Here is a 115,621-nt window from a genome sequence, read left to right as displayed (position 1 = left end):
ACTCACAGCAACCTTACAATTATTATTACAGTAGAATCTCACTTATCCAACATTCGCTTATCCAACATTCTGGATTATCCAACGCAGTTTGCCTTTTAGTAGTCAATGTTTTTGTAGTCAATCATTTCAATACATTGTGATTTTTGGTGCTAAATTTGTAAATACAGTAATTATTACATAACATTGCTGTGTATTGAGCTGCTTTTTCTGTCGATGTTTTGTAAAACATGATGTTTGGGTGCTTAATTTGTAAAATAATAATGTAATTTGATATTTAATAGGCTTTTCCTTAATCCTTCCTTATTATCCAACATATTCGCTTATCCAACATTCTGCCGGCCGTTTATGTTGGATAAGTGAGACGCTACTGTATTATTATTATTATTATTATTATTATTATTATTATTATTATTATTATTATTATATTCCTGCAGCATTACTGTCTTTTCTATCAATCTGCAAACTTGAGACTTCAAAAGGACACAGATCATTGATTAATGTTGTGTTTGCGGGCCTTGCAGTCAGTTTCTGACCTAAAGCAAACATATCACAGGGTTTTTTTGGCAAGATTTGTCCAGAAGAGGATTGCTTGCCATTGTTTTTATCTAAGAACCAGAGTGTGTGACTTGCCCAAATACACCTAATGGGTTTCATAACATTACAGCAATTAAGCACGAATTTGAGAGATGACAAACATCTTTGGACGCTCCATAAAAAGATGACCGTGGAGAGAACAGGAAGAACCACACAAGTCACTTGGGCCCTTCCACATGACACTGGCATAACACTGTTTGAGCTGCCATGGTTCTGGAAATTGCAGTTTAGGGAAGGCTATTTACAACTCTTAGCTAGAGAATCCTCTATTGCAGAGGTATCAAACTTGTTTTCATCAAGGGCAATATGAGCCTTATAGTTGCCTCCAAAGCCCATTGAATCCATGGAGGGAGAATACATAGATACAGAGGGCTAACTATACATACACACACACACACACACACACACACACACACACACATATATCTCCATATGTATATGTATATATGTGTGTGTGTGTGTGTGTGTGTGTGTGTGTGTATATATATATATATATATATATATATATATATATATATATATATATATATATATACTAGCTGTGCCCGGCCACGCGTTGCTGTGGCGAAGTCTGGTGGTCTGGGAAATAAAGTATTGAGGAATTGGTGGTAGTTAAGGTCAAGGGTAAAGGTTTTCCCCTGACATTAAGTCCAGTCGTGTCCAACTCTGGGGTTTGGTGCTCATCTCCATTTCTAAGCCGAAGAGCCGGCGTTGTCCGTAGACTCCTCCAAGGTCATGTGGGATGACTACATGGAGCGGCGTTACCTTCCCGCCGGAGCAGTACCTATTGATGCACTCACATTTGCATGTTTTTGAACTTCTGGGTTGGCAGAAGCTGGGGCTAACAGTGGGGGCTCTCTCCGCTCCCCCAATTCAAACCTGCGGCCTTTCGGTCCAGAAGTTCAGCAGCTCAGCGCTTTAACACGCTGCGCCATCAGGGGATATTATTTCCTAAAGGTTGTGAATATACAATATTTCTGATTGGTTTTTTTTGTTTGTTGGAGGCAAGTATGAATGCTGCAATTAGGAAAAATGATTAGGATGTAATGGCCTTGCAGCTTTAAAGCCTGGCTGTTTCCTCCCTGAGTGAATTTTTTGTTGGGAGGTGTTAGCTGGCCCTGATTGTTTCCTGTCTGGAATTCCCTTGTTTTCAGAGTGGTGTTGTTTGCGATATTTTATGTGCTTCTACTGTCTGTGGCACTGAGAAAACAGGATTTTCCAGACTTTGATGATGGGAATACTTTGTTGGGAGGTGTTAGGTGGCCCTGATTGTTTCCTGTCTGGAATACCCTTGTTTTCAGAGTGATGTTGTTTGCGATATTTTATGTGCTTCTACTGTCTGTGGCCCTAAGAAAACAGAGGATTTGCCAGTCTTTGATGATGGGAATACTTTGTTGGGAGGTGTTAGCTGGCCCTGATTGTTTCCTGTGTGGAATTCCCCTGTTTATTTACTGTCCTGGTTTTAGAGATTATACTGTTCTGCATTATTCTATCCCAGTAATTATTTCATATTAAAGAAGAATCTCACTTATCCAACATTCACTTATACAATGTTCTGGATTATCCAACGCAGTCTGCCTTTTCATAATCAATGTTTTTGTAGTCAGTGTTTTAAATTCATTGTGATATTTTAGTGGTAAATTTGTAAATACAGTACAGTAGAGTCTCACTTATCCAACATAAACGGGCCAGCAGAACGTTGGATAAGTGAATATGTTGGATAATGAGGAATTAAGGATAACCCTATTAAACATCAAATTAAGTTATGATTTTACAAATTAAGCACCAAAACATCATGTTAGACAACAAATTTGTCAGAAAAAGTAGTTCAGTACACAGTAATGCTATATAGTAATTACTGTATTTATGAATTTAGCACCAAAATATCACGATATATTGAAAGCATTGACTACAAAAATGCGTTGGATAATCCAGAACGTTGGATAAGTGAGACTCTACTGTAAATCCTACATAGCATTACTGCGCATGGAACTACTTTTTCTGTCAAATTTGTTGTATAATATGATGTTTTGGTGCTTAATTTGTATAACGATTACCTAATTTGATGTTTAATTGGCTTTTCCTGAATCCCTTCTTATTATCCAACATATTCACTTATCCTGCCGGCCTGTTTACGTTGGATAAGTGAGACTCTACTGTATATTTCTAATCTTATATTATCTGCTCAGAACTGGATTATCTGAGGCCCCTTCTTCACAGCTAGATAAAATGCACACTGAAGTGGATTATATGGTAGTGTGGAGTCAAGATAATCCAGTGCAAAGCAGATAATATAAGATTATAAATGGGTTATATAGCTGTGTGGAAGGGCCTTGAGTCTACACTGCCATATAATCCAGTGCAAATTAGATAATCTGTGGAAGAAGCCTAAGTGAGGCCTAAATCTGCCTGTCCCCTAACTGAAACCTGGCTGTCCCTTGGTTGCTAGGCAACCAAGTGGGCAGAGATTAGCCCTCTAAACTGGCAGCAATTGGATAAAAACAATTATTGCTCTCCCTCTAATTAGGACTTTATTTTTCTTTTCTTTTTGTTGTATCAACCTTGAGGCGTGGATGATGGGTTGTGTTGTCAAATTTTGAGGTTGGGGGGCCTGTACTTTTGTTGTTTTGTGAATTGCCGTGATGCCATCACTCTTTTATATATATAGATATGAATACAGAGGGCCAATTATATATGTATAATACGTATATGTATACACACACACACATAGTGGTAGGTGCTCTTTGCATTTTACGCAGGTGTTATTGAATGACAACTCCCATTACATTTGATTATCCGGCATGCATATTGGGGATAATAAGAATTGCAACCCAACAGTATTTGTGGCTCTGAGGTTGGGGAAAGATCAGAGGATATGTCAGACATATTATCCACAAGCCTTGCATCTAAATTCGAATCCCACTAAACAGAACAAACCAACCTGCTAGATGTTCCTGTATCACAACTCCCATCAACTCTAGTTATGACCGAGGAATACAGAGGTTGTAATCCAGCATCTGGGGGGGGGGGGGCACACAACATATGGTGGCACTGATACCCTGGGCCTTTTGTTTGGCACATGTGCTTTGTTTTCTCACGAAGCAACAGACCCTAGAACTCCACAATGCACAGCCATGGCAATTGAAGTGGGACCCTAACACTATAATTATATATTGAGAAAGGGCCCTCAAGTTCAACTCCCCTTTTCTGTGGTTGGCTCAACTATTCTCCTTCTTGAATCAATGGGATTTACTCATCTGCTGGCTCACTCCAGCCAGTAGGTCTGCTCTAATTGGGACTAGCCAAGTCTTCAAGTACTGCAGAAAGACTGCCATCCTATCTGGAAGAAAGAGTCATTCATTTTCAGTAGATGTGTCAAAAGTTGTCCTTTAAAAAGGCTTTAAAGGCTGTTTAGGCTCTTTGTTTTAAGGGGGAAATTTCTATCTGTTAAAGATAATATAAAAACAGTGGGTTGGTCTACCACAATCTAGATGTGGATGTAAACCAAGAACACACTTCAAAGTAAGGGGTTTACCAGCTACAGCAAGCCCTGCCTAAAGCTTACCATGTTGCAACAATTTCACTAGTTGCCTGTGCTTTTGGCCACATTTCAAAGTGCTGTTATCACCTATAAAAACCCAATGTGGTTTAGGTGCTGGCATTTGGGCAGATCCTATCTCCCCAAAGGAGCCTGCCCTTGTTTTGAGATCTTCTAAGGGAGATCCTTCTCTGCCTCTCCTCCCCACATGGGTACATCTGATGGAAACTGAAACAGGCCTTTTCCGTGGCTGTTCCCAGACTATGCCCTCCTTCTACACTGCCATATAATCCAGATTATCAAATCAGATAATCCACATTATCGTCTTTGAACTGGATTATATGAGGCTACGCTACCATGTAATCCAATTCAAAGTAGTTAATCTGGATGTTATATGACAGTTCAAAGAGGCCTCTGATGTTATCCAGAGAAATTCCCCGTTTTTGAACGTTGTTCTTTATTTACTACCCTGATTTTAGAGTGTTTTAAATAACCAGATTTTGTTCACTTTCATGGTTTGCTCCTTTCTGTTGAAATTGTTCTCATGCCTGTGGATTTCAATGGTTTCTCTGTGTAGTCTGACATTGGTAGGAAGCAGCCAAGCTTTGATGCTGCAAGGTTGTTCAATGCTAATCAAGGTAATCAACTGCAACATTCACACTTGCCTCCGACAGACAAGAGTTCTTTCCCCCACCCTGGACATTCCACAGATATATAAACCCCACTTGCCTAGTTTCCAACAGACCTCACAACCTCTGAGGGTACCTGTCATAGATGTGGGCGAAACGTCAGGAGAGAATGCTTCTCTCGGAGCATGGCCATTCAGCCCGGAAAACTCACAGCGACCCATTGATTCCGGCTATGAAAACCTTGACAACACATCAAATGAGTTTAGTTTCGCCTTATGTACCCCGCAGATATCCCCACTTCACATCTCGGTGTGGGGGCTGAAAAAGTCCTGCAAAACAGGGGATCGTTATGTGTCTCTTCCAATGGTTTTGGGCTCTCTTATAATACATAAGAGAGCCTTTAGACTCTTTTTTAGCACTTTACAATTCTGAGGTCGAATACTGCTGTTTTATCTACAGCAATTGTTGCATTTTATTGTTTTTACCAGTGGATACTGTGAATTTATTGTTTATGATGTTTATTGCCTATGTGTTGCACTTGTTGATTTTGTATGTCACACCCTGATTGTTTTGTGAGCCCCCCCCCCCCAGTCCCTCTGGGAGATGGTGGCGGGATATAAATAAACTATTATTATTATTATTATTATTATTATTATTATTATTATTATTATTATTATTATTATTATTTCACTATTCCCCTCTGTCTAAACACCCGCTTTTGCGGCCTTTCTCCTTGGCTCTTTGTTCTTCCTCTCCCTCTGAGTGAGTTGTTGCTCCCTTCTTGTGGTTTGTGGGTGGAGGCTGCGCCTGAGGGTTTCTGGAAGCCCAGTTTCTTAGGCCTCTGACAAAAGGGGGCGAGAATCGGGGTAAATACGTTCACGCGGGGTGCAGCCACATTCAGACGCAGGATCAGCGAGGGATGCTGGAATGATCCTACCCGGCCTGCCAAGATAATAATCGCTCTCTCGCCTGATGTATTGTTTGTTATCTTTGCGTTTGTCAGCCTGGTTTTATTTCAAGTCTTAAAATCGCTCTCCTGAAGGTAGAATCCTACCATCCTGTCCTCAAGCGCCATTTAAAATGTAAATGTCAGCACATTCATCAATTAGAAAATTAATTCCAGCACATTCATCAATTAGAAGATTTATTGTAAAAGGCAGCGCCCTCGTCTAATGCGCGCGCAGGCGCACACCTTCTTGGACCCAATCAGAAACGACAGGTTGGGGTGGCTCTCATGCTTTTCAACATGACAGTTTACCATCAATCCCATACAGGGGGATATTATTCATCCCTGGAATCGTCTATTCCAGATACATTCAGTTGGCAAAACCACCTCTGGGTATTTTTTGCTTAAGGAACCCTAGAACATTCATGGAGTCGAGACTTGAAGGCACCTATATCTATACTCATAATAAAAGTGTAAATATATATGCATGTGTGTGGCTGGGGTGTCCACTTCCACAGACAGGCGCCCACTTCCACAAACAGCTATAGCTCCCCTTACCCAGGAGACACCAAAGGCCCTCCTTTGGAGGTTATAGGGAGCGCTGTGAACATGTCCAAGAGCCCCGCCAAGGTCCTCCACAAACATCATACTGCCCCGCCCCCAGTGAAAGAGACAATTCATCCTAGATTTTCTGTTTTTCCTCCACCACAAACATCCCACTGTTCTGACTCTCCATTGGTGTGGAATTTGTATAACCCCGCCCACTGCCTCTCCCATAACCCTTTCCTATTCTTTTCTATGGCTCACAGCAAACAGAGGAATTGATCAGCAACTGAACATACTAGAAAGGTTTGGGGAGAATTCACCATTATTTTATAGGAGTTGTGGGTATTGGGATGTATAGTTCACCTGTAATCTAAGAGCACTCTGAACTCCACCAACTTTGGACCTGGAACTCCCTTGGCACACAGAACCCCCAAGACCAGCACAAAATACTGGCGGTCTTTGGAGGGATGTATAGGAGTTGTAGTTGTTTCACCTACCTCCAGAGCGTACTATGAACCCAAAGATGGATTTGGATCAAACTTGGTATGCATACCCAATATGCCCAGATTTGAATACTGGTGGATTTTGAGGGGAATTGGCCTGCACATTTTGGAGTTGTAGATACTGGGATTTATAGTTCACCTGCAAACAATGAGCACTCTGAACTCCACCAAAGATGGAATTGGACCAAATTTGGTACAAGAGCCCCAATGGCCAGCAAAAAAAATATACTGGAGGTCTTTGGGGAAAATTCACCTTGATTTGGGGGAGTTGTAGTTCACCTACATCCAGAGAGCACTGTGAACGCAAACACTGATGGATCTGGACCAAACCTTTCACACATACTTGATATGTTAAAATTTGATTACTGGAGGTGGGTTTTTTTTTTGGGGGGGGGGGGGTGGCCTTCCTTTCTGGGAGTTGTAGTTCGCTCACAACCAGAGAAACGGTGATGATGGACCTAGACCAAACTTGGCACACAGAACCCCCATGACCAACTCAACCTACTGGAGGAGTTTGAGGGGACTGGCTCACCATAGTGGGAGTTGTAGTTTACCCTACAGCCAGAGAGCACACTGAACCCCACCGATGATGCATCTAGAGCAAAGTTGCCCAACATTACAAACTTTAAGTACTGATGGAGTTTTTCGTGGTTAACCTGGCATGGTTTCAATTGTAGTTCACCCACAACCTTATGCATTTTGTCCAATTAACACATTGACTTTTTCAAATAACCCGGGCAACGCCGGGTACCCAAGCTAGTACGCAATATTTAAAGGCGGGAATCCTTACTCTTTAGGAGCATAACTGCGGGTTTGAATCCCAATCCCAGTCAGAAACACCTATATTAACTATATGATGATTCACCGAGTTTACAGTTGTTTAATAGACTGGCTTCATTCAGGACCAATTGCTCAACTCTACAGGCTGATTGTATCATAAATACAACGCTTTCTATATCAGAAGACAGAATTTACCCGTTTAATTTTCCCCGGGCTATGAAACCCAAACATGTCGACTAGAGGAAACTGTCTTTAAAAAGAAAGTTTATCCCACCACGAACTAAGAGTAAATAGACACTTCCTCGACTATTCTTGGCTTCTGCGGAAATAAGGAGGAAGGAGGGGAGGAGGGAGGAGGAGACACGATCCTGAAAATAAAATAAAAGGGAAAGCCATTTGATCCGGGAGCGTTCAGAACTGGAGAATTTAAAAGACAAGGCTGGAACAAAGGGGGAGGAGACATAGCCACTCCTGATATCCAATATTTTGGCGTCAAGGCCCGCTTCTCCGGCCCAGCCTTGGGTTGTGGAAAAGTTATATTTAGCAGGAAAAACGCCCAATTTAAATGGACGATTAGTACTGCTCTGAAAGCAGCATGGCCCAAGATGGATCTACACTGCCAAAACGGTCAGTGTCTCCCGATATAATGCAGATCAATACAGCTCAAACGCTATCTTTCACTATCTAACTATATACACAGAGACCCATAGGGTGTGTATATACAGATGTATCTTGCTGGGCGTATCACGACTTACTCTTCGGAAATGCAGGCAAAGTATGCCTCAACCCAAGGCGGGCCTGTTAGCTTTCCCAGCACCGCTTCCTCGGGTTTTCGTGGAGGAAAACTACCGAGCACTTCTTGCCCTTTGGGTTTCCTTTTCCGTTCGCATTTCACCCTCATTCCCCTTCCCTGCAAATCGCCTGATCTTGGAGAGATTTGCAATCCGGAGGTCTTAATGCACCGCCGCACGAAGCTGGGCTTTTGTGTGTTTTCCCGTTACAAAGAGGTTTGTGTTGTCCCCATCTCTCCGCACAGCTATCTTCAGGCATCTTGGAAGCATCTGCTCACAAGGAATCCCCAAAAGACTCCTAGTTACGAACGGGGCTTAGACAACAGGAAGTGAGGGCCCTTCCACACAGTCCTATATCCCAGAATATCGAAGCAGAAAATCCGACAATATCTGCCTTAAACTGGATTATCTGAGTTCACACTGCCCTATATTCCAGTTCAAAGCAGATATTGTGCGATTTCCTGCTTTGATATTCTGGGATATAGGGCTGTGTGGAAGAGCCCCGAGAGAAATCTACCCCTATACATATGGCTGGTGTTAATTTTTTTAATGTACCTGTTCCGACTTACAAAAAAAATCAATCCAGGAACAAACCTACAGAACCTATTTTTGTGTTGTCGAAGCAGCCAGACCTGGAAGCTGAAAGGCCATTCAATGCTAGTCAAGGTGGTCAATTGCAACATTCACACCTGCCTCAAACAGACAAGAGTTCTTTCTCCCACCCTGGACCTTCCACAGATATATAAATCCCACTTGACTAGTTTACAACAGACCTCGCAATCTCTGAGGATGCCTGCCCATAGATGCGGGCCTAACGTCAGGATAGAATGCTTCTGGAACATGGCCATACAGGCCGGAAAACTCACAGCAACCCAGAAACTATCTTGTTCTTAACTTGGGGGCTGCCTGTTAGAAAAGCACCTCACCCGCATTTCCAAAGTGGAATCTACACTGCCATGTTATGCAGCTTGAACAACATTCAACTGTATTATAAGAGTCCTTACACTACGTTACATGACAGTAGAGCCAGCCGGAGACTTTATTCTGCACTTGCTCCTCTTCGGCTGAATTCGAAGACAAAGGTCCGAAAAAGCAACCGCAGTCTTCCCTCTTCCTAGAAAATAACAAATCTGGATTCAAAGCCTCCTCGCTTAAGCTATATTATTCAACTGCCTCGGTTGGAAATCGTTAGGTGTCTTGCCACAAAACAAGCAAATTACCTATCTTACTCGACCAGAGGAGTCAGCCATAGCAGAGCATTTGCTGAACCAACCTGGACACAGAGTATTATTTGAGAACAAAGAAATGCTGGACCACTCTCAAAACTACCAAGTCAGACTACGCAGAGAGGCCACTGAAATCCACAAACATGTGGACAATGTCAACAGAAAGGAGGAAACCATGAGAATGAACACAATCTGGCCCCAGTATTAAAAAACTCTAAAATCAGGACCGTAATTAAAGAACAATACTCTGGAAACAGGGGAATTCCAGACATGAAACAATCAGGGCTAGCTAACACCTCCCAACAAAGGATTCCCCCAGGCAAGAATCAGCCAGGCCTTGAAGCTGCAAGGCTATTAAATGGTAATCAAGGTGGCCAATTGCAACATTCACACCTGCCTCAAGCAGTCAAGCGTTCTTTCTCCCACCTTGAACATTATTCTACAGATATATAAACCCCACTTGCTTAGTTTTCAAAAACCTCACAACCTCTAAGGATGGCTACCATAGTTGTGGGTGAAACGTCAGCAATTCAGAACCTATCGGGGCTGCCTGTTTTAGAAACACACCCCACCCGCATTTCTAAAGGGGGATTTACACGGCCATGTAATGCACTTTGAACAACATTGATCTGCATTATAAGAGTCTTTACTTATAGTACGAACTACATTATATGGCCGTGTAGATCCAGCCCCATTCTGCGGTTGCTCCTCTTTGGCTGAATTCGAAGACCAAGGGCCGAAAATCTTCCTATTGAGCTATTGTTCATCTCCCTCGGCTGGAAATTGTTCGGCGTCTTGCCACCATATCAGCAAATTATCTTTATTTTAAAAATACGGATATTTTTGGTCATGTCTTCCTCTCTAATACTTCCTCGAGAGGAGATAAGAAGTTGCTGATATTGGGGAGAAGGAAGGAAGAATATAGAAGTGAGGCAAAAGAAAGAAAACGTATATTGTAGCTCTCCTTTATTAGAATTTCTCCCATCCGAAGCAAAACCATCCAGCATTATTTTTCCCATCTGAGGCAACACCCAGAAGGAGCAAGCCAGGGGAGGGAGAAGCCCGTGAGAAAAATAATATGGGGGTGAAAATATCTTCTCTCTCTTTTACTCACCATTTGCTTTTCATGGGTGAAAATGACGGGAGCCATTTGGGGGCCTATTCATGGCGGCTCGGTGTGTGTTTGGCTTTAAAAAAACCCTCCTCCTCCTCCTCTTCTTTACTGTAAAGAGGAGAGAGAGAGAGAGAGAGAGAGAGAGAGAGAGAGAGAGAGAGAGAGAGAGAGAGAGAGAGAGAGAGAGAGAGAGAGAGCTGGGTGGTTTCTTGTCTGTGCCAGGCTCCCCTTCCCGGTCACGTCCAGTTTCCTATTTAGTATGGAGAGAAGGAAGCGGGAGCAATGTGGCCAAGCGAGATAAGGCGCTCGCCGTGGCCCGCCTGCCCTGATAAGCCCCTAAACCCATTATTTATGAAATGATTCATTATTATTGGGCAATTTTATCGAAGGAAAGCGGAAAATTATTGCAGGGATATGCAGAGAAGGGGGCTTTGGAATGCACGCCTTCTCAAAGGGGGGGGGGTTTAAAGACAAGTGTGTGTGTGTGTGTGTGTGTTTGCGCTCTCGGAGGCGCATTTGTTAGAAAAGGAGAGAGAGAGAAGATAGAGAAAGGCAGGCAGGGAGGGAGGGATCCAATAGATGCACCAGGACTGCCCACATTGGACTCGCCGAGGCTTTCTTTGGAGGTCATTATCCGTCCCCGACGCGTGTCTCTCTCTCTCTCTCTCTCAATCCCACCCCCCCTCTCATTCCACCCCCTCCTCCATTAAATCTGGAATACCGCCCTGGCTCTTAATTTAATTTAATGAGCCGAAATAAAATGGGTCGAGATAAGGGGAGGAGGAGAAGGGGGAAAAAATGAGAGAGAGAGAGAAGCAGTGACAGAGGGGGGGGGGGGGGGAGCTGCCTGTTTGGTACGGTTTAGGAAACAAAGGAAATGGATATGGAGAATCTCCTCCAGCCAAACAACATTGTTCATCTTCGGCAAAAGCCAGTGAGATCCTTTGGTTGCCTTTAGTCTCCGATGGAGTGGAGGCGAGAAAGGAAAAGGGGGTGGAGAGAGGGATGTTTTGAGGAGGAGGGGGAAAGATCATGAGCATGTTAATAATAATAATAATAATAATAATAATAATAATAATAATAATAATAATATACCTCACAACCTCTGAGGATGCCTGCCATAGATGTAGGCGAAACGTCAGGAGAGAATGCTTCTGGAACATGGCCATACAGCCCGGAAAACACACAACAACCCTGTGATTCCGGCCATGAAAGCCTTCGACAACACAATATTAATAATAATAATAGTAACAACTCCTAACAAAACATTATTTTTGGACCTTCCACAGACATATAAACCCCACTTGCCTAGTTTCCAACAGACCGCACAACCTCTGAGGATGCCTGCCATAGATGTGGGCGAAACGTCAGGAGAAAATGCTTCTGGAACATGGCACTACAGCCCTGAAAAGTCACAGCCACCCGGACAGGAAACTACTACTACTACTACTACTTATTATTATTATTATTATTATTATTACAGTAGTGTCTCGCTTATCCAACGTTCTGGATTATCCAACACATTTTTGTAGTCAATGTTTTCAATAGATCGTGATATTTTGGTGCTAAATTCGTAAATACAGTAATTACTACACAGCATTACTGCATATTGAACTACTTTTTCTGTCAAATTAGTTGTTGAACATGATGTTTTGGTGCTTAATTTGTAAAATCATAACCTAATTTGATGTGTAATAGGCTTTTCCTTAATCCCTCCTTATTATCCAACATATTCGCTTATCCAACGTTCTGCTGGCCCGTTTATGTTGGATAAGTGAGACTCTACTGTACTATTATTTTTCAGGTCATTATAGAATTAATGCAGCTTGACACATCTTAAACTGCCATAGCTCAATCCTATGCAATCATGGGATTTGTAGTTTGGTGAGGCACCAGCCCCCTGGAAGAGAAGGCTAACGATATTGTCAAATTATAACTCCCATTATTCTACAGCATTGAGACATGGCAGTTAAAGGTGCATCAATCTGCAATATTCTACAGTGTGTAGATGCACCCTAAAGGGAAAAGGGACCACCAGACCGATATTCGTGGCTTCGTGATTCGTCCCAAAACCGAGGGTTGGTAATTAATTAGCCAAATAAGCAGGTAGACAATCCTTTTCTCTTTTGATGAAGCTGAGAGCTTTTCTGGATCATTTCCGTTTTAAGCAGGCCTGGCTTCATGGTCTCCTTGCTTTTTGCTGGAATCACGACGATCTGGGGAACGAGGCGTGGATGCGCTTTGCCCCCAAAAGGAGCCTCTCACGAAGCTGGAAATATCACTTCAAAGACAGTCACGACTGTCCGCCGGGCCTCCAGTGAAATCCTATGTATCTGCATTCAGGAAACACGAACCTCACTTCCCTTGGCCAGAGAGGAAGGCAAACCGGAAAGTCAGAGCCAAAGGGGAGGGGGAGGAAGGGGGTCCCGAGATTAGGAACTGCTTTCGTGCTCTTTAACTGGACGCTCATTTAAAGAGAACTGTGTTCAGGCTAAGGGCTAAACTCTTATTTAACACTGGGTACTACAACAACAACAACAACAACAACAACAACAACAACAACAACATATTTATATCCTTTCTTGTCTTGTGCTCAAAACTTAACACTGGGAACCACAGCTCCCGTGATTCTATAGCACTGAGCCATGGCAGTTACAGTGATGTCAAACTGCGTTACTTCCACAGTGTTGAGGCAGCCCTAGTGTTTCTTATAGAAAAGAAAGCAACGCTGATCTTAGTACTTCCACATCACCACATTTCTGACAGTATGCAAAAAAAGATGGATGTCATTCCAAGTTTATAAAAAATCAGCCTACCTACATAACCCAAAGGTTATGTCTGATTTTTGAAAGCTAAGGAGGGGCAGCCCTGGTTAGTGCTTATATGGACCTATATAACACCTGGAGGGGCTAGGAATTGGAGGCACTGTGATGCAGTGGTTTGGTGGCACCTCTCAGGCAGGTTCCAGATGGTGGTGCTTGGGGATAGCTGCTACTCCAAAAAGGAGCTGTTAGGTGGTGTTTCACAAGGTGCCATTCTATCCCCAATGCCCTTTAATATTTACATGAAGCCGCTGGGAGATACCATCCAGAGCCAGAAATGAAAGGAGAAGCCTTTGCCTTTGTGTACTTGTCTCACTGTATCAGTTTGTAATCAAGGCACTGAATGTTTGCCTGTATCTGTCTATATACTGTAATCCACTCTGAATCCCTTTGGGAAGAAGGGCAGAATATAAATTAATTAATTAATTATTATTATTATTATTATTAATAATAATAATAATAATAATAATAATAATAATAATAATAATATCCATAGGAATGGGGGAGGGTGTTATCAGTATGCTGATGACACCCTCCATGCCTTCAAAAACAGCTCTAGTTAAGGATACCATGTGAACGAATGCCTGGAGAAGGTAATGGGCTGGATGAGGTAAAACAAATTGAAACTGAATCCAGACAAAGCAGAGGTGCTTGCCATCAAGGGTCCTAATCTGAGGGTGGGAGTGTGTGTCAACCAGTTCTGGATGGGCAATTTGGAGGACCTGAATATGGTAATGCATGCACTGGTAACCTCAAGGCTGGACTTCTGCAATGCACTTTACATTGGGCTACCTTTGTATCAAGTTTGGAAACTCCAACTGGTTTAAAATACGGCAGCCAGATTGGTTAAAGGAACATCCAGGAGTGGCATATTACATTTATCATAAAGTCACTCCACTGGCTGCCAATTAGTTTCTGGGCAAAGTACAAGGTGATGTTTTTGACCTTTCAAGCCCTACATGGTTTGGGTCCAGGTTACCTAAAGGATCGCCTTCTCCCGTACAATCTGTCCCACACACTTTGGTCTTCTGCGGGTTGTCTGCTCCAACCAGCCAGAACCCGACTGAGAACTCCGATAACCCGCCTCGAGCCATGAGGAGAAATAAATTATTGTTAATTCCTATATGGGAGAATGCCAATGAACACCGGGAGCTATAAGCAGTATTTCAAAGGAAGGAACTGGTAAAATAACTTCTGGGCATTTTTACCTAAGAAAAGCTTAGGCTAAATGCAAGGTATTGCCAGTAAACCAACAGGAGGTTTGAAAGAACACACAAAAACAGTGAAACTTTGCTTTTTATAGTTCAATCAAACCTGTTCTCTGGACAAGGCATTTATTATGGTGGCACAATGGGAAAATATTATCTCCAGCACTGGAACAGCTTAGCTTTCTATATGTTGGACTGCAAGTTCCAGCAGCCCTTGCCAGCCAAGTCAGTAGTGATATTTACTATGAGCTCATTTGACAACATTTGGAAGGTTGTGTGATTCCCACCCTTGCATTAAGTGATTAAATTAAGTCTGGAATTCAACAAAAGTTGAGATTGCTAGTCAGCTGCCCACATTTGGGGCCCCCCTTTTTTGTGGATTTGTTTATTCTCTCTAGGAATCTTTGTGATTGTGATCAAATTCTGCTGGGAAGTTGAACATAGGGTTGCACTGGAGGACCTAGATTCCTACAGACACTTCTTTTAAGTGTTTATAGGTTCTCCAGTGCAATTTTCTGGTTAAGGTCTCGCATAACTTGTCCAAAGAATTGTACTGGGGGCCTAGAGATTCCTAGAGGTGTTTTCTCAAGTTAAAAAGTGTGTTTTGGGTTCTCCCCTGCCCCTCTGCCCCACTTTCATAGGATTCTTGTGACCCCTAACCCCAGCGAATCTGTAGGGATAACTGTATTGTGTTAGAACAGACCAGAGTGGACCAGGAAAATATAAACTGATGTGATTGTAAAATATTTATGCACCCTAATCTAAAGCTATGAAAGCCTAGTATCATCATCAATAGCTTAATTTTACATTTTTTTGTGTCAGGAGCAACCGGAGTTGCTTCTGCAGAGAATTGGCCGTCTGCAAGGACATTGCCCAGGGGACGCCTGGATGTTTTTGATGTTTTACCATCCTTGTAGGGCCCCTGGTGGCACAGTGTGTTAAAGCGCTGAGCTGCTGAACTTGTGGACCAAAAGGTCCCAGGTTCAAATCCTGGGAGCGGAATGAGCGCCCGCTGTTAGCCCCAGCTCCTGCCAACCTAGCAGTTCAAAAACATGCCAATGTGAGTAGAGCAATAGGCACCACTCCGGTGGGAAGGTAACAGCACTCCATGCAGTCATGCAGGGCTTAGAAATGGAGATGAGCACCAACCCCCAGAGTCAGTCACGACTGGACTTAACGTCAGGGGGAAACCTTCACATTTACTTACCATCCTTGTGGGAGGCTTCTCTCATGTCCCCGCATGGAACTGGAGCCGAACCTGGCAGCTTTCAGGTCAGGAACCCAACCTTCAAGTCATGAGGCTTTTATCCCCTTGGCTACCGGAGGCTCCAATTTTACATTGTACTTCTGTTTATCTTATCTACCTGTCTTTGCACATTATGTACATATGCTTCTTTAAAGAAAATAACTAAATGTTCAGCATCCGCTACCTAAATGAAGGGATCTTGCACATACCTAAATATACAACAGTATATCCTTTTGCTTTCAATGCCTTACTTGCTGATAAGTATAGGATTGCAATGAAATAATCCTTCAAATTCATACTCATATTAGAACTGTCTACCCCAATTAAGCACTTTAGCAACATACTCTTATCTAAACACATCTCAGAAACCCAGATATTTGATATTGACACTACTATTAATCTATCCTGCCTTTTCCTCAGAATTGCCTTAAAAAAATTTGAAACAAATAGATAAAACACACCGGTAAAAATATAAAGCTTTATTAAAACATAATTAATTTATAGAATTAAAATATATAACCAATAAAAGCAAATACAAACAGTACAATACCAGAAAAAAGCTGTCAGAATAATGAAGTGCTCACTTGCTAACAAGACAGGAAGAAGAAAGACAGTCTGGACTTCCAATGCTAGGAGTAACCACTCAGAATGCCCTCTGATTTTAATACCAGTGGCAGGACTAAGAAAAAAGGCCTCCCTGGACAAACTGATGCATGAGCTGCAATTACAATCCAGAATTAATACAGTTTAATACCAGTTTAACTGTCATGACACCATGCTATGGAATCCTGAGATTTGTAATTATGTGAGGCACCAGAAACCATTGTCAGAGAAGGCTAAAGATCTTGTAAAACTACAACTCCCAGGATTTCATTGCATTGAGCCATGACAGTTAAGATGGTGCCAAACTGCATTCGTTTTAGTGTAGATGAAACAAAAGAGCCTGTTCTTCAGATGACCTGCACATATCCTAAAGGATGTTATAGGCCAGAAGTAGATATTTGAATTGTGCCAAGAAACAGCCTTGCAGAATTGTTCTAACAACTGAGTTGCATGTATCTTGCAATAAAGCCCATCCAAAAGCACGGCTGTAGCTCTTGAGACCAGATGACATCTCTGAGCACTTTTCAAAGGCAGTCTCACGTAGAAAGCATTATAGATGTTCTAACATGATGTATCTAATGTATGCCACCATCAATTTGATCTGACATCTCAAGAAATTGATATAGTTGGCACACAAGGCTTAAATGTACGAGTGGTTACCATTGAAACTTGGGCCTCCAGACTCAGGGCTGAATCCAGGAGTACACCCAAGCGACAAACCTGCATTTCTTTGGAAAAGTCCTTATGCCTTGATCGGCTTTTGATTGCTTATAATGTATCAGCTAACTCAAGTTCAGAAAGAGTACCTCTCGTTAGTGGACTCCTTGAATAGTCATATTCCTATAGGGTGTAGTATATGGTGATACCCATTTCATTTCCCCCCCATCTAAATCCAAATGAGCTGTTTTGTTATTAATAATGAGCATGAGGGTGGCACAGGAAACTGAAGCATAACTAAGCGAGAGGTGCTTTTTCTGAACTTGAGTTAGTTGGTTGAGTTAGGCAATCAAAAGCCAATCAGGGAATAAGGACACTTTTCAAGAAATGCAGCTGGATTAAACCCTGAGTCTGGAAGCCCAAATTTCAATGGTACAGGAATGCATTTGCATGTCCAGTCACTTGACACACAGAGAAGATCCAGTCATCTAACCAACAGTTCTTCCTTCTCCTAACCATCCCCAGGTATACCAGTAGTGTAGCTGAAGAGCCCCAATGGATACAAGTGTTGTGACACTGTTTATGGACCTTTGGCCAGACTTCTGGTACACACAGGAGGCTCCTAATGGAGTCCTCTCTGCAGATGATTCAAAATTATTTTGATAACCGATAATTACCAGTTCAGGCAAATAAAAGATACATCTTTTTAAAAAATCTGCTTTTAACAAGTTTATAAATTAAAAGAAATGGTACATTTTATTTGGACAGTCCAGTTGAACTAATCATGAATTCATGAAACATTTTATGATACAAAAACAAAACACAAGATATGAGAAACAGTTACTGAGTTGGTTTTCTTCATGATCACATTTGATAATAGTCACTTTCACATTTGATTTCAAATTCCAAAGAAGTAATGCTATAAAATGAAATGCATTATTTTAATGCTTAAGTGAACCCAAAAAGACAGAGTAAGAAACACAGACTGTGTGCTTCAACACCAATTGTTGCACCTTGTCCCCTTCGAGTAAACTCACAAGTCAAATTCTGTTAAAAAACCACACATCACACCACACAATTAATCACTCTCACAATAGGTAAAGGCACTTGGAAATGTGTCACAAATATGTAAACACGTCTTTCGTGTAACAGCTAAGCAAGTCATACAAGGCAATCAGATTGACCAAAATGAAATGGAAACATCTCTCAAAGAGATCCGTAGCCAACAGAGTTTTTGGATTCTGCCAAACCATGATAAAACTGATATTGAAAAGTCCTGCAAAGACGCAGCAATACACCAAAGGTCACAATAATTTTGGCAACTGTCTGAGTTGCTGTACATCAAGAAAAGTACCCACTGAATTCATGTTGCCTGCTTGGTTTAATTGACCGACAACAGGAGTTTGTGAAGTTTCAGATACCATTTGAGCATTCAAATGCTCTTTGTCAGGGTGCTGTGTAAACTCTGCTTTTCCAGGTAGACGTTTCATTTTTGGCCTTAAGTCTCTTAAAATGGAAGTTTCTGAACTTCCATTTGACGAATGCAGGATTCTGACTGGGAGGACTGCGTTTGTAACATTTCTGATCATGGGGCCTTCTGAGTTTAATATATGACCACTAGACTGTTCAGTGCCACAGTGTGTGCGATCAAAAGGAACTTCTTTCCTCTCAGTTCTTTCAGAAGGGTCTTTCGAGCTGGCTAAACTGTCTATAGCAGGGTTGAAATCCAGGTGTAGGACAGGTTTTAAATATTCTTCTCTTCTGTAGTCATCAGTCACTTGTTCACCATCATCATCACTACTATCACAGCTTTGTAAGAGCCCATACTTCCTCATGTACTTCCTGGTTGCAAAAGACATATTACTTGGGGAAATTAAGCCAAAACCCACCAAGGTCTTGTCTGTATTAGTGTGCAGGAGAGTCTGTAAAGATGAAGCCACAGATTCCCTTTGACTTGAGCGACTCAGAGAAAGTTGCGACAGTTGACTTTCACTTAAGTATTTGAGAGCAATAGCATTTGCCTCCATACTCAGATCCACACCATTGGGAGTTAAGCCACTCATGCCAACATTAGCAAATGAGATGTAGTTTAGCCCTGGAATTACAGCTTCAGGATGAATACAGGCCATTATACTAAAAGAGAAAGAAAACAAGATAATTTAAATCAATGAAAATATAAACACAAATATAAAACTTATTCCACCTATCTAGAGATACCAGATCACAAAAACACAATAATCAAGAAGACTAAGTTGATTGCAATGCATCGTTAAAATATTGTAAGAGACATGTTGCTGCCAGTTGCTTTGGTGCCCTTGCAGTGCCATCCAACCTTTACTGTGTATAGCATCTCACAGAAAATATAATCCAGTTACACACTGTGACATGCATGCACCAAATGACTTCTGTAAGCAGTAGACTACAGTAATTTTTACTCTAACTCAACACATTTCTTTCAGAAAAGTGCAGGCAGTTTTAAGAGGTCATGGAGCCATGTTTCACCCTCCAAGGAGACCTTGGGAGGACACATCCTCCAACTGCAAGAATTGTAAATGCCATCCAAATACTGTCTGGGGGGTATGAGGGGCATTTTTCCTAATTTTTTGTTCTGCAGGCCATCATTGACTTGGGAGAGGGCTTTGTAACAATAGGAAGTGACCAGAAGTTACTTCTTAATCACTTACTATTTTTAAGGTCTCTCTTGCCCCCAAAATGGTCTGCAAGACCAGAAATGTGGCATGATATTATGCATCGATTGAAAATGCAAATAAAAAGCTTCTGAAGTTTTCACAACTATGGAGAGGAGGATAATGTGAGAGCATGAAGCTCATCCTCTTAACACTAAAGGCAAATTCATTTGTAGCTTTACAAAGTAGTTGATAGGATGCATTCCAGAAATGGTGCTCAGAGAAATTTGCAAGGATCAGTAAGAATTATTTTTGAAACCTGGGAAGATAAACAGTATTCTCTAAAACAATTAGATCACAAATGAGGAATATGCAGCACAACATCTAAAGAGCTGCTGAGGATGCTGGGCTAGACTATAGCTCTAATCGAATAATGGAAGCCTACAGGTTCTCTATGCCTGGGATTTATTATTAGATAGCGGTTTTTCTTATGAGGACACAAAACATACGTATCATTTACATTTTACTGTTCTTCTACAACATATTAAGTTCTAAAGATACTGGTCTTGGAAGGATAAACTATTGGGTAGATATTCATCTTTAGCGAAGCTTGACAACAAGTATTCTCTGTATTACAAGCTATAAAATCTGATTAGGCTATGTAAAGAATGAGATTTTGCAAAAAGAATTGGTGGTTCAACCTTAAGCACTTTCTGCAACAGCAAACCTTTTAAAAGGGCTTGATGGAGAAGAGAATTACATGTCTGAATTAAAAGAAAGTCCTTTTGAATATAACGGATAGTATTGCATGAAAGGAAACATCAAAGGCAGCAAAAGGTAACGTATTTGTGACATTTGTGTTCTTACTGTCCAAGAGGCTCAGGATAATATTTAGGATATATAAATCTGGTTAAGGCTTAAGCTTCAGGTTCTGTCATTTAGATACACCAGCTACCATCATGTATACTCCACTATTCAAGCAACACTGATGTATTCAGGCAACACTTTGAAAACTGGGCTAATTGGAAGCAGTCTGAAATTTTGTTTGAATTGCTAACCTAAAGTATCTTAAATTCATGCGAAAGACTGGTTGAGGAATAGTGATCTTCCCCTCCCACTGCCCCTATTAGCTCTACACCACATGCTATTGTGTTTTATTAACATTTTTCTTTTGTTTATCCCCCCTCCCCCCGCTCATCTTTCCACAGACCATAACCCCAACTGTTTCATTTAGTTACACCTCTTTAAACCTTCAGCTTCAGGATGAGAACCAGAAGCATACAGCGCTCACAAGTGACAACCTATCATTTTGGAGGAATCAAGTTTCCTATGACCCTTTGTCCAGATATTTTTCTCTCTTTAGATACAGGGTTGTGAACATGTGTCCCGTTATTTAAAAAATCAGATTTGCAAATATTATTGGAACAATTAATTAAAAATAACCCGGGTCAAAGATTTTTAAAAAGATTAAAAAACTAATTATGAAACTTCTAATTAATCCCATGAGACATTGCGTGCACACAAACTCTTTCATAGCAAAGTCAATGAAAAGTGAATTTGAGAAAGAATAGGTCTGAGCAAGGAGAGAATATCTGGATATAAATACAAATAATATTTTTTATGTACAATTCACAAAATCCCCAAGCCTGTATCTTCTTCCAATGAAAACAGTACATATGAATATTTATTATGATTATTATGGGGAAATGGATTGAAATCTACAAAATGTCATGCTGAAACAAAAAATCAGTCTTAATACTGCCACTAGATAATTAAATTTTCACTAGTGATAAACGTTGACTAAAATAATTGGAATCCTTCAGCACAACAATTTTGGATTGGACTGCAACTTATATTATCCCACATCATTGGCTATGAAAACCAGGATTGCTGGGACTTGTAGTTTGACATTCCTCAAAACTACTGGAGCAACACATTTCCCTTGGTTACCTGGCATTCTCAATTTTGTGAGCACTGTTCATCTTATGAGGAGAGTCAAAATTCACTCCAAGTTTTTTTAACTGCTTCAAGGTTGCATTCAAAACACTATCTTGATCTTTTGGGACAGGGTCAGGTGCTGACTCTCTTTTAGGTTTACTCGATTTTGAAGAAGTGCTACATTCATTGCTTATTACATCTTCTTTTCCAGAGGAACTGTTTGCTTCAGAAGATGCCTTCAAGAAATGGTTTACTTGGCCCTAAAGAAAAACATAATACTGTTTTAAAAAGCTGCCATAATTAGAAAAATAGCACATAACAGAATAGCCCATAATATACCGCCAATATCTTCAAGGTTACAGTTATTTTCATATAGCTGAAAATCACAGGAAGTTGATAATGAAGTGCTTATGACATAATGCTTGTGTAACATAAGCATCGCTTCATTACAGCAACTACAGTTCTGGTTGTAAATACACTTTAACAAACAAATTAAGTAGTTTGTATATGAAGATTTCTTACCCTGGAGTATCATCTGTACTACTTTCAAATGTCCCTTCAACCATTTGCTTTCAAAAGAAACATATATAAACACAGCTTTCCTTGAACTTTTGAAATGTATAATATTTACAAAGGTGATCAGAATAGCCAGCCCTCTAGAAAGTTTTGTATTTATACTTTCATATACAGTTTCCATCAAGGATAATGATTTATTCGTATCTGAATAATCAAATTTCATTTTTAGAACAAATACAAGCCTGTTACTTAATATTATGCCACATACTATCTTAATCAGAAGAATGCATGGAATGCATTCTTTATTCAGGATTTTAGAGGAAAGTGTGAAGACTCAATAATGCACATTTTTTATGCAAGAAAGCCACTATTATTTTTAAAAATGGAAAATAATTTCTGTGGCAATGCTGTTAGCAAACTTCAGTTTTCTAAGAGCATTAAATTTATGAAGGGCTAGATATGAAAACTTACTAAGATGTCCTGGTAAAATTTTTGATCATCTGGTGGGACAGTTGGCAGGTGAGTGACAACCTTTTCAGCATTTTGTTCATTAATTGTTACCAAATGATTGCCAATTCCTTCTGATGATCTGGGCTGCATGCACATACTAACACTTTCATTCAGTAGAGAGGTTTGGGCCATCCCTGAAGGACCTGGCCCGCTGAAAAAAGCAGACATAAACAATTCAGTAGGTAATTCAAATGAATAAATAAAATTGTCAATATCTGGCCAGCTTTGGAACAGAAAAGATATTACTGCCTTAAGTTGGTTTTTGGCAACTCCTAGTTCAGTAAGATCTATATTAGCCACTTCCAAGTCTGAACATTTTAAAGATCAAAAATATTTTTGCTCCATCTTTTTGCCTCATTTAATAAAAGTGTCATGCGTATTGTGTTAATACTAACAGGAAAGACTCGCATTCTCACTTAAAATCAAAATATTGAGCAGGTACATAGCCAGCTGATTTGCAGTAGGTAAGAAAACATCTGACTTCTAGAAATATCAACATTGTTTTAAAGTCTCCCTTAAAGCTGCTGATATGGAACACTTGTGGTAGATTTTTTTGTATGTTACTCTGATAATGGCTACACATGCCTACCCTGCTCAGGAAGCAAGGTGGTATATAAAATGTGGGGTTTTTTTGGGGGGAGGGGGGAGAGACATCAAAACTACAAGCTGAAAAAGCCCCCCACAGAACACTTTCATATTTGCTTTTCAAAGTTTTGGGAGTTGAGGAACCTGCATCCTGTTAGAACTGCTGTCCCTGCACCTTGAGGATTGTATTTGGCCAGTCCTAGGGCAAACGATTCCCTAATCAGATAAAATGTATAACACATTTGCATACAATCCTCCAAACATATCCTTAAATAGCAGAACTGAAACTGGGATAATGAATGCAACCTAGATCATGCACTGACCCCTAGAACAATGTAAGTACTAAAGAAAGTGCCAGAGCTCAAAACAATCAATTGTATATGTTGAAAGAGATAAGATATAGATCACCTACTGTGTCAGTTAGTCAATACAGGTTATCAATTGCTGCTAGAGGTGATATTTTTATCCTCCCAAGTAAGATTATGCAAGCTAAATATTTCAAAAAGTCACCTTGACAACTGCTAACTTTGGTAGTATAATGTAAATGCCTGCCTGAATAGTTAAAGATATGCAAGCCCATAAACTGTTTCTAAAATATGAGCTCCAAACAGTAGTGAACATGCATGTTAGATTAATGCAATCAGACATAAATCACAATTCAAGAGGCTTCTTACAGCTGGAAGAAGGGAAAATAGTTATGCAAAACAAATTTGGGATTAATTCTGTGTTATGTTTGTACATAAAATCTATTGGCAAGTGATTTCAACTGCTTTCATAATCAGCTGTCTGTACCAGTTAGCAACAGGGTGAGATAAATTTGAATTCTATTGTACTTTTGATCCATTTTAAGGATAAGCTATGGCTTCTAACTTCGTTGGATGCTACATCTTCCCATATAGCTTTAATTGCCTTTAAATTTAAACAGGAGTGGGTAACTATCAAGGTTTGGGATGGCGAAATATGAGGCCCAAAGGCCTTCCAATGCATCCCTAACCTTTGAATTTTTTTAAAATTTTCTGTACTGTTCTCTCCATCACACACAACCTAATCTATGAATTTATTCTCTAGTTGAAAAAATAATGCCTGCTTTACTTGCTGTTCCCTAATAAAGGTTCTGTTCAATTTCATTTTTTCTCATTCAATGTCTATTTTGCTTTGTGGTTGAAAATGGCCTTTGCTTGCTTAAGATGGTGAAGGAGCAAAAACAAAGGCTTTAAAACATTTATTTTGGAAAGGCGTTGGAAGACCCCTGGAGATCTAAAAACTGTTGTGTGGGGCATACATTGCTTCCTCCTTTGTTTTAGCAGTAAGCAGGATTCACAGCGTTCATATCATTTCATGGAAAAAAATATATACAAGTGCTTCTTTATTCCTAGAAAAGAGTAGTTTTTCAACAGATGAAAAATACTGACATGCCTGCTGTTTATAACAATAGTTTATTCTGAAGTTGAGTGCAGAAAAATAGCTGTACAACTTTTAAGAAATGCATTTGTCTATGCACCAAAATTAATATTTAATAAGAATGTAAAAAATAACTGATCACCTCCCTTCTTCTAAAACTAATATTGGTGTGAGTGGGGAAAAAAGCAGAAGAGAACAAATTTGAAACTACTGCCAGAAATGTACACATATTTTTGCAACTGTACACTAGTAAAAACAACTAGTTTAAATCCCATAAAACCAGAGAGCTTCTGTGTGAGAGAAGTATGTAAAATATATTAAAGGAAGTCAGCAAGACATTTAAAACAGAAACTTTACCTAAGTCCAGGAGAATGTTGATTAGGTCCTTCTTCATCTACATGAACACTATCTACAAAGCTGGGTATATCAACAACCTTTAATGAAGAGGCAATGCTTGTCTGACTCCCGTCTTTTTCAGAGTTCATAGAAATGTTGAGATCTTCATTGGAAATTTCAACATCATCCTGTGCCACAGAATCTTTGTTTCTCTCCAATGGGGCATTCAGATACAAGCTAGCACCTAAACAGAATCAAACAAGAAGAACATTGGTTGAATTTAGCAAAAAATAGTGGTACAACATTCTATACTCACGGGCCCCTTCAGTAATAAATGTGCATCATTTTCAAGCTCAACAGGTACTCCTTGCTACCAGATGGTGCAACTACCAGTTAGTCAGTGTTGTATAATAAAAGTTTATCAAGGAGACGATGAAAACAATATGGTACTTAAGGACAGTTTTATACAATGGTTAATGCATATTGTAATTTCAGATTCTTGAAGGAGACAAAAAAACCCAAAAGGCTAAAGTAATCATTACTGAAATGTGATTCGAAATTCCTCTGAACTTATTAGACATTTCTTAGCAAGATGAGATGTCAAAATCATACAGTCCAAAAGGTTGCTTAATATTTGAAAGTCTATTTCATATTCACTGAGCAAACCAATTCATACACAATGAAGATGACAATTCAGTTCTCAGAAAACAGTATGATAGTAGCACTGAATGGAAATCAACATAATGCTTAGTTTGGTTAGACCCACCATTTGGTTGCACAGTGGAACAATTGGAAGGTAGCATAACAGGCTTTAAAGAGATAAATCAAAATGGCTCCTGTTTCCCATTGCTGACTTGTTACAGTGTCAATGCTATGAAAGTATTCAAGCCATTACCTGTGCTCACTGCAATGCTGACACTTTTTTTCATGTGTAACACTGGGGAGGATTGGGTTTCCATGGCAACAAATTCTAGCTGCTTCTCAGACTGTAAACTACTGCTTGATATAGTCTTAGTGGAACAAGAGTGAAGAGTCTGTGCTTCTAAAAGCCGCTGGATCTGTAACCATTTAAGATCAGTGTTAGTTGAACTGCCAAGATAATAAAAATGGGGAAAGCAATTAGTGTAGAAAATATCACTTTCAATACCTTGCCTCTTATGGAGAAAATACTGTTGTTTCCTCAAACTATGCAAAGTAGCAAATATCTAGTATACAGAATGTTGTAGATGTTATTAATTCTACTAAAATTGTAAGTCTCGTTATTACAATCTAGTTGGCTTTTGCTCTGCGTCATTCCTAAATCTAAGCAAGTTGACAGCCTTTAAAATTACCAATGTGAATAACTGAGGTCACCATATGACACATAAAATAGTTTAAATGTACCACTAATCAATTATATTAAAGTTTATATTCATCTTAGGAGGCAGAATAAAAGCAGGAGCATGTATAAGCATATTGGTTTGAAATCACATCTATTGTGAGGATGTTCTGTTTCAGTAATTAAATACATACTAAGTATACTAAGAAATCACAGAAGGAATCCAACAAACCTGAACTTGTAGCAGCTTGATCTGCTTGTCTTGTTCAGTAAGAATTCTGTAAACATCTGAAGATAATCCCATCATTTCATTATCTGATCTCATTTTTGGTGCAGGAGGGTGCATACAAAGCGAACATACTGCATGGGACTGTGCACTGCAAGGATCTTTCGGAGAAGAAGTACTGAGTGTTGCTGTCAAATGATCATTCTGAGAACAATGCCCTGTTACTCCACAATGGCCTAGGCTCCTAGGACTACCGGTGGCACGTACTAGATCGCAGCCAGGATCTGTACATTCCATGTTTTGATGGAGGATTGACTGTGTAGCTTCTTGGGTGCTACTTGACCGGATTTCAGGGGTGTGATCGGAAGACATTCTATACATCCCTTGCCAAGCATTTGTTGGAGTGTATTGCATATGGCTGTGTAACTGACAACTGCAGACAAAGGGAGGGCAGCAATGCGGATGCTGAAGTGGAATCTGAAGCTCCAATGGGCTTTTCAAATGTGGAGGAGACAGCCCACAGCTATGACACAAAGGCTGTGAGCATACAGGAGACTGCTTAGATTGAAATTCAAAGGGTCCATTAACAGAAAGTTCTCCTTTCCTTTGTGTAAGATCCTGACCTCCTAAGTATGTCTCAATAGGTTTTCCAAGCTGATGCGAAGATGTGTTGGAAGATGGTCCACCACAAAGTTCTGAAGAAGAAGGGGGTGAAGAAGACTCAAAACTCTTCCTTGCTTGAGACCCTACTGTATCAGGCTGCTTTTGTAATGAAGGTTGCATTCCCTTACAAGGCTTTAAAATTGGAATTCTTTGTTTTAATGGTCTTTGAAGAGATTCTCTGGTAAAGCCACCAAGTAATGCTTTGCCAGTATCTGAATTCTGATAATGGCAGGATGAGTGCTTTTCTGGGCATGCCATCTTATCCGGTTGATATTCACAAGGAGGCTTGTTTTTTTTATCCACAAACATGACATGTTTTGGTGTTGAAACTGTTTCTGCAGAAGTGCCATCAAATACAATTGAAAGTTCTGGTACTGAAGGTTGGATCTCTGTTATCTGGAAACCAGATAAATTTAAAAAAACATTTTAATCATGGTGACTTATCTGTGCACGTTTTATGCTACAAATTTAATCTAAGTATTTTTCTTTTCATGTCAACATATATCCTAGACTACACATATAAAATCAATACAAATAAAAAGCATGCAAATCACAATACATTCATAATGAAACAGGAGGCCTTGAGTATGACATCATTCCAAGTCCTACAATAAGGAATCCAGCATAAACTCTGATAACACTATCATACGTATGGAAGAATATCCAGTGTGTACCAGCATAAAAAATACAACTAACTTAGTTAATGTCTATATAAGGAACAAGCACTGACTCTTTAGTTTTGTATTTAGTTTTTTTACTTCCTAGGATAATCAATACCATCTCAATTAGCAGCTATTTAAGTTCTTAATAAGCATATCTGTATAGCTTAACCACTGCTCCTTCTCTCTTGTGTTGATATGCTGCTAGAACATCCCTACTAAATTAAATCAAATAATTAGGCTATGGTTGAGCTGGTTATAATGCTTGGCATGTTTAAACAGCAGAATATGTCTCCTCTTGAAAAGTCTTTCCTTACATTAATCTGGGGAGATCTATTATAGTAATAAAGGGTTAATAGCACTGTAGTACAACCTAGTGGCAAAATGACAGCATTGCACCATTCTGATACTGGATTATGAACCTGGGCCCAGCCAACTTCCACAAATTACAGTGGAAGCTGTTAGAACTCTTCAAATGAAGCTAAAAATTACCTGTTGACTCACTGGATGAGGACTAGGAAATAGTCTTGGGGATGTATCATCTTCCACACCAGAGTCATGATCACTAACAGACAGTTTGTTGGGAGGCGTACTTTGAGACAGGCTAAAAAGAAGATTATGTCGTCAATTTACTATAAGATTGAAATATCAGTTTGATACTCCTGCCATATATGAAGTGAGTAATTTTTCAAATAATCACAAGAGTCATATAGAAATAACTGTTTAATATTCCATTTTACAAAACTTCTGATTTTCATTAGTTTTGGAAAATGTGTCATCTTATAACATTGACTATTTTTATGATCAATATTACACCAGAAACTTCACTGAGAACAATGAATGGAAGGTAGAGCTTTTTTAATGCTGGGATCCTGAAAAACATCACCAAGTGGCTGTTTTAGACATTTACATTAATTTGTTATGCAGTGTTTACAGTGGACTCTGCAGGAGATGCTTCAGTTGTACTTCATAAAAGGAAAATCAGCCTGTTTAGAAAGCCTGACAAATACTAATTTGTTATAAACGTTTGATTTCTATACTTATATATGCTACATATAATGTAAAAATTTCTCAGACCAAAAGGGGTCCAGCGTGGAAAAGCTTAAGAAGCCCTGTTCTAATTTACAGCTGCTGGCAGACAAGCTACACATGCCACATAAAACCCTTTATCATCTTTCTAACAGAATTAACTTCTAAGCAACCATTTTATTTGTGGATAGCCTTTGGGCTATTGCTGCAGTTCCACTAGTCAAAAGTAGAAAACATTTGCAGTTTTTGATTTACCAAATTAATAACATTTAACTAAATGCTCCGAGAAAAACTTATAGAATATGAACTCTCTCTCTCTCTCTCTCTCTCTCTCTCTCTCTCTCTCTCTCTCTCACACACACACACACACACACACACACACACACACACACACACAGATACAAATATACATTGTGAACAACTCATATTGTAGCTAAAAAAACTTTGTAGGTTCTATTTGATTATCTCTGGCTATTTTGTACAACTACATGAAACATGTTGGAAAGCCTACACATAACAGATTGAATGTACTATAACTACTGTTAACTATTCTCTTCAGAATATGTTTATTGCACAGGAAGAAAATCTTCAAGTACAGAACTAAATGCCAGTAGAAAAATGTATTTGTACAGTATGCATAAATACCTGAAAAAAATGACTCACCTGTCAATGGAAACATTTTTCAAAATTTTGCTGAAGAATTCCATTTCTGCATTTTTATTTTTTGAGCTCAGTTCAAACTGGATAGGACATTTACCTGAAGGCTCCACATTCTGAAATGAAACAAATGCAATAACTACATTCATTCAATAATGACCATAAAAGTGCCTCCATATTCGCTCTGAGATCTAAGTAAATATTCCCAACAAACAAAAATATTAGGGCTATCTTCTACTTCTGAGAAATGCTTTCATGGAAAGAATCATGATGGGTAAGATCACATACTAGCCAAGATAAGGGCTGGGGAATCAAAAGGCACTGCAAATCTCTAATATGAAGGCATATATGGAGAAAAGTAACAGGAGCATGCTGCTCAATGAGGCATAATTAGAGAGAAACTGAAAATCTCTTTTTATCCATTTTTATCCTACAAAGCGGAGCACAGATTTGTCGCTCTCCAAGCAGTATAAATGCAAAGGGTTTATATTCCTTTTATTGAAAGCAAGTATTACACAAAGTAACCCTTTCCCACTCAGGAACAATAACAATAAAAAGATGGAGTACTATTGTTAAAAATAACAACAAATAGACTTAAAAATGTAAATCAGGATTTTCAAAATATAAATGTAAATGTATGGGAACCCACTTTGGATGAATTGGAAATCAATTTGAAAACAGTTCAGAATTTATTAGTGTATGTAACCTTTAATGAAACCTGCATCACTGACATAAACTTTGTAAAAATAATGTACTTATTTTAAAAATAGTTTAGAAAGGGTCTTTTTTTTTCCCCTTTCTTTTCTCTCATTTTCGTATGTATATGTCTTTTTTTTTGTTTGTTTTATGTATATGTCAAAATCATAAATAAAATAATTTAAAAAAAAAAAAGAAAGGGTCTTTTTCACTTGTGATTTAACCTGTGACTTAAATAATAGTCCGTCTGAAAAACTTTTTAAAATCAAATTGATTTAAATCAAAATCAGCTCTGTAAGTCCCTGCCCATGCCTGCTTTAACCTCAGCCTAAAGTCATCCAGTGAAATTTATCAATAAATACAATGTTTGAATATAGATTTTTTAACAACTACTAAGCTTTGGAAGAAAAGTAACTACAAAATTCACAAACAGCACAACCACAAGACTATTCCATATGCAGAACCACAAAAGGGATAATTTCAAAATTCCTATTTTTAAGGCATGCTCGTCCCTTAAACATCTTTAGGAATTGATTGCTGCTGTGCTCATTTGCATTTCCAACATGCCAGTAACTTACTTTGAACAAATGCAGTGTTTCCTTGCTTGTAAGTAGCTGGAAACCTAGCTCAGTATGTCCATCACAAAGAGAGCATTCATAGAATTCTGGACCATTATGCTTCAGAGAATAAAGCACAACAAGAAAGCTGCCCGATTCGGAAGGTACCCTAAAAAGAACACTAATTAGATAATAGCAACAAAAGATGGGTCATAATCAGGGCATCACATTGCTAGACCAGTTATCTAGCAAGCATGGCAAAGACCATCTACCCTCTATTACAGGAATCAAAAATAACATGCTGAGGATATGCATTGTATTGCTATAAAATGCAATTTTCAAACACTTGTACCAAAGTGATTTCATACTTTGATGGCTTTGAAACCCTGTCAACAAGGTCAGTGGTCTTGGAACAGAAGTCACACACAGTTGGAAGATCAACTTCTTGCCCTGGAAGTTTAACAATACTGTATCCCTTCTGCTATGTCTCAAGAAAGTTATCTCCCATGCTTTACTGTAACTTGTTTTGTTGTATTTTTGGTAGTTGTTTTAATTCAAAAACATAAAAATGGAATACATTCTGATAAATAAAAAAATGTTGACATCTGAATGTTTACAAATAGCAGGCTTTCCTCTAACAGGCAAACCGTCTATTAAGAAAATATATTTAACTATACTCACCTCTCTTGAATTAAAGAGCTAAATAAATAGCGCAGACAGAAGGCCCAGACATGTGGACTATAGATGTGAGATATTCCACTCAGCCAACTAAAAAGTAAAGAAAAATAAAATTTGTGAGTGCTCAACTAGACAATGTCACAGCAATTATAGACTCCTCTAGCTCTGATATTTTATTGAAATATGTTTTCATTCATCTGAGTATATTTTGAAATTACATTAGCCACAACATCCCATTTTCACTTGTAATACAAAACTCTTCCCAAAAATGATACTGGAAAAGAAATCACTCTTCAATACTTACATGCCTACCAATGGCAAAGTATATGCTTTGGGGTCAGATTCCAGAACCAGAAGTAATTTCCTTGTCTGGTCCATCGTAAGATACCTGGAAGAGAGAAAGTATTTTCATCAGGGTAAGTGCTTATAAACATCAACTGTAAGCTAAACTAAATATCTTACATTTTTAATGAGAATAACATTTATCTACTCATATCCAGAACAGGAAATATGTGAAGCATTTGAATATATAGGTTCTGTATTGCACACAAAACTGTAAAACTCTTCACAGACATGTAATGAAGACACCAATTTTTAATTACAGATTGGGAACCCAAATGCAAGCTGGCATCTTTTAGGAAATTTATGGCATTGTAAACCAACCAAAAACCATGAAGTTTAGAACTCAAGTCCTGCAATATGATAATGTCAGTAATATAGCATCATCATCATCAAATGCAGGATCACAGAGTACAGTGCCTGTGATGCAAACAGTAATTTCTGTTAATATTTAAGTCAATTCTGATGTAACAATTGTTCAGAATGGTATATATGTAATATTTATGTGTAAATTCTTCCAAGCATAGGAGGAAATGGGTAGCTTTTGAATGCAATAGATCTTACTCCAGGCTATTACAATGAACTACTTCCTGCAGTTTTAACATGAATGTAAAAGTCACATCAGCAAAAACTAGCAATTGTAAATGATCAATAGAGCAACCCAAGGGGACAGGCATTATAATGTACCAAAACAAATGAGTCGAAACTGATAAAAAAGCCATAACAATACCCCAACTGGTTGGGAGTAGATTGCTGTAGAACATGCGGGAAAGATGAATTCCAGTATGTACAAGTTAAAGAGGCTGCACAGTAATTTCCAAGTCTTCTTAGAAAGACTGAATTATTTGATTCCTAAACCAAATGAACCAAAGTTGCACATGAATAATTTAAATTTCCACACTGACTCACTCACCCACACTTGCAAGTTCCCTGAACTTGTGCAATATTCATGTGGCTGCTTAAGTTTCTAGCAAGAGCTGTTGGAATTATTGGAACAGACTTCACTGGAGTGCATTTCAAGGCATTGGCCACTGTTACAGCTGCCCAATGAAACTCGAAATTTAGGTTGTCCATATTCTCTATTGATGACATATGAACTTTCAATGTCACCAATTTGGAAGGATCCAGACCATCTTGGCTGATTAGATTTTGATGAATTACCTATAGCAGAAAATATGTATCATTAGAATTGGAGGAAGTGATTATGATGCTGTTCAGGCACTATTGTTCTGGGAAAGACTTTGAAATAGCAGCTAGATGTTAACAAGGTAAGATAACAAAACTACAATACAGAAGAGGGGCAGAACAGAGAAGCATGCTTTGAATCTCGTACCTTAAAAGCCAAGTTGAAATCTTGAGAGTTGTGCACTGTAACGTCACCCAAAGAAGAGCCTAAATAAATTGTACATGGAATCAAAAAATCTCCAGGAAGAAGGGCTGTTGGTATTTTCTCCAAGCCACCACCTACTTGACGACCCGGATCAAAACGGTCTACTATTAACAATACGCCTTCACCATCTGGGTCAAAAGAATTGTAAATTAAAATACACCATACATCAATTTTATGTTCATAAAACTCAAAGAATCGTTTTTTTTCATCCAGGACCATGGTTCCCCATGTTGTCATTTGTCAGTATTGCTTATTAATAAATGCAGACAACTCATATTAAATACTCAGTTCATTCTGAACATACTTTGTACAGCTGTACACTTGAATGCATAATTATTTACTTGAGCAATGCTTCCCCTAAGAGGCTAAGGTCATTTCAATCAACGCTATACCCTTCCTCTTATGCACCCATGCATAAGCTATCTTCCAATATCTGCTCCCAGAAGCTGTTATTTTATACCATTTTAGCAAAAGGCTGAGAGAGACCTCAGAAAAGGCTGATATCATGATATTTGTAACTGAGAAAACTTCCATCAGTCTTTTCATCAAAGCAGCTGAAAAATGTTGCAGGTCCAAAATAAAACAAAGCTTTACAGACACATGTTGTATAGAAACCTTATTCACAAGCCTCACCTACAAACTCTAGATTTCTATGAAAGTTATATATGTACATGTTATTCATGATATAGCAGTCCACTTAGCAGTAAAAAACATTATTTGAACACACTGGTTTCCAGATTCAAACGCAGAATCTAGCATAAAACTGGGCAAATCACTCAATTTCCTTGGTAGTTTGAAAAGAAGAGCATTTGGACAAATCAGGAGTTGACGGCATGATTCTCCAGATGCTATTTGATTGCAACCTCTATAAACACTAGTTAGCATAGCCTATGATAAAGATCATAGGAGCTGTAGTCCGAGAACATAAGGTTACAGCTGACCACTCCAGGATTACAAAGCAAACTTTCATTTTGGTAGAAGCGGAAAGATAAAAATAAAGAAAATCTTATAATAAACTTGTAATGTTTACTGATTCAATCAGAAATACAATGGTTTCCAAGTGGCCTTTAGCAATTGAATTACCTTCATCTACCTCAAGAGTTCCAACTAGAAAACAGGTGAAGGGGTTTCTTCGACTTTGTTTTGCATGACGATGGGCAAGTCGTAGTGTTTTCTCAGTCATGTTTAACTTAAGGTTTCTAAAGAGATAATTTCAGTAGCAGAATTAGCTATGTCTGATGAATTATCTTAAGTCCTTCAGGTATCTTCTAGAACCCCCCATTATTGAACAAAACACACAACAGAAAACAACTTGTGAATTGAAAAAAATCCACATAAAAATGAAAAAAATGAGCTATGAACTTAAGAAATGTTTTTGGATTTGAAGCTATTCTTTCATATGTATTTTATACAACATTAATCATAATGAATTGCAATCATTTCTAGCCATCTTTTAAAAGTCATAACAGCAAAAGGTGAGTTAGTTCTTCAAGTAATGAAGCGGGGAAAGATCCACAATATTTCCATGAATGTACCTTGACCAGAGTTAGACAGTAAATCTGCTACACTACAGAAAGGAAAAGTTACCATCTTGTGCATAACCATTTTAAGTGCATCTTTTCTTCATTCCAGTCCTCATGAATACAATTTATTCAAGAATATCTTTTTAGACAATGTATGATTTCATTATTAAATTAATGACTGGAAGACCAGAAGAAAAGCTTCTTTGCAAATAAGTGGGGAGGTCAGAAATGTAGTGCTTTTAAACCTGAAATCATACCTATAGTAAGTCAGGTGAGAGACTGAACTTTCCCCAGTTGGAGACGGATTCCAAAGTGCACATTTTGATGGAGGAAAACTAAAGGGTACCATCTTTGCCAGAACACCTCTGAAAAAATAAGAGTTAGAAGTTAGTTGCAGTCTAGAAGACAAAATATTTTACAGTAGCAACAGACAAATGTTCTATTAAAGTGAAAAAGAAATGAGTCATGCTTAAACTGATTTCACCTGAAATTGGCAGTCTCTTCACATTACCTTTGAATGTGTGACTGATAGAGAATTAGTTGTTTTGACATTTTGGAACTAAATATGTTTTGAACAGAACCTTTTTGGTTTAATTTCTAAGCAGAAACAAATGAACAGGATAGGCAGCACTATATATTCTCTCTCTGTGTGTGTGTGTATATATATATATATATACACACACACAATATAACAAAATATACCATATATGCAACACATACTTTCTTGTTTAAAGAAACTGTACCTACAATGTTTGAATGCAGTTTTCTGCTCCACAAAATTACTAAATATGGTTCAAAAGCCCTTGTTTCTGGCATCAATTACCATATTTCAGGCACTAACAGGTCCTAGAGCAGGGATTTAATTCACTACTTCAATCCCAAAGGAGAGACTCCATTAAAATAAAGCCACAAATCATGGCTTGGCTTACAAAGTAGTTGCAAATTTGTGGTCATCACAGATTTTTCATTCACCAATATTTGTTTATGATTATCAAAGTGATATAAGAACCAATTTCTCCTCTCTCTACAACTGGGGAAGGAGAAAGAGTATTTCTCCTGTAATGATAATAGGGGACACTATTAAAAGTCTAAGGGCACTTGAATGCCAATTTGTAGAAGCCAGGCAATGTAGCTCTCTTCCTTATTACCTCAAAAACATAGTGGACACAGCAAATTAATTTTTGAGCATCCGTTTTTGAATTTCAAGTTTCGTTATAATCATGTTCAAAGAGTCCATTACAATAAACTTCTCTGCCTCTTAAATGTGTGTGGAGTCTACGGTTATGTAAAATCTACTATTCTGCCTTGAACACACCAATCTCTCGTTCATATATTTAACTATCACTCCCATTGTTACACATACTTGAAAGTTTTGGTAATCAATAGAACATTGTTTCAGTAATTTATTTAGGACTGTATTGATTTGAAACAAAATATCTTCTGAGTTTAAACATCTTATGGCTACTGATCTTCCCAACCACTGCATAATATTTTAAAAGGAACAGCAAGTGTTAAAGACCCTCAGTGCAAACATTCTGCTATGTTCATAAACTGTAACGACTAACTGAAAGTCTTTAAATCGTACATGTTAACACACTGTACCAACAAGTTAAACCCGGTAAAGTATGACATGTAAAGCAGATGTATGCATGCCTAAACTTATTGATTTCAGTAGAATATAAATACCAGGTCTAATATAATTGGCTGTAAATTTTAATATTTATAGCGAACAAACCTATCACAATATCACCTTTGATTTTGAGGTACAGGGGAAATTAAATCCATAATGCTGAAGGTATCAAATCTGAACACTTCACCCTTAAAAATGAAAAGAATAGAATCAGATAAATACAGTTAATATACGCCAACTCTTGATATTTTAGCATAGTAATACAGTAAAGAAAATGTGGTTTACAATTGTAAACCACATTTGAAGTTTTGACTTCTTCAGATTTAATTAAAATGATCCCTCTAGGATTATTTAGGTCAAACTAGTATGACTCTATGGTCATCTTCCTCTGGTCACGCCGGAGGACCTAGAGAATTCTAGAGGAAACACCTCTCTAAGAATCTGTTGGTCCCCCAGTATGGTTTTAGGTTCAGCATTCAGAAGATGACCACAGAGTGCTGAAAGACCATAGAATCATAGAATAGTAGAGTTGGAAGAGACCTCATGAGCCATCCAGTCCAACCCCCTGCCAAGAAGCAGGAAATCGCATTCAAAGCACCCCCGACAGATGGCCATCCAGCCTCTGCTTAAAAGCCTCCAAGGAAGGAGCCTCCACCACAGTCCGGGGGAGAGAGTTCCACTGTCGAACAGCCCTCACAGTGAGGAAGTTCTTCCTGATGTTCAGGTGGAATCTCCTTTCCTGTAGTTTGAAGCCATTGTTCCGTGTCCTAGTCTGCAGGGCAGCAGAAAACAAGCTTGCTCCCTCCTCCCTATGACTTCCCTTCAAGTATTTGTACATGGCTATCATATCTCCTCTCAGCCTTCTCTTCTGCAGGCTAAACATGCCAAGCTATTTAAGCCGCTCCTCATAGGGCTTGTTCTCCAGACCCTTAATCATTTTAGTCGCCCTCCTCTGGACGCTTTCCAGCTTGTCAACATCTCCCTTCAACTGTGGTGCCCAGAATTGGACGCAGTATTCCAGATGTGGTCTGACCAAGGCAGAATAGAGGGGGAGCATGACTTCCCTGGATCTAGACCAGGGGTCCCCAAACTTTTTAAACAGGGGGCCAGTTCACGATCCTTTGGACCATTGGAGGGCCGAACTATAGTTGGCCACCGAGCAATAATAAATAATAATAATAATAACAACAACAACAACAACAGCAATAATAATAAAAAAGAGGGTTGGAAGAGACCCTTTGGGCCATTGAGTCCAATCCCCTTCTGCCTTTGTGCACCGAAAGCACAAGCAAAGCACCCCTGACAGATGGCCACCCAGCCTCAATGTTAATAACAACAACAACAACAACAACAACAGCAATAATAATAAAAAAGAGGGTTGGAAGAGACCCTTTGGGCCATTTTGTCCAACCCCTTTCTGCCTCTGCGGACCAAAAGCACAAGCAAAACACCCCTGACAGATGGCCACCCAGCCTCAATGTTAATAAATAATAATAATAATAATAATAATAATAATAATAATAATAATAAAGAGGGTTGGAAGAGACCCCTTGGGCCATTTTGTCCAACCCCCTTCTGCCTCTGCGGACCAAAAGCACAAGCAAAGCAACCCTGACAGATGGCCACCCAGCCTTAATGTTGTTCATAATAATAATAATAATAATAATAATAATAATAATAATAATAATAATGGTTGTAAGAGAAGAGAACCCTTGAGTCATTTAGTCCAACCCCCTTCTGCCCTTGTGCCGTGGGGGCCGGATAAATGGCTTTGGTGGGCCGCATCTGGCCCCCGGGCCTTAGTTTGGGGACCCCTGATCTAGACGCTATACCCCTATTGATGCAGGCCAGAATCCCGTTGGCTTTTTTAGCTGCTGCATCACATTGTTGGCTCATGTTTAACTTGTTGTCCACGAGGACTCCAAGGTCTTTTTCGCACACACTGCTGTCAAGCCAGGCGTCCCCCATTCTGTATCTTTGATTTCCATTTTTTCTGCCGAAATGAAGTATCTTGCATTTGTCCCTGTTGAACTTCATTTTGTTAGTTTCGGCCCATCTCTCTAGTCTGTCAAGATCGTTTTGAATTCTGCTCCTGTCTTCTGGAGTGTTAGCTATCCCTCCCAGTTTTGTGTCGTCTGCAAACTTGATGATCGTGCCTTCTAACCCTTCGTCTAAGTCGTTAATAAAGATGTTGAACAGAACCGGGCCCAGGACGGAGCCCTGCGGCACTCCACTTGTCACTTCTTTCCATGATGAAGATGACGCATTGGTGAGCACCCTTTGGGTTCGTTCGCTTAGCCAATTGCTAAGCGAACCAGAACTTCTTACAGAGGTGTTCTTGCAAGTAAAAAAGCCAACACTTTCTTTATTGTGGTTTTTCACTTTTACAGCGGTCCTGTGCCCCTAACTGCAGTAAATGTGGAGGGCTGACTGTATTCACTTTGTAAACATCTGAGGTTTGAATTTGTCAAGTCTGTAGCACCCAAGCCAATTTTCTAGACAATAAAAATCTGCATCTGGACTCAAAAATATTAGTTCAACAAATATAAATCCCTAGAAATCATTAAAATCCACCTATCCTTGAATAAAAAATATTAATACTTTGTGTCAGGGGCCTTCTGTTCACCATAAAGCATTAATGGTAGAAATAGAACATCTCCAATCCCACACTAAATTAATGCTAATGTGTTCTACCCTTTTACACAGATTATTTCATTTTTCCATCAGTGAAAACCACTGTTTTTTATACTGACAGTCTCCTTCAACAAATGCTCTTGCTGCTGTTTGCAGATATTACTACAGCTGGTCTTTCAATTATTCAATTATCCCCAGCTTGAAAATATTCCAAAGTGCTATTTTGCCATTTTATATACGGTAAGAGACAACATTTAATTATACTACTGTATATAAAAGGGATGGGTTTGGTATCCACAAACTCCAGAAGGTACCAAGAACCCACTGTATGCCACACAATACTGCGGCAATTTGGGTACAACTATGGAAGGACAGGTAACAGATTTCACTTTCCCCAGGTCTTACCTGGAAATAGTGCAGCTCCCAAAAGCAAGCACAGCTGGACGTATCCTCTGACAGCCCAGAGACACTAGTCCACAAGAGTCAGGCTCGGACTCATAAAATCAGAGTTAGAAGAGACCTCATGGGCTATCTAGTCCAACCCCCTGCCAAGAATCAGGAAAATCGCATTCAAAGCAACCCCGACAGATAGCCACGCAGCCTCTGTTTAAAAGCCTCCAAAGAATGAGCCTCCACCACACTCCAGGGGCAGAGAGTTCCACTGCTGAACAGGTCTCAGTTAGGAAGTTCTTCCTAATGTTCAGGTGGAATCTCCTTTCCTGAAGTTTGAAGCCATTGCTCAGTGTCCTAGTCACCAAGGCAGCAGAAAACAAGCCTGCTCTCTCCTCCCTATGACTTCCCATCACATATTTATACATGGCCATCATGTTTCCTCTTGGCCTTTTCTGTAGCCTAAACATTCCCAGCTCTTTCAGCCACTCCTCATAGGGCTTGTTCTCCACACCTTTGACCATTTTAGCTACCCTCCTCTGGTCACATTCCAGCTTGTCAACATCTCCTTTAAATTGCGGTGCCCAGAATTGGACACAATATTCCAGGTGTGGTCAGACCAAGGCAGAATAGAGAGGTGGCATAACTTCCCTAGATCTAGAAACTATATGCAGGCCAAAATCCCATTGGCTTTGTGCTGCTGCATCACATTGTTGGCTAAGCTGCCTCAAGGTGTGCTTACGAATTAATGCAACGTGAAACCACTTTAATTGCCATGGTTCAATGCTTTGAAATCAACAGAATTTCAGCAGAAGCTACACACCCTCCTGGTGTGTAGAACATAACTAAAAACTTGGTTATGCAAACAAGCATTTGGTGAATGACAATAGTGGAACAGACGGATGACAACATCGGGATCAATGCAATGTTAAAATGTTTCATTTATGTTTGATGGCTCATAATTTTAAATTGTTTAATTTATAGTCATATGTAATTGTTTTAGACGCGTGATATATTGTTTTTATTGTATGTAAGGCTTTGAATTTTCCCATTTATTTGATTTGAACCGCTATGAGTCCCCCCAGGGATGAGAAAAGCGGTATATAAATGCAATACATAAATAAATAACTTCCAGAATTCCCTACCACTGAGCCATGGCAGATAAAGTGGTGTAAACCTGTCAATTCTATAGTGTAACTCCGCGTTTTAGTCACCCCTGTACAACACAAGCGACGCAAGACAGCGTCAAAAGCACCAAGAAAGAAAGACATGGGAACCCCGCCTTTGCCCCTTTTCCCCTTCCTCAAGGCAACAGAACCCCTCCTGTGACAACACATGTCCAGAACAACGCAACTCCAGTGTAAACGGACCGAAAATAACGGAGCCTGGCTCACCTTCCGACTCTCTTCTTTGCCATACACCTCAGGCACGCTCTCGCGTTCGACAGTTTCCAACTATTGTAACTGCCTTTGCACCCCGCCCTCTTGTGGCGCCTTCAATGGCGGCACGGCCAGCCAATCCGCCGCTCCTTAGTCCTCAAGCCCAACTAGCCAATCAAAGCTCGCCCTAAACATTGCTTCCCGCCCGTCGTCCTCTTTTACTCGTTCGCGTCACGTAAATCAATGTCTCTATAACCAATCACGTCGTCTCTGGTGAATCGTTTTTCACTACAGCCAATCGTGTGGGCCCCTGAGGGAAACCTGAGCGCGGACAGCTCGTGGGAGGGATATTTAAAAACGTAGCCTCGTTTCAAACGGTCGCGGTGCTATTGCGCAAGTGCAAGATGGAGGCCAGACCAGAAGAGGCGTGGTTTGTTTTGTTGCTATGGTGACATGTCAGAAGCGCGTCCTGACTGTACTCCAGTACAGTAAATAATACGTTTGAAGGAGGACCGTAAATCACAGGCCAAGGCTATGCATATTTGCTCACAAGCAATGCCACTGAAGGCCAGGAGATAAGTCTGGCAGCTGCTACATAACTCTACTCAACGAAAAGCTCAACGGGTTTACTCTCAGGTAAGTACGTACCCAAAAATATCACAAGAAAATCAGTATTTCATTTATTGAAAATCAGTATGGATCAGTTTGACAGGATTAGGTACGCCACGACATTTGATTGTTTTGATACTGTGCTTAGGACAAAAAGCTACTGTTAGGATAGAATAAACAAAATGATTTCCAATTGAGTCAGCTACCTTAACTATAAGAAACACTTGAAATGGATCTGTTTAACTTGCATATCAAAAGAAAAATCAAGCAGAAAATAGGATTAGATTCAGAGAACAGTATGGCACTTGAAGGGACATCCACCATTTAAGATATACAGATGACACTAGCAGAAAATAGCAAAGATGTGGAATGGTTGCTGAAAAAGGTCAAGCAGGAAAGTGCAAGAGGAGATCTGCAGTTTACTTTTAAGAAAACTAAATAACCACAGATAATTTACACAATGTTAAAGTGGGCAAGAAAGACTTTGAAATAGTTTTTCCAAACCTTGGATCAGTCATTTATCAGAACGGAGACTGTAGGCAAGAAATCAGAAGACTAGGACTTGGAATGGCAGCTATGAAGGAACTAGATAAGATCTGAAATGTAAAAAGAAAGACTACAGCCAGGCATGTGGGGGGGGGGGGGGAGGCTTGAGGGGCTTGCCCCCCCCCCCCCAAATTCTCAGGGTGGTTTGTGAGAAGGCCTTACTAGTATTATTTAAACTGTTATGTTTATTCATATGATCTGATCACTATGGTCAATATATCCCATATGCATGGGGGTATTGGGATAACGATACGAAAGGTTTGCTAGGGTAGATCTTCTCTCACTCAGACTCAGCCCCCCCCCCCCAAAAAAAAAAAATCAAAATCCTGGCTACAGGCCTGACTACAGCTAAGTCAGTAGTTCTCAAAATGGGGTCCCCAAATGGTTCTCAAAATGGGGTCCCCAGTTTACCAGCTGTTAGGATTTCTGGGAGTTGAATGCCAAAAACATCTGGGGACCCCAGGTTGAGAACCACTGAGCTAGATGGACTCAAGTTGAGGAAGTCCTGATCCTGAGTCTGCAAGAGCTGAGCAGAACTCTTGATAGTGTGACTTTGAGGTGTCTCATTTATGGGATTGCCATAAATCAAAGACTTGATGGCAATTCATTGCAATATGTGTGCAGCCTTACAGCAATTCAGTTGCATCAAACGTGACAGTCTCCTTGCTCTTCATAGGCAAAATAGCCCTAGCACAGTGGTTCTCAACCTGTGAGCCCCCAGGTGTTTTGGCCTACAACTCCCAGAAATCCCAGCTGGTTTACCAGCTGTTATGATTTCTGGGAGTTGAAGGCCAAAACATCTGGGGACACACAGGTTGAGAACCACTGCCCTAGCGGACAAATAATTTTTTCAGAACTCTCATCTGATAACTGAGGGCCATTGAGTCAAAGGCCCATGGTTTGCATCACAAAAACAAACAATTGAAACACCATTTCCGGAATTAAGGCCACAATCTAGCTTGTGAACATTTACTCAGAAGGAAGTCCCACTGGATTTAATGTGTTTTCCCCGTAGTGTATGTTTACATGCATGGAGGAGTGGTCTCTGAATTTAAATTCAAGATACCACCTTTTGTTTGGATCAAATTAAAATATATGTACTAATAGAGGGTCAGTGTGACATGGTGTACTTTATTAATTAGAACAGGGGTCCCCAAACTAAGGCCTGGGGGCCACATGCGGCCCATCGAAGCAATTTATCCAGCCCCGTGGCGGCTCCCTCCTCCACCGAGGAAGGAGCATGCCACACGGGGGAGGAGGGAAAGGTGCCCGCCTTTCCCACCTCCTCCCTCACTGGTGAGCGCCTTCCAAAGCTTTGCTTGTTTATAATAGTATTTTAATTATTATTTAATAAATAATTATTAAGGGGTGCTTTGCCAGTGCTTTTGGTGCACAAAGGCAGAAGGGGGTTGGACTAAATGGCCCAAGGGGTTTCTTCCAACTCTCTTTATTATTATTATTATTATTTTGTATGACACAGCAAACAAGATAGATATGCTGGATTTCATATTAAAAAATCACAAGTCGAACACTTCCCAAGTGTCTAGGACTGTGTGATGTATTTTCGGATGATGCGTGCAGATCCCAGTAGGGTGGCCTTTGCAGTTGGCAGATAGTAATTTTGTCAATGTCTATTGTTTCCAAATGCCGGCTGAGATCTTTTGGCATGGCACCCAATGTGCCAATCACCACCAGGACCATCTGTACTGGTTTCTATTATTATTATTATTATTATTATTATTATTATTATTATTATTATTATTAAGATTGAGGCTGTATTTGTTCCCGTTGTTTTTTTTACTTCAAAATAAGATATGCAGTGTGCATAGGAATTTGTTTATAGTTGTTTTGTTTTTTTCAACTATAGTCTGGCCCTCCAACGGTCTGAGGGACCGTGAATTGGCTCCCTGTTTAAAAAGTTTGTGGACCCCTGAACTAGAGTATACCTGTAGTAGAGTTAGTTGGCTGATACGAACTAGGACATCTGTCCATTTTGGGCTCCTCTTTGGGAATGTGTCTACGGAGACTGCCAAGATGTTTGTATGTAGTTCACAACAGGAGTCTGTGGTGGCTTGAGTATTGGGCTACAACCTTAGAGCCCAGTTTGATTTCCCTCTTGGCCATGAAGGCCCACTTAGTGAACTTGATTAAATCAAACTCTCTCAGCATCAGAGGAAGGCAAATAAATTTTACCTGTGAAAGGTTTGCCTTAGGGTTACCAGAAGTCAGCAGTGGTTGGAAGGCCAACATGAACATCCATATCTTGTGTGTAGGTAAAGGTTTCCCCTGACATTAAGTCCAGTTGTGTCCGGCTCTGGGGGTTGGTGCTCATCTCCATTTCTAAGCCAAAGAGCCGGCGTTGTCCGTAGACACCTCCAAGGTCATGTGGCTGGCATGACTGCATGGAGCGCCGTTACCTTCCCGCCAGAGCGGTACCTACTGATCTACTCACATTTGCATGTTTTCAAACTGCTAGGTTGGCAGAAGCTGGAGCTAACAGTGGGCGTTCACTCCGCTCCCCGGATTCGAACCTGCGGCTTTTTGGTCTGCAAGTTCAGCAGCTCAGCGCTTTAACACACTGCGCCATCGGGGGCTCCTATCTTGTGTGTACGTGCCTTCAAATCTGTCAACTTTATGGCAACCCTTCGCATATTTCACATGGTTTTCTTAAGCAAGAAATGCTCAGAACTGGTTTTGCCAGTTCCACCCTTTGAAATATAGCCTACAGCACCTGGCATTAGACGGTTATCTGTCTTACAGTATGGTGTAGTGCTTAGAGCATTGAACTATAACCCTGGTGTCCAGGATTTGTATTCTTGACTATGGAAACTCATTGGAGCAAGTAACACTCTTCCAGCCTCGGAAGAAGGCAAAGGCAACCCCCTTCTGAGCAAATATTTCCAGGAAAACTCAATTATAGCAGTTGGAAACCCCTTGAAGGCACATAACAATTATACTAAGAAATACTGAAAGAATCCCTCTGTTATGTGCTTTCAAGGTCTTCCTGCTTTTGGGTTGGAGAGATTAGCCATTTAGAAGAAATGTTGCCCAGGGGACACCTGACTATATTTACTCAGTTTTCACGGAGGAGAACCACCACTCCTCTTAACGTTCCCCCAGCAACAGCAAGAGTATCCCTCTGGGCAACTAAACCAGGAAATCCCAAATGGACCCAAGCCCTATCTGTCTTCAGGGGCAAACCAAGAATGGGCAACTTGGAAGTCCCTGAACAGACTCAGAAGTGGTGTTGGGAAATCAAAAGACAACCTGGCTAAAAGGCACTATCCTCTACCATGTAGTCCTCCACCATGTGCAACTGTGGAGCAGAACAATATGCTTGCCCACAATAACCTGCCTCATGCACAGGGGAAGAACTGTTTAAAGCTACAGACAATGAGGTCACTGTTTTGGTCTAAATTATTTAGCTGCTTGTTTTCTCTATTTTATTGGTTTTATACTTGTGTTTATGCAATGCTTTTGACATGAAATAATTAAAAGGTCTTTGTTTTAAGGTGACACTAGAGAGAACCTATCAGAGGGGGGTTATCTCCATCTGAGGCTGAGAGACAATGGATCCATCTACTCTGTAGAATTAAGTCAGCTTTCCACCCCTTTAACTGCAGTGGCTCAATACTATGGAATAATGGGAGTTGTAGGTGTCCGGCTTCTGCTGCCAAAGAATGTTGATGCTTGACACCACTTTAACTTGTCATGGCTCAGTGCTATGGAGTCATAGGAATTGTAGTTTTGCAAGACCTTTAGCCTTCGTTTCCAAACAGGGCAGGTGCCTCAACAAACTACAATGTCCAGCGTTCCACAGCATTGAGCCATGAGAGTTCAAAGTGGTGTCAAACCTAATTGCTGGTAATTCTGAGGCTCCTTTCACACAGCTGAATAAAATCCCACATTATCCGCTTTGAACTGGAATATATGACAGTGTGGACTCAGATATCCCAGTTCAATGAAGATATTATGGGATTTTCTGCCTTGATATTCTGGGATATGTGGAAGGGCCCTGGGTTATATGGCTGTGTGGAAGGCCCCTAAGCTGCATCCCAATCACCCAGTAGGCTATGGCCCAGCGAGGACTAGAACCCTGGTCCTGAGTTGTAGCCCACCACTCCAACCACGGCACCGCGCTGGCGGGAAATGGAGAGCAAGACCTCAAAGCTCCCCTTGCAGAGGCCCCGCCCGTTTCCTTTTGGCCACGCCCCTCCGGTGCCGGGCCCCACGCGCCATCTCGCTTTTCCTTCCTCCAATCCGGGAGGAGGAGAAAGAGAAAGGGGGGAAGGACATGGTACCCGGAAGCGCTTTCCCTTCCTGGTGACGCTCCAGCCGCCAGCTCAGCCGGGTAAAGCAGTGCAGTGGCCTCCGTGGCGCTGGCGGCGAGCGCGGGCCCTTCCTCCTGGTCCTCCGGCGCATGTTCTGTCGCTGCTTCCTCTCGGCTCTTCGGCTCAACGCTCCGGTCTCCGCGTCTCCTCTCCCTCCTCGCCTGCGGCTCCTCCTCATGAAGCCCGTGGTCGTCTTCGTGCTCGGCGGACCTGGGGCCGGGAAGGGGACACAGTGCGCCCGCGTCGTGGAGGTAAGGCGCCCAAGGAGTCTTCCTGCGGAGCCCCTCCGGCCAATGGCCTCCCATTCATTCCCAACGGGCGACGCGGGGAACCTGCTCGGCCGGCGGCGGGATCCGTCGCGCTCTATCACTTCAACTTGGCATGGCTCGGGGGGAAACCGTCAACTTGATATTGAGGCTTCTGGGATCGAAGAGGCTTCCGCCTTCAAACACTAGGAGGTCTATATAGCAAAGGTGGCAGTGAATGGTCGCATAGTATGCTTTTAAGGGAAGTGCCGGTGTCTCAGGGAAGCGCATTCATCACATCGGCATCGGCCCGCATGGACTGAAGCTTCGCCTTAGAGCAGGGGTCCTTAAACTTTTTAAGTGGAGGGCCGATTCACCGACCCTCAGACTGTTGCGGGGCCGGACTATGATGAAATAGTAAAAAATTAGGATTGTTGTTGTGTGCCTTCAAGTCATTTCAGACTTAGGTCAACCCTAAGTCTAAAGTTTAGGACAGACGCCAGGTCAGTGACCTTGCCACAGACCTTAGTTTGGGGACCCCTGCCATAGAGGTAGGGTCCCGGTAGCAAAACCCGTTAGAGAACATAACCTTTTATGTTTTATGTCCATGCTGTTGCTACATCTCAAATAGACTACTGCAATGTACTCTATGTGGAGTTGCCCTTGAAGACTGTTCAGAAGCTTTAAGTAGTCCAGTGGGCCACAACCAGGTTTCTAACTGGAACCAGTTACAGGGAGCACACAACTCCCCTGTTGCACCAGCTCCACTGACTGCCAGTCTGCTACTGAGCACAATTCAAAGTCCTGTCTTCGGCCTATAAAACCCTAAACGGTTCTGGCCAACTTACCTGGATCTCCCTCAATGATCCACCTCGGATATTAAGATCGTCCAGGGAGGCCCTGCTCTCGTTCCCACCTCCCTCGTAAGCGCGACTGGTGGGGACGAGAGATAGGGCTTTCTCAGTGGTGGTCCTTCGGCTATGGAACTCCCTCCCCAGGGAAACTAGATCAGCTTCCTCCCTCCTGACCTTCAGGAAGAAAGTTAAATCCTGGTTGTGGGAACAAGTGTTTGCACAATGATTTCCAGTGCAACAATGATTTCTCAATGAAATAATGAATAATGCAAATGACAATTGGAATGGCTCCTCATGTATGCTTTTGGGCTGTGTGATTTTAATGTGTAGCTATTTTAAGTGATGTTTTAATTATGTGATTTTAAAATATATATTGTTTCATTTTTATATGTATTCAAGGCATCGAATTGTGCCTTTGCTGTGAGCCGCCTTAAGTCCCCTTCGGAGTGAGAAGGGCGGGATACAAATGTGGTAAATAAAGTTTAGAGAAGAGCCAAAAAAACCATTTAGAGCAGAATTTCCTCTTGTAGTATACAACCAAATATAATTATGCTAGGCAATGGCTTCAGTTGTTAAACTGAATAACCAGCAATCTCCGATCTGTCAGGAAAACAGAGATCTGCCAGTGCATAAAACAGCAGAGCTTTAGAAGTGTTTTTTCAGTGCTCAAAAAAGTAAGGGAAAGGTAAAGATTTCCCCCTGACATTAAGTCTAGTTGTTTCCTACTCTGGTGGTTAGTGCTCATCTCCATTTCTAAGCCAAAGAGCCAGCGTTATCTGTAGACATCTCCAAGGCCATGTGGCCGGCATGACTGCATGGAGCACCATTACTTTCCCGCCCGAGCGGTACCTATTGATCTACTCACATTTGTATGTTTTCGAACTGCTAGGTTGACAGAAGCTGAGGCTAATAGCAGGAGCTCACCCTGCTCCCTAGATTTGAACTGCAGACCTTTCAGTCAGCAAGTTCAGCAGCTCAGCAATTTAACCCACTGAATACTCTCCCATAAAACAACTTGTTTTATATCATGCACTCAAGAGACAAAAATGAAGTAGACTTTGATGAAAATAACATATTTTGTTTACTCACAACTTTCATGTGTTCAGCATGCACAGATACAAAAACACATTAGTCCAGTTTCAAATATCTTTGAGGTGTTTCCCTGTGCCAGCCAACCTGGACACCTCTCTTGTAACAAAACAGCTATCAACAGGTCACATAGTCCAAAGGAGAGAGAGCGCATGTGGTCTGTAGCACCTTTAATAACTTCTTAGAAACTATAGAGTTAAGGAATCTGCACACCAGAACATACATACAGGAAACAGTAAGCGCCACGATCATATACAGATTGCTAGAGAAGGCTTGATGAAGGTTGTCATTTCCAACCAAGCTTTTGATGGATATGTTTATAAGAAGTAAGGCTTTTGGGTCTAGGAAAGTGGTTCCCAATCTTGGAGCTTTTATACTTCAGCTCCCAGAAGTCTCAGCCAGATTAGCCAACTGTCAGGAATTCTAGGAGTTGAAGTTCAAAGCACCTGAACGACGATAGGTTGAGAACTGCTGGAAAATTACAGAATGCATCAAATTATAGGAGTGTAACCCGCTGAGGCCCTTTCTGCACAACTGTATAAAATCCAGATTATCTGCTTCGAACTGGATAATATGGCAGTGTAGACTCAGATAATCCAGTTCAAAGCAGATGTGGATTATCTGCATTGATGTTCTGGATTATATGGCAGTGTAAAAGGACCCTAAGAGTCAAACTCCTTTTCACATCTGTCTTAGGGTTGCCTTCACTGGGCAATTAAAATAATTAATTGTAATGATTAATTATAGTTATGATTATACTACATGTGGATGGTTTTATGACTGTTCAATGTTACACCGCCCAGCAATAAACCTCATAGTGCTATGAAAGTTGTGAAAACAATTGAAAAATAGTTTTCAGCATTTGTATAAAATAGATGCATGCCTCCGTACTTTAGTAGCTCCTATAGCTGTTTTAAACTTGTTTCAATATGTTGTGTTACTTTTTTCTCTACATCAGGGATAGAATCCTGTGGTATTTCAGATATTTTTGGGTTGCATACACAAACCAACTTAGCCAGGGCAGTCAGTGGCAAGTAGTGCTGGAGATTGCAGTCTGGTGCCACTCCTACTTCAGGTTTTTATATAACTGGTATCAGCATAGCCAACTGCCAAAGCACAAATGTATGTTGAAAGGGATTTGGGACGGATAGCTACTGCTTTTATCATAGAAACCTTACTGGAGAGTGATCTAGTTAAGTCTGTTGTTTCAGACAAGAAGGGCTAATTTTGCAAGATTAACTTGTTAAAGATATGTATTAACATACCTTTTGGGGAGCCCCCAATGGTACAATGAGTTAAACCCTTGTGCTGGCAGGACTGCTGACCTGAAGGTTGGGCTACTGACATGAAGGATGCCAATTTGAATCCAGGGAGCTCCCCATATGGAGACATGAGAGAAACCTCCCACAGGATGGTAAAATATCAAACTTCTGAGTGTCCCCGGGCAACGTCTTTACAGACTGCTAATTCTCTCACACCAGAAGCGACTTGCAGTTTTTCAAGTCGCTCCTGACGTTTAAAAACCCCCCTTTTAAAATGTCATTTTTTAAAAAAACTGTTTACTTAGAAATCTCTAGGTAGAGAATAAAGTGAGATTCAAATGAACTTTGTTATTCACTGTACAGTATTGGTGTGACTTTAAGTTTTATAATACATAGTCACTTGGAATGCATTGTTTATACTGACCAAATGTTATGAGGAGCAAGATGTTCATGTCTCCATATGGATGAAAGATTTGCCATCCAGTAAAATGGTGAAACATTCATTTATACTCAGGGTCCTTCCACACAATCATCAAACCCAGAAAATCAAGGCAGATAATCCACAATATTTGCTTTGAACTGGGTTATCTGAATCCACACTGTCATATAATCCAATTCAGTGTGGATTTTATACAGCTGTGTGGAAGGGGCTTCACTCAGGAATATTAATGCTAAATTTGTTCCTTGCTTTGGCAGGAAAAATACTTGATTTTCATATGGTATTTTGAAATAAACGAGGCAGGAATATCAAGGTTCTGAATATGTCACTTTGTCATATTTCACATCATAGTTCTAGCTACATATATAATAATAAGAATAATAATAAGAATAATAATAAGAATAATAAGAAGTTTATTTGTATCCCACCTCCATCTCCCTCGAAGGGGACTCGGGGCGGCTATATATATATATATATATATATATATATATATATATATATAGAGCCATCTCTTGATCATTATCCAGAAATGTGTCCCACTTAATCTCATAGAGCAGCTCTGTTTGATGATAGCATATAATGGGAATGTTGCTTTACATTAAAATTCTCTATTTCTTTTTCACATGGCACTCAAACTATCTGGAATAAAATTTAGCAGTCATAGGGCCCTTCCACACAGCCACATAAGTCAGGATATCAAGGCAGAATAACCCACAATATTTGCTTTGAACTGGAATAGCCAAGTCCACACTGCCATATATCCCAGGTCAAAGCAGAAAATGTGGGATTTTATTCAGCTGTGTGGAAGGGGCCTTAATAGCTTTTGTTGCAGCCTGAGACCTGCCATATACACAATGGAGCAACACCAGAGACACTCCAAGTGGCCACCTACTGGTCAAAGGACATTTAGTATAATGCCAAGTTTTTAAATAGTTTGTGTTTTCAAATACATTACAACTTGTACCTTCGGTTCGCTTCAGACACGATAAATATAAATAAATAGTTTTCTAATAGTAATCGACCTTGTACTTGTGCATTTGCTCTTGTCATACTGATAACAAATAATGTTCAAGGAAGATCATGTTAGAAGCTTTTAGCAGGTATGGGAGTCAGTTTCCCTGTGCCATGCATTTGCCAATCTTAGACCCCTTCTACACATCTGAATAAAATCCCACATTTTCTGCTTTGAACTGGATTATATGGCAGTGTGAACTGAGATAACACAGTTCAAAGCAGATATTGTGAGATTTTTCTGCCTTGATATTCTGGGTTATATGACTGTGTGGAAGGGCCCTTAGTTGTTAGTCTCTCTGTCTTCCTCTCTCTAAATAAAATTAATTATAAAGGTAATTGTAAATCTAATCACTTTCAGAACAACTGGTTCAAGCAAATGTGCACAAAATTTCACCTTAAACACATTGCAAGGTGTAATATCTTGTTGTGGCTCAGACACTCTATTTGTAGTTATAACGGAAAAGCTAATTATAATGGAGTTTTTGTCTAAGTTTATTATGGTTGATATTATGGCAAGGGCAGGCAGGAGCTGGTTACTTGGCATGTGCGATCCATGAAAAAAAAATGGTTCAATAATCGCTTCAATAGTAGAGGGCGCTGGCGCTTTGTTTATAAAGTGATTTCTGAATTTTGAAGCAAAAATTCAAAACTTTCTGAAACTTCCGAATCTTTGGATGTACCTTGTAAATGGCGGATGCGTAAGGGAAACATTATCATCAGTGGGGGAAATTGAGGGGCCTCTCCTTCATTTTTTTTAGCTCTCCTAATGAAATTTGCTACAGTGGTAGAACACAAAAACTACTGTTAGCTCATCAAATCTAAGAACGTTTGACTTATCCTTAGATTTTTTGGGCAAATTTTTAAAGTTTTTATAAAAAAACATTTTTTAAGAATAACAAAAACCTGTTCCTGATTTGGAAGTGTTATTTCCTGATTCATTGAGTTTTCTGGGGCTGAGAGTGTGTGACCTGCCCAAGATCACCCAGTGAGTTTCCATAGCTGAGTGGAAATCAAGCCACAATTGTAGTTCAACTCTCAAACCAGTACACCAGTGAGCCGTTTTGCGACACCATGCTGTCTCAAAACGGACCGCTGTTTCTTTCTATGAGGCTTAGCCCTGTTCTAACTACCCAGGAGGGAAAACGCTCACCTTTCCCTCTGTTTCCTTCCCTTCCCTGGCAGAGCAAGAGGCAGCCCTTGTCGTCGGGGAGTGTTTTTCTCTCCTTCTCCTCCCCTGCCCCGGCCCGGCCCGGCCCGGCAGAAGTGCCCTCGCTGCTGAGGAAGGAAAAGTGAAGGAGACAAAAGCGCTTGACTTTCCCTCGATTTCCTTCCATTCCCTGGCAGAGCAAGAGGCAGCCCTCATCACCGAGGCCATTAAATAAATGGGATCCAACGCTTCGAATTAGAAGGTTAATTCGGAAGGGCCAAACCACCTCGGAACCCCATTCGGAACCCAAAAAGATACACATTTCTTTACGATTAACAATGATTCTGACTTTTTTGCTCAACCCTAATGGTTACATCTGATTGGTCAAAGCATCACCATGGTTATGTAGCCTTTGCAGTAGAAATGTATCCATGTAGAGTGGCTAGCAAAGAAAAGAGGGTGAAGCTAGCTGGAAGGAAAAAGAGAGAACATTAAAAAAATTATTCAGTCTCTAGCTGGGGAGCTAGAAGGAAGAGGATCCTTGTTTAAGTTTGTAGCTTCCATTGTTACACTGAAGTAAAAAGAGATTATTTTTGAGTCTAAGTTCTCAGTTAGGTGAAACTGAGAAACTATTGATGGAAGAGAGTGACTAAAAGTTATACGTTATCCAGTCAGAAAGCTGAGGAGAAATATACTGAGAAGAAAGTTGCCTAACTAAGTTGGAATAAGTTAAACTGTCCTGAAAGTTATATAATAACAGTTTTATGTATTTAAAGAGTGAATGACAATAGCAATAACATCCAAATGGAATTGAAGTAAAGTACTTTGAAATGAATACACTTTAAGTGCACAAGAAAAATAAACATTTATTTGTTTCAACTTATATATTGAAGTCTCGTGTCAAGTTACAGGACTGAGGTTACATAGCTGGAAGTCAGCTGGAGGTTACATTGATGAAACCTGTGAGGAGAAGTTGGACGCTACATATTGACTCCAGGTTTGGGTTACACATTGAAGAGACATATACAGACATTTATTATTGAATCCTGAAACAAACACATATAAAGGAAGGGGACACAGAGACAGAGATAGCATGTTTCAGGTGTGAACTGCAAGTCACTGAGATTGTGAGGTTTAATTCCTCCCTCTCCCCTCATCGCCTCACTCAAGCATATATACTTGTATGTTTATCGTTGGCAGAGGTGGGATATCGAAAACAATAAAGATTCCTTCCCTGCCAGAAAGGCGCGTTTCCCTTGCAGTAGTCATTATGTTCTGTTAAAGACTGCCAAATAAGGCTGGACCTACACTGCCATATAGTCCAGATAATCAAAGCAAATAATCCACATTATCCACATTTGAATTGGATTATGAGTCTACACTGCCATTTCTTCCAGTTCAAAGCAGATAATCTGGAATGTTTATGGCAATTTAGGTCCAGTCTAAGTTTTAGAGAGATTTGATGTTGGATTTTCCCTAGTTTGTTCTACATAAAAGCATAATCTTCAGTTGCAGATGGAAATATTGCATGGGTAAAGCTTCTTATGAAAAGCTCTGATTTAAATTTTAGCTTGGTAGGATTTTTTTTAGAACAACACATTTATCTAAATCAACATTCATTCAAAACATTTTAAGCTTTTGTTCACATTGAAAGGATTCTTTCTGACTAATCTTAGTTGTAAGATTTTGTTTTCACTTTGTTAACAAGTTGAGGTGTCCCCCCCCCAAAAAAATACTACAAAATCTTTTGATATAGGACTACTGCTGTAGTCATCATAATTATATCTGATGATTCAGAATCTCAACCAATGTGTTTTATGTTCCTAACTCTTTTTCACAATATTTAAAATCTCATACAACTATCATGCTAATAGTAAAAATATGTGATGTAAAGTATTGATAGGGAGTATGCAGCTTTAGAAATATTGTTGGTCTGCAATTTCCACAATATCTTTTCATTGGCTATGCTGGTTAGAAGGAATAGGAATTGTGACCCAAAATCTGGAGGTGCATGTATCCTACCAATTCTGGTGTACTACAGGCTCTGTTTGTGAGGCTTAACATACACAAAATGCCAAAATATAGGAATATTATTGTCATTTCAATCTACGTCAAAAAGAAAGTACAGTTTGGAAACATTATTCCACATATGTTTTTCCTCAAAGAGTAAGACAAGGAATTAAAATAACATGAAAGATTGCTCTCACATTAATAAATATGATAGGGTGGAACAGAAATAGAAATAAGTAGTTCACATTTTTGTCTCTGCTAATGTAATAGGTACTTGTGCCCTTCAAATACTAGAGCACTAAATTTAGAGTAAAAAAGAGATGGCGGATGAGAATAATTATGCAACAACTAGAATAATACAGGTGCAATCCTATGCCAATGTATTGAACTTTGTGGAGCTTATATGTGCATCAAATGCTATCTTGTTTTGTTGATATTGCTGCATCCTGGAAAGGCTCGATTTTAAAAAAACGTTATTTCTTCTAAAGTTTAGGGATATGTTGTAGTGTTCTATGGTGTGTCTTTTACAAAACAGTTTTAATCTATTGCCCTTGCTCTTTACGGATTTTGTGCTGTTTGTGAATGTATTTTTATACTCCTAGTGTAAGTCATGCCAGTCTTTCCTGTCCCAACAAAACATTTTAACAGAAGTAATGTGCCAGAAACAAAATTCTACACTTTCAAATTTTTCAAGTGTTTTTACTATGGTGGATGTTATATATGCTTTACAAGGTTTTTTGGCATGTGAATGTATTGTGGGAATGAGAAAGGTTTTGGAGAGTAGGTTTTAAAAGGTTTTATCATGATACAGGAATGGGATAGATATAATTCCAAATACGAGTCCTTCCAGTGAGAGTGCACTGTGAGATAGAACCTAAAAGAAAGTACAGTAGTACATGAACTCTACATTGATTGCAATTTGACTTTTACTGTTATCATACCAATTTCATAAACAGTGTTGACCAAATGTAATTTAATATGCCAAATGTGTCTTATTTTTCTCTAGAAATATGGTTACACTCACCTCTCTGCAGGAGACCTTCTTCGTGATGAGAGAAAGAGACCAGGGTCACAATATGGAGAGCTTATTGAAAATTATATTAAAGATGGCAAGATTGTTCCTGTTGAGATAACAATCAGCTTGTTAAAGAGGGTGAGATGTTCAATTTCCCTTGTAAAGCTAAAGTAAAAGAATACTATAGCTTCATTTCCCTTTTATTAGTTACTACACAATGAAAGGATTACATTTTTTCATGAAATATTTCTTTGTGATTGTCCCAATCCAGGAGAGTCAACTCCAATGTGAGGATCATTTTTTAAAAGGTGTGTGTGTGTATTGTAAACAAGTCTTATAAGACTGACTGCAGAGATATTCATATCTCCTGAACCAAGGCAATTCTGATTCAAATGAAAGCAAGCAAACCTTAGGCCCACTAACCCATTAAGCCTAGTTGGTAAATTTTAGTACCTCCCATATGCTCTCTGTTTAAGGAAAATGGAACCAAAAGAAAACAGAGTGAAATAGAAACAGTTCCATTTCCTGTCTGGGGAAAATTGTTCAGTTAACAGTGCTTTGGAAGGGACATTGCCACAATATTTGGAAACTATACAGTTATCTTGACAGTTTCTGTGACTTTGGGCACATCAGAATTGAGGAGAAGCCCACAAAAAACAAACAATCTTTCAACACCAATTAATTTTGCATTATAGCTTATCTAACATCTATATCTGTCATAAAATGTCTGAATCTTAACACGAGGACCCTCTAGACCAGTGGTTCTCAATCTGGGATCTCCAGATGTTTTTGACCTTCAACTCCCAGAAATCCTAATAGCTGGTAAACTGGCTAGGATTTCTAGGCCAAAAACATCTGGGGACCCCAGGTTGAGAATCACTGCTCTAGAGCAATGGTTCTCAACCAGTGGGTCCCCAGGTGTTTTGTCCTACAACTCCCAAAAATTCCAGTTTATCAACTATTAGGATTTCTGGGAGTTGAAGGCCAAAATATCTGGGGACCCACAGGTTGAGAACTACTGCTCTAGACTGTATTTATTGGTGGATTCGTTGTTTTCGTCTGTTTACTCTGAGTGTGTACTTTTAATTGCAAACAATTGAATTTTAATATTGTACATTACCCACCAGGCTATGGACGAAACTATGGCTGCCAATGCACAAAAGAATAAATTCTTAATAGATGGATTTCCCAGAAATGAAGACAATCTTCAAGGTTGGAACAAAACAATGGATGGAAAAGCGGATGTGTCTTTTGTTCTGTTTTTTGATTGTGAGAATGAGGTAATTAGAGTATTTGCAACTTTTTGTGTATTCTGAAAAATGACAATGACTAATGTTTCACTGCTGCCTTTCTCTCGTCTTTACTGCATATTGGATATCACTGGAATAATAATCAAGTGAATTGGATATTTCTCTTACATGGGAAGCTGGTCTATTTGCTATTTACAGCTATCTTGCAAATAAGAAAATACTCCTGAATTTTGCACAATAAATGCTGGTTACCAGAAAACAAAGAGCTGTAAAAGCTAGGAGGCAATACAGTGTTCTCTCACTACTTCGCGGTTCACTTTTCGCGGATTCGCTGTTTTGCGGGTTTTCAATAAACTCTAAAAGACTATTATAAATCATAAAAAATTACAATTTACAGCCTAAGGAAGGGAGGAAGGAGAAGCTTAAGGGAGAGAAATGGAGCCCAAGCGGCAACAGGAGGTGAAGGAGGCAATTTATCGACACACAATTGGTTGATAAAGACTTAAAATAGTGTAAAATGTAAAGGTTTCCCCTGACGTTAAGTCCAGTCGTGACCGACTCTGGGGGTTGGTGCTCATCTCCATTTCTAAGCCGAAGAGCCGGCGTTGTCCATAGATACTTCCAAGGTCATGTGGCCGGCATTACTGCATGGAGCGCCGTTACCTTCCCGCTAAAGCGGTACCTACTCACATTTGCATGTTTTCGAACTGCTAGGTTGGCAGTTTATTTATACATTATTTTAGTAGTTAAATTTTTTTTTTCGTGTCAGGAGCAACCGAAGTTGCTTCTGGAGTGAGAGAATTGGCCGTCTGCAAGGACGTTGCCCAGGGGACGCCTGGATGTTTTGATGTTTTTTACCTCCTTGTGGGAGGCTTCTCTCATGTCCCCACATGGAGCTGGAGCTGATAGAGGTAGCTCATCCGCACTCTTCCCCAGGTGGGATTCGAACCTGGCAACTTTCAGGTCAGCAACCCAACCTTCCAGTCACTTAGTCCACTACGCCATCTGGGGGCTCCTAGTAGTAGTTAAAATAGTGTATAACTACTAAAATAATGTATAAATATTAAAATAAATATAGCGTCCCTACTTCACGGATTTTCACTTATTGCGGGTGGTCCTGGAACCTAACCCCAGCGATAAATGAGGGAACACTATATGTGTATTATGTTGTTGTTGCATCAAGCTGTATCCAAGAAGTCCATGCAAAATTTCTCATTTGGTGATGTCCAAGCAACAGCCTCCTGTTTCATTCTGTACTCTACTTCTATCATTCAAGAAAGTATTTTATCTTCTGAATTAGAAAGATTATGCTATCTAAGAAACTGTAAAGTATACTGTGTGAGTTCATGTCTACATTCTTCTATTTGATACAGTTTTGAGATAGTTCTGTGTATGAGTTATGTCTGGCTGGTACAGTAATAATTTATTATAGTGCACCAAACTGAATTAGAATCCTAGGAATTCTGGGGTGCTTACAGTATATTGGAGACAAATTAGAATAATTATTGAAAGTGAATGATATTTATTAAAAAAAGCTAGTCTTTACTGTGGTAGAAATGGGGACAGTCACAGCAGAAATATCTCCAGTGCCAGCAAGAACACAAAATTGTGGTCTTTGGAAGAGTTTGTGTTCTAAGACCACAGAGATCTGGAGGACACTAGCAAGGCAGTTGCTGAGGAAGCAAATGAGGTTGCAGGAAGATAATCCTTGAAGAAAATCCCTGGGAAAGTTTGCAATAAAAAACCTAGCTATGTTAATGCGTTCTAATAAAATATTTCCACAAAAAAGTCAATAAAAGTTTGCAGTTAGCACTTTGCTGCCAAATTTTGATACTTTTGTGGGATTATATTATGAAGGGCTAAAATAACTAGTCAGTCTACAAATACGATGCAGGCTACAATGGTTTCTGATGTAGGGTAAAATAAAAAGATCTTTTACTGCTTGTGATTCTATGTTTTGCTAACTTTTTCCACCTTTGTTTAAAGATCTGTATTAACCGCTGCCTTGAAAGAGGAAAGAGCAGTGGCAGAACTGATGACAACAGAGAGAGTTTGGAGAAGAGGTACTCTTCATATGCAGGCTTTCACTATTTGGCTTTCTGGTGCTTTTCGAATGTGTGGCATTCATTCTTTTATTTTCTCTTTTCTCTAGAATTCACACATATCTTGAATCTACGAAACCAATAATAGACCTCTATGAGAAAATGGGCAAAGTTAGGAAAGTGGATGCTTCCAAATCTGTTGATGAAGTAAGTTGAAAAGGAGCCAAGTTTGGCTTTCCATTTTCTGTCAAGAGCCATTAAAAACAAATTAGCTTCTAGAACTCTGAAGGCTTTTTTATTCTTTGTCCATTATTAAACAGAAGGAATTTGACAGTTGCACAGTTAAAATGGTTTCGAAGCCATTGATTTGAAGCAGTTCAGTTTACTGTTAGCCCAGTTATAGGCTGCTGCACAACAAAAAGGTTGATAATTGAGGCTTCTAATAGCAATCTCAGATAACCCATTATGTGTAAGAGATAATTGTGTCTACTTTGCCAGAGTAGAATGTAGCTGTTTAGTGTGCCATGCAAGTGTGTATAGAAATGACATAGAAGTTGATGTGGCAGAAGCTTTTACTTGCAATTTATCCTGCAGTTCAGGATAAAGTACATGTACAAACATGACTTCTAAGACTGGAATCTGTTTTAATCCTTATTACAGATTAGGAGTGGGCAAGGAAGAGGGTGATAGGTATTGCAGATTTGTAGGGCTCTATGGTTCAGGAGAACTTTCTAGCAACTCCTATATCATAGAAAGCTACCAGAGTTGCTGCATCAACAGCAGTAAAAAGTAAGATAAGAGTGGAGCCTCTCATAGCTGGATTCCAAACTCTCAAATACTGCAAAATCTGAATTTGTCCATCTAGGTGGCGGAAATAGTGACTCTTAGGGTTTTTCGTGGTTCAGTGTACACAGACATTATTTCAGGCACAAAAGTATTAGAAATATTGTATCAAATTACCATGTGTATACAGCCTATATGAAAGTGGTTCTCAACCTGTGGGTCCCCAGATGTTTTGGCCTTCAACTCCCAAAAATCCCAACAGCTGGTAAACTGGCTGGGATTTCTGGGGGTGGTAGGCCAAAACACCTGGGGACCCACAGATTGAGAACCACTGCTATATGAGGCATAAACAAATGTCATGTTTTGACTTGGATCCCATTTCCAAGATATCTCATTATGTACATGAGTTAAAATACAGGCATTCCCAAATCTGAATTTTTTTTTCAAAATTTGAATGGCTTCTCATCCCTGGAATTTCAGATAAATGATACTCAACCTATATTACCAGGGGCAGTTAGTGGTTATGATGCCATAGAAGAAAATTGTAACATTATTACTCTTATGGGCTTTAGTTTGGATAGAATGCAAGGTTTATTTATGTGTGTACATACACCAGATAACACACTTGCATTATACATACATTGTGTTTTTTTAAAAAAAAAATCCTGGAACATTTTGAAAAGTATAAAACTTTAGGATAACAGTGACTTGGTGACATCCAAACTCCAGCAAGTTTTCTCACCATAGCTTATTTTCTTGGCTTAATAGTTGAAGAAAAGTTTGCAGGTTGCCCCACGACTGCTCTCACTTTATAGTCTCCCATAGTTGCTTAGGTTGAGAACTGTGCCAGGATACCTTTAGACTGTAGAAAACCTATTCACAGAATGGGCCTCGTGGATATAGCAGGTAGAAAAAAGAAGCAGTTGTCTCCAATTTGCTCCTGTCTGTCAGGGCTTTTCATGTTATTGAAACCATGTAGAAAAGCTTTTCTATAATGTCTCTTCTCTTTCAGGTTTTTGACAAGGTTGTGACCATCTTTGATAAAGAAGGCTAGTTTGCTACTTGGACGCTGTTTCCAAACATGCTTGAATCTTGCTTTAAGAGCTGCTACTGTAGACCATTTTATAATGGTGACAAAATATGCCTTTTTAAATACTTATGTGTTAAAACAGTTTTTAAATTGTTAAATTGTTAATTATTTGAAAATACGGTATGACATTGCAACTGACTTGAAGTTAGTGAAAACTGCAAAGCAAAGCTAGTAATCAAGTGCTTAACATAGCTTCTTCCAGAGAGCATCTGTCTCTACTCTCTTCCGCCCTTCCCCTTCATTATCAAAACAAGTAGTTTTTTTTCTTTTTTCTTTTGGAATTCAACACATTGAAGTTGTAAGTATATGTGAAGGGGCCCATTGCTTTTTCTTTCTTTCTCCCCCCATTATGGACCAAAAATAGCAAATTGTGTAGATTTTTTTTAACTTTAAAAATCTTGTGGCATTTTCTGTATTGAATGACAAGCATTTGCAGGTGAATACAAAGTATACCTTTTTGATCCTGGATTTATTACTTATCAAGTTGTTATTAAAGCAGTCACTTATGAGGCATGCTGTTATTAGTCAGGCTGCCTGAAAGTGACCTGTATTCCCACATTTTGCTACCATCCCTATTTTGTGCACACTTGAAGTCTCGGAGAAGGAAACCATTCAGCATACAAAATAGGAAAACCCCATTAGGGGAGCGGGTGGTTCTTTTTCAAAAGAAAATACTGCATTATCTGGTGATTACAGGGATTATGTTTTTGACTGGGAATTAGGTCCAATGTAGGGCCCAGAGGATATGCATTTTATTGACATCAATGTAAAAAGTTAATTATGACTCCCATTCATTTTATTAGGATCTAAATGCTATAGGTTGGACCCAAATCAGTGTATTTAGGATTTATTTTCAGATTATGTAGGCATCATTTGTTTTTACCTTTTTTGTGTATTTATAAGTAACCAGGGCATTGGATATGTGTCATGCTCAAATGGTTCAGATGGTTTGAGAAATCACATGTTTGAGAGCAGCTATTACATCGACTTTCCTTTGTCACATATCTCTAGTTGCATGATACAATACTTTGTGAAAACAAAATTGCTTATTTATTCATTGACCTGAAGTGTATTTGTTCAAGATACGATGGAAGATAATATTTTTATGATTATTCTCCTCCCCCCACCCAGTAAAATTGTGTAACTTGAGCAAAAATTTTATGCAGTCATACTTTTTGTATACTTTGATGAATGTAAAAGTAATCATCTTTTTTTTAAAGTAAAAATATTAGATCTTTATGGTTTGGATTTAGTGCAGTGCTGGTGGAAGACTAGATTTAGTGAAATTAATAATTAGGTTGCAGAACCTTGCTAGAATGTTTGCACAGCTGTTCTGATGGCATCTTTAAGTTTAAAAACTATACAGGGAAAACACAAAATGGTTGGTTGATTAGGATCTATTCATAATTAGAACTTTTTTGCTCTTAAATTGTTCAGACCTTCAAAATCTCAAACCTAAATCAAATTGTTAGTCTTATCAAGAGTAGGCATATAGAATCAATCAAATTTATATTAGTGTTACTTAACCAAGTTATCCCAGATTAAGTGTATCTTCTATGCCCGGGATTAACAATATGATTTAGACCTAAAAAGTCATGCTTCTTTCATTTAACATCTTAAGATTGTTCAATAACGTTTTTACTTTTGTGTATATCAAACGGCCATTTGAACTGACTGTATTAACAATTATAAATCATTATTCCTGTTTATGTGTATATCTTTCTCACAGAAATAGTATTTAGTTATATTATTTTGTCTTCTAATAAAATGTAACTAAGGCACTTCAATTGACTTTGAAAAACTGGGTCTTTGTGTTTTGTGATTTTCCCTTTAGTGAGCTTTCAAAATTTATTTACCTTTTCAATGGTAAATATCTGTAATGCCTACAGAGAACAAACTTCATGGATGGGATTGAGAAGGGTAGGAACTAGAAAGCACCAAGCACCCCTTTTCTCTGTGTATATCCATTTGGCTGATTCAGTCAGTAGAACTTTGAGTGGTCTGTGAAACCCATCAGATCAGGGTTTTCGTGGTGCAGGGGGTTGTATTGGAGAATGGAAGAAGGCCCTGTCATGTTAGCATTCAAGCACTAGTGCAAATGCTTGACGTAGGCCTTTGCCTCTTCAACTGTAGATTTCCCACTACAGAGTAATTTTTCTCATATTTTACAGACCACCTGTTAGACTTTCATTACATACCTTTGTGTATAACATTTATTTTGACCTAGTGGGGCCAAAAGAAATGTGGGGTCCAAATTGGATGAAAGAAGGAGGTGTAATCCAGTTGAAGCAGATGTCCATTACAGCAACAAAAAGAAAATTAATTTAATGGAAACAAAATTCAGGCCTAAATCGGAAAGACTTGAAGACATGTACAAACAATGTCTGCAAATGCATGGTGACAAAGCCTGACAATTCTCCAATTTATGTGAAGAACACCACACATGATCATTTTTTTGGATTCTGGCTTTTACTGCACATCAGCCTACTTCTCTGTGCATGAAACCTCAATTAAACCATGCTGTGAGCACCACTCAGCCTATCTCTCTATTGCTAAATGTGTCAGTATAGTGCTGACTGAAAGCATTACTAATATAATCTTTCAGGAGATCCGTTCATAATGATAGCCTTTAGCAAAAAAAAATTTGTATTGATGTATAGCATAACTGTTTAGATTTTAGGAATATTAACACAAACATATGTACACCTTGTCATTTACCCTGTTTCCCCTAAAATAAGACATCCCCAGAAAAAAGACCTAGTAGAGGTTTTGCTGAATTGCTAAATATAAGGCCTCCCCCGAAAGTAAGACCTAGCAAAGTTTTTGTTTGGAAGCATGCCCGCCGAACAGAACACCAGAGCATGCAGGATCGGTAAATGTACGTACCATAGAGTGTTGTATATGGAAATAATGGTAGTAACAAGAAATTCTTGATAGGATTCACAGTTTGTCTGGTTATGCTGATTTGTGATGACAACTACTGTACAGTATATAATAAACATTCATTTTTTTGTTCTACAATAAATGTGAATTCTTCTTCATGGAAAAATAAGACATCCCCTGAAAATAAGACCTAGCACATCTTTGGGAGCAAAAATTAATATAAGACACTATCTTATTTTCGGGGAAACACGGTAGTTGTCTATTTGTTTTAGAACTAGAAGGCCCCATTAGGTTCGCAATACTGTCTGAATAATTGGAGTAGATGAATTCTGTCAAACTCGTATTCCTCATTTTTGATAATGAATACACCAATGTATAATTCCACAGAGCAGAAAGCAGTTTTAAAATAAAGCTTTCTGATATATGTATAGTTCTAAACTAACTTCCTAGTGAATAACTATGATGCATATCATACCAAGTATAATGAAGTTAGGAGGGCCATGGCTATGAACATACAAGTTTAGTAGTCCTAACCAATATATTACTTTTGCTAGCATGCAGTTAATAGAACAGTGGCAAGGGGTGGGTGTCATGGTCCCCTAAAAAGTGGGCAAACATGAAGTGACTGGTAATGTGGCTCCATTTGATATAAACCATGTTGTATTTTCCAATCCACCTGCCCATTACATACATGAATTAGGGTAACGGCTGGTGCTGCTTTTTTTTCTTGTGGTCTGGTATTCTGTCACCAGTTTTGGTGCTGCTCATGTCAAGTATAAAACCTTGAAAATGCCTTTTTTGGATTTGTTCCTTTTAGCCCAGATGAGATGGTCTGTGGAAAACCAGCAACAGACTTAGATGTTTTCCTAGATTACATTGTGTAGAGTTCAAGCAGATTGGTGTTGCTGGTACAGGATTTGTCATGTTTTGCTGTGTATACTTTTTCTTTCTTTGCTTAGCCAGTTTTATCTCTGCTTTAATAAACTTAATTATACTATCAGCTTGGATTCATTTCTTGTCTATAGCTGCAAGGGTTAATGTGTTTCCATACATAACTTAGTTTGGAATTACACTTATGATTTGAGTCATGGAGTACTAGGCATACCCTGTTTCCCCTAAAATAAGACATCCCCAGAAAATAAGACCTAGTTGAGGTTTTGCTGAATTGCTAAATATAAGGCCTTCCCCGAAAGTAAGACCTAGCAAAGTTTTTGTTTGGAAGCATGCCCGTCAAACAGAACACCAGATCATGCAGGATCAGTAAATGTATGTACCATAAAGTTTTGTACATGGAAATATTGGTAGTAACAAGAAATTCTTGATAGGATTCAGTTTGTCTGGTTATGCTGGTTTATGATGACAACTACTTTATAGTATATAATAAATGTTCATTTTTTTTGTTCAACAATAAATGTGAATTCTTCTTCATGGTAAAATAAGACATCCCCTGAAAATAAGACCTAGAGCATCTTTGGGAGCAAAAATTAATATAAGACACTGTCTTATTTTTGGGGAAACACGGTAGATAGGGATCTTGGTTTTGTCCACCTAAAACCAAAATGTGTGTGTGTGTGGGAGGGCGGGTGTTCATCTGAAGACCTAGCTTGAAGGAGCTGGAGGAACAGGGGATCTAGTTACGACAATGGAATATTAACCATCTAGCAACACTCACCAATCAAATTTTGGATGGAATCCATCTTAGTGTGTCAATCATCAATGATAGAATTTCCTCACGAGGTTTCCACAGAGGTGTATGATAGAGCTGAAAACTGCTCATCTGTAGTCTCCCGACAAAAGCTTTCTACTGATGAAGATGTATTAGTTGCATTTCACTCTGAAGTCTTTAGCATGAAGTAAAGGACAGCATAATTCATTTAAAAAATTGAATAAACAGTATGATTGTGCAAGCGCCCTTCCCAGTTTGGAATGATTTTGACTCACCATGACTTAATCCAAATCCCATTGATTTCTGCTGAGACATTGAATAGCCATATCCTATCTGGCTATACACAAATGTGAGGGTTTGACAATCAGATAAATCCTGCCATATTGCAGACCAATAGTGACAGTTTAAAGTTTCCAAGTTTCCTTTCCTGCAGTGAATTGAATGTTCACTTCTGCCATTTTATAGTTCTTTTATGTAGGCCCAGTGCCAACATAATTTGGGAAATCCTATGTAGCTCAGGATCTAACAATAAAGTACTTCTGCACTGAAGTGTTTGGCTAAAGAGAAATATGTGTTGCTTTTCTCAATTTCTGTTGCATGAAGCAGATACCGTTTTTGATATGGCACCAACACTTGACAACGAAGGCAACTACTTCCAGAATCCCATAGCACTGAGCCATGGCAGTTAAAATGATGTCAAACTGCATTCATTCTGCAGTGTAGATGCATCCATAGATCTATGAATGCTTATGCTATCAACTTCATTTTCTCAGTCTCCAAAGTGCTACAAGATCCCTTTGCATACTAATATTCTTGATTAGCACTTCTTAAACATTTTCCATTCACAACCCCTTTCCACCTAAGACATTTTTACACAACCCATGCTATATAGGTATATCAAATAGGCATGAAATCAAACATTTGCTGATTAGCATTTACAAGGCTTGTTAAACAGGCTGATTCTTCCTTTTGTGGAGTATAGCTAAAGCATAGTCCACTAAAAGCACTGGAAGTTGTTGCTAACAGGTTTGTATAAATATCTAAAACAGTCACAAGTTCGCAATCTGAAATCTTTTACTGTTGCCAAATTTTTCACAACCCCAACATTGAGCTAAGGGGTAAGGATCCACAGTTTAAATTTGTATTCCGTATATTTACTGTTACACATGTGCATTACAATTTCAAGAAAAAAGCAAAGAAAAACAAAGCTACATACACCTAAAGCAAAAATTTTAAAAGGCTGAAAGAATAACAAAGTGCACTGCCTAATAATAAACTCTACCATCAAGGGAGTGAAGGTACCATCACCAGGGGCTTTGAGGAAAGAGGCAGCCTTTGTTTCTTTGGTGCCTCTGGCTCAGCTCCTGGAACTCACTCCTTGCAGAACTGAGGCCCTGGCCCTGTGACTCAGTGACTCTGCGAAGCAAGGCCCAGCAAGAACACCTACCTGCCTGGCTACCTCCAGAGGCTGGGGCATAAAAGGACCACATCTGGGGGGACCTCAGCCATAGAGGACCTCCACCATCTTGCTCCCTGGGGGAACAGGGAGGGTAAATAAAGAGGGGTTGAAACTCTATGGAGAAGTGGTGGGGGAAGAGAAGGGATCTATGGTAATTGCTGTAGTGACATGTTTCATGTATTAGTCTATATTTGATGTTTTTATAGTTTTAATTGTTTTAATCTACAGTTGTATGTTTTTGATTTAGATACGCGATATATTTTTACATATATGTGAGGCATTGAATTTTGCCATTTATTATGTTGTAAACCGCTTTGAGTCCCCCCAGGGGTGAGAAAAGCGGTATAGAAATGCAGTTAATAATAATCATCATACTGAACAAAAGCACTGAAACAGACATACAAACTCATTCAAATAAGCATAGGGACCTATTAAAATGGAGAGGAACATGCTTAGGATTGATAGGATGCCAATAGAATGAAGACAGGACAAAAAAGGAAAGGGCTTTTTCACATTATACAGCAATACTAGTATAATTCCATTTAACTGCCATGGTTTTCATGTCAGTATAAAGCACATTCCAAAGACGAATTCTGGAATTTGTCTTTTAGAGCTCAGTCGTCAGCGGGAGACCTCTGGTATCTCACCAATCGACAAATTACAATTTTCCATTGGCTCTAATAGTGGCAATTAAAGTAAAATTATGGTACTATAGTTATATAGAGTGAAAAAGAGTGCTCTATCTTCCTTCAATTTCTTAAAAATAACTTGAAGAAGATTTTCAGTAGAGACCATTCACCATTCTTCCCCTAGTACTGTAATGAGACTATTTCAATAAAAGCTAGGTGTTAGTAAGTAAAGCCTGGTTCCCATTTCTTTTTCTTTAGCATTTTCTTTATACTGTAATGATATTGTCATTGAGCATTTCTTTAAGCTTTTTCATCCTGAGAAAATGTTGCTCTTTAAAAAAGAAAAGAAAAGAACTTGAGAATCTTTGCAATTGACTACAGATATAAGAAGAGTGCTTGATCTTTGTCTGCATTTTCAAATGCTCTAAAGGTGGCTCCTCCACTCTCTTTCAGTGCTTCTTCACCTTGCCACAAGGAGGAGTGCTTGCTTAGAATTACTGGAGGCTAGAATTTCTGAACTAATATACTGTATTTAAAATTAGTGCCTTTCCAGAGCCAGGAAAGGTCAAAATGATGTGGTCAATTTGAGTAAAACATAGAAGTTTCAAGATGGCTTTAATGAACAATATAATCCAGCAAAGCTTTTGTTGCAGTTCTGAGCGCTTCTGTATAATGGTAAAAGCAATAGTATAATAATAATAAACTTTATTTATATCCCACCCCCTCCCCAAACAGGACTCGGGGCAGCTTACAAGTAGTAAAAACACACTGCAAAACACAGAATTACAACATGACACATAAACAATAATACGAAAAACCTAACAGAAAATAAATCACAATATAAAAACCAAAGCAAAGATAAAAACATAATACATAACAGTAATGTCAAAAGACCCAACAGACTGACATAACAATAATATAATAAAATAGCACAGATTTTAAATTATTGATGGATTTAAATATGTTATCCACCAGAGGCAAAACCAGTTCAAGCCAGTTGGCATTGGTGCAGCGCTATAAACTACCATCACAATAGAATTATGATCAACCATTTTCAAATGCCTGCTTCCACATCCAAGTTTTTAGTTCTTTCCTGAAGGAAACTAGGGAGGGAGCCTGTCTAATTTCTTTGGGGAGGGCATTCCAGAGCAGGGGTGCCACCACAGAGAAAGCACTTTATCACATTTCCACCAACTGCGCTTGTGAAGTTGGTGGGACCATAAGAAGGGCTTCCCCAGAGGACCTTAGGGCCCAAGCGGGCTCATAGGGGAAACGCAAGTAGGCTGGACCAGAGCTGTAAAGGGCTTTATAGGTAATGACCTGCACTTTGAATTGGGCCCAGAAACTCACAGGCGGACAGTGGAGCTGCTTTAAGAGACAAGTGGTATGCTCCCTGTAGTCAGCTCCTGTTAGAAATCTGACTGCTACTCTCTGCACTAATTGCAGTTTCCAAACTGTCTTCATAGGCAGCCCCACATTGAGTGCATTGCAGTAATCCATCTGTGATGTATCTAAGGCGTGGACCACCACGGCCAGATCAGACTTTTTGAGGTATGGATGCAGCTGTGGACACTACAGTCCTTCAAGTATTGTTGCACTGCTACTCACATCATTATTTTTTTTACCATTGGCAATGTGGCTTGGCCTGATGGGAATTTTAGTCAAGTAACCCACCCATGTCCTAAAGATGTTTTACCGTTGAGGCTCCAGATTGCAACTTGAGTTTTATTATGTGATTTCCAATTATAAGGGAAAGCAGGTAAGAGCAAGTCTAGTGCAGAAATCAGTTGTCAACCAATTTTACAAAGATCTGACTTAGGGTAGCATCTTGTCTGGGGGACAGGGCCTCAAGAGAGAATTCTTGCTTGAAACTAGTTATTGGCCTAGAAACATGCCAAACACTATTTTCTGTGACTTACCCTCTATCACCCAGACAATGCTGGCCCACTTTACATAGTTATTAGGAAGGGAAAAAGAAGACAAAGTAGGTGAAAAATGTTGAAAACCTGAAAGTACTGAGTGTTTTTGACTGTTAAGCATGAAGATGAGAATGACTTGATAGTTCAGGGAGATGGTATGTGCTCAGGATCTATCTACAGTACAGATGTAAACTGATTTAACATACATTTCCAAACTGGAAGAATCTTAAGAAGTGTGGTTTGGGTTAACTAGACCTGTCATGCCTCATGGGCCTTGTAGTCCTGCTCCCAGTGCCACCGTGGCTGATGAAGATGAAAACATGGGGTTTTCGCCGGCTCAGCAAGAGCCGGAATTTTTCCAGATGCCTGATGTTGACGTTTTTGCCCAAGAACCCATCAAAACAGACGTTGAGCAGCTCTCACCCCCTTTTGCTAGGAGACAGTCCTATGCTGCGGGCAGGGGAGATAAGGAGCAGGTTCAGAGGAGTTTGAGACTTGCAGCCAAACAAGACACTAATTAGCCATGTTCCCCTGGGAAAATCTAGGGAGTCTCACATCTGGAGAGAGCTGTGTTTCGTTTCCTGTTCCCTAGGGAAAGAGAACGCTGGACGCCTGCTTTGCAGGAAAACGAGACCCAGTTAAATGTGCCTGGCACGGTAGGTTCTGTGCGGAGTCAACAGAGCAGCTTCAGGAGTGATTTCGTGTTTCCAGCCTAGTGTGGACTTTGCAAAGTCCGCAACTCCAGTTCCTTGCCTTGCCTTGTCTAGCCAAGTATTCAAGAAAAATCTTGCCCTGTTTCCAGCCTTGGACCTTGCATCTAGCATCAAGCTTTGTTCCTACTTTTGCTGTGGACTTACTTTGAACCTTGGAAAGAATTTGGACGTTTCCCCACTCTATTGCTTGCAAATAGAGTGTGTTTCGGTTTGGATCTATAACTTTGGACTCTAATATAAAATATTGGACAATATAATTTTGGACTATTTCTGACCTTTCCTGAAAGGTCTTTTATTGGACTATATTTCCTACTTGTTTTTATTATTCTTACATATTTCCTTAATAAAGATATTAGATAGTTATTGGCCTCTGTGTTCGGTTCTTAGTGCTCCGTTGCCAGGGCGTGACAAGACCTCAAGTTGTCTTGATAGGCTAATAATGGATAGGAGATAGGTCTAGAGACAGGCCACTAATTAGCTTAATGAAGATTCAAAAGGAAAAGGTAACCCAGAACCCAAGTAGAATCCTGTCCTTTCAGGTTAGAAAGTGGAAGGAATATAGTGCTCCTAGAACATGATATCCTCATCTTTAAAATACTTAGCAAAATACAAACTTTGGCAACATAATAAAATATAAACTGTTGCAATAGTAGATACACACAATTTTAAGTAAGGGTAATGTATTTGCACCTTCTTAGAAAATGAAAGTAATAATGGAATTGGCTGATCTGAAAGCATCAACCATCTTTCTTCTTCTTCATTCACACAGTCGTTTCTGACTCTTTGTGACCTCATGGGCCGGTCCACGCCAGAGCTCCCTGTCGGCCGTCGCCACCCCCCAGTTCCTTCAAGGTCAAGCCAGTCACTTCAAGGATACCGTCTATCCATCTTGCCCTTGGTCAGCCTCTCTTCCTTTTTCTTCCATTTTCCCCAGCATCATGATCTTTTCCAAGCTTTCCTGTCTTCTTATTATGTGGCCAAAATACTTCATCTTTGCCTCCAATATCCTTCCCCCCAGTAAGCAGTTGGGCATTATTTCCGGAGGATAGACTGGTTAGATCTTCTTGCGGTCCAAGGCACTCTCAGGATTTTCCTCCAGCACCAAAGTTCAAAAGCGTCTATCTTCCTTCGCTCAGCCTTCCTTATGGTCCAGCTCTCGCATCCATAGGTTACTATGGGGAATACCATTGCTTTCACTATGCGGACCTTCGTTGCCAGTGTGATGTCTCTGCTTTTCACTACTTTATTGAGGTTGGCCATTGCAACCATCTTTACCTCTGTAATATTGAAAACACACTTAATTTATTCATTCTTAAATTACTGTGGAAGGTGATATCAACACACACACACCCTTGTTACATTCTTTGACATAACAGAATCCATTTCCAGGTTATTGTTCATTGACTAATAACCTGGAACACATTAGATAAGATTAGATAACTATACGGAAGGTCTGGTGTACTGCTTTGAGGGTTGAACTAGGACACTAGCAGACCAGGGTTCAAATTCCCACTGCTTAGAGGAATATCACACTTATCAGATTCTAAACATGTAGGCACCTTTGTACTAATTGATTTCACAGTTACACATGGAAGTTTAATATGTAAAAGTGAAACATTAATTTAAATTTTCTGGGCAAGATTGGAAGAAATGAGTATGGCTATACTTGTCCATTATGACCAAGTTAAGGTTAAAACATTTCAGTTACCTAAGTAGAAGGATTGTGTGTTAGGGTTACGGGTGTTAGGCTGTTCAAAACAGGACATGCTTATCCCTTTATGTTCCTTTTGGATCTTTGTTCTAAATATAATAGATAGCATAGAGGGGGCTCTAAGGAAGAAACCTGCAAGTGTAAGGAGAATGTATAGAACTGGAATCCTCCATTGCAGTGTGGGTAATTCACATCCCTTCCTTCATCTTGTGTTTTGTTTTGTTTTGGGTGGGAGAAATAACTAACAGTGGAAATACAGTTTAGCCTACAGTATGACCACTGTTCGCCTCGGTGGCGAAGTGCGTTAAAGCACTGAGCTGGAGACCGAAAGGTCCCAGGTTCAAACCCCGAGAGGGGCGTGAGCGCCTGCTGTTAGCTCCAGCTCCTGCCAACCTAGCAGTTCGAAAACATGCCAATGTGAGTAGATCAAGAGGTACCGCTCCGGCTGGAAGGTAACAGTGCTCCATGCAGTCATGCCGGCCACATGACCTTGGAGGTGTCTACGGACAACGCCGGCTCTTCAGCTTAGAAATGGAGATGAGCACCAACGCCCAGAGTCAGACATGACTGGACTTAACATCAGGGGAAACCTTTACCTTTACTATGACCACTATATCTGTACAACTGATATCTATCGGGTTCATTTATCCATGTCTGACAAACAATGCTCTCTCTAGGCATTATCTAAGTCCTTCAGGATGACTTAAGATATTCTTGGGCTGGAAGAGCTTTATTTCAACAGGGTTCACTGTTATCTGTAGTTTCGAACATCCATGTAAAGTCTGGAAATGTATCCCCCAATTATAAAGGATTCTGGAAGGGTTGCACCTTCTTATAGATTAAATTTGCTTGTTGAAAATGTAGATACATTTAACTTGCTTATAGATACATTAGTGGCATCCGTTGTAGCCATTCCTGAACAGCTATAAATTTTCCATCAATATATTAGTAACATCCAGATAACTGTACAGCATTTCACATTAAGTACCTTATGAAAAGCATAGAAACTGAAGATTCAGTGTCTAGAGGATTTAATGGTAATATAGCCCAAGTTTTGTTTGGGCTTCTGTTTCTCATATTTCAGCTGTAACCTTAGTATTAGGATCATATTGGATAAAATCCCATGGTTATGTCCTGCTTTGTTTATTTTCTTAAAGAATTAATAATTACACCACATACCAATATATAGGTTCTTATGTTGGGCAAATCACAGGTTCTGGAAGGATAGTTCAGATTGGGAAAATGTGTACGTGCACAAAGGAAGAAGTGTTAACATCTTTCTCCATGACTGTAATGACCCTGATCCAAAATGTGACTTCTGCAGTTCCAGTTGATTTTAAAACTAAAAAAACTTTGTACTTTACATGTGGTTTGACCTCTAGTTTTCTTTCTGATGAAAAGAAATCCTGTATAAAATACTTACATGAAAGTTGCTTTGGTACAAAAGCCCCAACAGCACCTCTGAGATTACTGCATTGTGTGGATCCCCATCTTTTAACGCATATTATGTATACATTTCAGGTGAGGTCAAATATCTGCTATAGAACTGAAAACCTGGCCCTAGTGCAAAACTGGTTCATCTCAACTATGGGACCACATGTTTCTGCAAGCCAAATTCCATTAAAATGGAAAAGAAAGAAATCAAAGCCCTCTAGTTGTGTCTCTGGGAAGAAGAAAGAGGTCGTAAAAGCCTAATAAAGTTGAAAGCTTTTTATTATTCTAAAATGAACTGCTCTATACTTCTGACCTTTACATATTGAAGACTTACCTGCCATAAAGATTTAGTCTGGGACCAAATCCCATCACCTCAGTCTTTTCTTTTCCAGAATAAGACCTGTCATCACATCCTAGAATCTTTTAAGTCTGCCTCAATACTTGTCGTCTCTCTTGCTTAATAAAAAAAGGAGGGGGAGAGAGATGCTGTGTATTAGGTCATCCTTCTCTTTTGTGGTAGGCTACCTTTACTCTCCCCTCTGAACTTCTACTTATAGTGATTCTGTCAAACAAAGTTTCTAATGAGAAGCTTATTTGAACAGGAACAGAATAAAACAGAAAAGTGAATCCCAACATGAGGCAAAATACGGTTACTGGATAAGGCACTGAAGTATCCTTTTCTCTTTATCTTTAAAAGGGACACTGCCTTTAGATAATGTTTACTGCCATGCTATTTTAGTTGCTTAATTCTTTTACTTCCCTACTATCTGTTTTTTGTTTGTTTGTTTTTTTAATGGATTTGATGTTACTGTATTAGTTTTAGACTGAATCATTTTAAAAATATAGATATAGAAGACAAACATACCTTTTACAACCTTGTGTTTGGGGGAATCCAAAAGCTCCTTACATGAGACATTTGATGGACAGTTCAATGGCTGGCAGACAGTATTTGAGTGCAGCTCTTCCATGGAGGTGTGTCTTTCTATTGTGGCTGGGCTGGTTGGTTCAGTCTAGCATTGCTGTATTTTGCATGCAAATATGCTGGCAGAATTGTATACTCTGCCAGCTTCCTATAGCAGAGAGGTAGGGAAAGTACAGTCCTGGGATGATATGTGACACACACCCCAGCTCTCAGGACACACCAGACTGCAGCTTTCTGGTGGTAGAAGAGGAAGATGAGAGTCATTGAACCTCAAAGCTTCCAGAAGTAGCAATTTCCCTTATAAAGAAATTGCTGCTGCCCCTTGAGCAAGTTTTATAATATGTGTTATTTCTATACACACACTTACCCTGTTTTGCAAAACCAGAAGTGGACTTCTGAATACTTTTCCTTTTCTTTTTAGATTTTGGCATTTTTGGTAAACTGTATGGCCCCTGCAATGTCCCAAAGTAGAAAACTGGTATCTGGACTTACTGCAGATTCCTACACTTCTATAAGATCTTGGCCAATTTATCTTACCATATGACTACATAATTTACATATATGCTGCCCAGCTGATATTAATGGTAGACTTGAAGATTCAAGCCTTTTTTCTTCGTATGACCATTTTAATCAGTGTTGGATTGTATGTCTCTTCCTTTCTGTGAAAGAGAAAGCTCACCTGTCCTGAGAATATAAGAAGATTGGATGAAGTTATTTATATCATGTGGAAGTTGTTCTCTGTCCCTTGTGTCAAAACATAAATGTTTAGCGTAGTTCAACATGACACCCAAAATTGCATTATCCAATAGCCTGAAATAGAGGAGGAAATGCATTTGGAATACTAGTATGGTTTTGCACTAACCCAAACACGTGTCACCAGAAAAAACGAAAATGGAGTGTAGGAAGATCTTCACTCAAATGCTGCTCATCAAAAGGTATCATGATAGCCATGTACAAATATGTGAAGGGAAGTCATAGGGAAGAGGGAGCAAGCTTGTTTTCTGCTGCCCTGCAGACTAGGACACGGAACAATGGCTTCAAACTACAGGAAAGGAGATTCCACCTGAACATCAGGAAGAACTTCCTCACTGTGAGAGCTGTTCGACAGTGGAACTCTCTCCCTGGGGCCGTGGTGGAGGCTCCTTCCTTGGAGGCTTTTAAGCAGAGGCTGGATGGCCATCTGTCGGGGGTGCTTTGAATGCGATTTCCTGCTTCTTAGCAGGGGGTTGGACTAGATGGCCCATGTGGTCTCTTCCAACTCTACTATTCTATGATTCTATGATTCTATGATTCTATGATCACAAAAATGTCAAATCTGTTTCACCATTAGCAAAATCTGAATTTGGGGTGGAGGGGAATGGCCCAGGATACAAAGGCTTCTAGGAAAAAGGGGACCAGTTTTATGCCCAATGCTCAAAACAGAATAAATGCATTTTATCTCTTAATAAAATTTGAGCACATGAAATTAGCTGTGCCCTGGATATAATATGGCATTTCATGTATGCTTTTACATATGAGAAAGGCATTTACATCCTCTTGGTTCTGCTATGAAACTGAATGAAAGAAGGGAACTATCTTTTGCATAGGCACAAATGACTTTCCTGAGCCTTTGAGCTTTCCTTTAATCTGTTACTCTAATAATTTCATCTATTATATTCTATAGGGTGGGCTTTACATAAATAATAGTTTATATATACATTACTCCTTTCACTTTTCTTATTTAATCCTAAAAGGGCTGTTGATTGATGTAAATCCAGAAAAATATATATAAAACTATGGTTGATCTTTGTAGCAGTTACCATAAGAATGCATGCATGCTCTGCAGATAACTATGAATGACTATGTTTCACAGGACCAAATAGTCACACACTATTGTTATCATTTTAAAAAATATCAAGGATTGAATTCTGACAGTGAAAACTTGTTTTGGTGATCAACCCTAAATCATACTAAATCTTGTATAGTATATTCCCAAGCATTTTACAGATGGAAACCAGTACACATATGGCCAAATTACATCAGAATGTGGTTAAATTGGCAAATAATATGAATGAAAAAGAACGAAGTAGGGGAGGCTGCAGCAGTTTGATTTTGCCTGGGTTTACAGGGGGTTTACAGGGAATAACATGATTTTGCCCCTTTGACTAATCCTCTAGACTTGCACATTCCAGATATTGAAGTGCCTCATTTGCACACACATATACATAATGAGATATTTTGGAGATGGGATAGAATCATGAGATCATAGAATCATAGAGTTGGAAGAGATCTCATGGGACATCTAATCCAATCCCTTGCCAAGAAGCAGAATCCAAGTCTAAACACAAAATTATGTTTCATATACACTTTACATACATAACCTGAAGGCAATTGTATACAACATTTTAAAAGAATTTGTTTATGAAACAAAGTTTGTTTACATTGAACCATCACCACGTGGACAGTTTTGGAGTATTTTGGATTTTGGAATTCTGGATATGTATTTCATTTTTTAATATCCCATCTTTCACTCAACACAGCACTTACTTAACACATTATTAGAACAGACTGTGTAAGCAGCATTTCCTATGTAGTGAATGACATGATCTCAGGTTATTTGTTTGCTTTATTGTACATTTAAAAAATAACATATTACGGAGCCTGACAACTAATCCCTAATGTTAGATATGTGACACTGATGTGAGAAAACAACCCTTTGTTGCATGTTAGGAGACTGACATGTCAAACTCAGCCTGGAAAGCCTTTAGAATGCAGATGACCCTGGAACAAGACCTCCTGGGTTGACTGACAGCTTTTAACTTCAGCATGTGAGATTAGCTGACCTTGTTTATCCAAGATCCACCTGAGAATCAGCAGACATGCCCATGTCTATTAAGTCTCATGCAGTAAATGTTTGCTCAGGTATCAAAGATCAAGTTGAGTTGAAGGATAATAATATCCATTTGGTTTCAGTTATAGGACCTTAAGAACAATGGCTGAATGGGCTCACATCAGTCATAGACTAATGGAACAATTAATGGTAGAGTGATGTACTGAAACAACACAGATGACTCCAACCAAGCTTCCACTCAAAGTATCAGCTAAAAAACTGAGGCACATTTCTTCGTCTCAGAAATTTTTCTAGGAGCCTACCCCTCCCCTCCACAAGATATTAGTCTTTGGAGAACTCAAAATATATTTCAAAACTGCCTTATGGTAATGATTCAAGACTTCATGGCTACCATGATAGTTATTGTGATGTTCCAGTATATCATTGGTTCCTCCTATGTAGTAGCAAAAACACTTTTGACTTGCTTTTCTTAATTGAAAAGGAAGATAGTTTCTTACTTCCTTGTCATGGTCAAATCAGCTCTTGTTGAATTTTAAAATCACAACAGCTGAAGAAGAAGATACTCCATGCTTTCGATGTGCCCAAACCAACACACTTGCTGCTCAACACAGTACACAAATTCCCTAGTATTCCAAGTGAACCATGTTATTTTTGCACATGGGGAAGACAATCCCAGAAGAACCATTTCTTTTCTCTAGTCTGTTCTTCTGCACAATTTTAACAGCTTGATATTTCTTTGACTGTAATCAAATCTTGGGTTTTCACTTTTACAACTGCATCCTTTAACTCCCCTCTTTAGGAACAAGAAGTGTGGTCTCTAACATTCGGTACTGAACTAAATGTTTTGTATGGAAGGGTAAGGACCTGCAAGTTCAATCCCTGCTATTTCCAATTTTTAACCCCATGAGATCGATAACCCCTTTCCCCTTGACACCCCACCCCAAAGAGCAACAAAACAAAACAGATTGCCACAGAAGTAGCAAGTGCTTTTAACAAGCAACGCCTCATTGGAGGTAGGAAGAAGCAAGGTTTTATTTTTCAAGTCATGGTAATAATGTCAGTAGTTTGTTAACAGACAATTATGCTTCATGTGGGGCAGGTAACTCGTAATTAGGTCATTGTTAACTTTAATAAGTTCTTGGATTTGAGTTTGTTGGTAGTGGTAATAGAAAGAAACACAAAACTATTACATCTATTTTTCTATTTGTTGTTCTGTGTTTCAGTTGGCAGCTCCAAGAAACAAATCAATTTGTTTCTTATCAAAGGATGATTTGATTTTTGCAGAGATTGAACCATTTGTTTTTAAACCTTTGCCCAATATGCTGTCCAGTCTTTAAATATTTATGCAGAAAGATACTTTTAACATCTCAACTTCTTGTCCTTCTCAGCTAGTCTGTCTATAAGCCAGTCCGAGCCTCAAAGACAAAGAAATCATGGACACATTCAGAACAGAGGCAAGTCATATCAGAACTTGACTTCATTACTTGTTTGGATCACAGCTCTCAGAATCTCTCAACCAAATAGCAATATAAAAAGTAGTGTTTCCAAACTCTGTAGGAGTCTTGTGAGTTGTATTCCAAAAAGCAGTTTCTTTCCCCCAAGCTCTGAGTGTTTGGCCACATGGTGTTTATTCATAAAATACTCCAATCACCAAAAGAACCCTGCTAAAAAATTTTTTTGGCCTGACCTTAACATCTTTTTTTTATTCAAAGGAGTTTCAGTAACTATATGTTTGTTAGCAGTCTAAGATGTAGATGGGGTTCCTGCTTTCATTTCGTTTTTAAAAATGACTTCAGAATTTCTTTCACTTAATTCTTTCCCATATAACTGTTGCTCTTATTTTATTTCGAAATATTCACATGCAACTTGATCCTGCTCTGTGTACTCCTTCCATAGAACTTCGAGAGGTTACTTTCCAAACTACAGATCCCAGAATCCCCCAGCCAACAGCCATTCCGGCTGTAAGGCCAAGTGTCTTTTGCAGCCACAAGTGTTTCACATTCCAAGCTAGGAAGTCAGCCTTCCGCTTCTAGCTCTGGTTTACCTTTGTGGAAGATAGAAGTCCACCATTTGGATATTTATTCAAGAAAATAAATATTATCATTTCAAGCGTTGGTAGCCTTAGGGAGAGGAGGTGGGATACACCATTGTGTAAAATGTGTGTGTTTAATGCAACTCTCTCCACTTGGATGTTATTTTCCTTCACAGCCAGACAATTGAATTTAAGAAAACTCCACTTCCCTTGAGCAAACAACAATGGTTGCTAATGCTACTAATGGCCCTGCAGGGAGAGCTGCAAATTTAGTCCACTGCAGAGACTAACTGGATGGTTTGCTTATCCTCACAAGCCTCTCTACCCTATCCATCTCAAAACTGAGAGAGCTAGGAGTCTGAGTTGAGGGTCCCATGTTCCTTTCAGCCTTAGTGTTGGGAGGCAGAATTTTGAGTAAGAGCCGTAGTAGTAGTAGTAGTAGTAGTAGTAGTAGTAGTAGTAGTAATTTTATTTCTCACCCACCTCTCTCGAGGTGGGTTATAACATAGCTAAAAACACATCATCATTATGTAAAATACACATATTAAAACATATTTTGCAGAATTCATGTGTTTAAATTCATAGAACAAAGATTAAAATATAGTGAGTTTTCAATTAATGATTAAAACTGGCTGAGTAGGCATGTCGGAAGATATAGGTCTTCAGATGTGTTTTAAATTTTGACAACTCATTTAGCTGCCTTAGTACTTAATATGGCAACAAACTGCTATAATTCTGCAGTGCGGAATGTTTACTCCAATGCATGTTTAAAGAATAGTTGTGCATCTAAATGGATTCTTAGATATCAAACAGAGTTGGACTACAGACCAATGTTAATCTTATTATTATTATTTTGCATGCCTGTCACAAAGCAATTTAAGGCTACAGCCCTGTTTCCAGATATGGGGCAATAAGTCCCTTTGACTGCAATAGCACTTACTTTTGAGAAGGTTTATATAGGATGGTGCTGTAAGTCCTGTTCATAAAAATGCTTTTTCAAATGAGTTGAGAGATTTCTGACTCTACAAATGTTGGATCCCACTTTCCATCTATCCTAAAAGTCCTGCTAATGGTTCTGAATTTGGGATTCATCTGACTTTCAAACCTATCTCCTCTTTCTATTTGATATTTTATCATTTTTGCCCAATCTGTGTTGCTGTCTGCAGTATGTTCCTCCTAAGAAGAGCCCCATAAATCCATGCCAAGTGGGGATTTGAGCTTGTGTTTCTAACACAGTTTTGCTGAATGCTTGAAATAAGCTACTTTCAAAACATCTGTGCTGTAAAAGAGAGCAAAATCTTACCGCAAAGAGCCAAGTAATCAAACTTGAGGACAGTTGCTCTTTTAGACTTGGTTGTATGGTATAAAGTGAGTATACCTGGGACTAAATATCTGAGCATAAATGTATGGGTGCCATTCTACCATATTAAAGGAAGGGGGAAACAATTTCAGGAAAATTGTTTCCTTACAAGAAGTTTCACCCTCCTGTAACTATTTTTTTACTTTAACACATACATACACACACATAAACAGTTTCAAGGCTCTGTGGCATAGATACTAAGTTGTTAGCACCTAAATCTAAGAATAACCCTCACCATTGCCAATATTCTTCACCAATTCCCAGATTGAAGATGGCTGATTGGAGCTGCAGTTCGACAACAACAGATGGGCCACATATGCACATTTAAGACGGAAAGCAACAGTATTATAAAATAGGACAACCTTTTGAATACAGCAGAAATTCAGAGATTTGACTAGGAGAGAGTACTTTAAATATTTGTGATAACAATAAAAAATTCCTCCACCAATGTAGCCATGAGTTCTAGGATATAATAAGAGGTCCAAAGAAGTAGCTGTTCTAAATTTCAGAATTCAATACAGTTCTGAATCTATGCTTCGGAAGGGCTCATATATGAATAAAAATATTGGGAGAATTTGGCTGGGATTAGAGTAACCTGAATTTAAATTCTACCTTTTGTCAGCAATTTCCTTCCATGACCTTCACAACTTGATTTCTCAGTCCCCCCCCCCCCCTTATGAAATGAGAAAACCTTAAAAATACTAGTGAAAGCAAAATGCAATTAAGACTGTAAAATTTGATAAGGCACCCTGCAATTTATGTGGTTAGGAAGCCATTCTGATTATCTATGTCTGTCTGTCTGTTTCATTTCTATATTGCCTTTCTCCTAAAGTGGAAATATCAATATCAACCCAACTCAACAAAACAAAACAGTAGAAACCATACAGAATCGTTTAAAAAGTGTTGACAATGCTTTCCAAAATTTTGACTTGGGCAAACTGTGGGCAGATTCATAGTACAAAGAGGAGGATATTGCCTGCTGGGTAAGGTTCAGCTATGAAACTGTAGGCACAATTAATGGTATTTTCCAAATGTCTCCCAGTCTCCTGCTTGGGAATGTTCCTTTTTGGGACTGCATTCCCCAGAGTCCTCCAGCCAGCTCAGCCAGCCATGCTGCCTGGGAGTTTGTGGGGCTTATAGTCCCCCAAAGTAACATTCCCAAGCTCCGTCTGCCACCTCCGTCACTATTGCCACCCACCCCTCCTTTCTGTAATTGCGTGTCAGACCAAGTGCACTCCAAATGTAAGCACTGTTGGCTACAAGGAAAGTGCAACGAGATAATCCATGTTTTCATCATTCGTAGGCCACTCTTTTCACAGGCCATGGGCCGTACTTTATTAGGTTGAGCAGCTCTGGGTCCGCAAGAAAGACCCAGGCCTTTCTCATCAGTATGAGAATGGCCCAATGAATGGTTTCCAAGTGTTTACTCAGCATTTGTCTCGTGGCTCATCAGAGGAATGGGGAAGGGGGGAGTGCCGACAGATCCTTTGTCCGACTGAACTGCCTGATGTGTTATGACAATGTTCCATGAATATGCAGAATGGCAGAAGGGATTAGGACCGTACAATTCCCCCCAGGGCCTTTTCTTTTTTTCCATTTTCTTTCTTTCTTTTTTTGCCTAGGATGTTCAGAGCTTTAAGGATGACCTGTTCACAGCTAGGGCACTAAACATCAGATTTTCCTGCAGATAGGGGTGTAACAATCCCACAGTTGTCCAAAGCTGTTAACATCTGACTTGAAGGTCAGCCAGTCTTATTCACTGTTCTTTCTTTATAATTTTCCAACTGGCAGAGGCAGCCTAAGCAAATGCATTGTTTTGCAGGGCACATGGAGATGTCTGTGTCTAGTATAAATGGCTGAGCCAGTCAATGACACATGAAGTCCAAAGCAAAGATGGTGCTCTCTTTGAGTAGACTGTATTCTTCTTGACTTCTGTTGTTATACTTCCATAGGTGACTGCGATGCCTAGTCTAACTATCCTAGAACTTGAAATTATTACCTGGTATTGGATGGGGAAGGGTTCTGGGGATTATCGTGCAGAAAAATAATTTTCCAAGATCTGATAGTAGAAGGACTTCTTTAGGTTTTGTCAAATTCCTACAAATGAAGTCCTCAGCCACCCTTCAGCTTCTGGTGATGGTTTATGGGGGATCCAAGGAGAATAAAAAGTTTAAAAAGTAACTTTTTCCAAACTCTTCTCTCCATTTTCAAATCAGAATTGAAATGACCACAAAAGACTTTGTAAAAGAAGTGACTCCATTAGCATATGAAACAAGGCATAACCAGCAAAAGATATCCAATGCTTTACATAGAATAATAAAAATAATTTGATTATGCTTGTAAACCTTCAGAGTTTTTTTTTAAAAAAAGAGAAAATCGAAGGTCATGTATGGTGACTGTAAGTATTTTATCATCTTAGAGTCAAAGGGTCTGAATCCATGCTGACTCTTTGACTCTAAGATGATAAAATACTTACAATCACCATACATGACCTTCGGTTTTCTCTTTAAAAAAAAACAACTCAGAAGGTTTACACTGTCTTTATTTCTGTTATCTTTGTTAGTAGGCTTTATGTCCTTCTAAATTTTTATTACTCCCTGTCAAGAATGACACTGCTTTGGGGACATGGTGTGACATTCAAATTCCTGGACTATTGCTGCAAGGTGAGCCTGAAGACACCAAATGAACTTCATTCAGGCCCCATCAGACAATGACTCAGCTCTGCATAAAGCCCAATTTCTTCAAACCACAGTCTGATTTAACAGTTTAGAGAACTCCACTGTCTAGCTTAAAGCGGGGGAAACATTGACTGTCCAGGCATTTGGGAATTCAATTCCCCAAAGCCTCGACCGGTTATTGTGGGAGGTCCGGTCCATTTAGAAGTCTAAAGGTTTGCCACCTCTGCTTTAGATAATCCAGAGCATTGAGGATCTTAGTTTATGAGGTTTATGTAGATTGGTTAATAGAATAATGTTGTCCTTGGTTTTTAACTTTTAATGTGGCAGATTTCTGTGGTGTAATCTCATTGTTCTTTCATTAAATCTATTTTTGTTGGTTTGGAAATCTAACAGACATTTGCAAAAAGAATGCATGCCTTGTAGCAAACAGCAGTGTTAGAGGCAGAATGGCTGATGGCCACACACTTGTTCAATAAATGCAAATCAGATATCGTTTCTCAACATCTCATGTCTAGCAATGAATGAACAGAGTAGAGTAGATAAATTAGGTAACTAACTTGCAACAGCAATCAATAATCAAATTGAAGTATTCCTGGGCTTTAATAGAAACATTGATACCAAAGGCAGGAATAACATAGAAATACTGGGGATAGTTTCTGGCACTACAGCATGAGGTAGACATTGGAGGGTGGGGGGAGTTTGACATGTTTCAGCAGCCATTTTATTCAAAACTAAAATATGCATATGCAAAACAGATGCACCTTGCATAAGTAAATACTTGAATCATCTAAAGAACACTTGAAAGCTTCTTCTAAAATGCATACAGGATTTCCCCCTTTCACTGGTCTCTGATTGGCTTCTGATGTCCGTTTTGGTGGGAAAACCTATGGATCTGTGCTTTTTAAAACATGTTGAGTGTAACTGGGGGTGCAGATATATCTGTTCTCTCCTTTTGTCTCTATTTTGCTGTTCCCATTTGCTCAATAAGTGATGTTGGGGGTATCTGCTATTTACATAGGCCGTTGTAAGGCGGTATATATAGCTGCAGTAGAACTGGCTATATTATTTGCTTATTGAAGAGGTTCTCAAACTTTTTCAGCTGCAGAGCCCTTTTTGAAGTAAAAGTTTATTGTGAAACCCCAAGAAATCCCCCCTCTCTTTCCAAATCCATATCCATCTCCATATCTATATCTATATCTATGGCATGGGCAAACTTGCATGGGCATTGCATTTTAAAATTTGACAGACAGGCTGTAGCAGATGAATGGAAAGGGTTTGTGTGAATTAATTTTTAAAAAACATGAAATATTCCTATGCATACTGCACATATCTTGTTTGTAATGTTAAAAAGGAAGGAAGGAAGCAGGAACAATACAATATTCAAAATGAAGAACAATTTTAACCAACTTAAACAGTATTTCAGTAGAAGATCCCAGGGGCCATCCAGTCCAACTCCCTTCTGCCATGCAGGAAAAGCACAATCAAAACATCCCCAACAGATGGCCATCTAGCCTTTGTAACAACAACAACAACAACAACAACAACAACAACAACAACAACAACAGAAATGCCAGGGGTCATCCAGTTCAACTCTCTTCTGCCATGCAGGAAAAACACAACCAAAGCACCTCATGAGTAGTAGTAGTGAAATAGGGTTTTGGAAGCAAGCAAGGTGGGTGGAGGAGAGAAGTGTCTGGGTAACGATGAAGGCAAGGAAAAAAGGCGTTTGGCAGCAAAGGAGACAAGGAAAAAGGCAAAGGAGGTAAGGGGAGGAACAGAAAGTAGGAGGGAAAGCTTGGAGGGGGTGGGTGAGGAAAGCACAAAGTCCCTCAGTATGGTTCATGAAGCCCCCAAGGGCTCCATGGAGCCCTCTTTAAGAACAGCTGGCTTACTGCATTGTTTGCTGCAGGCACTCTAGTGCACTCTGATATTAAAAGTCTATTTTCTTCAGCCCTGTTTCATCGTTTTCCCAATGCTGATGCTACTAAAAAACCACAATATTTCAGCTAAAGAAAGGATAAGAAGAAACAGTGGGATTGGCAGATGTAAAAGCTTTGTAAAAAGGAACATTTTTGTCAGAAAGTCTTTGTTAACAGAGGTATCCCCCTGCTGCTTGTTAAGTACTGCATAGTCTTTTGGACTACAATCTGCATGGATCTGCAAATTTTGGGGATTGTAATCCCCAAAATGACTTATTATACCCATTTTGGATCAAGTGTGAGCTTCCAAAAAAGACAAAACTTTTGTGATTCGAAATTCACAACCTTCTGTAGCCAGTCATTGTTGTATGGATCAATAATTGAAGTTGGAAGCATTTTAACTTATTTCCAATCTCATTTGAACAGATCCATCAAAAACTTCCAAGAAGTAAAGCAAATCCAAATCTTAGGAAACTTATTTAATGCCAATGAATTTCCCCATGCAATTCTTGTTCATTCATAATTGGAAACAGAGCAAAGGAGACACCTAGCCGGATAGGTGGGCTTTCTAAATCAGTGAACAATTTCAACAAGACCTTCAAACTACTAGCTGCAGGCTTGACGACATTTAAAATTTGAGACAGGGAAGGAAATGTACCCTGACACCCAGCTTTTCCAAGCCCTAAGGGGCAGGAAAAGTCCCTCTTGTTACAAATGAACAATATTGCTACTGTCAAGAAAATTAGTTGGAGAAATAAGACAAGATATCTTACTTAATAGCTTAAGTACCTGGAAGCTTTACCATAGGCTAGGCTAACAGTAAGGGTGCTATGCTAACATATCAAGTACAAGTGGAGGCTGTCCTGGTTTAAGGTACTGAATTCTGTTTCTTGGTATCGAAAGCTGTCTTAGAAGAACATTTTGGTCTATCAAGCTTCACTGACCTCTTTCAAACAAATCATTCAGAATGCTGCTTGAAAACGTTGGGGTCAAACCTGGGAATATCTGGGATGCCAAGTATGGCCTCTGTGGTATAGTTGAGGCTCCTTCTTGATAATGATACTAACTTCTCAGCTTCAATTTCTCACCTTGGAAATAATGGCAAGGAATCTTTTTCAAGGCCATTGTTCCAATGTGCAAAATACTAGATTTCTTCTTTCCATTGTCCCATATTTGTTAGAAAAATATGTGTATCCCCCCCCCCCCCACTCAGGACATTTAGTCAGAGTTTGGATTCAGACATATGTAATCTTAACAACAGTGTACTTATAGGAGGAGGGAGGCTAAAGAAAGCCTTTGCTTCATTTTAAAAAGTAACCTGGTACTGTTACCCCTGATGATGGTGGAGAAATTATCTTGTTGGATTACTTGTTGCACTATTATGCTTTAGTTAACTATTACTTTCTGTTGCTTTTTAGAATGTGAGGTCTCATCTACACTGCCACATAATGCAACTTCAGAATGCTGTTTAACTGCATTGAACTGGATTATATGATTCTACACTGCTATATCATGCAGTTCAATGCAGTTAAACTGCATCCTGAAACTGCATTATATGGCAGTGTAGATGGGGCTTGAGTTGCAGATCCTTAGGGCTGATCAGTGAATGGCATAGCATTTGAAAGGTAATGTAAAGGTTTTCCCCTGACATTAAGTCCAGTCGTGTCCGACTCTGGGGGTTGGTGCTCATCTCCATTTCTAAGCCGAAGAGATGGCGTTGCCCATAGACACCTCCAAGGTCACGTGGCCTGCATGACTGCATGAAGCACCATTGCCTTCCCACTGGAATAGTACCTATTGATCTACTCACATTTTCATGTTTTCAAACTGTTTGGTTGGCAGAAGCTGGGGCTAACAGCGGGAGCTCACTCCGCTCCCCGGATTCAAACCTGCAACCTTTCGGTCTGCAAGTTCAGCAGCTCAGCGCTTTAACAGGCTGTGCCACAGGGGCTCCAGCATTTGAAAACTTCTTCTCAAAATGTTTTCAAACTACTCTCAAAAGTAATTTTTGGAAATAGCCAGAAGGTAGTACTCATTCCACCAACAAAGAAAAAAGGTTTTCACGTATTATATTGCTTTTAAAATGTAGCCTTGCCACACTCATCTTACCCAAAATGTAACTGGTTATAGTCAGCAATGTTGCTGTATTTTGTTAACTTTCCAATTCTCTTGAACTGAAAATGTTTTCGTGAAATATATCACAATCTGCAGCAGGGAGAAGAAATATTGCATATAGAGAAAGCAGCAGTGTGGCTGTGGAGACTGCCTGTTCAAATAAGAATTCTGAATTCCTGATTAATTTTTTCTTCACTCCCCAAATTTTTAGCATTGCAACGAGTGAGACATTGGAAATTGTTCATGCTTGAATTCTTCACATTCCTCTGAAAATTCTTCCTAAGTACAATACTAGAAATTTAGGAGGGAAATTTAATTTAGGGAAATAAATCTTATTTATGGCAGCTGTGCCCACTTTTTGCACACACATGCTTACTGTATCAAGGTGATTTTTTTTATTTCCTCCTATTTTGAGAAAATGTGATGGGCACATGCCTACAGATCTTTTAAAATAATCTCTGAGCATTTCAAGGACAAATTTACTGGTATAGTATATATTCTGAATAGAGATCCATTGGCTCTGCACTGTATGAATCCATAGCACCACCTAGTACTGATTTTCTGGATGCGTTTCAGTTCATATGACAGGAAACAGCCTCCGTAGCTCTAAAGGCCTGTGAGCTGAATCTAGCCCACTAGATCATTTTATGTGACCCATGAGGCTTTCAATATCAGGGCAACATAATTACATTTATACACTGTTACAGTTACAATCATCCCTTTGAAGGCATCTGAAAGGCTGATGTGGCCCTTGGTGAAAATGAGATTGACAGCTCTGCTTTAAAGGGTGGCCTATTCTTGGACAAAGACAACTCAAACTGCTCTCAAAAATGTATTTTACTTTCAATTTGCTGAGAAAAACCATCAGGTCTAAAGTACCAATGTAGGCACATGGAAATTAATATACAAGACTCCAGAAATGGGAGGGAAGTCAATCTTTGGGTAGTGCAGAGGAAGAAAAAGAAGGAGCCAAATCTTTTGAAAGCAATGAATTCAGACATCTAGCAAAAATAGGAATATTTGGAGAGAAGGTGGAAAAAATTGGGGAAGTCCTCTCCAGGGGCCCATTTACACTACAGTTATCTCACTTTAACAGCCTTGACAACATCATACTTGGATTTGCTGTGTGTGTGTGTGTGTGTGTGTGTGTGTGTTCTTTCAAGTTGCCGGTCTACTTATAGCAATGGCAACCCATGAATTTCATAGGGTTTTATTAGGCAAGACATACTGAGAGGTGATTCTGCCAGTTTCTCTGAAATATAATCTGCTACACCTGATATTTATTGGAGGGCTGACCCTACTTAGCTTCCAAGATCAGATGGGATCTGATACATTTAGAGCAGACCTCCTTAGACTGCGCCCTCCAGCTGTTTGCACCTCCAAGTCCCAGTAGCCAACATGTTCAATGGTCAGGAATTCTGAGATTCCAGATTCTATAGCACTGAGCCATGGCAGCTCAAGTAGTGTAAAAACTGCAAATTCTACAGTATAGATGCACCCTTGAACTAGGAAGGGCAACTATGAAAGAACTGGACAGGATCCACAAGTATAAAGATATATCCTTGAATACCAAAGTCTGTGTATGATTGTGAAAGCGGAACAATGAAGAAAGGTGATAGAAAGAGGATCAACTCATCTGAACTGCAGTGGAAAATATTTCTATTTGACAAAAGAACAAATGGATGGATCAAATAATAAAATAAAGCCCAGACTCTCCCCAAAAGCTGAGATTACTAAACTAACACTGTCATACTTTCATGAGAAGACATTTCCATTGACTTACTAGAAAAGACTATAATACTTGGTAAGTAGAAGGCAGTAGGAAAAGAGGAGGACCACCTTCTGGATGGATAGTTTCAATCAAGGAAGCCATGGTCCTGAGTCTGCAGACCAGGGCAATGCTGTTGATAAAAGGGCAAGTTCTGGAGATCTCTTATTCCTCAAGGCGCCATGAACCACATGTAGAGACACCTTCTTTTATGCCCTGCCTTTCATCCAAAACTGGCACTCAAGATGATTCATTTCAGTTGAAACACCTGGCATTTACTTCTGGAGGTTGCAAGATGCTTTGCATGTAACCAGGTTTAAGCGCTTCAAAAGAAAAGGATAAACCTTTCAAGGTTGAATAAGACTCTCTCTAACCTTCTTCCCCAAAATTTAGTATGCATCAACCACTCACATTTCTGTTTGGTAAACATGGCCATGTTCAGGAAGCATTATCTCCTGACATTTCGCCCACATCTATGGCAGGCATCCTCAGAGGTTGTGATGTCTGTTGGAAACTAAGCAAGTGGGGTTTATATATCGTGGAATGTCCAGGGTGGGAGAAAGAACTCTTTTCTCTTTGAGGCAAGTGTGAATGTTGCAGTTGGGCATCTTGATTAGCATGGCCTTGCAGCTTCAAAGCCTGGCTGTGTCCTGCCTGGGGGAATCCTTTGTTGGGAGGTGTTAGCTGGCCCTGACTATTTCCTGTCTGGAATTCCTCTGTTTTTTGAGTGTTGCTCTTTATTTACGGTCCTGATTTTAGAATTTTTTAAATACTGGTAGCCAGATTTTGTTCATTTTCATGGTTTCCTCCTTTCTGTTGAAATTGTCCACATGCTTGTGGAAACAATGAAAATGGACAAAATCAGGCTACCAATATTTTTTAAAAATCTAAAATCACGACAGTAAAGAGCAAGACTCAACAAGCAGGGGAAATCCAGACATGAAACAATCAGGGCCAGCTAACACCTCCCCCAGGCAGGAAGTTGCAAGGCCACTCAATGCTGATCAAGGTGATTAATTCCAACATTCATACTTGCCTCCGATAGACAAGAGTATTTTCTCTCACCCCGGACCTTCTATAGATATATAAACCTCGCTCAGTTTCCAACAGACCTCACAACCTCTGAGGATGTCTGCTATAGATGTGGGAGAGAATGCTTTTGGAATATGGCTGTATAGCCCGGAAAACTCACAGCAACCCAGTGATTCCGGCCATGAAAGCCTTCGACAACACAGTGATGGAACACTTTATTTTTATCCAGTTTTAAACTTTTTTGGGAGAATGTTCTTGCCTATCAACCGAGGGAAATGATTTTCAGTGTGCAGTGGTTCTGCTCCAGGTTTTAGCGTCTGATGGGCTTTAAGTGTTTATAGCAGTGCTCACTGCGGTGGCGTCTATATTCTCGTTCTCATCTGGTGAGCAAAAAAGGGCTGCCGAGAAATAGGAGCGGGCTATTTTTTTTTTTAATGAATAGGTTAGTGGGCTGGTTTGCGTGTGCCCCCGAGTCTCCTGAGGGTTTATGCATGCATTTCATTGGGTTTAATTAAGCAAGGAGACTTCAGCGGTGGCTTCCCAAGTTCCTTCTTCTAAAACCACGTTGGGGATCGGGGAATACGTGAGGAGGCTCCCGTTCCCACATCAGGCCCTCAAGACGCAAGTGGAAGAAAGAGAAGCTGAATGGAGTTTGCCCTGGAAGTGGGAATGCTGGGCGGCCGGTGGGATTTAGCGTCAGAGTGAACACCCACTGGATTGGGAAGAACCACATCGGAGCTGCATAAACCCGAAAGTTTAATTCGGTGTGACGAAGGCCCCATCTACACTGACCATTGTAATGTAGTTCGAAACTACTTTGATGTGCATCAGTGTTCTGTAGTTGGCGTAATGACCATCCCGACCTTAAATTGGTTTCAGGATTTCCTATGCAACCATCTGTGCAGGGAAACCATTTTCTCAATTTTCTCAAATACCGGTTTGAAACTGCATCAGGACGGGCCCAGAGCGCTTAAAGTTGTATCATAACTGTTGGAGATAGCAACCTTCTCAAGCCTCCTCAATCTAAAGCTTTGCTTGCTTATAATGTGTGGTTTATTTCCTAAAGTGTATGTCTTCTTTGGTTTGCAGTTTTCTTAGCTCTATGCAGGGCTGTAGCCAAGGGGGGGGGGGAATAGGGGTTCAAACCCCTCCCCGAAATTTTTCACTTTTTAAAAAACTTAGTTTACTCATGAATTTTAACTGGTTAACCAAATCCTCACGAGTGTCCACTGAAGTGTATCTGTCTTGAGTGAGTGTCCACTTTTATCCATGGAGCTTGATTTCTAAATTGTTTTGCGTTATTGAACTACTCTTCATGATTCGCTAAAAAAAAAAAGTCCGTCTCCCCCCCCCCCCCCCGGAAATTTCTATGGCCCTGGCTCTATGTACTTGAGGCAGTGGGAGGGTCTGCAGACCACATGGCTGGTTCAGTGACTGTTGAGAATGCAGTTTTAAAAAGGATGACAGTTCAGGAATGACAGTTGAGGCTTGAGTCTGTCTGAGTACAGAAGCCAATGTTAGAAGTTAGAAGTCAGTTGAGGCTTGAGTTCCTTGGAAGCAGACTGTTATAAAAGAGAACTGTACAAAGCAATATAGTTTTGAAGAGACTGATAAAGACTATAAATCAAAGATACAAACAGAAGTGTTTTAAAGATTAACCTGACAAGAAACCTACCTGTATGTTTAAATACATGTAGTTGTTAGTAAAACAAACACGTTATTTTAAAGAAATCTACTTGAAACTTTGTCTGCTAAGAGGTGAAATAGAAAAAAGATATTTGTGTGCCCAGTCATCATCCATTACCCAAAAAACGCAAGGAACACTCCTGAAACTCTGCTACCCAATAGGTTATGACCCTAACAGGTTATAATCCCCAATAGGTTGTGATACTAACAGGTCATAATCTATTAGTCCAATAATAACTGCTTAAGGGTTTACACAATTAGGCTGGTATTAATTAGATCTGATTTTTACTCATATGATTAAGCAACTGTTAAGTGCTTTTTATCGAGTCCCACCCTATAGTAACCCCATGTTGTTGCCTGCCTTCCAGACTTTTTCAGATTGAGGAGGACTCTGTCATAGGATTGTTCAACGATTGTTCAGGGGAGGTTTAGCCTTGCTTTCCTCTGAGGCTGAGAGTGTGTGACTGGCTCAAGGCAAGCCAGTGAGTTTCCAAGGCTGGAGGCAGGCTTTGAACCCGGAAAGCCACCAATCCTAGCCTGATACTCAAATCATCACACCGACTCCTATTATTAAGCCGCGACCAGCATTTTACTAATTGGGCGTGGAGTGACCTTTTTTTTTGTTTTTTCGTGTCAGGAAGACTTGAGAAACTGCAAGTCGCTTCTGGTGTGAGAGAATTGGCTGTCTGCAAAGACGTTACCCAGCAGACACAGGGATGTTTTGATGTTTTTACCATCCTTGTGGGAGAATTATCGCATGTCCCTCCCCATTTGAACTGGCAACTTTCAGGTTAGCAGCCCAACCTTTATGTCAGCAGCCCTGCCGGCACAAGGATGTAACTCATTGCACCCTGGGGGCTCCTGTGGGGTGACGTGATGAGCGGGTTTGTTTTTGGTTTTTTTACAAAACCCATCAATCGTTTTGTGGGATTCAGTTTTGAAATAGACAAAATCCCACTCCAGATAACTACAAGCAGTTCCCAAGTTATGACCAAGATGGCGTAGTGGACTAAGTGACTTGAAGGTTGGGTTGCTGACCTGAAAGCTGCCAGGTTCGAATCCCACCTGGGGAGAGTGTGGATGAGCTCCCTCTATCAGCTCCAGCTCCATGCGGGGACATGAGAGAAGCCTCCCACAAGGATGGTAAAAACATCAAAACATCCGGGCGTACCCTGGGCAACGTCCTTGCAGACGGCCAATTCTCTCACTCCAGAAGCAACTCCGGTTGCTCCTGACACGAAAAAAGAAAGAAAAAAAACCCGAGATAAGTTCTGTATGTTTGTTCTGAAGTTGAATTTTTATGTCAGTCGGAACAGGTAAATTTTTAAGTGTAACTCCAGCCAAAAATAGATATTTTAAAGCTTTGGTTAACATAAGGAAGGGTTAACACCTCTATGGCGTTTGTTTTGCTGTCTGTGCATCTGTTCAGAAGTTTTTACTTCACTTACTGTGTCATTGGGCTTTAGTCATCAGGAAATTTTTGCGCAGCACCCATTTCTTTCTCTGAAGCTCTTGAGAATGAATTGCCTGTGGGTTTTGCGAAGTCTGCTTTCCCCAAATCCCATAAAGCTTTGACGCAAGATTCTCAAACATCTTTTCTCCAAAGTTTAGTTCGCTTGCAAAACCTCAGCCTTTTCCTGAAAATATGGACCTCAAAAAGGCGACAGGGGTGATGAAAAGATCCTTCATCCCAGAGACTGAAATGATCAGACCAGATTGGGCCACCAAATCCTCCTGGGTCACTCAGTCCAATCGTCTCCCAGGAATTAGCATTAGTAGGTTGCTGTTATTTTCCCGGGCTGTATGGCCATGTTCCAGAAGCATTCTCTCCTGACGTTTATGGCAGGCATCCTCAGAGGTTGTGAAGTCTGTTGGAAACTAGGCAAGGGAGGTTTATATAACTGTGGAATGTCCAGGATGGGACATTTACTGTTCTGATTTTAGAGTTTTCTAATACCAATTTTTGTTCATTTTCAAGGTTTCCTCCTTTCTGTTAAATTGTCCACATGCATGTGGATCTCAGTGGTTACTCTGTGTAGTCTGACATGGTGGTTGTTAGAGTGACACAGCATATAATTTGAAAACAGAAAATTGATGGACCACTCTAACAACCACCATGTCGGACTGCACATAGAAGCCACTGAAATCCGCAAGCATGTGGACAATTTCAACAGAAAGGAGGAAATTGTGAAAATGAATAAAAACTGGCTAGGTAAGGTAAAGGTAAAGGTTTCCCCTGACGTTAAGTCCAGTCGTGTCCGACTCTGGGGGTTGGTGCTCCTCTCCATTTCTAAGCCGAAGAGCCACCTCCAAGGTCATGTGGCCGGCATGACTGCATGGAGCACCGTTACCTTCCCGCCGACCGGTACCTATTGATCTACTCACATTTGCATGTTTTTGAACTGCTAGGTTGGCAGAAGCTGGAGCAAACAGCGGGCGCTCACTCCGCTCCCCAGATTTACAGACCCTTTCGGTCTGCAAGTTCAGCAGCTCAGTGCTTTAACACACTGAGCCACCGAAGGCTCCTTAAAAACTGGCTACCAATATTTAAAAACCCCCTCTAAAATCGGGACAGTAAATAAAAGGCAACACTCAGAAAACGGGAATTCCAGACAAGAAACAATCAGGGTCAGCTAACACTTCCCAACAAAGGATTCTCCCAAGCAGACTACGAAGCTGGAAGGCCATTCAATGCTAATCAAAGTGGCCAATTTGCAACATTTACACTTGCCTCAGGCAGACAAAAGTTTTCTCTCCCACTCTAGTCATGCCACAGATTATATAAACTTCACTTGCCTAGCTTCCAGCAAACTTCACAACCTCTGAGGATGCCTGCCAAAGATGTGGCCGAAACGTCAGGAGAGAATGCTTCTGGAACATGGCCATACAGCCCGGAAAACTCACAGCAACCCAATGATTCCGGCCATGAAAGCCTTTGACAATACATTATCATTAGTGTCTGAAATCTCAGGAATTTGCTATTGGTTTTACTGCACTCAGATGTGACCTGTTTCAGTATTTTAATACAACGTTAAACAGATTAAATATCTTTAGAGCACTAGATCTCTTCGGATCTTGGAAACTAAACAGGATCAGTCCTGGTTGGTACTTGGATGGGAGACCGCCAAAGAATAGCTATTTCAGGGGAACTCCTTGCTTATCTATTAAATGTTCCCAGGAGCCAGCGACTTAAACTCTGGAGAGCAGAGTTTGAATCTGGGCAGGGGCAGGAAACCCCCTTGGGCAAGTCACGCTCTCTCAGCCTCAGAGGCAGGCAACTGTAAGCCTCTTCTGAACAAATCTTGTTAAGCAGACCCTGTAATAAGGTCGCTTTACAGGTACATGGATGATGAAAGACCCACTCAGCCACCAACCAGAGAGAGTGCGGAAAATTCCTCGCTGGTGAACCTTTCCCTCTTAGGGTGCATCTGCACTGTCGAATGAATGCAGTTTGACTCCCTTTTAAGTGCCATGACTCAAGGCTATAGAAGTCTTGGAGTTGTAGTTTTACAAGCCTTCTGGGTGGAAGAGTGTTGGTGCTTCACCAAAGTACAACTCCCATGATTCTATAGCACTGAGCCAGGACGGTTCAAGTAGCGTCAAACTGCATTCATTCTACAGTGCAGATGCACCCCGTGTCATTTGGGGCTAAGAGGCAGCTGTCCTAGGCATATATTATTTACCCTATATGTATAAATGGGGCGTTTATTTTCGAATGAGCAGATTTAGCTCCTAGACTGACCCTTGGAATGATAAACCAAATACTATCCTACCTCGGTTCTACCTGAGACAGAAAACCATCAGCATTGGGCTGTGAACGGCTGTAAACCCAGTCCATTTAATACAACTCAAAACCAGATTCAAACTGCAGCAGTCAGACGACAAACTCCCACAAAAGCATGCCAAAGAAAGCCTTTAATGTGCATCAGTGCTCTGTGATTTGTGTAATCACCATCCTCAAAGCGGTTTCAGGATTTCCTGTGGAACAACCTGCACCAGCGCTCTTTTGCAGAGAAGGCTAAAGACCTCACAACCTCTGAGGATGGCTGCCATAGATGTGGGCAAAAAGTCAGGAGAGAATGCTTCTGGAACATGGCCATATAGCCCGGAAAACTCACCACAACCCAAGGCTAAAGACCTCGCAAAAGTAAAACAGCCACGAATACTAAGCATTGGGCAGTAGCAGTTAAAGCGGGCATCAAACAACAACAACAACAACAACAACAACATAACAACAACAACATAAAAAATTGAAACCGTTTTTGTTCCTGTTTTGAAAATTTTATTCGTATTTAATTGTGTGGTACTTACTTTCAAAGTAGTTGTTATGCTCCAGAATCTTCCTTTTTGGTGGCTGCCACAAATTATGCTGGATTGGTTGAGCCTCGATGAGATATCCATTGAAAACCTATAGTAAAATGGGCTGCAGGATGTCCTTTTTGCAGTTTAATAAACCTTTTCCCGTGTTTTTATGATAGAATCAAGTAGGAACTGACATTTGTAACCCAGGAACAACAATCGTGTAACATAATGAATACATGTTGTCAAAGGCTTTCATGGCCAGAATAACTGGGTTGCTTTGAGCTTTCTGGGCTGTACGGCCATATTCCAGAAGCATTCTCTCCTGATATTTTGCTCACATCTATGGCAGGCATCCTCAGAGGTTGAGAGGTTTGTAGGAAAATAAGCAAGTGAGGTTTATATATCTCTGGAATGTCCAGGGAGAGAGAATGAACTCTGGTCTGCTTGAGGCAAATGCGAATGTTGCAAATTGGCCACCTTGCAGCTTCAAAGCCTGGCTTCTTTCTGCCTAGGGGTAATCCTTTGTTGGGAGGTGTTCGCTGGCCCTGATTGTTTCATGCCTGGAATTCTCCTGTTGTTCTTTATTTACTAACCTGGGTTTAGAGTTTTTTAAAATACTGGTAGCCAGATTTTGTTCATTTTCATAGTTTTCTCCTTTCAGTTGAAATTGTTCTTGTGGATTTTAATGGCTTCTCTGTGTAGCCTGACATGGTGGTTGTTAGAGTGGTCCAGCATTCCTGTGTTCTCCAATAATATGCTGTGTCCAGGTTGGTTTATTTGGTGCTCTGCTATGGCTGACTTTTCTGCTTGAGTTAGTCTGCAGTGCCTTTCATGTTCCTTGATTCGTGTCTGGGCAATGCTGCTTTTGGTTGTCCTTATGTAGACTTGTCTACAGCTGCATGGTATACGGTAGACTCCTGCAGAGATGAGAAGATCCCTCTTGTCCTTTGCTGAGTGTAGCATTTGCTAGATTTTCTTAGCGGGTCTGTAGCTATTTTGTAGGTTGTGTTTCTTCCTCAGCTTCCCTATGCGGTCAGTGGTTCCCTTATTTATTTATCGTGTCACAAGCGAACCGAGGGTACAGTTGTGACTTATTTGAAAAGACAAACAAAGTTAAAAACTTGTCATCATACTAAATGTCTTTTGGGCAGTAGCTGGAGTGTCTCTGATGTTGCTATAAGAAGTTCGGTCCTCCATTGTGCATGTAGCAGGGCTCAGGTTGCATTGTAATAGGTGGTCTGTGGTTTGCTCTTCTCTACACTCGCACGCCCTGGATTTCATTTTGTGGTCCCATTTCTTAAGGTTGGCTCTGCATCTCATGGTACCAGAGCGCAGTCTGTTCAGCGCCTTCCAAGTCTCCCAGTCTTCTGTGTGCCCTGGAGAGAGTCCCTCATTCTGTATCAACCATGGGTCCAGGTTCTGGGTTTTAGCCTTCCACTTTTGGACTCTCGCTTGCTGAGGTGTTCCTGTGGGTATCTCTGTAGATCTTAGAAAACTATTTCTTGATTTAAGGCATTGGTGTGCTGGCTAATATCCGAACATGGGATGGGCCAGAAATGTCACTGCCTTGGTCCTTTCATTGTTGGCTGCTATTTACTTCCCCCGTGATGTCAGGTGGTGCAGTGCGGACTAAACAATATAATTTCTCCAGTGGTGTGGGGCATAGACATCCTGTGATAATGCTGCAGGTATCATTAAGAGCCACATCCACTATTTTAACCTGGTGAGATTTATTTCACACTGGGCATATGTATTCAGCAGCAGCGTAGCAAAGGCAAAGCGCAAGGGCAGATATCTTCATTGTGCCTGGTTGTGATTCCCGGGTTGTGCCAGTCAGCTTTCCTATGCTATTATTTCTAGCGTCCACTATTTGCTTGATAGTCAAGCAGTGCTTCTTGTAAGTCAGATCAGCGTCCAGGAAAACTTCCTGTCCAGTGGTTCCCTCGATGTATGGCAAGAACACTTTTCCTCTGGGTGGATCTTTGTCTTTACTCTTGGAGGTTGTTCTTGGTCTTGCAGCTCTTCTGATGTCTGAGGTGGAGTAAACAGAAGGGGATTCTGTTTGGGTTGAGCACGAGAAAGCCTCAGTGTGTGGTTGTACACACACAGCAGAGGCACATTCCCATCCCGGTGGGCGGGTGGGCGGGAGGGAGGGAGGGAGGGCGGGATCCCTCTATAAAGCGGAGCCCTCTCCCTCCTCGTCCTGATTCTCACCCCAGGAGCGTCCTTCCTCCCTTGCTTCCCTCCCTCCCCGCGGCCTCCTTCTCCGGGGGCGCCGCCTCGGTTGGTTCGCCTATGAACCTGGCCGGCTTCTCCTTCTTCCCGGGGATGTGCACCATGACGGCCGACTCCCTCCACTCGCCCAGCCAGGGGGCCAGCCCCGCCTCGCCCCCCAAAGCCGAGCCGCTGCCCATCAAAGCCGAGCCCCGGGGCAGCCCGGCGGAGAGGGAGAGGGAGCGGGAGAGGCCGGCCGAGGAGGAGCCCCCTGTGCCCGCTCCGCCAGCCGCCGTGGGGGGCGCGCTCCCGGGGCCGGGGGCCGGGGGCCGGCGGAGGAAGCGCCCGGTGCAGCGGGGCAAGCCGCCCTACTCCTACATCGCCCTCATCGCCATGGCCATCGCCAACGCGCCCGAGCGGCGCCTCACGCTGGGCGGCATCTACAAGTTCATCACGGAGCGCTTCCCTTTCTACCGGGAGAACCCCAAGAAGTGGCAGAACTCCATCCGGCACAACCTGACGCTCAACGACTGCTTCGTGAAGATCCCTCGCGAGCCGGGACACCCGGGGAAAGGCAACTACTGGACCCTGGACCCGGCGGCCGAGGACATGTTCGACAACGGCTCCTTCCTCCGCCGACGGAAGCGCTTCAAGCGCACCGACCTCACCACCTACCCGGGCTATGTCCACAGCGCCAGCGCCTTCACCCCCAACCCCGGGGGCCGGGCCGGGCCCTGCAATGGCTCCGGGGGAGGGGGAGGGGGATACCCGGGGCCCCTCTATTCCCCCGGAGGAGGAGGAGGAGGAGGCGGCGGAGGCGCCACTTACAACGCCCCCTTGCCTTCCTTGCCCCACTACCCTGGCGCTCCACCGGCCATGCCGCCCCGCATGTTCAGCATCGACAGCCTCATCAGCTCCCAGCAACAGATAGCAAGCGGCCTCCAAGCTTCCCCGACGGGAGGAATCGCCGAGGCTCTGGGGCACCCCCTGAACGGAGAGCTGGGCATCATGGGCAACCCTGAAGTCTGCTTCCAGGCGCAGCAAGTCAGCCCCGGCTTGTTAAGCAGGCAGCCGCCGGGCATGAGCTACCCCTACTCGGCCTCCCCGACGGGCCACCTCCAAGGCGCCTACTCGCCCCCCGGCGCCCAGATGTACGCCGCCCCCAACCGGCTGGCGCTGCCCCAAGGCCGGGCGCCGGGTCCGGCCTCCGTCGACCACGCCGAGCAGCTGCTGGGCCTCGCCGCCTCCCAGCTCAACGGACTGGGCCAGTTCGGGCCCACCAACAACTCCTACATGAGGCAGCCCAGCTTCCCCTCCGGCTTGGAAAGGTACCTGTGAAGAGAGGGGAGGAGGACGCCTTGCCTGGAACCCAAAGGACCTCGGGACCGGAATCCTTCACGCAGGAGTCAGGCGGAAGGGAGATGGTCCTTGGAAAATATTGTACATCTGTCAACCCCCCCCCCCCCCCACCACCACCACCACCACCACCATAGGAACAGCATGTGTGGTGATGTAGGATTCTGTAGGCAAATGCTCACAGGCTCAGAGAGTTGTGCCAAGGAGGAACACCCAATCAAAGCACTCCCCAGCCTCTGCTTTAAAATCTCCAGAGAAGGAGACTCCTCCACATTCTGAATGCTCTGCTGATTTAACTGTGGTGCCAGCTATGCAGGCCCTACCACAGTGGTTCCCAGCCTTTTTTTGACCAGAGACCACTTTGACCTGGGTCCTGGGTCCAACATTAGTACCAAAACTTTAGGTTCAGTTTGGTTATTTGGAGTGCTTATTCAGAAAAAAAAGGAATTGGATAGACCACATCAGCTCTAGTTTCTGATAGATCCTGTAGTCACGACCTTTTCACCCACAGAAAAACATTTAATAATCTTGAGCTGATGTGGTTTATCAAATGCAATTTTCTGAATCAGTACCCCAAATAACCCCAGTAACAAGCCTAAAAACAAAGACACCAATAATTATTTTGGGAGGGTTGAGCTATGTTATTATCCATAGTAGTAACAGTGAAGCTACGGACTATATGCTAGTTCTTGTGGACCACTGATGGTCCACAGAGCACAGGTTGGGAACCACTGCCCTACAAGAAATCAACATGGGGGGTGGGATTTGGCTTTTGACATCTTTAGCCTTTGCTGGTGGAAAATATGCCACAGCTGAAAAGTTTGTGAACAGGAGAGATTGGCCATCAGTTTGTAAGCATAGATAGGGATTGTTGGTGTGGTATGTCTTCAAGGCGTTTCAGACTTACGGCAACCCTACATATGGTTTTCTTGGGAATATTTGTTCAGAGGGAATTGGCCTGCCTCTGAGGCTGAGAGAGAGTTACTTGCCCAAGGTCACCTTTTCATGGCTGAGCAGGGATTCATTCATATCTTGGTCTCCAGAGTCATAGTCCAATGATCAAGCTCCTAGCCATGCTGTCTCTTAGAGCACCATTTTTGGAAAATGGTGTTGAATTGGCCTGATTAGTTTTTAAAAAAATGTAAACTTTTATTTAAGGGATGGGTTGTAATTATTTCAGAATAAAACAGGTTTTGTAATGTCAGCCAGATCAGGAATATGGTAACTATTTCTGCCCACAAAAAGAGGAGACATGGTGGCATAAAACTAGTAGATACAAGTGTATATTTAGAGATGCAAATTTAGGATGATGTCCTGTAATTTAAATAGTGTTGAAGTACATCTTGTCATTGGGAGGGAGGCAATGAACAGGTAGTCTTGTCTGCTCAATCTGCTCTCCAGCTTTCCATTGTTGGTCCTGCCCTCCCTTCTTCTGGATCTTTATCCTCAACTAGAATTGGACCAGATAGATATTTAGATAATATCCAACAGGAGGGGCTGCCCTCTTACACCCCTTCTGACAAAGGCTGTACTGTAAAGAAAGCCAGCCAAATTGTTTGGTATCACACATACAAAATTTAAAATGTGGTATAAGGGATGACAACCTTTGGAGAAATTGAGGATGGAGATGGAGAAGTAGGAAGGTATCATTGATAAGATCAGTTTACCCTAAAGGTCCCATCCACACTGCACAATAGCAGGAGTTTAGTACACTTTCTACTTCCATGGCTTCATCCTTCTGAAACTCGAGCTTTGTAATTTGTTGAGGCACTGGAGTTCACTAGCAGAAAATTAATAATACCTTGCAAAACTATAAATTTTAGGATTCTGTTGGGCAGAGTCATGGCAGTTTAAATGGTTGAAAAATGCCATAAGGAAGTGTGAAAGATTTTCAGTAATTTAAGACTTTGAATCTTTATCATGGTTTCTGTAGTGCAAGGGCAAAGGTAGAGAACAGCAGAAAGTTTTTGTGTCTTGCTTGTGGGCTTCCCAAAGCTTAATTTCATTAAGCTGTCGAGGGAGCACAATGCTGGACTGGATAAAACATTGTTGGATCTGGAATGGGTCTTATTTTGCTCAGGTCCAGTTTTATAATTCATTGAAAACACTCTGTAGCATTGCAAGCATGGCATATTTATTTTCAGCATATTTTTTGTATAAAATGATCTGCATCACACATGGTAATGTTTTAACAATGTGTAATGCCTGTACTATGCAGTGTTGCTTACTGTATAATATAACAACACATTATCATGTTGCATATGAAATGTACAGTGTATATAGTGCATATTGCATATATATATAGTATTAGTATAGTTTATAGTGCATATTGCATATTGAATAGTAGTGCCTTCTCAATAGTGCACCACAGTATTTTGCATGTATAATACATGTAAATATCCCAGGTTGTGGGATTCGCTGTTGGACTGATAATCTGTAATCAAATGTTTCAGTCCATAGTTTAGTTTAACCAAGGCAGATTGATTTAAACCTCCTTGGGCTCAGTGTAAAACATGTGCATGAAAGTTCATTTCGTTTAGATCAATAGGATTCAACTGATTTAAATCGTCATACAAAGTCTTGGGCTCATAGGCCATATTGTCTTAAATCTAAGTACTTTGTTTTTATAGGATTATGGAATAGTCTGTGATGGTTACAACATTAGTAAAGATTTTCGGTATTAATATTTAATACTATTAAAGTCTAGTTGCTTCTGAATTTTTGAACCAGTTGCCTGAAAGATACCATTCGGACTTCAAGCAAATGACTGTGGTTCCATAATAAAATAGTGATAAATAAATCCCTACAGGGATGAAGGTAGCAGATGAGTGACAAAGAGGAGTTAAGACTTTTTCTCTCCTAACCCCTGCTTTCTTTCTATATGGAGGATCATTCAGCCATGAGTGTCTACTGGCTATCTTAAGTAGTACAGTCCAGACACAGGTTTTCTGCATCAGTGAGAACTAGTTGTACTTATTAAAGTAAGCAACAGTTTTTTGCTAGTATGAAGAATTCTTAATGTTTAACTTAGAAAAATGTAATGTCACATTTTGTTGAAATGTACTTTTTTCTTTTGAATAATTATTATTTTGTATAAATATGTGCTTTGTAATTAAAAAATGCTAAGCAAAGGAAGAATTTTTTGAGATATTATTTGCATGAGCTAGAAACACTAGTCTTGTCCATTTTAATGAAAAGTTAAATGTGTGTTTGCTTTTTCTCACTGAAATCATTAGAACTTAAATGCAATTTAGTAATTTCCAGTTTCAAAAAAGTGTGAATTTTTAGTAACTGGGGAAGTTTTAAAAGTAAAATAGTGTTTCATTTGTTTTTCATTTCCGAGTATAAACAGCCTCATATGTTATTAGAGCAGTAATCATCTTTTTAAAATTTTAAATCAGCTACACTTGTGTTACTTTATTTTCAGATGAATTGAGGAGAATATTTGTATGTCATCATAGAAAGAGGGGAATAGATTAAGGCAGGTAAGGGTTATCTAGAAATTTGGATCTTGACTTTCTCAGTAAACTCTTGGCTGATCAAAATCCAGAAAGTATATTGTGGTGCAAGCGAGATGTTGCTTAGAGTATGATTTTAGCATGAGAATGCAGCATGTGACAAAGCATGATAAACTCAGCCTAGAAGGCAGTTCTATGCAACAAACACACTTCTGAGTGATTGCACTCCGCAGATCCAGCCGTATTTACCATATATAAGTTGAACATCCCTTATCCAGAACTCTGATATCCAAAATACTCCAAAATTGTCCATTTGGGTGGCTGAGACAGTGACACATTTGCTTTCTGGTGGTTCAGTGTGCACAAACTTTATTTTACACACAAAATTATTTTAAAATATTACATACAATTACTTCCAGACTATGTGTTAAAGGTGTCTATGAAACATAAATAAATGTTGTGTTCAGATAGATCCCATCTTCAGTATATCTCATTATGTGCCAACTTGAATATTCCAACTTTTTTTTTTAAAAAAATCTGACATTCAAAAACCTTCTGGTTACAAGCATTTTGGATAAGGGATACGCAAACTGTATGTTTCAGACTTTGAGTCTCCTTCAGGGGAGATAAAACGGGGTATAAAATATAAAAAATAATAATACTGCATTAGCATATACAAAACAATATGTCCTGTTTGCATCCAATCTTGTATTTTATTTTTGTCAGTGTTGCAATTTGAAAAAGGCTCTGAGATTGTTTCCCTGTTTCTTGGGAAATAAATATTGCTAAGTTCAATGAGACTCCCAATACGTGTGGAGGAGCAAACTGAGAATAAGTCTAGATTTGTCAAAATGTACTTCTGAGATAACACACAAAGCATAGGACTTATTCTATTTGTCCAAAATAAGGAACCATATTTCCTGCGTGCATTTCATCTGCCTTTATTCATTAACTCATCTATATTTGGCAAAGCTTGCAATATCTGTATATTTACTCAGGCTAAAAACTCCATTGAGTTCAATAGAGCTTATTCGAAGTAAATGGATATATAGGATTGTAGGCTCAGTATAGAAGTCGTTCCTACTGTCAATATCAGTGTAACCAAACAGTAGAATAGATTATTACTTTCTCTAGACTGTGGTTTGGGTGACTTGACATCAGGTTATAATGTAACTGGAACATAGGTTTGTTTCTTTCCAATACTTGGGAAGATATTAAAAAAAATGAACCAATGCCCTGCCTGTTCAACCCCCTTTTCAAGAACTGAGCAGAATTTTTGACATTTAGCAACTGTTCAAATGTTTTTGAACTTTTGGTAGTCTAGAATGGGTTGATTTTAAAAGGAGCATCAGTCCTTGTGTGATTGTGCCTCTTTATTCATGCCAAGATATACAGTTTAAGCCCACAGTCTTTTGTCTAGAATTATGTTGGTTAGTTCCAACTAAAGTAGACCCATTCAATCAGTTATGAAATGGTGAATCAACACATAGATATAGCCAGTTAATTTAATGGCTTTGCTTTAGTCAGGATTAGCATTAAAAAAGAATTTAGGTTGTAGTTTAATCTCCAAGGAAATGGGAAAGTTTATAAAGGAAGCAGGCACCCAGTTCTCTTTTAAACTTATAAACGCTAACAAAATTGACATTTATGGTGAATGCAGGTTGGAAGCAAAGCAAGGTTGTATCTGTTTTTTATTTTTCTTAATTGTTGTTAGGCAGAATTTGCTTCGAATCTGAGGGAAAAGTGCAGAAGGTTATTGTACTGCCAACAAAGAAGAATTCAAAGTTTTTAGCTGGGCCACTTTGCTGAAGACAGAGATGTTACTGACTTGGTACTTGCTGTGGAATTTTATTCAGACAAAGGCATTATGTTGCCTGACACACAGATACTATGCTTGCAGATACAGAAGCAGATGGGAGTCACACTTGAATCAAACTTCTACAACAGAAAAGGGACAACATCTTCTATCATACCGCAGGGCAGGATACTTGGCAGATGTGGCATTATTTGCAATACTGCATCTCCCTGCCTCTGACCTTTGTCTGACTGACTTGCCCTGGATATTTTTTTCCTTTGGAAAATGGAAGTTGGAGTATTGATGCTCTTTCCAAATTCCAATTCACCGTAAACCAGAAATAATCTAGAAAGTTGACTCTTCTCAGAAAACTGTTGAAGGTTTTTTGCTGTCTTTGGTTTCTCCTGAAGTAGGGCTGGAGCCAGAAGGGCTCAGATTGTCTGAAGAGCTGCATTATGGCTCTCAGGTTTCTTTTGCAGGCTTCTCTTTTGTGCACTTGAAGTTGTCTTTGTCAGCAATTAACTTTTCTGGCTTTGTGCGTTGTGGAATGTTGCAGCTTTTCTTTTCTTACAAACATATCATGTAGCCCATCTGATATGGTGCATTTTTTCCATGTTAAGAAGCATGTTTTATTATCAATCAGCAACCTTAGTTGTTTCTCTTGGGTTTTTTGACATGAGATAAACTGGCTATGACCAGTGTTTGTAAACACTTAAAACCATCGTATTTGTACTTAATAGATTGCTTCTGATTTAAGAGTAAATCTTCTTGTTTAAATTTGGAGATTGTCAGCTTTGACATTCAGCCTGATAAACATCAGGTCCTGGGATCTGAAGCCTGGATAGTTCAACAACAGCTTTAGTGTTAGTCCACCAAATAAACCCACTGAATCAGCGGGGATGTGATAAATCAACACTTGTGTAAATTGTGTTGATACTGTGGGTTTACTCAGGTTGGGATTAACAATTTATATTTAAGCCAGAGTGCTGTGTGGTTTCTGGGCTGTATGTTCTTGCAGCATTTTCCCCTGATGTTTTACCTGCATCTGTGGCTGGCATCTTCAGATGATATATTTAAGTCACTCAGAATATTGGGTGTCTCATGTATGGTACTGTTCACTGTCTGAAAACATTCAGAAAAAGCTTATAGCATATCCATGTGAATTGATGCGGATTTGTGGAAATGAATACAGAGGTGCCTTGTTGACTTTTTCAGCTGGAAAAGGTCCAAGAAGAAAGCCATAGCATGTAAAAATGTTGTTTTTTCTTACCCAGAAGATGAGCAACATAGTAATACATGTTTTGGGTGGTTTTTAGGCTAACATAGAGAGTGCCTTCTTGATTATCTTAATGTATCGCAACTCGCCCTTAAGCTTTCATTTCTAAAGCTTGTTTATAACTGGGATGAATCTAGCAAATGAGTTGGATTAAAGTGTCATGTGTGGCATAAGCCTAGGAGGCCAGGGTGGATTTAGACTAAGAGAGAGTTTCTGTGCACCTTGCTAGTAACACAAGGCTCAGCTGCTTTGGGTAGGTAAAACGTCAACAGAAGTAATTCTTTACAAAGGGAAAGCAAAATAAAAATACTTAACCCATTTTCCTGTAGTCACTGATAGGCAAGGGAGCTTCTTTTGGCAAATTGAGGTCAATAATAAATTCCCTGAAAACTTTCAATTGCCAAAAGGTAGTAAAAATACATATATATTAGGCATGGGCCAGGGGTGAGAGCAGGTTAGAGCAATACAGAAATGGCTTGTTATTCAGCTTTAATATCACATTTAGACATTTTTCCCTACCCAAAGAGGATCAGTAGAAGGTCCTCATCATGGAAGGAAATGATCCTCAGAATGAAATGCACAGAAAATATGCTTACTGAATCATTACTATGTACATCCCAGCTTTTCGATACATACTCCCTTTGGATTATACAAGAAGTTTGCCTCTCTTAATTTTAAGAATAAGAACAAAAGCCAACACAAACTTTCTGGTTTAGTGAGAATTTGCATATGGGAATAATATGGCGCTCTAGTTCCAGTATGTGCCATGAACTGCTATTGTTGTGATCTATTTTTGCCAATGCAAGCAGTGAGGCTTTCTGCTAGTTAAGTTGTGAGGCCCCTTACTTGGGCCCTGAAGGAAGTACTGTAGACCCAGTAGGCCTACACTGTTTTCTTTGTGGCACACTCCCATAGACTATATGGAGTGTGCTACATCATTATGTCTGCAGTTGCTCTGAAACAGAAAGTCTTCAAATTTAGAATTGTACTACATAAGCACAATCCATCCTTTAAAAGTTGGCAGGAAAATGCCCCCCCCCCCGGCCAATGAGGCCCTGTGCTTAAGCACACCTAAGCACAATGGTAAATCCAGCACTCTATGCAAGGTCTGTTTAAGGGCTCCAAAAAGAAGAATGTTTGAGTTGACCAGAACTCTTCATCAGGTTTAGCTAGCATATCTAGGCATGAAGAAGAGTTCTGGGTTCTCCTCTAGATTAGAGATTTCTGCCAATTTATATTGCACAGTTTTATGTGGCTTCTTTATTCTTTATGTCATTGTCTCATCCAAACACCGTTCTGATTTTAAGAAAAAAAACTACAACAGAGGGAGACACAGTTGAGTTCATTTGTAGCTGTCTTGCTTATGACATTAGTTGTGACATTAAATGTGTACCCAGCCTGCTTACTTTGCCGAGATGTATTTCAGTGCTCATATGATATCATGTTTCTCACCTAGCCTTTTACCTATTTTTAAAAAAATATCTAAATGTATAGTGGTCATCTGTAATGACACTGCTTTTGTTTGTCTTTCCTTGAAGTGAGAAAACCATACATAATTCATATACTTCCTCCATGCTGCAGGGAATGAGTACATGAGTATGATGGTCATGTGATCTTGATGTAAGGGTACAAAACATAAGAAATTGATTTTCCAAAATACTCAAAAATCTGAAAGTCCACTTTGGTGGCTTAGATAGTGACATCTTTGCTTTCTGATAGCTCAATACATTCTAACTTTGTTTCATGCACAAAAATATTTGAAGTATTGTGTTATAAAATTACCTCAGGCTATATGTGTGAGACGTATATGACACATAAATGAATTTCATGTTTAAATTTAGATCACATATCCAAGATATCTCATTATGCATATGCAAATATTCAAAAATCCAAAAAAAACTCCCAAACACTTCTGGTCCCAAGCATGTCAGAAAAGGATTTATTTATTTATCGTGTCAGAAGAAAATTGAGAATACAGTTATAATGCATTAAAAAACACAGAGTTTAAAACATGGCATTATGCTAAATTTCACTTGAGTGACTTTGATGTCGCTGTAAGAAGGTCCTCCATTGTGCATGTGGCAGGACTCAGACTGCATTGTAGTAGGCGGTCTGTGGTTTGCTCTTCTCCACACTCACTTGTCCTGGACTCCACTTTGAAGCCCCATTTCTTAAGATTGGCTCTGCATCTTGTGGTGCCAGAGCGCAGTCTGTTCAAAGCCTTCCAAGTCACCAAATCTTCTGTGTTCCGATAAGGATCATCAAACTATATTTACTAACCTATCACCATACTTCTGGATAATTTTTAAAGAAACAAAAATATGTAGTACCTTAATAAAAAATAACCCTGTAGGCTCCTGTGCTCAGGAAGTTCAGTCAATATACACATAGTATAAGGCCTTTGAATTGTGTCTTCTGTTGATTTGTTATCTTTTGTAATTTTAATCTACAGTATTTGTTTCCAAGGGATTTAAATATTTTAACTGTATTTTAATTATACATTCTCTGTATGCCTTTATCTCACTTTTTGTAACTTGTTTTAATTGTATTTGTTCTCCTTTCTTTAAGACGTCTTGTTTAATTGTGTTTTAAAAATAACCCTTTTTTTAACATGTTTTTACTTCTTTATTGTAATTGTTTCTAATTGTATCTATTTTACTTTTTATAAGCTGCCTTGCGTTCCTCTCCAGGAGAAGGAGAGATTTCTGTTGCACAAGTGGAGAAATACTAGCATGGGTTGAGAATATTGCAGCCTTCCAGAAGCTGTTGGGGTGCATTTCCCATCACCACACATTATTGATTTTCAAACTAGAACTGGTGCATCTGGAGGTCACATGATTCCTTCTCCTGCAATAGTTCATGGTTGGATTTAGGTCTTGTTCTTCTGGTAGTCAAAATCATCATATCAGTAAGTGACAGTGGATGGCCATAAGCATCTGGCAGAAGAACAGAGAGAGAAAAGTATTTTAATAGAAGGAATGTGTGCGTGTGCACTTTCAAGTCACCTATCAACTTATGATAACTCTATTAATTTCATAGGGTTTTCTTAGTCAAGGTATGCTCAGGGTTGGTTTTGCTAATTTTTTCCTCTGAAATATAGTTTATGACACTTGATATACATTAGTGTTTTTCTATTCAGTTCTAACCAAGGCTGAACCTACTTAGCTTCCAAGATCAGGTAGAATGTGGTGCCTTTAGGCTATTTAGATCTTACAGAAAGAGTACTTAAGGCTAAAACAAGTTGTTAGTCTTAAGTGAAGTATATCCACCCAATGAACTTGAATGATATGGGCAAAACACACATCTTCTATAATTCCTAGTTATTATTGTGGAGTTCTGCCAGTAAAGGGACCTTTATATGGATCCTGCTTTGAGTATAGAAAATGCAAGAAAATGCATGTCTTGCAGGTCATATAGATGAAGAAGTCTTGTTCTTCTGAAGCACAAAGTAGCAAATATATTACAAGACGTGTCTAGCTTAAACACTTACTTGGTTATTCTACCTTTCGCATTCTTAATATGAAAATAGGAAGAACAACGTGCTTCAACTGCTTTAAAAAGTCTTTGGAGGAGCTCAGCTCAAGTGTAACCCCTGCTGTTGTATAGTAGAATAGCAATATAGGAGGTTTCTTTGCTTTAATTCTGCCAGTGTGTGGGTATTTTAGGAAGAGAAATAACTATTTCATAAAATTTTGGGAGGCATGGATTTCTGAATATAGATGCCAATGTGATGATGAAATGCAGTGTCAAGAGTTCCTAAAAGTTAATTCTGAAAGACTCCCGGAACAACACATTCTCCCAGAATACTTTAATCATACCTTGCAACCCAGGATGCATACATCATTATTTTATTCTTTATTGGTTGTCTGTAATTACATGCATATATGTTATTTCTATGAGCTTAAGTCAGCATATCTAGCCTGCATCCTCCTCAACTACCCTGTCAGGTACATTAGGCTGAGAGAGTATGACTGGCCTATGATAAGATAGTGAGTTCTCCTGGCTCCCCAGTGGAGATTTGAACTTGAATTTCCTTAAATGTAGTTTAGAACTTTAATCCCTTCAGTACAGCACTTTTCATTGTTATGACAGAAAGCCATAGCAATTCTCAAGCTCATATGCTTTCCCTTTTATTCTCTTCCCCACCACAGTTTTAAGCCCCCTTTTTAAACTAATTGCAGTTTAATGTTAACAGTTAAATCCAATCCTTTGGTTAATCTTAACTTTGGCAATTTGAAAAGTGCTAAGATTGCAATCATAACTGAACAAATGAGCTGTCGTGGCTGAAAGGTTGCTATAGAACTGTGATAAGAGGAAGCAGTACATATATCCAGATAAAGAAGTGGAATTCTCTTGAGCTGAAAAGCAGATTGGAAAAGAAGAGTGTGATCTTTGCCTATAAATTATTTCACAAATTGGTTACAGTCAACTGTATCCTCCCCTTTTGTAGAAGTCTTGTTACAAATGGACCATCTATGCTTAGAACTATACTACAGGATGCAGTGATGGTGGAATTTTGTAGGAGTATTTATTTATTTATTTACAGCATTTATATTCTGCCCTTCTCACCCCAAAGGGGACTCAGGGCGGATCACATTACACATATAGGCAAACATTCAATGCCTTTTTAACATAGGACAAAGACAAACAACATAGCTCCGAGTAACCTATGTAGCTCTATGATCCCTGCTTGGAAGTGATCATATCAATCATCCTATTCATCACCTCTGATTTCCAGGGATCAACTAGAGTATCAACATCAGTGCCAGTCAGGTCAGCAGGAAATTAGTGTTCTTTGTGGGCAGATATCCCCTTATCAGATATTGATGTTCTGCTGGTTCTGCAGCTCTGTAGGCTGGCTAGAGGTAGCAGGACAATGTAGATTCTGAAGTGATTTCTTTTGACCTTTCCAAATACATTAGCTACTTACTTTGCAATAATAATGATATTACTTTGAAAAGACATCCAAATGCAATTAATTGAAAAACGTGCACAAATAGGAAAGTAAGGGACTTAAACACACATATTCTATAAAGCCTCCAGCTCAGTGTTCTCAAGCTTTGGTCCTCCAGGTGTTTTGGACTTCATCTCCCAGAAATTCCAGCCATCTTACTGTTAGGAATTGTGGGAGTTGAAGTCCAAAACACCCAGAAGACCAAAGGTTGGGAACCACTGCTCTAGCTGAAAAACAAGGAGTGAGGCTAGTTCTTAGAAATAACATTGTGGCTGTGGCACACAATTTAGCCTGTGGGTCATTATTAGAAACAAGGAGACACTAGCTTGTTCCTGAAAGAAAATTATTTTTACTGGTGAAGTGATGTACCATAACAAACTGGGTTGACTGTAAGATTTCTTCTTGCCTATGCCAGATGCATCAAGGATGAGGATCAAGAGCTAATTAATAAAGTCACCATATATACTAGTACTGTATATAAGCCAGCCTCATGTATAAGTTGAGGGCAAGTTTGAGGGCCAAAATCATGGATTTTGATATGACTTACAGGTAAGTTGAGGGCTATTCTACAGAGAAGAAAAAGCCCCAGCAGCACCTCAGAAGGTCATCTGGCTTTGGCTGTCATTGCCATTTTCCCACCCAAGCATTCAAAAAGGCTATAAAAGGTGCCATGGTGGAACAAGCAGAGGGTCAACACATCTTTTCAACCTTTTGCTATTCTTGTCAGAGAAGGGGATGTTTTCATTTTGATTAGAATTAAGATAGAATACTTACATTGATACTCACAATCATACTCAGCCATGAGTGATAGCCTATGATGATGACTTACATTGTCTCATGGATAAGTCAACCTAGGTTTGTTTGGTTGATGTTTTTAAAATATTTCTTGTCTCATATATAGTGTACTTCTATGACAACTGGCTTTTAGCCCTCAATGCATTAATTATAATACTTGTATTTGTGGTTTAATTGTACTTTTTTGTTAACACATATATAAAACAGCATTCAAGGATAACTAACCAGACATAAATACAATACATATAATACATAATACATTTATGATAACTACTGCATGGAACTATAACTAAACTATGACTATTTAAAGGAAAATGCAAATGGCCTCCAGCTTCTGAACTAGTCGTTATATTTGTCACAAACCAAGAACTTCATATATTAAAAGGTTTCTTAATTGAACGTCTACAATAAGCAGCTCTCTAATAATTTTTATTATTAAAATAATAATAATACAGGTATAATCTCCTACAACTTTTCAAAAATTCAATAACTAAATCTTAATCTTTAGTAAAAATTTAATACAGATTTAAGTTTAATCAAAACTTTTAATCTCTCCATCTCAACCAACTCACATAATTTCATCAAGCAATAGGTTTGTCTTGGCTTATTAGTGTCCATCCATAAACAATAGCATACAAAACTCTCACTGTTGTAATCATATACTGAATAATTCTTCCACTTTTCTTTTCCAGTTGCTCCTCTGTCAGATAAAGTCAAATCCCATTGGAAATTTTAACTCTAAAATCTCTTCCAAAATCATGTGCAGCAGAGTCCTTATATTTCTTTGCCTTAGAGCAGTGTTTCTCAAACTGTGCTTCTCCAGGTGTTTTGAACTTGAACTCCCAGAAATCCCAGCAGCCTACCAGCGGTTAGGGATTATGGGAGATGAAGTCCAAAACACCTGGAGAAGCACAATTTGAGAAGCTCTGCCTTAGAGCATGTCCAGCAGGTATGATAATTTTTTTCATCTTTTGTTCACATTTCCAGCATTGATTTGCAACACTCTTCTGATTCACAACCTGAAAGTGGCTGTGCAAATTTGTTGATTCTGGAAAATTAAAATATGGTATGAGTGTATTTCCATGTCCTGCTTACAAATGTAGGAACAGTTTTGATAAAGGGGCAGGCCATTCCTCCCACAGTGGACATGTCACAAAGGGTTACACAGAAGTTGGTTTTGACTCTGCACTCAATGAAGTGTGTAGCACTGGAGCCAGCTACATGTTCCACACCATTACCCCCATTATTCCCTTCGTTTCACATACTGATCCATTGTTTGCGACAAAACTATACCAGAGACATGGAAAATTACACCTTTGTCTGCCCCGCATTTTGTGCATGGAGTCAACTTCAGTATAAAATGGGAGGAAGACACAAGCTAATTTCTTCTGATCCCAAGAGCTGCAGTGAGGCAGATGCTTAAGCCTGGAGAAGCAGAAGGATATCTACTGCATAAACAACTTTTGAGCGGAACATATTCTGAGTCTTGAGGAACTAAGAGAGAAGCAAGGGTAGAAGAACAATAACAACTCTCTCATGAATTTTATTACTAAATATATATTATATAAGTGAAAAACCCTTCCCAGTGTGAATAAAAAAATGAGTGATTTTATTAGGACTACAGCTGGGTAGACCATCCTTCCCAGTAATTAATTATCAGCCCATCCAGAAGATACAGAGTTATTTTTAATCCCCTCAAATCAATATGGGATACTTTACTGCCTCAGAGTTGCGTTTTGTTGCAGAATCCACACAGATCAGGCATTCTTTGGCATTGTCACCTAATAAGTGGTAAGCAACCACATTTCAGCCTCTTGCCATAAATGGGTTGTTTTAACGCAACAAAAACATGACCAGGATTAGGACCAAAAAATGTCCAAACAATTGTTTCCTTTCTCTCATTGGGTAGTTTTTTGTCCCAGGAAATGTAATGCATTGGGACAAGTATCCCATTTAATTTTTGGTGAGCCATGATGAAGAAAAACATCAATGCTGTGCTCTGTTGCCAGAACTGGTCCAGTTGGTGGGACATGAAAGCCTGACCATATCTCTAGTCCTGACCCAAATGCCAGTGTTCAGTGTGTTGGAATTCACATTGGGACAGGAAAGTTCACTCATGGTAAGTTATGTTTGTCCTATTTCAAACAAATTATAGAAGAGGGTACAAAATGGAAAGACACTTTTATCAAAACTCTAAAAATACACAGAATTACACTTCAACTGGTTACATGGATTTACAAAAGGGGAAACTGATGAATGTTGAAGTAATTCAGCTCTAAGATCCATATACTAGTGTGGAAGTAAATAAAATTCAAAAAAAGCCACCCCAGTTCATAAGAAAAAATACCAGCATCTATAGGCAAATATTACAAGGTGAGGTCAGTCAAAATGACTAACACCAATAATCAAACTGTTACACTCTGCTGATCTCTGTTTTTTCATCCACCCATGTTTGCTGACCACCAGAATAAATGCCAGATGAGCTCTTTTTGCTGACCACAAGGATAAATGACGGAGGGCCCTTTATACTGCAATTATGTTATTATTCCATTTTAACTGCCATGGTGGCATCAAATTCTGGAATTTGTAGTCCAGTGAAATGCTACCATGTTTCCCCCAAAATAAGACAGTGTCTTATATTAATTTTTGCTCCCAAAGATACTCTAGGTATTATTTTCAGGTGATGGCTTATTTTTCCATGAAGAAGAATTAACATTTATTATTGAACAAAAAATTAACATTTATTATATACTGTACAGTAGTTGTCATCCCAAACCAGCATAACCAGACAAACTGTGAATCCTATCAAGAATTTCTTATTACTACAATTATTTCCATGTACAAAAATCTATGGTATGTACATTTGCCAATCCTGTATGCTTTGGTGTTCTGTTTGGCGGGCATGCTTTCAAACAGATACTTTGCTAGGTCTTACTTTCAGGGGAGGCCTTATATTTAGCAATTCAGCAAAACCTCTACTAGTTATTATTATCAGGGGATGTCTTATTTTGGGGGAAACAGGGTAGAATTCCAGAATTTCTCTCTGAAAGTGCCAGGATCCCATGGGATGTTATCATCACTCTAAAAATGGAATCCTGGTGCTATCTATCTATATAAAAGACAAAGTATGTATGTAGGTAAACTATGTATATATGTTTGTTGATTTGCTTGTACCACTGTCACGACCCAGGCTGCAGAGCACCAATAACCATACACAGAGGCCAGAATCTATCTAATATCTTTATTAAGGAAATATATAAAGTTAATAAAAACAAGTATAGGAAATAGTCCAGAAGTAGACCTTTCAGGAAAGGTCAAAATTAGTCCAAAAAAGCAATGTCCAATATGAAATATTAAGGTCCAAAGTTGTAATCCAATAACCGAAACACTCACTTGCCAAGCAAGTGAGGGGAGATGACAAGGTCCTTTAGTCCATGAACTTGAGCAAGGCTAGGAAATAACTTGATTCTTGGCACACAAAGCTTGATTCAAGGCAACAAGGAAACGAGGAGCAAGAACAAGATCCGTGGTAATTACTTGGCGAGGTCCGGAAAACAAGGCAAGATCCGGGGAGAAAACAAGGCTGAGAACGAAGGCTTGGAACAGGAACAAAGGCTTGAAAACAGGAGTAGCTGTCCACACACGCTGCTCCGGTAGCTGACGAATTGACTCCGCAAGATTCCTTCGGGAGCAAGGAACCTAAATAGGCCTCGTTTTCCCACCAGAGAACACTTCTCTGGGGAATCAGAAACGAAAGTCAATCTCTGTGTCCAGATGTATGACTCCCTAAAATTTCTCATGGCAGCAGGCTTAATCATCTGAATGCTTTGCTGCAATTCTCAAACTCCTGCGATTAGCTTGTTGCACTCCTTTTTGCTGGAGATAATAATTACGGCGCGAAAAAGGGGGAGAACTCGACTCAGGGCTTGTTTGGCAGATTTCTGGAAGACAAGCCTCCTGCAGGTGCAAAGGCTCAATTTCTGGCTGGGATAGTTCCTTTTCTGGCTGAAATGGTGGAAAACCCAAGTTTTCCTCTTCATCATTCACAACAGCACTAGGAACGGGACTACATGGCCCATGAGTCATCACTACCACAAAGGACCAA

The 115,621-nt window shown here is 39.9% G+C and overlaps 3 protein-coding genes across 5 annotated transcripts; 2 read left to right on the top strand and 1 right to left on the bottom strand.

The window, feature by feature from the left end:
• Nucleotides 1-16,407: 16,407 nt before the first annotated feature.
• stil (STIL centriolar assembly protein) lies at nucleotides 16,408-41,054 on the bottom strand. Of its 3 annotated transcripts, XM_062978322.1 has the most exons (17): nucleotides 40,900-41,052; nucleotides 36,602-36,669; nucleotides 35,109-35,216; nucleotides 34,412-34,527; nucleotides 33,272-33,456; nucleotides 32,852-33,099; nucleotides 31,904-31,987; nucleotides 31,603-31,689; nucleotides 30,943-31,090; nucleotides 29,675-29,784; nucleotides 28,475-28,586; nucleotides 26,667-27,719; nucleotides 26,012-26,174; nucleotides 25,138-25,360; nucleotides 22,756-22,945; nucleotides 21,781-22,028; nucleotides 16,408-19,336 (listed from the first exon to the last, which is right to left on the bottom strand). In XM_062978322.1, the coding sequence occupies exons 2-17, from the start codon at nucleotides 36,634-36,636 to the stop codon at nucleotides 18,508-18,510; spliced, it is 3,939 nt and encodes a 1,312-aa protein (XP_062834392.1). In that variant the 5' UTR covers nucleotides 36,637-36,669; nucleotides 40,900-41,052; the 3' UTR covers nucleotides 16,408-18,507. The 3 variants fall into 3 exon arrangements, with proteins under 3 accessions (XP_062834392.1, XP_062834393.1, XP_062834394.1); XM_062978323.1 differs by lacking the exon at nucleotides 36,602-36,669 and having other exon boundaries at nucleotides 40,900-41,054; XM_062978324.1 differs by lacking the exon at nucleotides 40,900-41,052 and having other exon boundaries at nucleotides 36,587-36,675.
• A 5,268-nt stretch (nucleotides 41,055-46,322) lies between these two features.
• On the top strand, nucleotides 46,323-62,397 carry cmpk1 (cytidine/uridine monophosphate kinase 1). The gene is made up of 6 exons (XM_003224415.4): nucleotides 46,323-46,621; nucleotides 55,437-55,583; nucleotides 56,573-56,725; nucleotides 58,682-58,758; nucleotides 58,848-58,944; nucleotides 60,533-62,397. Exons 1-6 carry the CDS (start codon nucleotides 46,460-46,462, stop codon nucleotides 60,572-60,574), a joined length of 678 nt encoding a protein of 225 aa, XP_003224463.3. The 5' UTR covers nucleotides 46,323-46,459; the 3' UTR covers nucleotides 60,575-62,397.
• Nucleotides 62,398-98,005: 35,608 nt separating this feature from the next.
• foxe3 (forkhead box E3) lies at nucleotides 98,006-99,330 on the top strand. Its single transcript, XM_062979768.1, has one exon. The coding sequence runs from the start codon at nucleotides 98,006-98,008 to the stop codon at nucleotides 99,218-99,220; it is 1,215 nt and encodes a 404-aa protein (XP_062835838.1). The 3' UTR covers nucleotides 99,221-99,330.
• Nucleotides 99,331-115,621: the final 16,291 nt, after the last annotated feature.

The sequence above is a fragment of the Anolis carolinensis genome, chromosome 4 (assembly GCF_035594765.1).
Source record: "Anolis carolinensis isolate JA03-04 chromosome 4, rAnoCar3.1.pri, whole genome shotgun sequence".
Taxonomy (NCBI): domain Eukaryota; kingdom Metazoa; phylum Chordata; class Lepidosauria; order Squamata; family Dactyloidae; genus Anolis; species Anolis carolinensis.
Note: the sequence above shows the minus strand (reverse complement) of the source record. Positions and strands in the feature narration are given on the sequence as shown.

Excerpts from the sequence above, each read along its gene's own strand:
- foxe3 (XM_062979768.1), top strand. The coding sequence starts at position 98,006 with ATGACGGCCGACTCCCTCCACTCGCCCAGCCAGGGGGCCAGCCCCGCC.
- cmpk1 (XM_003224415.4), top strand. The coding sequence starts at position 46,460 with ATGTTCTGTCGCTGCTTCCTCTCGGCTCTTCGGCTCAACGCTCCGGTC. Across the intron at positions 46,622-55,436 it reads AGTGCGCCCGCGTCGTGGAG|AAATATGGTTACACTCACCT; the intron begins GTAAGGCGCCCA and ends ATTTTTCTCTAG. Across the intron at positions 58,759-58,847 it reads AGAGAGAGTTTGGAGAAGAG|AATTCACACATATCTTGAAT; the intron begins GTACTCTTCATA and ends TCTTTTCTCTAG.
- stil (XM_062978322.1), bottom strand. The coding sequence starts at position 36,636 with ATGGATTTAATTTCCCCTGTACCTCAAAATCAAAG. Across the intron at positions 34,528-35,108 it reads TCTCACCTGACTTACTATAG|AAACCTTAAGTTAAACATGA; the intron begins GTATGATTTCAG and ends TTATCTCTTTAG. Across the intron at positions 27,720-28,474 it reads CTCATCCAGTGAGTCAACAG|ATAACAGAGATCCAACCTTC; the intron begins GTAATTTTTAGC and ends TCTGGTTTCCAG.